Here is a 139,170-nt window from a genome sequence, read left to right as displayed (position 1 = left end):
GGGGAGAGAGAGAGCAGGGTGCTCCTTGGGGGGGGGAGAAAAGGGGAGTGCTCCCTGGGGTGTGGGGGGGAGAAGAATGGACGTTATGGGGGACAACCAGGGGCGGCTCCAGGCACCAGCGCAGCAAGCGCCTGCCTGGGGTGCTGTCGCCGGTCGCCCTGAGGGCGGCAGTCAGGCTGCCTTCGGCAGCATGCCTGCGGGAGGTCCCCCGGTCCCGAGAGGCACCCCTGCTCTTACACACCCCAAATCCTCTGTCCAGCACCTCCCAAATACCATCTCCCAGTACACACACACCCCTCCAGCACCCCAAAATACCCCCTCGAGCTCCCCCCTCCCCCCGCAGCAGTGTCCTCTATTACGGAACTTGAAATACAGGTGGGGTCACCCTAGATACAGTTGAATTTTAAAGGCAGGTGTTTCTGTTCTACCTCATCTAGTGACCGCAATGGGGCCAGGCTCTGGAAGTCTCAATGAGCTACAATCCCAGCTGGGTCCCCAGAGGTAGTTCCAGAAGGGCGGGGTGATTCCCTGCACAGCCTGGGCAGAGGCAGCGGTGCCCTTTTCTCTCCCCTCATTCCGAACGCTTGGCCCGGATCCATGACACAAGGTTGGGTGAGCTGGGTACACGCTGGGAAAAGCCCTGAGTGGGGGGACTCAGGCTGGTGCAGAGAGGGGAGCAGAGCCCAGAGGCCTCCAGCCTGGCTCTCTCTCTCCTTCCCCTCTCCACCTACTACCTTGTGTACCCCGCTGCGGCTGGGCTGAATCTCGCCGCAGGGGGCCCAGCCGAGGGACACCCCGTCTCTCTCTCGCTCTCCCGGGGGTCTCTCTCGGAGTCAGGGTCACCGTCCACTGACGGAAGAGGTGCCTGGCGGTTGCGGGGAGTCTCGCTTGCTCAAGTGGAGATGACTCCATCCAAGGCAGAGTGGCGCCTGCCGACATTCCCCGCTCCGGCGGGGTCTGTCCACCAGCTACCTCGTCCCTGAAGTGCAGGGTCTCGCCTCTGCCCCACACGGAGGGAACCCTCATTGCTCAGTGTATAACAGGGGGGTCGCTTAGCCTCCTGTACAACTGGGTTTCCTTGTGTCCAGCAAGTATAAATGGGAGTGGTTCCCCCCGGGCTTTGTCTGTGGGTCCGGAAGCCCGGGAGGGCGCCACCCCTCACTCCCAGGCTGGGGTGGCCACATGGCCGGAGTGAGACTGCTGTCTAGCCCTGTCCACACGGGGGCAGAGAGGGGGACACGGGGGCACACATCAGAGCTCCTCACCTATGATATAGGAGCACAAGCCCCATGGACTCTCGCCAGGGCCGGCTCCAGGCACCAGCCCACCAAGCTTGTGCCTGGGGCGGCAAAAAAGCCAGAGCCGGCCCTGACTCTCGCCCTCGGTTTTACAATTGTACTTCTTTTTTCTTTCTTTTTGTGTGTGTGTTTTTTCCTTAATAGTTATATTTTTACTTTTTTAATATATTTTACTTGTATTTCCTTTTTTATTTTATTGTTGTTTTTATATATATATTAAGTTTCTTTTAATTTTATTTCCCCTTTTATGGTTTTTATGTATTTTACAATTCTTTTATTTTTCAGTTGTTATTATTTTACTTTTTTTAAGTCTGTTAATATTTTTGTATTTTATTCATTATTACTATTTTAAATTTATTTTGCACTTTTTATAAATGTATTATTTTTTCTATTTTTTATTCTATTTTATGTGAATCGTATACTGTTGTCCAATCTTTTGGGCTTCTATCTTCTCTCACTCCAGTGAGGATCTTCAGCCTCTCACCCCATCATGGTAGTCATGCGCCGCCCCAGCCAAGTCTCTTTGTCCCCTGACTCCAGCCAGACCCTCCACCACCACCACCATTCCAGCCCGTGGTGCTGAAGTGCGCACCCCCTGGCTTGAAGTGGTTTCCAGCCTATGTTTACAGATTGGTTCACTGACTCTCAGCACCCCACTATAAAAATTGTTCCAGCACCTCTGATCCAGCCTGGTCCCTTGTCCCAGGAGTCAGCTGACTGGTGCGGGGGCCAAAGGGCTGAGCTGGGTTTTACAGTTCAGTCAACATAACCTAATAAAGCATGTTTGTAAGCCTCTGTGAAAAAGTGGTAGCCTAAGGGAAGTTAGGCACCAACTTCTTTTAGAGCATAAAGTGCTATAGAAAGTTAACAGTACTCCTATGTTTTACCCCACCCATAAAACGTTGGCTGTTTTATCAAAATGTAAATTAATGTGATCATTTAACATAACTTGCTTAAATCCAAGGAATGAGGTTAGTCCATATAAGGGACAAATTGTCAAGGCCCCAGGGCTCACATAAGTCAGGGATGGGCATTGTTTTAAGAACATGAATAGAATAGAATCTGACTTCTGGTTAGGAAGAAAACAATTCAGTGATAGAGTGGGGATACACAACTGGATACACAACTGCAGTTATTGCTGTAGCTCCATAAGCAGGCTGAACTGACTAATTCCCTGCCCTCCATCTCTTCTCTTCCCCCCCTCTGGTAGATGCATAGGGAATCTCCTAGCATGGGCCACCTAATTCGTCTCTCCTTTCCTGGACTAATCCATGACCTCAAAGGAATAATTGTGATCTTATTACCTCTTACTAGCCACCAAGAAGGCACACTGGATGCACAAGCCTAAGCACAAATATTCCCTTTGAGTAAAGCAAGTGGGTTTAAATATCTTTTAAAAAACAGCTCTGACAAATGCTGCATTTAATAAATCCCTTTGCAGCTCAATTCCATCAGCCAGGGAAAAGTGGTTTTACTGAACAGCCATTATGGATAAAAGCAAGGGGAACAAAGGAAATGGCACTGCAGAATTGTGAAGGAGTGGGGAAGCATGACAGATATAAGTGGGAAACAGGGCCGGCTCCAGGCACCAGCTAAAGAGGCAGGTTCTTGAGGCTGCCAATACCAAAGGGCGGCACTCCAGCCGCTATCGGGGCGGCACGTCTGGGTCTGCAGCGCAGTAATTCGGTGGCGGGTCCCTCAGTCCCTCTCGGAGCGAAGGACCTGCCACCCAATTGCCACCGAAGAGTGGAATGGCGCAATCGTTTGGGGCGGCTTTTTTTTTTTTTTTTTGCCGCTTGGGGCGGCAGAAGACCTGGAGCCGGCCCTGGGGACAACAAAGGATACTGGTGCCAGAGCTGCCGAGCCTGCCTCACCTCACGCCAGGGGAAAGAGTTGCACTCACAGGTGAGTTCCTTCCCCCACCCCTCCCCTTCCCTTCCCAGAGACCCCAGCAGCCAATCCCCTCCCTCAGACTGTGCTGCATTCGGCTCTCTCTAGGACCCAGCAGCCCTGCTGTTAAATGCTCCACTGCTTCCCGTCTGTCCGGCTCCGGGCAGAGCGGTGCCCCCAGGTAGCGTGGTGCTCTAGGCGGTTGCCTGTTCTGCCTATGGCTAAGGACGGCCCTGCTCACAGCCCCTGTCACTGCCCCAGAAGGAAGAGGCAATGGATATTAAACTGATCCTACACTGGGATCTAAGCCAAAGAAATGAGAAAAAGCTTGAGGCCCATCAAGATTAGAGATGGAAAAGATTCATCTGTTCACCTGCCTCAGGCCAGGGCAGGAGTCTGCCCTGTGGTGCATCTTCGAGCATCGGTTAAGTCTCAGCTGATGAGTTTCCTCTGCCTCCCTTGGGAGATGACTGTTCGAAAGCTTCATACAGCTCACGGGCATGACATTTTTGCTGATCTTCAGCCTAAATTCTCGCCTTCCTCCTTCCCTCCTAGTGCGTGTGTACCCTCCGATCATAGCTTGTAAATACTAACCACTAGCCTCGGCTTCCCATCTGAAAAGTAGAGTAGGAATGACGCTTACCTACCCAGTGGGGTTAGTGGGGGCGTTAATTAGCTGCTGCTCATTAAGCGTGTTGAAGTGGAAGCACTGCATGAGTGGTAGGTAGTATTTGAACCAGGTGACACTCATTTATATATTCTACGCAGCACAGGTAACGATGTCTGCAGTTAATGTGGGCGGCTATTTCCCATTATAAGATCCCATTTTCAGGTGCCAAACATAAATCATTTGGGCTGAAATCTCCTATGCTGGGTGTTTGCCTCTGGCTGAATTTTTCTGGAAAGTTTCAGCTCAAACAGTTCAGCCATTTCTGACAATGAAATTCAGGAACAATAAATTGTTTTTGGCTATGTTAAAAAAATTATCAGTTTTGTTGAGAAGCTCTAGCGCCCCCATGCTTTGGGGCAGGACCCTGACATTTGTAAGAGGGTTGCCATGATAAATTTCTTGTGAAAACGTGCTCAAATCTGGACAAGTCCTAAACCTCTGAATAATCTCAGTTTGCACATGCTCAGTAGAGCCGTGTTAGAGTGGGGCAGCCAAAGTCTCTGACGGTTCCATCCGCACTGGGCATGCTCCACCCCCGAGCTCCCACTGGGACCAGCTGTGAATGGGCTGGAGGAGGAGGGACAAGGGGGATCATGTGGAGGAGAGATCACAGAGCGACTGAGCATGCTCCAGCCCAGAGATGCAAGGGCTGAGCTGGGCTTTCTCTGCAATTGGTGCTCGGGGCCTGGGCACTGGAGCTGAGACCGGGAGGCTGTTCTGTGCCCTCCATGCCCCTACCCCTGCTGCCCCCAGGCAGCATGGCAGGGAAGGAGGAATCTGCCAGACTCTAATGCAGAGGGGTGGGGAAGAGCCGTGAGGCAGGAGCTCAAGGAACAGCTGCCTGGGGCAAGAGGGGGCTAGGAGCAGGAGGCAGAGAGGGGGAGGGGGAGGTGTGGGAGATGCTCAGGAATGGAGGAGGATAGGAAGGGGGGCAGGGTGGGTGGATCATGAGCAGGTACTGGGGACAGAGCCAAGAGCAGAGGGCAGGAGGATAGGAGTGTGTGTCTATGTGGGGGAGACAGGGCAGAAGTCGAGAGGTAAGAGTGGGGCCAAGGGGTACAGCAGTGGGCGGAGGACAAGGAGGGATCATGTGGCGACAGGAGGTGTTGAGTGCTGGCCCCAGGTAGTCAGGCCTGGTGGTTGGAGCAGAGGTCGGCGCTGGACATAGGGTCAGGACTGGGCCCAGGGCAGAGCGGGAACCAGGGTCCAGGGGCAGGCCGGGGTCAGAACCGAGAGCAGAGCCCGTAGACAAGCCAGAGTCTGGATGCAGGCTGAAGGTCGAAGCTGCATACTCAGAGTCTGGGGGTCGGAGGCTGGGCACGGACAAGGCTGGAGCAGAGACAGGAACTGGATTGAGGGCAGGCTGGCAGCCTAGGGAACCTGGAACCACGAGGCAGCAGGAGGCTCCTGGCCGGGTCGGCCTGTTGCACAAACTGATCTGCAGCTCAGGTGGGGTGTGGAAATACCTGAGCCTGGCAGTCATCAGAACTGTCTGCCCAGAGACATGCTGCAGCCCCGTGACGGCTGAGTGAGTGAGCGGCTCTGTCAGAGGCTGAGTCATGGCTCAGGCTACGATTATGTCACGGAGATCATGGAAGTCATGGACTCCCCACAGCTGCCCAGTCGCGGGTGGCAGCTGGGGGCTGCCCCGGGTGTCAAAGGGACCTGCCATGACGAAAACTTAGCCTTAGTCATGACACCTATTGAAGTGCTGGGGATGGGCGGGCATAAGTCTGCTCACATCTAAAGCCTCTGCCCCCAGCTTAAGGGTGGAGCTATCAGACCCAGGCATCAAAAAATTGGGGGGTGGGAGGAGCAAATGAGAAACAGGGATGGGAATGAGAGTCACAGTATAAAATCAGGGAGCCAGAGGTGGACACGGAGCAGAGAACCCCGGACAGCACCCACTGCTCCTCGAAGGCGTCCAGGGAGCCGGTGGAATTCCGCCTGGAGACGTGACCTGAGAAGGGATCGGAAATAGGCCCCACAATTGCAGAGCCCTCCCTCCCCACCATCCCGCTTCCTCCTCCTGGTATGGTGGGTACCAGGGCCAGGAGGAAGATGACGAGGGGTTTCTCGTGACTTCGTGGGGCCACGGAGGGGTGTGCACAGATCAGGAGTGCAGGGAGAAGTGCAGCCAGAGCCGGAGGAGAAGGTTCCGGAGGAGCCGGAAAAGGGGCTGCAGCCTGGCACACTTGAGATAGGCATGCGCCACGGTCTCCTCTTGCTGCAGAAGGGGCAAGTGTCGGGGGAGGGGCTGAACCATGCCAGGTACACGCCCGTGCTCACAGCTCCGTGATGGCACCGTCCAGAGTGAGTCATGGCAGTTGAGTGAGCAGCCTGGTTTGTCTGCAGGTTTGCCTAACAGGAGGGACCACGAGGGATGGCACGGCGACACGGGAGAAGGCAGGACCATGAGAGACCGTGCGGTGGTGGAGGAAGAACTGATGGGACCACGAGGGACAGCATGGCGACACGGGAGAAGGCAGGACCGTGAGGGACCGTGCGGTGGTGGAGGAGGAGGGGAGTTCCCAAGATTGCCGGGAGGAGGTGAAGGTGGTCACAAGGGACCAGGCGGGGGTGGGGTGATGAGGACGAAGAGTCGTGGCGGAAAGGGACGAGTAGCGAGGGAGGGCCCACGAGGTCAAAGTGAGACGAGGCTGTGCAGGCGAGACAAGCCGCTGAGGGGGCCTCCCAAGAGATGTGGGAAGCTTCAATCCCTTCTACCTCATACGCGCAGACCCCTCGGGCCCGATGGGCTGGGCAGGATGGGATCGGGGGGTTAATTATTTCCCCTCCCGTGTCCCGATATTTTCTTCATCTCATCTGGTCACCCTAGGGGGGAAGCTCTCTTTTATGGACACCCAGCAGCTATAAAATCCCTCTTAGTAGCTGTTCTCTACTTGCTCTACCTGTAAAGGGTTAAAAGTCTCAGGTAAAAGGAAGGGAGTGGGCACCTGGCCAAAAGAGCCAATGAGAAGGCTAGAACTTTTTAAAATTGAAAAAACACTCCCCTTTTGTCTGTCTGTTGATGTTCTCCTGGGGAGATGCAGACAGGGCAGAGCTATGCTTTAAGAAGTTTGGGCCAGGTATGAAAAAGTCATCAGTATCATACCTAGAAACTACTCGTTTAAACCCCCAGCTATGTAAGTAGACCAGGAATGTCTAGGAAGACGTTATTAGGTTTGTCCCTTTTATTTCTTTATGGCTTGTGGATGCCTCTGTGCTAACCCCAGGTGCTTTTGTTTTGCTTGTAACCTTTCAGCTGGACCTCAAGAAAGTTATTCTTGGTGCTTAATCCTTGTAGTTGCTCTTTTAAAATCTAGCAGTAGCCAGAGTTCCCAGATGTATTTTCTTTCTTTTTGCTTTAATAAAATTTACCTTTTTAAAAAATAGAATTGGATTTTTGTGTCCTAAGAGGTTTGTGCACATGTTGTTTAATTAGTTGGTGGCAACAACTGATTTCCTTTGTTTTTCTTTCTCAGCTCTTCCCCGGGGGGGGGGGGGGGGGCGGGGTGTGTGTGAAAGGGCTTGAGGGTACCCCACAGGAAGGAATTCCCAAGTGCACCTTCCTGGGTTCTCAAAGGGGTTCTGGACTTGGGTGGTGGCAGCATCTACCCATCCAAGGTCAGAGAGAAGCTGTAACCTTGGGAGTTTAATACAAGCCTGGAGTGGCCAGTATTAATTTTTAGAATCCTCACGGGCCCCCACCTTCTGCACTCGAAGTGCCAGAGTGGGGAATCAGCCCTGACATGGTGGCAGAGATGGGATCATTTTGAACCAGCGGCACAGACCTCAGGATTTTAAACGGACACATTTTTCCTTTTGGCAGCCTGCAAAGCCAGGGAGTTTTTTCTTCTTCTTTCCTTTGCTGGCTGAGGGGGAACAGGCATGCAAAGGGTTCAGCTGCAAAGCCAGGGAGTCCAACAAGCAGTTTATTATTTTTTTTTCTAGCTTCGTGGCAACGAAATAGCTGGGCTAGAGTAGGGCACCCTGTGCACGAGGTTGCGGTCGGGCAACGAAACCCTAGAGCAACCAGTCTTCCCAAAGCGGCACGCCACGGAGAAGACAGACCCAGATCACGCCCAGACATCCAGCTCCATGACAGAAATGCAGGGAGGGGATCGGGGACCGGATATTGCCCCGCAGGGAAGGGTCAGCCCTCCCCAAGCCGAGATCCAGGTGCCAGGATGGAGGGATGCCCTTAACCCAGGCCGAGTTCTAACTGCGGAAGATAGGAATTTCTTCCTACAGATGAAGCACTTGGAGGCGGAAGCGGAGGAGAAGCGCTTGGAGGGGGAGGAGAGGAGAGAGGCGAAGCGCTTGGAAGCAGATATGGAGGTGAAGCGCTTAGAGTTGGAAAGGGCTAAGCTGGTATTATTCTCCACCAAAAATGTTATGCTTATAAGAAGCACACAGGATCTCTTTCAGGGGAAAAGGCAATACGCCGCATTTATTGAAGATACAACAATTAGCATCTACATTCAATTACACCACACACACACATACACTGTCCTGCCAGCCGATGTTATAGTTACCAGGCCAGAGTCCGGATCAATCTAGTGGCCAGCTCGGTTGATCACAGTGTCACGGAGTGTGGGGGAGAGACAAGGCCCTGCACCCCCGGCTTCCTGCGATTCACCAGGACTCTTTGCCAGCCAGTAAAGCAGAAGGTTTATTTAGACGACAGGAACACAGTCCAAGACAGGTCTGGCAGGTACAGACAACAGGACCCCCTCAGTCAGGTCCATCTTGGGGGGTGGGGCAGGGAGGCCAGAGCCCCATTGGGAGGCCAGAGCCCCATCTGGGCTCCCCTCCATTTCCCCAGCCAGCTCCAAACTGAAACTCCCTCCAGCTTAGGGTTACCATACGTCCGGATTTTCCCGGACATGTCCGGCTTTTGGGGGCTCAAATCCCCGTCCGGGGGGAAATCCCCAAAAGCCGGGCATGTCCGGGAAAATTGGGAGGGAGGGAGGGCTCGGTGGTGCTCGGCCGGGGCCTCTTTGGCTGGGGTCGGGGTCGGGGCCGGTGCGGGGCCGGGGGCATGGTGCCGGGCCGGGAGCCGGGCCGGGCGCGCGGTGCCGGGCCGGGGTCCAGGACCCGGCGCGCGGTGCCGGGCCGGGGTCCAGGGGCGCAGTGCCGGGCCGGGAGTCGGGGGCGCGGTGCCGGGCCGGGGTCCGGGCCGGGAGCCGGGGGGCCGGGCCCGCGGGGCTGGGAGCCGGTCCGGGAGCCGGGGTCGCGGGGCCGGGCCCGTGGGGCCGGGGAGCCAGGCCCGCGGGGCTGGGAGCCGGGGGGCCGGGCCGGGAGCTGGTCCGGGGTTGCGGGGCCGGGGGGCCGGGCCCGCGGGGCCGGGAGCCGGTCCGGGGTCGCGGGCCGGGAGCCGGTCCGGGGTTGCGGGGCCGGGGGGCCGGGCCCGCGGTTGCGGGGCCGGGAGCCGGTCCGGGGTCGCGGGGCCGGGGTCGCTGGGCCGGGAGCCGGGGTTGCCGGGCCGGGCCGGGGTCGCGGGGCCGGGAGCCGGGGGGTGCGCCGGGCCGCCGGGGGGTGCGCCGGGTCGGGCCGGGAACTGGCAGTGCTGGGCGGGCCGGGGGTGCTGGGCTGGGGCTGGCACCCCAGGGCCCGAGCCGACCCAGGCTGGAGCCGCCTGGGGCCCAGCCTGGGCCGCGCCTCCTCCCCCTACACTCCCCCTTACCTGCTTCAGGCTTCCCGCGAATCAAATATTCGCGGGAAGCAGGGGAGGGGGCGGAGACTTTGGGGAGGGGGCAGAGTTGGGGCGGGGGGCGTGGGCGGGGCCCCGTGGAGTGTCCTCCATTTGGAGGAACAAAATATGGTAACCCTACTCCAGCTGTCTCATTCAGCCTCCCCCCTGCTCCTCCCCCAGCCTTTGTCCAGTTTCCCAGGCAGAGGTGTCACCTGGCCTCCAATCCCCTCCTGGGTTCTCACGTTACATGCTCAGGTATCGTCCCTCAAGGAGAGTCTCCCATCCCCCATGCAGACAGTCCCAGCAAAACTCCCCTGCAACCTTCCCCGGCCAACACTCCCCACTCAGTATTCAAAGACCACATTAAGAACAGTCCCACTTCGTCACACACGGGTAGGGAGGAGCTGGGTTCCGTCGGTCACCACTCGATGCGCCAGGGAAGTCTTGGCAGGACGAACCCAAAGTTTCATGGCAAGGCGCCATGTTTATACAGTGATTTTCCTTCATTGGGACCAATGAATTTTGCACCGTTATGCTGTAATCAATTGTTTGACAATGACAAGTGCTTGTTTTTTTAAATTGTCCTCATTCTTTATCACAGCTATTTTATCCCCATTGATTGGTGCCTGTTTTATTTTTATTTGCCCTCCTTTGACATTTCAATAGAGTTGTGTTGCAGCCTCCTGGCACCCTTGCGTCTGTTTCTGGTTCCTCCCTTGTACGTCTGGCTCAGCGATGGCCTTCACACTTATCTCTTTACACACACATTCCTCATTCGCACACAAAACAGAATTAATGTGCACAGAACATTTTGAACAGGAACATCACGTTGCAATGCAAAAGAAACCAATCCTGGCATTTTTTTACTTATTTTAAAATGCTGCTAAACCGACAACAAAATAGTGACCTTAAAACGTCTGTTACTGCCTTGAAATCAGCCCAGACACAGATTCCAGATGCATCTGTAAGGGGACTGTTGCCCCCTTACTAACACTCAGTGGGGGTGTTTTGGTTGGCTAGCTCCCAGCACTAAAAGGGGAAGGGTCGATGGCAAATCAGGAGCCTGAGACTGACTGTCCCCAGGAACAATGGGGAGAGGCCAATGCTCCAGATCAGCCTGATTGACAGGGCGGGCAGGCTAATCAGAGAGTCAGGAGGCCGGGGGGGTCCCGTCCTCCGTGTGAACTGGAATGGCCTGAGTCAGACAGAGTGGGGCCGAGCTAAGGAGAGAGCAGGGGCCCGAGCCGAGCTGCTGGGAGCAGAGCTGCAGCCCCAAAGCCAGAGCACAGCCCAGAGAGAGCAGAGCTGTAGCAACCAGAGCCAGAGGGGCCAGACAAGCAGCCAGGAAGCAGGTCAGAGCTGGGAGCAGAGTCACAGAAGCAGCCTGCAGAGCAGAGCTGTCCTGGGGGCAGAGCTGCAGCAACCAGAGCCAGAGGGGCCAGAGAAGCAGCCCAGGGAGCTGAAGGCAGAGGAGCAGCAGCAGCCGTGCTGAGGCAGAGTGGAGCTGGAGCCGGGGCTGGAGCAGTCCGGAGCTGGGGCTGGGGCAGTCCGGAGCCGTGTGCAATCCGAGTGTGGTGAGCAGCTGGGGAGAGTGAGGGGGACCCTGGGCAGTGGGCCCAGCACAGGGAGACCCCTCAGCCAAGAGGCCTTGCAGGCCAAACTTGCAGGGGGATCATAACCCCGACCGGGCGGGGGCGACGCTGGGAAGAAGGGTCCTGCCACCTAGAGCCTGAGAGCGTGTGGCCACCACCAGAGCAAGTGTCCAACCCACAGTGTCCCTGCAGCACAGACAGGGCCTGAGAAGCAGGCCTGGGACCTACAAGGAACAGACTGAACTGCCCTGACGTTCCAGAGACACTGTTTGTACTGTTCCCTGCCACAGAGCGGGGTGATGTGTTTTCCTTTAACCTTTCCCATTTTTTTCCTTATTCTTTTTTAAAATTAATTGTTAATTAAACAACTTGTATTTGCTTTAAATTGTATGGAATAATCAGTGGGTCAGGGAGGTGCCCAGTGCAGAGAGAGTACCCCGGAGTGGGGACACCCTAGCCCCTGTCCTGGGTGACCACAGCAGGGTTGGGGGTCGAGCCCCCCAGGAATCCTGGGCCCAGCCTTGTTGGGGTTACGAGGACTCAGCCAGACAGGAGAGTGGAAGGGGAGCCCTCAAGGGCAGGGAGGCCTCTGGGTAAAGGAAGTGGGAGCGGGGACTCAGATCCTTTCGCTAGTCCACTTCACCGGGGTAGTGCAGAAGCCAGGAAAGTTCCCCACAATAGCGGGACCATTCCCCCGCTTACACATCTTTAATAAATGGCCCGTTAGGCCCGTTCCTTCCTGCTATTCAAAAATGGTGGCTGGCAGCATATGATCAAATTATACATCAATACATTTAACACCTGCTACATTATTATCTCATTATTTTTTATTTTAAATCATACAAAATACAAACATCAAATCCTACTACTACACTGAGTCAGCCAGGTAGCCCTAACAGTCCTCCTTCAGGTACCGCTCCCCATTCCAAGAAATTCCCCACATACAAGGTAGGCGATGATACAGAAGCCTTCTTAGAAAATTTTGAAAGATCCTGCCTTGGATACAACCTCCCTCCAGGCCAATATATGGTGGAGCTGAGGCCACAACTCAGTGGACCCTTAGCAGAGGTGGCAGCTGAAATGCCTAAAGAACACATGAACAAGTACGAACTTTTTAAACAAAAGACCAGAATTAAGATGGGACTAACACCTGAGCATGCCCATCGACAGTTCAGCGTCCTAAGGTGGAAGCCAGATGTGGCATTTTCCCGACACGCCTATCACATTGTAAAAAATTGGGATGCCTGGATATAAGGAGCAAATGTTAAGTCCCTGGAAGATCTGTCTCTCCTAATGCAAATGGAGCAGTTCTTAGAGGGTGTTCCTGAAGAAATAGAAAGGTACATCCTAGATGGGAAGCCCAGAACTGTAATCGGAGCCAAATGGATGGAAGTGGCAGAGAAGAAGAAAGCTAGTAGCAGTTGGTACGGATACTAGAAGGGGCAACCCGAGACGACACCGCACCATTGGGGTCAGCCCAAGGCCACACCTTACAAGGAGGGGCCTTCCACACAGCCAGGGAGACCCCAGATGCCGTCTCGTCCCACCAGCCTACTCTCCAACCACCCACCTACCTTGCCCCAGCCCACAGTCAGCTGGGCGATGCTTTAAATGTAATGAGCTGGGGCATGTGAAGACCAACTGCCCCAAGAGCACCAGCCGACTGCAACTCATCACCCCAGGGTCCCACCGAGAGCCTTCAGGCCCAGATGCCTCGCAAATACCCCCAGAGGGAAAGGAAACTGTGAGTGTGGGCGGGAGGAAGATTACAGCGTGGAGAGACACTGGAGCACAGGTGTCACCTATCCACCAGTCCCTGGTGGACCCAAATTCATCAACCCAGAGGCCCATGTGACAGTGCAACCCTTCAAGGCCAACTCTTTTAACTTGTCTACGGCCAAGTTGCCTGTCCAGTACAAGGACTGGTCAGGATTATGGACTTTTGCAGTCTGACGATTATCCCATTCCCATGCTGCTGGGAGAAGACTTAGCCAACCACGCGAGGCTAACGAAAAGGGTGGGGATGGTCTCCCGCAGCCAGGCTAAACAGGCCTCCACACATAACCCCATTCCTGAGCCTCTTACAAGGACCCACTCTGTGTCCCCTGATACCACAGGCCCGGGGACCCAGCCAGAGGTGGTGGAACCAGACCCCAGACCAGAGTCTTTGGCAGCGGTTGTAGATCCAGTTCCTGGGACCCAGCCAGAACCAGCCCAAGGATCGGAACCGGCGGAGCAGTCAGCACCAGAGCCCGTGCTTGCAACCGCACCAGAGTCAGGGGAGCCAGAACCAAAGGGCGCCACAGAGCCTGCACCTGCAGCGGCAGCTAAACCGGCGCAAGAAGCAAAACCGGAGCCTGAAATACAACCTAGTGCACCAGTGGAAAGCGGTTCACAGTCGACAGAGACAACCACATCACCTGCATCGCTTCCAGTGGGACCAAGCCCAAGTCCACAATGCAGCGAGGAGCTGATGTCTCCAGCATCAAGGGAGCAGTTCCAGGCAGAGCAGGAAGCAGATGAAAGCCTCCAGGGAGCTTGGACGGTGGCACGGAGTGACCCACTGCCTCTCAGCTCTTCCGATAGGTCCAGGGTTGTTGTAGAAGGAGGACTGTTATACAAAGTAACCCTTTCTGGTGGGCACAAGGAGGACTGGCATCCTCAGAGACAGTTGGTAGTTCCAACTAAGTATAGGGAAACGCTCTTGAGCTTAGCCCACGATCACCCTAGTGGCCATGCTGGGGTAAATAAGACCAAAGACCGTTTGGGAAAGTCATTCCACTGGGAGGGAATGGGCAAGGACATTTCTACCTGTGTCCGGTCTTGTGAGGTGTGCCAGAGGGTGGGAAAACCCCAAGACCAGATCAAGTCCCCTCTCCAGCCACTCCCTATAATTGAGGTTCCATTTAATAGAATCATAGAATCATAGAATATCAGGGTTGGAAAGTGTGACGAAGTGGGGGGTTTTCTTGTTTTCTGTGGAGTTTCAACGGTTTGCATGTGTAGGGGGTGGGACTCAGTTTCCCTGGGTGTTACTGGTTTAACAAGGTGAGGGGAGAGGGAGTGTGTTTTGCAGAGGACTGGAGAGAGGACGTGGGGACCCAGCAGATGGCCGGGAGGATGGATACCCCAGCGGCCGGTGACCTGGCGACCTGGTGACCCAGAGGCCCAGCTGAGGAGACGCAGCCGGTTCTGGCCAGTGGGCGGACAATGGGCTGCAGAGTGAGGACCCAGTGACCTAACCAGCCGGTTCCAGCCAGAGGACAGAAGAGGGGAGAGGAGGCCCCGGTTTACAACCCTGTTTACCTGGAGAGAAGACAATGGACAGAGGCGGGGCCTGGGGCCGGTGATCTCAGATGCCCAGCTGCGAGCAGATGGGGCTCTGGGCTGGAGAGGGGGAGCAGGCAGAGCCCACCTGGATGCAGGGAGACTGGGATGTGCTGTGTTGAGGGAGGCCAGGCCTGAGGGTCAGAGAGATTCCTGTGCTGTGTTCAACTCTCAATAAACCCTCCTGTTTCATACTGGCTGAGAGTCACTCCAGTCTAGAGAACAGGGTTGCATCAACCCCTTCGGGGGTGGAGGCCCCGGGGGTCCAGAGCGAGTGGACTCCCTGAGGGGGCCCACGGCAGGGACAGACGTGCTAAGGCTCAGAGAGGTGCGGATCCAGGAGGTGGAGGAGCCTGACCCCGAGAGAGAGTGGACCCCCGAGAAGGGCTGTCTCACTAAAAGGGGCACACCCCACGGACCGCATGGGGCCAAGAGTGGGCACAATCTGTGAGTCCGTGACAGAAGGGACCTCAGGAGGTCATCTAGTCCAACCCCCTGCTCAAAGCAGGATCAATCTCCAACTAAATCATCCCAGCCTGGTCTTTGTAAGGCCTGACCGTAAAAACCTCTAAGGAAGGAGATTCCACCACCTCCCTAGGTAACCCATTCCAGTGCTTCACCACCCTCCTAGTGAAAAAGTTTTTCCTAATATCCAACCTAAACCTCCCCCACTGCAACTTGAGACCATTACTCCTTGTTCTGTCATCTGGTACACTGAGAACAGTCTAGATCCATCCTCTTTGGAACCCCCTTTCAGGTAGTTGAAAGCAGCTATCAAATCCTCCCTCATTCTTCTCTTCTGCAGACTAAACAATCCCAGTTCCCTCAGCCTCTCCTCATAAGTCATGTGCTCCAGCCCCCTAATCATTTTTGTTGCCCTCCGCTGGACTCTTTCCAATTTTTCCACATCCTTTTTTTAGTGTGGGGCCCAAAACTGGACACAGTACTCCAGATGAGACCTCACCAATGCCGAATAGAGGGGAATGATCACGTCCCTCGATCTGCTGGCAATGCCCCTACTTATACAGCCCAAAATGCCGTTAGTCTTCTTGGCAACAAGGGCACACTGTTGACTCATATCCAGCTTCTCGTCCACTGTAGCCCCTAGGTCCTTTTCTGCAGAACTGCTTCCTAGCCATTCGGTCCCTAGTCTGTAGCAGTGAATGGGATTCTTCCACCCTAAGTGCAGGACTCTGCACTTGTGCTTGTTGAACCTCATCAGATTTCTTTTGGCCCAATCCTCTAATTTGTCTAGGTCCCTCTGTATCCTGTCCCTACCCTCCAGCGTATCTACCACTCCTCCCAGTTTAGTGTCATCTGCAAACTTGCTGAGAGTGCAGTCCACACCATCCTCCAGATCATTAATGAAGATATAGAACAAAACCGGCCCCAGGACTGACCCTTGGGGCACTCTGCTTGATTCCGGCTGCCAACTAGACATGGAGCAGTTGATCACTACCCGTTGAGCCCGACGATCTAGCCAGCTTTCTATCCACCTTATAGTCCATTCATCCAGCCCATACTTCTTTAACTTGCTGGCAAGAATACTGTGGGAGACCGTAACAAAAGCTTTGCTAAAGTCAAGGAATAACACATCCACTGCTTTCCCCTCATCCACAAACCCAGTTATCTCCTCATAGAAGGCAATTAGATTAGTCAGGCACGACTTCCCCTTGGTGAATCCATGCTGACTGTTCCTGATCACTTTCCTCTCCTTGAAGTGCTTCAGAATTGATTCCTTGAGGACCTGCTTCATGATTTTTCCAGGGACTGAGGTGAGGCTGACTGGCCTGTAGTTCCCCGACCCTCCTTCTTCCCTTTTTTAAAGATGGGCACTACATTAGCCTTTTTCCAGGCATCCGGGACTTCCCCAGATTGCCAGGAGTTTTCAAAGATAATGGCCAATGGCTCTGTAATCTCATCCGCCAACTCCTTTAGCATCCTCGGATGCAGCGCATCGGCCCCATGGACTTGTGCACGTCCAGTTTTTCTAAATAGTCCCGAACCACTTCTTTCTCCACAGAGGGCTGGTCACCTTCTCCCCATACTATGCTGCCCAGTGCAGCAGTCTGGGAGCTGACCTTGTTTGTGAAGACAGAGGCAAAAAAAGCATTGAGTACATTAGCTTTTTCCACATCCTCTGTCACTAGGTTGCCTCCCTCATTCAGTAAGGGGCCCACACTTTCCTTGACTTTCTTCTTGTTGCTAACATACCTGAAGAAACCCTTCTTGTTACTCTTAACATCTCTTGCTAGCTGCAACTCCAAGTGTGATTTGGCCTTCCTGATTTCACTCCTGCATGCCTGAGCAATATTTTTATACTCCTCCCTGGTCATTTGGTCAATCTTTCACTTCTTGTAAGCGTCTTCAGCGAGTAGCTGTGGATATTCCGGGTCCTTTCCCTAAGAAGACACCCAGAGGAAAGCTGTATATACTGACTTTCATGGATTTTGCTACCCAATGGCCGGAAGCAGTAGCTCTAAGCAACACCAGGGCTAAAAGCATGTGCCAGGCATTGGCAGACATTTTTGCCAGGGTAGATTGGCCCTCTGACATCCTTATGGATTCGGGAACTAACTTCCTGGCAGGGACCATGAAACGTCTTTGGGAAGCTCCTGGGATGAACCACTTGGTTGCCGCCCCTTACCATCATCAAACGAATGGCCTAGTGGAGACGTTCAGTGGAACTTTGGGGGCCATGATACATAAATTCATGAATAAGCACGCCAATGATCGGGACCTAGTGTTGCAGCAGTTGCTCTTTGCCTACAGGGCTGTACCACATCCCAGTTTGGGGTTTTCACCCTTTGAACTCGTTTATGGCCACGAAGTTAAGGGGTCATTACAGTTGGTGAAGCAGCAATGGGCGGGGGTTACATCTTCTCCAGGAACTAACATTTTGAACTTTGTAACCAACCTGAAAACACCCTCAAAGACTCTCCAGCCCTTGCTCGAGAAAACCTACAGGATGCTCAACGAGAGCAACAAGGCCTGGTATGATAAACATGCCAGAAAGCGCTCCTTCGGAGTAGGTGACCAAGTCATGGTCCTGAAAGCGCTCCAAGCCAATAAGATGGAAGCACCATTTATGGTCGGAGAGCACCTGGGAGCTGTCAATTACCTCATAGCATTCCCAGACCCTACCCTAAAACCTAAAGTATACCATGTTAATTCTCTAAAGCCCTTTTATTTCCGAGAAATCAAGGTTCTCCAGTTTACAGCCCAGGAGAGAGATGATGCTGAGTGACCTAAAGGAGTCTACTATGAAGGGAAAAGCAACGGTGGCACAGAAGAGGTGAGCCTTGGGTGTAAGCAGTGACAGCAAATCCAGGAGCTGTGCACCAGCTTCACGCCAATGTTTTCAGCCACCCCAGGATGGACAGAACGGGCGCACCGCTCCATTGACGCAGGTGATGCTCACCCAATTAGAGCCCAACCCTACCGGATGGCTTCTCAAGCCAAAACTGCGATAGAAAGGGAGATCAAGGACATATTACAGATGGGTGTAATCCGCCCCTCTGAGAGTGCCTGGGCATCTCCAGTGGTTCTGGTTCCCAAACAGATGGGGAAATCTGCTTTTGCATGGACTACCATAAGCTAAATGCTGTAACTCGCCCAGAGAACTATCCAATGCCACGCACAAATAAGCGATTGGAGAAACTGGGAAATGCCCAATTAATCTCCACCTAAATTTAACTAAGGGGTACTGGCAAGTGCCGCTAGATGACCCAGCCAAGGAAAGGTCAGCCTTCATCACCCATGTAGGGCTGTGTAAATGTAATGTGCTCCCTTTCAGACTGCGAAATGCACACGCCACTTTCCAGAGACTGGTGGATAACTTTCTGGCTGGATTTGGGGAATTTCCAGTCGCCTACCTTGATGATGTGGCCATATTCTCAGATTCATGGGCAGAACACCTGGAACACCGCCAAGCTGTCTTCCAGTGCATAAGGGAGGCAGGATTAACCATAAGGCCAAAAAGTGTCAATTAGGCCTCAACAGGTAACGTACCTTGGACACCAGGTGGGTCAAGGAACTATCAACCCCCTACAGGCTAAAGTAAATGCTATTCAAAATTGGCCTTTCCCTAAGTCAAAGAAACAGGTCCAATCCTTCTTGGGCTTGGCTGGCTATTACAGATGATTTGTACCACACTACAGCCAAATTGCCACCCCACTGACTGACCTAACCTGGAAAAAACAGCCAAATGCAGTTCAATGGACCAAGAAGTATCAAAAAGCCTTTAACCAGCTTAAGGTGGCCCTTACCTCTGACCCTGTACTAATAGCGCTGGACTTCGACCAACCTTTTGTCGTGACCACAGATGCGGCTGAGGGTGGTGTAGGAGCAGTTTTAATGCAGGAAGGACCAGATCAACAATTCCATCCTGTCGTGTTCCTCAGCAAAAAACTTTCTGAGAGGGAAAGCCACTGGTCAGTCTCAGAAAAAGAATATTACGCCATTGTGTATGCTCTGGAGAAGCTACGCCCATACATTTGGGGATGGCGTTTCTACCTGCAGACTGACCATGCTGCATGGAAGTGGCTTCACATGGTCAAAGAGACTAACAAAAACCTTATTTGGTGGAGTTTAACTCTTCAAGACTTTGATTTTAAAATACAACACATTTCAGGAGCCTCTAACAAAGTGGCTGATGCACTCTCCCGGGAAGGTTTCCCAGAATCAGCCAGGTAAAAATGTCCCTGTGTTCTAAGTCATTGTAGTCCTTAACATGTGGAAAATACTGTTTAGTTCTTCATGTAATTAGTAGTAAAATTAGAGGTGTATGTATCTTATTAACTCTGTTTCCCTAAACCTCTAGGAAGAAATCCCAGCCACTGTGGACCCGACCTGAACCAGGCTGGCCAACACTGTCTGTGATTTGGGGAGGGGGGTGAGATATAAGGGGGGGAGCTCCCTTTTATGGACACCCAGCCAGCCAGCAGCTATAAAATCCCTCTCAGTAGCTGTTCTCTAATTGCTCTACCTGTAAAGGGTTAAAAAGTCTCACTGCTATGCACAGGTAAAAGGAAGGGAGTGGGCACCTGGCCAAAAGAGCCAATGGGAAGGCTCGAACTTTTTAAAATGGAAAAAACACTCCCATTTTGTCTGTCTGTTGATGTTCTCCCGGGGAAACGCAGACAGGCAGAGCTATGCTTTAAGAAGCTTGGGCCAGGTATGAAAAAATCATCAGTATCATACCTAGAAACTACTCATCTAAAACCCCAGCTATGTAAGTAGATCAGGAAATGTCTAGGAAGACGTGATTAGGTTTGTCCCTTTTATTTCTTTATGGCTTGTGGACTCCTCTGTGCTAACCCCAGCTGCTTTTGTTTTGCTTGTAACCTTTAAGCTGGACCTCAAGAAGGCTATTCTTAGTGCTTAATCCTTGTAGTTGCTCTTTTAAAATCTAGCAGTAGCCAGAGTTCCCAGATGTATTTTCTTTCTTTTTTTTATTAATAAAATTTACCTTTTTTAAGAACAGAATTGGATTTTTGTGTCCTAAGAGGTTTGTGCGCATGTTGTTTAATTAGCTGGTGGCAACAGCTGATTTCCTTTGTTTTTCTTTCTCAGCTCTTCCCGGGTGGGGGGGGGGGAGGGCTTGATGGTACCCCACAGGAAGGAATTCCCAAGTGCACCTTCCTGGGCTCTCAAAGGGGTTCTGCACTTGGGTGGTGGCAGCATCTACCCATCCAAGGTCAGAGAGAAGCTGTAACCTTGGGAGTTTAATACCAGCCTGGAATGGCCAGTATTAATTTTTAGAATCCTTGTCGGCCCCCACCTTCTGCACTCAAAGTGCCAGAGTGGGGAATCAGCCCTGACAGGCCCTCGCCTGTTCTTTGTGCTGTTCCCTCGATGGCGACTGTGCCCAGTGTTCCCATTTTTCCCACCCGCGTGCGGAATGAATTTTGTTATGTGACACATCACCTCCATAATGGTGCACATAACACAATTCATGTGGTGGGCATGGGGCCGAGGGCTTCGGTGTGTGGGAGGGGGCTCAGGGCTGGGGCAGAAGGTTGGGGTGCAGGGGCTGAGGGCTCCGGCTGGGGGTGCAGGCTCTGGGGTGGGACCAGGGATGAGGGTCTTGGGGTGCAGGCTGCCCCGGGATTACAGTTGGGAGAGAGAACTCCCCCCACCTCTCTCTCCTCGCACAAGCACTTGGGCTGGGGGGGAGAGGCACCTCTTCCCGGCGCGGCAGCTCTGGGGCTGGGGCCATGGGATAGGTGCCTCTCCTTCAGCTGCGGCAGGTCTGGGGCTGGATTAGGGCCGAGGGAGTGGCACCCCTCCCCTGGCTGCAGCAAGTCCGGGGCTGAGTTGGGGCCAGGGTAGGGGCGCCCCTCTCCCGGCCGTGGCAGGTCCCTGCTGGGCAGGTTCCCTGAGCACCTGCACAGCACTTAATAGGCTGCTGTGAAGCCGCATGGCTGCGCAGCTTACAGGGAACTTAGGCTGTGACACGATGCCCCATATTCTCCATAGAAATATTGTTATAATATGATTATGTCATAGTAATATCATTGTAATGTATTTTATGCAAGATAGGTCATGTGAGGTATCATTGGAAAGGTTATGATTTGCTGGATATGATTATCCTATGTGTATGTATGTATCATTTTTGTATCTAAAGTTAGGAATATTAACTATACGTCTATACTACCTGGGGAACACCCACCAGACAGAATGCAATCAGTCTGGCTGGCTAGCTGGGAACAAGTCAATGGACCATTAGGGAGAACAGTAGGAGCATAAAGCCAGACTCAGGCTGAACAACTGCTGGAAGTGCAGCTCTGAGAAAAGCTGAGGAGTTTTGAGTTGAGTGCTGACTGCAAAGGGCTGGGAGGAAAGAAACTGCCTCCTGCTGTGTTCAGGGAAACAAGGCTCTGGGCATGATCTTTGTAAATAAACAGGATTGCACCAAAGGAACACCTGACTCCCGTATCAATTTCCTCTTCCAGCCAAAACTACGTAGAAGGCCCTGAACTTTGGTTACCCACTTGACTCAAAAGGGGAACAATATATATACAGAGAAAGCATGTTTAGTACCCTGGAAAGCAATATATGGCTTGTAATGATAAAGAAAAAAATAGTACCGAGTGAATCTTTAAATAGAATGACATGTAACTCTTATGCCAAATATTTTTGCACTTAATAGTTGTTTCTCCAGCAAGCCTTGTCAGCTTTATTAATGAATTGATATTGTGCAGCCCTTGGAAATGTGAACTGCTATAAAGTGCCAAGGGCTGCGATCTGCAGAGTTAAACCAAGCACTTGGTTGACAAAGGTAAAAGCCTTCCAGCAACTAGTAATGGATTTAAATATCATTGTGGTCAAACTAGAGCTGTCACAACCCCCTGAGCCTGGATCTAGTTCTGGGCAGCCTCAATATTTAGGAATATTCTGAGCCAAATTTTGTGAAGGCTCATGATGAGTTATTCAGATCTAGCTTAGGTTTGCATATAGTGTTTATCACAGTAAGAGCTAAGCACAGAATTTAACCTGACTGGAGGTTTTAAAAATCCAGGAGTTGGTTTCCATCGCTTCTTTCAGCTGCGACTGTATCCATTTATCCTTGGAAAGGCTTTGTGGATGTCAGAACATACACATCCCGACTTGTAAAGCATCCTAGAGGATTTCAGCAGAGCATCTCTCATCCAGGCAAGATCAAAGAATCCAGGCTCAGTTCAAAGGAGGGGATACAACCAAATTTTATAGTCTAATATGTCAATTTCAACAGCCAGGATGGGGGGGCAGGAAAGGGGGCCTGAGGGAGCCTGGAGGTGGGCATAAGTCATCCAGGGATCTCAATGCCAATGGGTAGAGGGCTCAGGGAGTGCATGGGGTTCTACAGGGGTCCATGGGTCAGACATATGCATAACAGATCACTAAAGGATGGCATGTGAGATCTCTACTGAGATCCAGTAGCCCACCCATCATAATCATTGTGAAATGTATGTACGGCTGCTATATAAGAAGTTATGTATCTATTAGAGCTGTCAAGCGATTAAAAAAAATAATCACGATTAATCACACTGTTAAACAATAATAGAATACAATTTATTTAAATATTTTGTATGTTTTCTACATTTTCAATTACAACACAGAATACAAAGTGTACAGTGCTCACTTTATATTTATTTTTTATTACAAGTATTTGCACTGTAAAAAAACAAAAGAAATAGTATATTTCAATTCACCTCATACAAGTACTGTAGTGCAATCTCTTTATCATGAAAGTTGAACTTACAAATGTAGAATTACATTAAAAAAAATGCATTCAAAAACAAAACAATGTAAAATTTTAGAGCCTATAAGTCCACTCAGTCCTACTTCCTGTTCAGCCAATCACTCAGAGAAACAAGTTTGTTTACATATGCAGGAGATAAGGCTGCTCACTTCTTGTTTACAACGTCACCTGAAAGTGAGAACGGGCATTTGCATGGCACTGTTGTAGCCAGCTTCGCAAGATATTTACATGCCATATGCACTAAAGATTCATATGTCCCTTCATGCTTCAACCACCATTCCAGGGGACATGCGTCCATGCTAATGACAGATTCTGCTCGATAATAATCCAAAGCAATGCGGACTGAAGCATGTTCATTTTCATTAACTGAGTCAGATGCCACCTGCAGAAGGTTGATTTTCTTTTTTGGTGGTTCGGGTTCTGTAGTTTCTGCATTGGAGTGTTGCTCTTTTAAGACTTCTGAAAGCATGCTCCACACCTCGTCCCTCTCAGATTTTGGAAGACACTTCAGATTCTTAAACCTTGGGTCGAGTGCTGTAGCTATCATTAGAAATCTCACGTTGGTACCTTCTTTATGTTTTGTCAGATCTGCAGTGCAAGTGTTCTTAGAATGAACAACATGTGCTGGGTCATCATCTGAGACTGCTATGACATGAAATATATGGCAGAATGTGAGTAAAACAGAGCTGGGGACATACAATTCTCCCCCAAGGAGTTCAGTCACAAATTTAATTAACACATTTTTTTCTAAAGAGCGTCATCAGCATGGAAGCATGTCCTGTGGAATGGTGGCCGAAGCATGAAGGGGCATACGAATGTTTATCATATCTGGCATGTAAATACCTTGCAACACCAGCTACAAAAGTGCCATGCAAATGCCAGTTCCCACTTTCAGGTGACATTGTAAATAAGAAGCGGGCGGCATTATCTCCCGTAAATGTAAACAAACTTGTTTGTCTGAGTGATTGGCTGAACAAGAAGTAGGACTGAGTGGACTTGTAGGCTCTGACGTTTTACATTGTTTTGTTTTTGAGTGCAGTTATGTAACAAAAAAAATTGCACATTTGTAAATTGCACTTTCATGACAAAGAGATTGCACTACAGTACTTAGGGTGAATTGAAAAATACTATTTCTTTTGTTTATCATTTTTACAGTGCAAATATTTGTAATAAAAAATAATATACACTTTGATTTCAATTACAACACAGAATACAATATATATGAAAATGTAGAAAAACATCCAAAATATTTAATAAATTTCAATTGGTATTCTATTGTTTAACAGTGCGATTAAAACAACAATTAATCGTGATTAATTTTTTTGAATTGATCGCGTAAGTTAACTGTGATTAATCGACAGCCCTAGTATCTATGTTGAAAATTAAGGCAGATCCCCAGAAGGTGATGTGTCTCAGACATGTTCCTTTCAGGCAGGACGTAACAGATGCGCACCTCCCAGTCTGCTCATGTGCGTATAGTCTGTTGTACACCTCACAGTGTAGGTCTAGGCAGAAGAAAAGATTCTGAAATCTACAAGAGAGGAACGTCACAGGAGAAACCAAACAGCAGGGGTATCCTCTTTATGACTAAAGACACAGGATTGTTCAGGTATATCTGGAGGCTCCTCAATCTAGGAAGCGAATCAACAGGTGTTTGTGTTATGAAAGGAGGGTCACAGCCAGCCTGGCTGGAAAATGCTGGTGCGCAATATTCCACAGGCTATGAAAGTATCTTGTTAAGGAGGTCAACACTCTAGGATGCTTGTTAGCATTTTGGTTTATATGTAACCATTTGTTTCCAATATTTCAACTTGCTACTGCCTGAGTCATGGGCTGTTCAAACTTAGGCCTGCTTTCACTATAAACCAGGCATTGGCAACCTTTGGCACGCAGCCCATCAGGGTAAGCCCCTGGCAGGCCGGGCCAGTTTGTTTAACTGCCACGTCCACAGGTTCGGCCGATCGCAGCTCCCACTGGCCCTGGTTCGCCGCTCCAGGCCAACGGGGGCTGCAGGAAGGGCGGCCAGCACATCCCTCGGCCCGCACCGCTTCCTGCAGCCCCCATTGTCCTGGAGCGGCGATTGGCCGAACCTGTGGACACGGCAGGTAAACAAACTCACCCAGCCCGCCAGAGGCTTTCCCTGATGGGCTGCGTGCCAAAGGTTGCCGATCCCTGCTATAAACAGATCTGAGCGCTGTGTGTTAAGCGGAGCGGTGATCCAAGGCGAAGCTGGTGATCCAAGGCGAAACTGTTTCTTTGGAAGCAGCGACTCTGTGAATACTGCGAGTGTCCAGTGAACCAGGTGCTGGCTGCTCCAGGGAGACGCTTGGAGAGCTCAGGGGGTTGGAACGTGCGTCACTAACTTGGGAAGAGAGAGAGTTGGGGAACTGACCCCCACCAGGCACTGAGGAGGCTTCCTCACACTAAGGGGAGGTGGTAGCAAGGAGCCTCCCAGCCCTAAGTCCTCCTGGGAAGCATCACATCTGGGCTGGGGCATTGTCGTGTTACTAGCATGGCAAGAGACGTTGACCAAGTGAATCTATTTTGTATCTGTGCCTTGAAGATGGTTTTAAAAACAGCCCTGGAGCCAGATCCACTGCGGCCATTGGGTATTGACGTTGTGCTGGTTCCTGGGGAGGCCAGGGAGCCTATGGTGCCCGTTTCCCACCCCGGGGGTTTGCACACCCTGACTTAACTTTTCTGGGGCTCCTTTGACTCTCAGCTAAGGCCCAAAATGGCAGACCGCCATGTGCGATTTGAGGCAGGCTCACAAAATGCTGGAGGCTTGGCCAGAAGCAAGCAAGTTTTGTGTCTCTTCAAGTTTAGGGGATCCTGGCTGTATGCGGGAGGCCTACTGGGGGTTGGGAGCCCTGATGGGGAGGTTGGGGGGGCTGGCTGGGGGTGGCTAGAGAGTCTGTTTGGGGTATGTTGGGTGGTGGTGGTGGGAGTGAAACCCTGGCTGCGGGATGTAGGGAGGGTACAGACCTTGGCTGGTGGCTGTGGGGGGTAGAGACCTTGCCTGTGTGTGTGTGTGGGGGGAGGACTGTGTGTGTGTGTGTGGGGGGGCGTACAGAACTTGCCTGTAGGGGGGGTGGGAGGGCTGGGTGTGTGTGTGGGGGGGTACAGAACTTGCCTGTGGGGGGTGGGTGGGAGGGCTGGGTGTGTGTGTGTGGGAGTACAGAACTTGCCTGTGGGGGGGTGGGAGGGCTGTGTGTGTGGGGGGGGGTACAGAACTTGCCTGTGGAGGAGTGGGAGGGCTGGGTGTGTGGGGGGGTGGGAGGGCTAGGGGATGTAGGTCACAGACTGTCTGGGGTGTGTGGGGGGTCACAGACTCTGGCTAGGGCTTGTGCAGGGGAAGGGGGAGGGGAGTTGATTACATTTGGTAACTGGCCCTTTAAGACCCTCCTTTCGCTGAGGCTCCGGAAACCGATTTCTGATTGGTTGGGGCCCCTCTCGCGCGCAACCGAACTTGACGCAGCCAGAGCGCACTTCCATAGCCCCGCCCTCTGCATTTGACGGAGGCCGCCCTGGCCAATCACCGCCTGCCTTATCTGCATATTGCCTCTAGGGTGCCCAATCCGAGTCCTAGCTGTGTGTTGCTCATTAGCATAACGATGGTGGGCGGGACGGAGGGTGCAAGGAAGGGCGGTTGAGACTGAGAGACGGGGTTGCTGAGCCAGGGAAGTTTGGGGAGGTGCGGGGGGCTGGGGTCCGGGAGGCTGGAGGGGGAGGAGGTGGGGGTGCGAGGGGCTGTGGGATTGGAGGAGGTGGAGGTAGAGGGGCTGGAGTGGGGGGCGGGGGGCTGTGGGATTGGAGGAGGTGGGGGCAGGGGGCTGGAGTGGGAGAGGGAGAGGGCGGGGGAGGAGGTGGGGGGCTGTGCGATTGGAGGAGGTGGGGGGCGAGGGGCTGGAGTGGGAGAGGGCGGGGGAGGAGGTGGGGGAGGTAGAGGGGCTGGAGTGGGGGGCGGGGGGCTGTGGGATTGGAGGAGGTGGGGGCAGGGGGCTGGAGTGGGAGAGGGAGAGGGCGGGGGAGGAGGTGGGGGGCTGTGCGATTGGAGGAGGTGGGGGTGCTGAGGGATTGGAGGGGAACAGGGGCGTGGGGGTCCTGGGTTGGGGGGCTATAAGGGAGCCCCAGGGAAGGAGCTGCTGCAGATGGTGCAGGGAGGGGGGCCAGTGCTGGGCGCGCTCTTCCCCTAGTCTGACCTTGCTAGTCAATAAAGGGCTATAAGAAGGGGGGGGCAGAGCTCCCCATCCCGCCCCTCTCTGCCCGTCTTCCCCAGTTCCCCTTTCCTGGGTGTCTCTGTGACTCTCCTGTTGCAGTGACCGCTTGTGTCCCATGCTCAGTGCAGGGCCTGGGAGCCAGGAGGCCTGGATTCTGTTTCTGCCTTAGCCACTGACTCACTGGGTGACCTTGCACAAGTCATTCCCTGCCTCCGTGCCCCAGTTTCCCCAGGTTGCAGAAGCCCATGAAGCACTCTGAGAGTGCAGATAGTAATTCACATTATAGTGTTAATGCTTTTGAACTTTAGTAGGGTTGTGGATCAGGGCACCTAGAGCTTCATATGAGCATCTTTTATTATATAAATTGAAATAACTCAATTGGGAAATTCCCCAAGCAACATCCACTCTCCTGGCCTGCACAGAAAAGCAGCTGCTAGTCAGACTGTTACGTATGAAGTGCTGTGCCAATGTTGCTTTAAATTATTGTATCTCTTGAATATCTTTTCTTTCCGGTGCAGTGTTAAGGTTGCAATTTAAATTACCTTGTTTTGTTTTGCACATTTATCATTTTGCTTCTAGAGGTGATAAGGGAAGTTATTTGACCAGGGTCACACAATGAGCTAGTATGTGAGCTGTGAATAGAACCCAGGAGTCCTGAGCCATCAGAGCAGGAGACAATACTTCCTCCTGAGTGGGATGTTCCAGGTGGGCACTGGGGCCTTATTTCGGCTGGATTGTAGCTTAGTTGCTGCTGGGTTTGAGGTTTGCTACCTCCAGTTTCCAATAACCTTTCTCCCTGCTGCCCAGTTGCTGAAACGTCCATAATGAAACTTGATTGCACGTTACAGGTGGCCTGGTCTGAGTTGCCTGAGCATTTCCTGGTGCTCTTAGCTGGTGTCTGCAGAAATTGGTCATGTCGCATGGTGCAAAACAGCTGGCCGCTGGGATCTTGTAAGTGTTGCAGGTTCTTTCCCCTTACCAGACAGCAACAGGCCGACTGTTGTTGTGGTCACGGTGATGCTGACAGGCCCCGTAGTGCCTGACAGCAATCAAATCTAGGTAATAGATTCATAGAGCTCAAGCCTGATGGGACCATTAGATCATCAAGTCTGACCTCCTGCACAGCAAGGGCCAGAGACCTTCACCCAGTTACTCCTGGATTGAGCCCAATAGCTTGTTTGGCTAATGCATCTTCCAGAAAGGCAGCCAGCCTTCATCTGAGGACATCAGCAAGTGGAGGCTCCCTTGGTAGTTTGTTCCAATGGTTAATCACCCTCACTGTTAAAATGTTGGGTCTAATTTGAATTTGCCTGGCTTCAGTTTCCAGCCATTGGTTCTTGGTCTGCCCCTCTCTGCCAGATTAAACGGCCCGTTAGTCCCTGGTATTTTCACCCCAGGTATGTGTAGGCTGTTAGCAAGTCAGCTCTTGATCTTGATGAACTAAAGCGATTGAGCTCTTTAAGTCTTCCACTGCAAGGCATTTTTCTAGATCATTTTTGTGGCTCTTTTCTGCACCTTCTCCAATTTCTCAAGAGCCTTTTTAAAATGTGGACCCCAGAACTGGACGCAGAGTTCCAGTGTCGGTCTCACCAGTGCCACATACAGAGGTAAAATCAGCTCCCTGCTCCTGCTCGCTATTCCCTGTTTGTACATCCAAGGAGCGCATCAAAGATCTTGTCTTAGTGTCGTACTGGGAGCTCATGTTGAGTTGCTTCTCCATTATGACCCCTAAACCCTTTTGGAAACACTGCTTTCTTTGTTCCTAGATGAATAACTTTGCATTTGGTTGTATTAAAATGTGTTTTGTTTGACTGGGCCCTGCTTACCAGGTGCTCCAGATCACTCTGTATGACTGCCCTGTCCTCAACGTTAGTTACCACTCTGCCGGTCTCGGTGTCATGCGCAAACTTTATCGGCGCTGGTTTTATATTTCATTCTAGATCATTGATGAACGTGTTGACTAGCATCAAGCCTAGTACCAGTCCCTCTGAAACCCCACTAGAAACAGCCCTATTTGATGGTGATTCCCCATTGGTAACTACCCTTTGAGATCTGTCACTTAGCCAGTTCTTAATCCATTTATTGCTTTAGAGAGTGGAGCCTACTAGTTTCTCAATCAGAATGTCATGCAGTAGTACCTCAGATACCTTACCAAAGTCTGTTACATCTACACTGTTACCTTTATCGGCCAAGCTTGTAATCTCAAAGAATGAAATCAGGCTTGCTGACTGGACCTGTTTTCCATAAACCCATCCTGACTGGCCTTAATTAAGCTCCCATCCACCAAATCTTTATCAATTGAATCATTTGGTATTTTCTGTTATTTTGCACAGGATTGATGTCAGGTTAACAGGCCTGTCGTTATCTGAGTCAGCCCACTTGCACATTTGGAATATTGGTACAAAGTTCGCTCTTTTCCAGTCTTCTGGAACTTCCCTGGTATTCCAAGACATACTAAAAATTAACATCTCCTCCAAGATCTTCTCAGCCAGCTCTTTTAAGATTCTTAGGTGCAAGTTCGCCAGGCCTGCTTATTTAAAAATACTTATCCCTAGCAGATGTTGTTTAACATCCTCCTTAGTTGCTAATGGACTCAAAAGTACTTCGTCATGCTCACATGATACACGATACCGTACTGCCTCTTTCCAAATGCGGAACCTTTTCTGCATCATCATGAACAGTTTTATTTTTTCCATCTAGTAATGCGTCTGTACTTTTGCTAGGATTTCTTATACTTAAAAAAAATTCCTTCTTATTGTCCTTAGCCTTGCCAGCCATGGATTTTCCCCTGATGTCTTTAACTTGCCTTATTAATTTTCTGTACTTCATAACTGCTGAGTTATATCTGCTGCTATTTACTTCCCCGTTTTTGCATTTGTCATGGATTTCTAATTCCTGCCTTCACTCATCCTGATCCTGTAACTGGACTTGTTCGGGTGGAGCACCGCTGGGGTTCCGTGGGGGCATATCTGATTGCAGGAGCTGGGCCCTAGTTTGCTGCTCTGCCTTGGACTGTGGCGTGTGTAAGATGCTCCAGATGAAGGCAAAGCTCTCCTGTATGATGCACCAGCACCAGCCCATTCCTTCTCTCCATACTGTGCCAGGGAGGGTGGAGTGTTGTCTCCAGCCATAGAGTAGTGGATGCGCTGGGTACAAGGACTGATGGATGGCCCTTGGAATTGGTGCCCAGAGGAGTATAACTTTAGATCTGTTCTCAGTCATGTGAGAACCCTTCTCGTTCTGACTCTTCTCTGCAGCTGCTTGACCTGCCAGCAGAGGGCGTGATTTGGGCTGTAACCTGTGTGCAGGAGTGCCCCAAATTACCTTGGGCCATGCTGGTCTTGGTGGGGTTTGTTGCGCCCCTTAGTTATTACAGTGCTAGCTGGTCCCAGTAGGGCTGCTGTGGGGAAGGGCGTGGGAGCTCTGGCATTGGGAGGGCGTCGCCATCAGCTACCTCAATCCCAGCTTCTCCCGGTAGGAGTTGCCCTTGTGAAGGGCTGTGGAGAGTGCTGGCTGCGTGGGAAGCTCAGGGCTCCTGCATTCCCAGCCCCTCCCAGCAGGAGGTGCTGAAGGGCGTAGCAGTGTGCACCAGCAATGCCATCCCAATAGCGTCTCTGCAGTTGCGCTTCAGCCTTTTCCCTCCCCACAGTGTGACACGAGCTCTCTGGTTGCAGACATGCCACCGGCAAAGGCCAGCATGGAAACTTCCTGGTCGCCATCAAGCAGGAGAAGGGGGAAATTCCCCGGACCAGCAGCGAGAAGCCCCATGGCGAGGAGGAGGTGAGCCCCTCTTCTGCTTTCCCGGCCCGCCCTGGGCACAGGATCCCTGTGGCTCGTCCAGGCTCTCCTGCTGGCTCGACGGCAGCCGCGCGGGGCTGGGACAGCTGGGTTTACAGCGCTGCAGGGAGCTGCTTTGCTGGGGTTTTGTGCCATAGAAATGCATTTGCTTACCCTGCAGTAGTCCTAGCGTAGCCGTGCAGTGTGCCAGGCTGCCGCAGATGGTGCAGGGGCTTGTGGCTGCAGCACGGGGCTGGGAAGAGAGGCCAGGAGTCCTGGCCTCGGGAGGGCTAACTGCAGGGGGCTGCATGGCGCTTTGTCCCTCCCTTCCCCCTGCGGACACAGTCACTTAGTGAGCTCCAGTCCAGCGTGCTGATTGGTTTCTTTCCCTCCCCTGCCGCGGGGCGACAGCCAGTGAAGAAGAGGGGCTGGCCCAAAGGGAAGAAGAGGAAGAAGATCCTGCCCAATGGCCCCAAGGCCCCAGTGACCGGCTACGTCCGCTTCCTGAACGAACGCCGCGAGCAGATCCGCATGCAGCATCCCGACCTGCCCTTCCCAGAGATCACCAAGATGCTGGGAGCCGAATGGAGCAAACTGCAGCCCACGGACAAGCAGGTACTGCGGGAGGTGGGGGGCGTCCAGAGGTGACACACTCGCGTTAGCCCAGCCACATCCAGCTAGGACCCGGGTCACAGCCACGCTCCAGACCCACTCAGGCTGTTGGGCTGGCTGAGGATTGCACCTCGAGTAGGATAGGCTGCATCTGGACCGGGGTCTGCGGGACGTACCCTAATTGGCTGCTGTGCTGTGGGTCTGGGGTTCCCTTCCGTAATTGCAGGGCATACAACCTCAGCGAGGCCGGGGTGTCAGCCAGAACGTGTGGCTACCTGATTCAGCTGCCATTGGCATCCAGGGGAGCAGGGCCCTGACTCCTGGAGTCACGCCCTGGAATACTTGCTGGGCCCCTCGCTGGGATCCAGGCTCTGGGGTGGTGTTTAGGGCTGCACCTCGCCCCCCTTCCCTGCTCCGTGGGGCGTGCCCACCTGACCCCGGGTGGTTTCAGCGGTACCTGGACGAGGCGGAGCGTGAGAAGCAGCAGTACATGAAGGAGCTGCGGGAGTACCAGCAGTCGGAGGCCTACAAGATGTGCACAGAGAAGATCCAGGAGAAGAAGATCAAGAAAGGTTGGTGCTGGGGGCGTGTGGGGCTGGGCTTTGGCAGGGCCCCTGAGCACAGCATGGTGCACTCTGCCCTGCCCCCCGCTGACACTGGGGTGGGGAAGGGGCTGGGAGCGTCCCCCTCTGTGGCTGGCAGGGTGGGCCTGGCACAGCAGGATGAGGTGAGTAACCTCTGACCTCTTTGTGCCCCCAGAGGATGCTGGTTCTGTGTCTGTGAACACTCTGCTGAACGGGCACCCGCACAAGGTAAGGCCCCTGGCGGCTCTGTGAGGGTGGGCAGTGCCCAGGAGAGGGGCTGGGTGCCAGGTGCCAGCTGGGGAAGTGAAGCAGAGGAGCACGGAGCCCCTCGTAGAGCATGAGGTGGTAAATCCTGTCGAGCTGCATGGGCCCTGCCAGGGCTGCCACGGGCTGGCGGGTGGCAGTGGAGAAGTGGGGCCTGACTCCGTGCAGGGCTCACTAGGCTGGTGTGAGGTGTGTCCGGCTCGTGCTGTATGGCCCTTCGCTCACTGATGTGTCCTGCCTCTTCCTCCCCCCCTGGTGATGCTGCTTGCTCAGTCCATGCCTGTCCCCCCCGTGCCCAAACACTCACTGACCGTGGCAGGGGCTGCCTGTCTGTCCCCTGACACCTCCCTAATGTCCTTCAGGCCGTTGGCAGACTTGCTGCATGTGACCCCGCCCTAGCAGAGGGGCATGAGGGGGGTTTGGCTGCAGACTGGGATTAGACAGAACTGCTCAGCCGTGGCATGTGGAGCTGAGCCTGTAACAGCCGGGGGCGGAGTTATTGTGCATCCTTTAAAATACCCTTCAGGCTGCCACGGCTGGGGACTATGGCTTGGCCCGGCCTGTTGGGGGGAGCCCGGGACTATTGCTCGGCCCATGCGGGACCCACCAGCTCCCTTGGGCCATGTGTTGGGACTGGCAGGCCCCACTGCCTCCCCCATCCTTGAGCTGAAGCAGAGCAGGGGCTGTGTGTGTGGACCCCAGGGGAGGCAGGAACCCAGCCCAGGCAAAGGGAAGTTCATCCCTCGGGCTAGAGTCGACCTGTCCTGGCCACTGGCCGTTAACCTGCATCTGCTCCCGGCCAGGGCGGGGACTGCGGCGGGGACGGCTTCTCCACGTTTGACGTGCCCATCTTCACCGAGGAGTTCTTGGACCAGAACAAAGGTACCGAGCCTGGAGGGGGAGGGGGGGGGTTAACTTGGTGGGGCAGTGACCGTCCTGCATTGTGTTTGCACAGCGCCGAGCGCAGTGGGGCTCTCTAGAATACTATCAGCGACACACCGCAGGCCAGGGGAGGGGGAGGCTAGAGACCGTGGTGCCCAGTGCTCTCTTCTCCCAGCGGGGGGCGGGCCCAGGATCCCTGGTGTAAATAGACCCCTGGGGCTTGCCGTAGCTGATCCCACCCTGGCCCATGTGGCTGGGCAATGCCTGATCCTTCCCAGCAAGGCACATGCAACCCTTAGTGCCCCAAGGCGAGTTCAGGGTGGGGGAGTCGCAGCCTGTGGTCTTGGCTGGCACCTGCTGATCCTGTCAGCGTCACGGCAGGGTGCCAGGCAGCCCTGGAACAGAGTCGCTGATCCCAGCATCCTGCCCGGAATTGACTTCCACCTCAGTTGGCCCAGCAGGGGCCAGGTGCGGGGGCTGATGGGCCGAGAACACGGGCAGCATCTAGCGCCATGGGGCCCTGATCCTGGCTGGGGCCTCTGGGCTCTGCCGCAACCGAAGTCGCTGATGGTACTGCTGTGTGAGCCCTGCGTTGGCCCCAGGCCTGTGTCAAGCTGGGGGGAGCTGGCCTCTCCCCCAACCTCTGCACTGACCCTCCCTCCTGTCTGCGGTGGGGCAGCGCGGGAGGCCGAGCTGCGGCGCTTGCGGAAGATGAACACGGAGTTTGAGGAGCAGAACGCCATCCTGCAGAAGCACACGGAGAGCATGAGCTGCGCCAAGGAGAAGCTGGAGCAGGAGCTGGCACTGGAGGAGAGGCAGACGCTGGCCTTGCAGCAGCAGCTCCAGTCTGTCCGGCAGGCCCTGACCACCAGCTTCGCTTCTCTCCCCATCCCAGGTGAGCCCAGGAGGCAGAGAGAGGAGGATCATGGGAACACAGTCTACAGAGATCCCCTCCTTGAGCAGACTGCTGGTTGTCGGGTGGGCTGTCACTAGAAGCGGGTGCCCAGGGGGTCTGATACTCTGCACGTGGGGGGTGGCTGGAGATGGGGCCTCAGAAATCTCCCTCCTTTTCTCTCTTATCTCAAAGCACCCTGTGGTGGCACTGAAGAAAGGAGTCTCTTTGGCACTGTGACAGTGTAGCCCCGCCTAGGCTGGAGTGTGGCTGGCTCAGCACGCAGCCAGCAGGTGGGGGCAGAGGGCGGAGAAAGTGTCTTTGGCAGAGCAGACGCGGCCTTGGCGTGGGGGTCTCACTCCAGGGGTGAAGGGCCAGCTGTGGTTGGACCCAGAGGTTGCAGGGGATGAAGGGGTTGGGCCTCAGAGCTGAGCCCTCCGCCCAGCTAGAAACGCCCTGGAAAGGACCACAGACAAGGCATCCTGCCCCCCTCCATGGAGTGCCAGTCCTGACCCCTACAGGGCTGCCCGGGCATCGCTGCAGCTGGCCTCTGGGGGCATTGGGCTCGGGTCCAGCCGGGATCCAGCGCTTTGCTAACCAGGCCCCTGTCCCCAGGCACCGGAGAGACCCCCACGCTGGGTACCCTGGATTTCTACATGGCTAAACTGCACAGCGCCATCGAGAGCAACCCGCTCCAGCACGAGAAGCTGGTCGTGCGCATCAAGGAGATCCTCTCCCGGATAGCCAGGTGAGCGGGGGGGCTCTTCCCTGCCAGGCCTGAGGGCAGGGGGCTGCAGGGTTCGGTGACTGGTGGGGCTGGGACCCGCCTGGCCTGGGCATTGGCCATGGCAGCTGTGGGCTGATCCTGGCAGGTGCTCAGTACCCAGAACTCTGTGGGTGAAGCCAGAATTGGTGCCAGGGAGGGGTGGGGAAGGGGGGGAGAGTCAGATCTCGTCAGGCAAGAGGAGGATGTGGTGGGATTGACCCAGGCTGCCCTGATGCTTGGCTTCTCCCTGGACCATTCCGGGGGCATGAGGGAGGCATGTGGGTCCCCCACAGCGTGTCACACCCCGGTGTGGTGGTGCCGGTTGGGAAACCCCTGGTGCCAGGGGCTGCGGGGGGATCTTTGCTGCATGGCTGTGCTTTGCCTAGGCCCCAAGCCTGTTCTGACAGCCCCTCGCAGCCAACCACCCCTTCCTGGGACGCAGTTAGAACAGCCCAGACGCCCCCAGGGCACCCACAGGCCAGCTCAGGGCTGAGCCGACCTGTGACTGGAAAGGTCCATGTGTGGGCTTGTAACTCCACATTTTGGGGCCCACGTGGCCAGGGGAGGCCCCCATTTTAAATGGCAACTGTGGGGCGGGGGTATGTCCTGGGGTCCCTCCCCGCTCTTCCCCATCTCACTGACGTGGGGCACGGGGAGTGGCATGCTGACCGCTAGAGCTGTCCTGAGCTCCTGCTCGCTGGCAGGGACTGGACCTGCCCCACAGCTGCCCCACAGCTGCCCCACAGCTGCCCCACAGCTGCCCCACAGCTGCCCCACAGCTGCCCGGTGACTCGTGTGAAGTGGGCTGCTGGCTCTGGCTCAGTTTCCTGGGGCAGGTGTCTGCGTTGCAGCATCTGCCCCGGGGTGAACTGTCGCCCGTGTGGGCAGTCTCATGGAGACCGAAATCCCCGTCTCCCTCGGGGGCATCCCCAGGGTGGGCTGGAGGCAGGCTCGTGTGGCAGTGAATTGGGCACTGCCTGTTCTGGGGAGGAACAGCCCCTCCGGCCCCACACCACTGCTCCCCCACCCCCCGAGCTGCTGAATGAGCCGAGAGTGCCTAAGCAAGCCGTGTTTTTCCTTCCTGTTTTTAGTGAACACTTATGAAAGGCCTGGCGTGTCCTGCGGCCCAGCGCTGACAAGGACTGGGACCCTCAGCCACCTCCTCCCACCCGCCCTGACACCTGGAATCCGCTGGAGCCTTGCGGCTCAGCACCTCCGCCTTGCACACATCTTTGCTGGAGAAGGGCTTTGAGCGGGTTGAGTAACTCTTGGTCCTTCCGTGCAGCTGAGAACTGTGGGCCAGGCCCCCGTGAGGCCTTGGGGGGCAGGCCGCCAAGCAGGGACAGCAAGGCAGCTTGCGGGGTCACTTCTCGGCTCCTCCTGCGCCCCCGGCTCGCTGACTGCCAGGGCTGGGGCTCAGGGCCGCGCCCCGGAGGCGTGACTGCATGCGCTGCAGACTCCGCGTGCCCCATTGCGAGCTGGCCCTCGATTCTCCAGCGATGCTGGAAATCCTGGAGCAGCTGCGTTAAATTAAACCACACAGCCTTAAAGCTGATCAGAAGCTGCCCCCGGCCGCTCACTGTGACAGTAAGTCAGGCGTGTCTCGGGCTGGTCCCACCCTCCAGTTGTCAAGGTGACAGAGAAGTCTGTTTTGCCAAGGCAGGGCAGAAGCGCTCGTCGCTGGGAGGGTCCTGGTGTAGACCAGGCACAGCTGTCCTTACCCCTGTGTCATCTAGACCTGCACTGAGCAGAAGAGGACACAGCAATGATAAGGCCACTGTCCTGCCCATGTTAGCGCAACTTCCCCTAGAACTGCATCAGTGTTCAGGCAAAAATAGATGGGTTCCCTCTTCCCCCCCACACACAAAAAATGTCTAGTGTAAACCCAGCCCAAGCTATCAGCAGTGAAATGGATCAGTGTTGGCATTTAAACTACCATCATTAGGTTTCAGGGTTAACCAACTGACGTGAAGGGGGCTGTTCACCCCTCTTGGAGCAATTGTTTCAGGCTGACTGTAGACTCAAGCACTGTGTGGTGGGGAGGGAGCTCTGCTCCCCTATCCCTAAAATAGCATGGCTGAGTATTATGGGGCTGGCCCTTCCTAGCCCTGCTGAGCCCTGCCTGCGGGGGCCTGGGGAAGCCATGTCTGGGGTCAGGCCCGCTCCCTGGTTCTCAGCATGGTGTCCTCTGCCTTGGTAGCTAAGGGGCATGTTTGTAGTGTGGATGGGATCAACTGGGTCAGACCTGTGGCAGGCCCAGCCTGGTCAGTCTGGTTACATTCCTGCTGCCTGGAACAGGTCCCTGCCTGCATTTGGGTCTGTGGCATAGATGGGCCCTTGTCTAATCTTAGGGTCTGTGTTCACTGCTGAGTTAACCCAGGCACTTACCCCGTGGAACCTCAACCCCCTCCTGTCCGCACACAACCCTGTCCCCTGAGTTGGGTGGTGCTCTCAACCCTGGCTAGCTGGCCCGGGTGCCATTTTCACTCGGCTGGGAACCTGCCCACTTTGCAGTGAGGGCGCAGGCTAAATCACTCAGTGCTGATAGTCCTCCAGCGCCTTCCCACAGTTCCCCTGTGTGCCCAGGAGGACAGACAAGTTCTCCCACAATTCACTGGGAAAGACCCCTAGAGCGGCTCGGCTCACTGCAGCACACAGCACCTGGGAAGAGCCCCTGAAGTCCTAGTGCCCCCCAGGCGAGTGCCGTGCTGGTGCAGGTATAGAAACAAGTCAGGCGCTGCTCGCCCTGGCTGGGCCAGCCTGGGTGCAGATCACCTGCGTTCCTCTGCAGTGTAGGCCTATCCCACGACGTCTCCAGGGTTATCGTGTTCAATTCCCTGCCATCCTGTGCTGAGCCCCCAGGGGTCGTGAGGGGCAGAAGCTGCTGAGGGTGGGGAGACAGTACCCATTTAGGTGCCCGGCGCTCAGGGAAGGTGAGGCAGTGTGGTGGAGAGCTGTGCCCTGGCAGGAGGGCGCCATTCTCTGGGCGTGGGCAGGGGTGGGAGCCCCACTCCATCCTGGCCAATCCTGCAGACATCACGCCAGAGATGGCCACTGGGGGCACGTCTACACTGCAGTTCAAACCTGCGGCTGGACCATGCCAGCTGCTTTGGGCTCACAGGGCCTGGGCTACAGGGCTGTGTAATTGTGGTGCAGACGTTCGAGGTGGGAGGGTCCCAGAGTACTGAGCCTGAAAGCCCCTTAGCCCGAGCCCTGCAAGCACAAGTCAGCTGGCCCGGGCCAACCACGGGCTGTTAATTGCAGTGCAGACATGGGCTCACTGCTTAACACTTGCCAATCAGCCATAAAGGCTAGAGACATGGTCTGGCTCCAAACGTCCTCGCAGCCGGGGGCAGGGGGCCTGGCCCGTCTCGCGCAATTCATTTGTTTTTACAAAGAAGTTGAGTGTGACCGAACCTCCGGGTGAGCAGCGACGAGTCGCTCAGTTCCCTCCTGGAGCCTCCTTCTGTTGGTCTGGCCCGTGAGAGATGGCGCTGGAGCGTGACGCTGTGGGCTGAGGGTTTTAGATCCGATCACAGCACCTCTCCAGGCATTTTGGTGGGCAGAGTAGGGACCAAACTGCTGTGCCAAGGGCAGTGCTGGCAACTTGCCTGCAGCTTCTAGCACCAGGCACTGCCAGCACTGGTCACAGAGAGCAGCAGCTTCCTCTGCAAGGAGGGCTAGGTGTCTGTGGGAGGAGTACGGTGCGCGCTGTGCACTGCAGGCACGTGTGGCAGGATCCCTCCTTCCCTGGGGATGTACCATCTGTGTGTGCTCCCACTTGAAAACGCCTGTCTGCCACCATGGCCCCAGCCCCAGCCCTGCTCAGCCAGTAGCACGGTGCTTTTCAGCCTGTGCTCCGTGGACCCCTGCGGAGCCGCCGACTGTCTAAGGGCTGGTCCACACTAACCCCCCCATTCAAACTAAGATACGCAACTTCAGCTACGTGAATAACGTAGCTGAAGTCGAAGTACCTTAGTTCGAACTACAAGGTACTGACCGCGGGTCCACATGCGGCAGGCAGGCTTCCCCGTTGACTCCGTGTACTCCTCTCGCGGAGCAGGAGTACCGACGGCGAGCACTTCCAGGATCGATTTATCGCGTCTAGACAAGACCCGATAAATCGATCCCAGAAGATCAATTGCTTACTGCCGAACCCGGGGTAAGTATAGACGTACCCTAAGGGGTCCACGAAAGGGTGCCGTTACCATAGCCCAGTGCTTTTCAGCCAGGGGCCCTCAGACTGTAAGATTTCCAAAGGAGCCTGCACCTCCATTCGAAATTTTGTAGGGGTCCATAAATGAGAAAAGGTTGCAAACCCCTGGACTAGCAGGTCTGGCTTGGCTGAGAACAGTTGCTCAGTTACAAGGGGCCGTACCCTTGTGGTCAAGGGGCCGGGCCCTGGGAGCTCTGGTTAAACTCCCAGCTCTGCCACAGACCTTGGGCACATCATACCGCTCTCTGCACCTTGCGTTCCTCCAGCAGTGCAGGGGAGAGCGGCTCCCTTTCCTACCTCCCGAGGAGGTGTGAGGCCAGATTCCCCAGTGTCAGCAGGCGGCTATGGGGGCACCTAGCTACCCCCTCCCCTGTGCTGAGCGTGCTCTGGGAGCTGCACCCACTGGGGCCCGCTGAGCAGCATTTTCAGTGCCTCTCATTTTACGTCACCTGAGTAAGGGCAGTGGCTTAAAAGTTCCCCTTGTGCAGGAGCTGCCCTTGTACCTGCAGTGCCCATCCCTGTTCTGCGGAGCTCGGGGATCTCTGTGTCTTAACTCAGTGTCCCCCGGTAAGTGGGGTTTGTCACTGATCTCGATCATGTAATTAGAGAGACTTATTTTCTTACTAGCACTGCGTAACAAAGCGCCATTTCCAATGAGCAGTCGCCTCTCCCTTGGGGCTAATGCTCTGTCTGCTGTGGAGCGACAGCGAGAACTGCTCTGGTTTATGTACGCGTCTCCATGTCGCGGCCGCAGCCTGCGGTGCCTGGGAACGGCCAGGCAGACGTTTCATACAAATAAAAATGGGGGAGAGACCCTGTGTTCCCTGAGTGAAAGTGTTTCAGGGGGAGGGGTGGGATCGTGGGCGAAGTGTGTTAGGTGGGTATAGGGTGACCAGACAGCAAGTGTGAAAATCGGGTCAGCGTGGGGGGTCATAGGAGCCTATATAAGAAAAAGACCCAAAAATGGGGACATCTGGTCACCCTAGGCGGGTGGCTGTAGCAGCACCGCCGTGGTGCCCGCTTTGTCACAGAGTGACACCTGGCTACTGGAACAACTGAAACCCTCGCTGTCTTCGGCAGCCCCTGGCTATCCTCCTTTGGCGCAGTGCGAACCTGGAAGGCGGGGGCCTGCTCTACATTACAGACAGAACAAAGAGCTGCCCTTTTGCTCCGGTCCCACTCCAGCCCCCGTTCCTGAGCTGCTCCTCTGTGGCTGCCATTATCTCTAGCCCCAGAGCCGGGCACCAAGGGTTTCTTTGGAAGGGCTGGTGCATACCCAGAAAGAAGCCAGTTGTTCTTAGCAGTGCTTGCTCTGAGCTAGCTGCCAGTAGCCCTAGCATGTGTCTAGCTTCTGAGGTGAATGACCATGTTTGCGAAGGGCTTTGAAGATGACCATCGCAGAGGCTGGAGGGTTTTGTGGCTAAAGCCCAGGACTGGGAATGGGCAGATCTGGACCCCTCCTTGGCTGTGAGACCTTGGGCAAGACACATGACTTGAGATTAGAGACCTGGCTGCTGGACAAGATCAGGGTGAGGGAAGTGGAGTGTGTGTGAGCAGCATGTGATTCTAGAGCAGAGACAAGTGCCCCTTAGTACATGGATCCATAGAGCTTCCAAGTGTCTCAGAACCAGTAACCAGCGCCCAGTTCTGCCAGCGCTGTTCATGGGAGTTCGCTCCTGCAGTAGCTCCATGCTCCCCGAGTGGATTAGGCCTCGCACTGCCCATTTTGTATGTGGGGAATCTGGAGAACGAGTAAATGACTAAAGCTTCCCTGGCAGGCGGGGACCCCGTCTAAGTGGCTATCCTGGTGATGCAACACAAAAGTCCCCTTGGGACAATGGATGGGTGTCTCCACGATTCCAAATCAATGCCACTCAACTCACATGGCAGAAGAGCCTTTTTATTTTCTCCCCAACTCCCCCTAGGATCTGAAAGTCAAGCTGGGTTCCCCTGCCTCCCTCAGCAGCCCCAGCAATGCTGGTTCTGCTGTAGGACCCCGACTGTCCCTTTTGCTGGTGCACAAGATGGAGCAGTTCCTGCAGGGCTAAGGGCTGGGTGGCGTCAGCCAAGGCAGCAGGTCTGGCATGAAGAGACACAGCGCAGCCGTGTGAAGTATTTACCTTATTAACACACACACACACACACCCCAAACTCAGAGTTCTTGTTTCGATTTCCTTGGTCTGGGTTTTGCAAAGAGCTCAGCTGCTGTTCTCCCAGCCGAGAGGAAACCCCAGCGCTGGACCGGAGACGCTGCCGTCTGATGCAGATAACTTCCACCTTGAGATCAGTGCAGCTTTTCCATGCTTCTGAGGTGAAAAGCCAAACCCGCCGCTCTGCCAAGCACTTCCGGCAAAGTCCCCTTTGGGGCAGGGCACCGCGTGGGCTGAAACCAGCTGGGAGGGGGGTTGTTTACAAAACTCCTCCACAGCCCTCGCTTTCACACACTGCTCCTGCTAACACTGGCCAGGGGTCGGGGACACCCCCCAGGGGCTGGTCCCTGTGAGAGGCGTAGGAGTCTGCTCCTGCCTCCGGCCTGGCCTGGCTGGAGCACCAGGAGTGGAGGCTGCTTCGGGGCCCAGCGCTGCCTGTGCATTTCCTGGCCAGGAACGGGGCTGGCAGTGGGGTTTGAACAGCTGCCCGTCTCCAGGACTCGGGCTGCAGTGCCCCTGGCCAGGGGAAGTATGTAACCCCTGGGAACTTGTTCCCCTTCCCCTCCAGGTGTGTGACTGCTGCTGCCTTGTGCACATACATCCCCAAATTGCTGGTTCAGTCCCTGGCGGTGACCCATCGTCAGTGCTTCAGAAGGTGCTGTTTTTATAGGGTCTCTCTCCTGATGGTAAACACACTCTGGCCAAACAGCCAAATCCCTGTGGCCCCCGTAACCCCTCAGCAAAGCTGCTCTTTCTGGGGGTTTGCTTGCTGACTCTTCCCACCCCCAGGTCCCTGCAGCTTGGAGCCCTGCCTGCATGGAGGGGAGCTCATCTGACACTCCTCGAATTACCTGCGCTCCGGGATCAGATTCGCTGGGCTGAGAGCTGAAGCCATCTATAATTCAGCAGGGGCAGCTACCATTGTGGCCCTGAAAGCAGGGCGCCACGATGCTGCGGAGATCAGGCCGGCGAAGCAGGAAGGCTGGCGAGGAGGAGGAGGAGGAGAAGTCCATGGAGAACGGGGTGTCCCCAGAGCAGGGGGCCACAGACGCCTCGCCTGAAGTGGGGAGAGCTGGGGATGGTGCCCCCGCTGCCTGCTCGCAGCCCTCCCCGCGGGTCCGGCCCAGGCTGATCTTCCACACGCAGCTCGCCCATGGCAGCCCCACGGGCAAGATCGAGGGCTTCACCAACGTGAAGGAGCTGTATGCCAAAATCGCCGAGGTCTTCGACATCTCTCCCACCGAGGTGAGGCAGGAGCAGCGGGGGGGGGGCAGGGGGTAACCTAGCCGAAGAGCCAGGATACCTGAGCCTGACGCACCGGCGCCAGTGCCGAGGCTCCCCGCTGCCCTCGATCTGGGGGGGGGGGGGTCTGCTGTTCGCCTTTGGAGCCCTGCACGTTCCAGCTGCTGGCGCTGGTCACCAGAGGGTTAACGCCAAGCTCTCTGGTTACAGCTGCAGGACGCCATGGAGCGTCTGCCCTGGGTAATCAGCAATGCGCCAGGGTCTGTCTGGTCCCTGCCATTCCTGTGTGGTCATTACCAAGCCTCCTGTGGGCTCTAGTCCCAGCTCCACCGTGACTCTCTCTGTGACCCTGGGCAAGACACGGCTCCCCTCGGTGCCTCAACTTCCCCATCTTTCCCACCTTTCCAAAGAGCTACACCTAGAAGGGGCTGCGTAATCAGTACGGGTGATAAGAACTCTGGATGGTCAGTCCCCTTAGCTAAGGAACAATCAGGACCAGTTGGCCCAGGTTTATCTATGCAGTGGCTGTCTGCCTCCCCTATGGGGCTGGGTGCTCTGAGCTGAATGGCGCTAGGAGAGGCACGTTATTCCACCGATTGGGTGGACCTCTCGCCTTCGCTCCAGCCCAGGCGAGTTGTGACTCTCACTTGTTACCCACTGATGCTGCTCAGACGCTTGCAGGAAATGGGTGTCGCTCTTGTGGGCAGAGCTGGGACTGCCCCTTAGCGCCCTTGTGTTGTTCCTGTTCACGCTTAGTTCACTACTCCTGGACAGGGCCGCAGGAACCCGTGCTGCTGCGGGTGCCCTCTGGGAGCCTGCCCCTGCCCCTCCATCTTGTCGGGGTCAAGCTTGCGATCTCAGCTGTGGCTCTGGCAGCATAGTGTACGGGAGACACCAGGTCCATGTCTCAGAAATTCACCCTAGTTATTCTTTAGTGCATCCTAGAGGCCCCAACCGAACCCAGGCCCTGATTGTGCTGGGCGCTGCACAAACACCGTCAGCCAGGCCCTGTCTCCGAAGAGTGTGAAATCCAAACAAGCGTGACAGGGAAGGATGGTTATCCCCATTTTACAGATGGGGACACTGAGGCACAGAGCAACTAAGAAATTTGCCTGATCTGTCAGAGTCAGGGAATGTACTGAATCCAGTCTGGTTAATTAACCGACAGCCATCCTGCTTCTATCATAACAAAACAACAAAACCCCATCATGTTTGTGGTTTGAAAATGCACCTAGTTTTGCCCACTCTGAGTTGCAGACCCTGGAGTTCCCGTGAAGGCTGCGTGGGGACAGCTCAGTTCTGTGGGTTATTCGTTTAGTTTTGCACGGTGATGATCACCCGAAAGGCGTTTGGCTCAGGGTGCTGCTCAGTAATGATGTGGGCTTGTCGCGTGTGGTCGTGGGCCTCCGTTTTCACAAGCGGCTGCAGTCGGGAACGGGAACGTCTCCCACAAATGCAAGGCTCGCTTCTCCGATTGGCCCATTTCCCTTTTCTCGAGGCAATCGCCTTTCACGTGATCATCAATGCACAAAAATAGATCAAATAAGCCCCAGGACCAGCTTGTCCCCCCGCCCCGCCCCCCCACCCCCGGCAAAAAGCAGAATTCCAAGGTCTGCAACTCAAAATGGGCAAAAAGAGGTAGTTTCCCACACGCGGGTGGGGGCACCATGGTTCTGGGTGCTCTGTGCCCCTCTGGTGTATGCCAGCCGCTGCCCCACTGAGCTGTCGGGCAGAGTGTGTTCCAAGCTCCCCGCCCCGGTGGGCAGAACGGTGAGGGAGCTGCTCTCTGGCAGATCCTTTTCTGCACCCTCAACACCCACAAGGTGGACATGCAGAAGCTGTTGGGGGGCCAGATCGGCCTGGAGGATTTCATCTTCGCACATGTGCGGGGCGAGACCAAGGAGGTGGAGGTGACCAAGACGGAGGATGCACTGGGGCTGACCATCACCGACAACGGGGCGGGCTATGCCTTCATCAAGGTGGGTGAGGGCCATGGGCTGGAGGGGCCGCAGTGGTGGAGGGGAAATCGTGCCAGTGACAGCCAAGAATTATCCATCAGGAGGGGTTTGGGCGTTTTTAATGGAAAATTGGGGTTTTGGTGAAAAGTGGCTGTCGGCTTCTTGTGAGAAACCTCCAGTCTCTGTTTAAAAAACTGCACCCCCGACACCCAAACTGTCTGGAGTTGGGAACCCTGCCATGGTGCCTCCTGGGAGCCGTAGTTTGGATGTTTCATGTTCCCATTCGCCTTACTCCCCAGCTGGACTCTAGCTCCCATGATGCACTGTGACCCTGACACCCATGATGCCTCACAAACTGGGGAGAGCCTGGTGCATCATGGAAGTAGTAGTCCAACCAGGCAAGCCGGTGCCTAGAGGAGGGTGGGAGCAATAATCACTGAACTGCAACTCCCATGAGGCACCAGGTGGCGTTTCTCAATCAAAATATTTCTGTTTTCTATTTGTTGCTGAAAAGTCAAAACGTGGGGGGGGGAGCATGGGGACTTTTCAGGTCAGACAGTCCAGGGCGGGGCCAGGGGGCGCGGAAGGCTGGTTTCCAGGAAATGGCCCATGGGGCGGCTCATGCAGTTCAGCCCTGGGACTGCTGAGTCGGGAGCAGAGAGTTTACAGATATTTATTCTCGTTAAAGTCACCTCCCCACACAATGTAACTGTCCCATTCACTGCACACAGTAGGGAATCTCCCAGCACACAGAGTCAGATGGGGATGAGTGGGGACATGGAAGAAATGGCACCAGAGAGAGCCTCGTTGGAGGAGGCGGCTGAGAGCGCACTGCTGAGAGGCTCTGAGAGCAGGGCTGCTCTAGAGAAGGCAGAGTGGGGGCCTCTGGTCTCCCCCTCTCATGGGGTGAGAGCAGGGGTCGTTCAATGACATGGAAAAGCAGAAAATGTGAAACTGATCCAAGGTGATGCCTGTGGAACTCACTGCCACAAGATACCAGGGAGGCCAAGCACTTGGCAGGACTCAGAAAAGGGTGTGGAGATGGCTACAGAGCAGCGGTTCTCAACCTGCAGCCTCCCTGCTTCAGGGCATGAGCCAGCCTCTAGCTGGGGGGTCAGGAGGGACTTGGCCCCAGGACAGGTTACTGTAGGGGCCGGGCTGCCTGCAGGGATTCTTGCACCTTCCCTGGTGCCGGTGCTGGGAGATTGGGCTGGGGGGGACCAGCAGGGCGATGCCTGAGGAACCAGGGAACCTCAGCTGAAGACAAAAATACCCAGGGAGCTGCTTTCTGTGTGAGAGCCTGGGGGGGGGTCAATCAGAGCCCTGCGGATTGCCCCCCTCCCCACAGAGTCCTGGAGCTGGGGGGAGGGAGGCAAATACCCCTCCTGGGAAAGTAGCCTGAAGCTTTGCTCAGCTGGACACGGCCCTTGCCCCTGCAGAGGAGGAAGGAGAGGGGAGGGGAGTCCCCCCATTGCCCTTCCCAGGGGCTGGGTCTCTCCAGTCCAGCCTAGGCTCACACAGGGGCAGGGCTGGGCCCGGGGCCCCAGATCCCACCCGGCCCCAGGGCACCGGGTGCTGCCCGGACCCAGAGCCGAGCCCATCAGCCACGTTCCCGGCCGGGCAGTGACTTCCCCCGGTGGTTCCAGGCGGCGCTGGAGAAACACCCGCTGCTGCGGTCACCCCCCAGCCCCCGCCCCAGGTCACCCCCTGCCCAGCAGCACCGCCCCTGAGGGCTGGGAGGTGCCTGTGTGGCCCCCCGATGTGTAAGCAGGGCCGCCCGGGGCGGGCAAGTGGGGCAATTTGCTGCGGGCCCCACAGGGGCCCCCACGAGAATATAGTATTCTATAGTATTGCAACTTTTTTTATGGAAGGGGCCCCCAAAATTGCTTTGCCCCAGGCCCCCTGAATCCTCTGGGCAGCCCTGTTTGTAAGGACCGGGAGCAGCTCAGCCCGGCTGTGTCTGTCCCCCCGATCGGCCGCGAACCCTCGCTCCCCCCCCTCCCCCGGCCGTGTCCTCGCACCACTCCCTCCCCCCGCTGACTCCCTGGGCGTGTCCTCGCACCCCCCCCCCCCCCCCCCCGCTGACCGGCATGTCCCGCGCTGCCCCCCCGGACGTGTCCTCGCACACACACACCCCCCGATGACCGGCGTGTCCCGTGCTGCAGAGGATCAAGGACGGGAGCATCATGAACCGCGTCCAGACCGTGCGCGTGGGCGACAGCATCGAGGCCATCAACGACCAGAGCATCGTGGGCTGCCGCCACTACGAAGTTGCCAAGATGCTGCGGGAGCTGCCCAGGGCCCGGCCCTTCACCCTGCGGCTGGTGCAGCCCAAACGGGCCTTTGGTGAGTTACACACACGCGCACAAGCACACACACATGCATGCACACACACAGACACTCTGCGGCCGCAGGGTCAAGTGTTTGCTGCCCCCGGCCTCTGACCCAGCAGATGGGGGTTAAACCGGCTGCCTGAGCATCACAATCGGCTGCAGATTTGCCCTTATCACAGAACCAGTGTTCAGAATAACTGGGAATCACTCATCAGTAGAGACCCCAGGCTGCGGGTCGGGAGTGAGGGGCACCGGCAGAGCTGTGGGGGGAACCCAGGGCTGGGCTGGCAGGGGCTGCGGGTCAGGAGTGAGGGGCACCGGCAGAGCTGTGGGGGGAGCCCAGGGCTGGGCTAGCAGGGGGCTGTGGGTCGGGAGTGAGGGGCACCGGCAGAGCTGTGGGGGGAGCCCAGGGGTGGGCTAGCAGGGGCTGCGGGTCAGGAGTGAGGGGCACCGGCAGAGCTGTGGGGGGAGCCCAGGGCTGGGCTAGCAGGGGGCTGCGGGTCGGGAGTGAGGGGCACCGGCAGAGCTGTGGGGGGAGCCCAGGGCTGGGCTAGCAGGGGGCTGCGGGTCGGGAGTGAGGGGCACCGGCAGAGCTGTGGGGGGAGCCCAGGGCTGGGCTAGCAGGGGCTGCGGGTCAGGAGTGAGGGGCACCGGCAGAGCTGTGGGGGGAGCCCAGGGCTGGGCTAGCAGGGGGCTGCGGGTCGGGAGTGAGGGGCACCGGCAGAGCTGTGGGGGGAGCCCAGGGCTGGGCTAGCAGGGGCTGCGGGTCGGGAGTGAGGGACACCGGCAGAGCTGTGGGGGGAGCCCAGGGCTGGGCTGGCAGGGGCTGCGGGTCGGGAGTGAGGGGCACCGGCAGAGCTGTGGGGGGAGCCCAGGGCTGGGCTGGCAGGGGCTGTGGGTCGGGAGTGAGGGGCACCGGCAGAGCTGTGTGGGGAGCCCAGGGCTGGGCTAGCAGGGGCTGCGGGTCGGGAGTGAGGGGCACCAGCAGAGCTGTGGGGGGAGCCCAGGGCTGGGCTGGCAGGGGCTGCGGGTCGGGAGTGAGGGGCACCGGCAGAGCTGTGTGGGGAGCCCAGGGCTGGGCTGGCAGGGGCTGCGGGTCGGGAGTGAGGGGAATTACTGTGGCAGGCTTTAGGACTGTGGCGGCAGCCTCTCCATTGTCAGATGGGTGCAGGGAGGGGATGTGGTCTGAGGTCACAGCGAGTCTATGGTCCGATCCTGGGTCCCAGCCCAGAGTGTCTGCCCCATGAGTCCATCCTACAGCTGGCCTGGGTTTGTAGGACCAGTGATGCTAGAGGTGGGAAAGCCCTTAGCCCCTGCAGCCCGTCTCCCAACGAATGGTACAGAGAACATTAAACAGGTGCCGCCTGGGCCAGCCAAACCGCTCCTCCGCAGCTCTGCCGGCGCTCCTCAATCCCGACCCTCAGCCCCTCCTGTCCGCTCCAGCCTTGGGTCTCCAACCCAGCTCTAGCAGTGCCTCTCGGCCCTGGCCTGTGTCACCTTCCGCTCCACCCTGGCATTGGGTGTGTTCCCGCGACCCCCGCAGGACCCTCTGTCCCCTCCAGTGAGGAGCTTCCAAAGGGACCCAACCCAGCCCCTTGGGGGCGCCGTAGGGCCCTTGTGACTCCTCAGGCCGGGCCTGGCCTGGCCCAGAGGCTGCTGGATGAGCGAGTCCCTGTCTCTCCTCCGGGGGAGCCTGTCGCCCTGGGTAGCCCCTCCTGCAAGGGGTGCGACCGACCCGATTGCCCCAGAGAGCCACGGCCTGGACCTGCTCGGGCTGTTCCGAGATCTGTGCAATTCCACGTGCCCGTGTGTGTATGCCCACGTGTGCACCGGTGTGTGCACATGCACATGCGTGTGGAGCTGCAATCCCAGCATTGGAAGCCAGGTCGCTGGGCTGGGTCACCAGGAAGCCGTGGCCTAGCCCTGGGGTTCTTCCATTCCCCGCTCCTCCCCACCGGCCTCCACCCGCCCCCTCTCTCCTGCTCCCCTGGGGAACGTCGGGCAGCTCATGTCAGTGTCTCCCACCAGGGGGCGCGGCTGAGCCCGGTGCTGAAGTCTAGCGGGCCCTGTACCCGGCGGTGTGACTTGCTGCCTCCGGGGGCGCTGCTGGGGGCTGAATGACTCCCCCGGGGCTGGGCCCGGCCATTGGCCCCTGGTTTGAGGTAGGGTTGCCAGGCATCCAGGTTTCGACCAGAACGCCCAGTCGAAAAGGGACCCAGGTGGCTCCGGTCAGCACTGCTGACCAGGCCATTAAAAGTCCGGTTGGCACGGGGCTGGCAGGCTGCCTGACTGCCCTGGCTCCACGCAGCTCCCGGAAGTGGCCGGCATGTCCAGCTCCTAGGCGCAGGGGCAGCCACGGGGGCTCTGCGTGCTGCCCCCGCCCTGAGTGCTGGCTCTGCAGCTCCATTGGCCGTAGGCAGAGATCCCTGGCCATCCCTTCACCTAGGAGCCGGACATGCCAGCCACTTCCGGGAGCCGCCCCAGGGAAGTGCTGCCCAGAGCCTGCACCCCAACCCCCTGCCCCAGCCCAGAGCCCCCTCCCACACTCCAAACCCCTCAGCCCCACCCCAGAGCCTGCACCCCCAGCCAGAGCCCTCACCCCCTCCTGCAACCCTGCCCCAGCCCGGTGAAAATGAGCGAGTGAGTGAGGGTGGGGGAGAGTGAGCGATGGAGGGAAGAAGGATGGAGGGAGTGGGGGCGGGGCCTTGGGGCAGGGGCGGGGCCTCAGGGCAGGGGGCAGGCAAAGATGTTTAGTTTTCAGTGATTAGAAAGTGGGCAACCCTAGTTTGAGGTGGGAATTAATTGTGTTAATTGGGGAAGGGAGCTCGGATCCCATTAATTCAGGCCTGGGACCAGCTCGGGGCCTTTCTGCTTCCACCCACTGCGACTGTGCACCTCCTTGGGGCCGGGGGCTGCCTGCACTGGCTGAGCTATCGCTAGAACGAGTTAATGCCGTTCTCAGCCTCGCTGCAGCTTTTAATCCTTCCCACTGCCCTCCAACACCCAACTGCCCCTCCCACATCCCCCATGCCTCCCCACAGCCTGCAGCCCACCACAGCCCACGTCCCCGACACTGATTTACCCCCCACTACTGCCCTCCACACTGCCCCTCATCACCCCCAGGCTGCAGGCATCCAAGGGATACTTGGTCCTCACGCAGCCCTTGACGATGTGCTGCTGTGATCAGCTGCCACGTTCCACCCCAGAGGTGGCTGCATTCCAGTGATGCTAAGAGAAGGGCTCTGTGCTCTCGTTTTGGGGCGATGTTCAATGGAGCTTAGGCTGTTCTCCCTGGGTAGGCCAATTGACAGAGCCCCTTTCTGTGCCCCAGAGTGTGATAGACCCCAGCGGGCCGATCCACCCCCACCCACTGCCAGAGGTCAGTCACTTCCTGGGACTTCTTGTACGGGAGGATGGGGGGTGTTGGGCCGGTGCCCATTGCCCAGGGCTTGCCTGGCCGCCAGGGGGTCTCCCGGGTGGAGCTGGGTCTTTGCTCCCCAGGGCATGGTGCCCTGGCACTAGAGAAAGACACCAGGACCCTGTGCCCACCCTGGTACCCGCTCTGAAAGCCCACTCACCCCCCGTCTGTGTCCCAGATATGATCGGGCAGAGGACCAAGAGCAGCAAGTGTCCGGGCGAGGGCAAGGTGGCCAGTGGCAAGGAGACCCTGAGGCTGCGTGCCCGGGGCACCGCCAGCCTGGAGGAGGTGGTAAGTTGGGGGTGTATCCCCTCCCCATGACTGAATCGGGGGGGGGGGGGAGGCGAAGGGGATGATACGTGTAAGGAGTGAAATCCCCAGGGGCCTGTGGGCGTGAGGGGGGGCTCACACTGCTATTCCCCAGCACAGGCTGCTGCCACTCCCGCCCCCTGGCCCAGCCCCCCAGCTCTGGCTCCCTGTGGGGAGCTCCTGGAATCGCTGTTCACTGGAGCTCTGTCCAAGGACCCAGGCGTCCTAGCGAGAGGAGGCAGCTCCAGGACCTGCAGGGTGAGGGAGCCAGGGACCTGGGCATGGGTGCCAGTGACTACACATTGCATGTGCACACATGACACGGGCTCACACAGGTGGGTGCAATCGGTCCCATGCGCGCACGGTGCTGTACACGCAGTCACCGCCCATGGCCCATGCCAGGGGGGACACAGTCGTGTGCAAATGTGCACGGCCCAGAGATGCCCCTAGTCACGCATGCACCTGGATGTGCGCACACAGTCACGCGTGTGTACTCACTGGCCAGGCAGGGCTGGGTGGCGGGTACCTGCTCCCCACCCCACCCTGGTGCTGCAAAGGGGCCGTTTCCTGTCCGGGTCTCCCGCTATCCGCCTGGGGGGGCGGAGTTCAGGGCCTGACCAGTGCAGCCACTCTCCATGCCAGGGGCCCCGATCCTGGGCAGCATCCTGTCGCCGGGGGTGGGGGAAGTGACCCCGTGGGGGGTCCGAAACTAGCAAGGAGAAAAAAGCTGGTCCGAGTTGGGCCAGGGAACCCCTTGATGCACAGTAGGGTCCATCTGGCCAAGGCCCCTCCCGCCCCAGTGGACTCCCCTCCGCCAGCCCCTGTGCCCGTGGGGGCTGCGCCCCAGTCCACGAAGGCCCCTCCCATGGAGCCCAGGGCTGTCACCGGGCCTGGCCCAGGGCCTCCGATCCAGCTCCCTGCAGCGATTAGGGGCGGAGATGTTTGAGCCAACGGTGACTCTGCTGACCTGGCCCCCGTCCACAGCCCAGCGCCTGGGAGGAGGAGGCTGCCCGGAGGGTGGACGACCTGCTGGAGAGCTACATGGGCATCCGGGACGTGGAGTTGGGTGAGCAGGGCTGGGCCCCGGGGTGGGGGGCGGATTGTGGGGGAGAGCAGGTTCCAGGCCCCAGGGAGGAGGGGAGGGCAGGTCCAGGGTCCTGGGGAGGGCAAGGGCTGGCATGGGGGAGTGTCGGGGCTGGGCCCCGGTGATGGGGGGAAGCCAGGGGCTGGGCCCCGGTGATGGGGGGAAGCCAGGGGCTGGGTCCCGGTGACGGGGGCGGGAGGCCAGGGGCTGAGCTCTGGTCACACGAGGGAGGCCAGGCTGGGCCAGTGCCTCGTTGCCCTTCCCAGCAGGTCCCTTGGCCCCTGGGCCTGTCACGGGGCGTGAGAGTCCGGCCCGTAGCCCTGACCCCCCGGCTGAGCTCTGTCCTCTCTCCATAGCCTCAACCATGGTGGAGGTGGCCCGGGAGTGCCTGAGCCCCGTGGAGTTTGCCAAGAGCCTGGACTCAGTGCTGGGCGAGTTCGCGTTCCCGAGCGAGTTCGTGGCCGAGGTCTGGGCCGCCATCAGTGGAGCCAAGGGGGGCAGGAAATAGGGGGGGCTGAGCACTTGGCCTGTGACGCCTGCCCCCCGGCCATGTGCTCCCTACTGTCCCAGCTATAGCCCCCGTCCTCCTGCTCTGGGGGGGAGCCCTGCGGTGCCCGCACTGGCTGGCTGGGCCCAGCTCCTGCCCCAGAGAGGCCCCACACTGAGCTGGGCACGGGCTGGCGAGGGCTCCTCCAAGGAACCCAGGGGATCTGCCTCAGGCCCCAGTTAGATGGGGTGGTGGGCCCGGGAGGAGGGGAAGGGCAGTCCCTGCAGGCTCAGGGCTAGTCCAGGCCGTGGTGCCCATCCTGGCTATGAGCCCAAGAGCTGGCAGCTCCTCAGGGCCTCAGTGGGTCCCTCTCCTGGAGCCACCGTCCATCGCTGCCTCCCTCTTCCGCCCCCTGCATAGCAGCCAGGTCTGGGGCTGAACCCAGGGGGCAGTTGGGGGAACCCTGTGGAGGGGGGGACAGGCCTGGACTCATGTGGGAACGTGGGGCTGGTGTGACTCTGACCTTTTCCTTGCCCTTTGCGTGATGACTTCCCCCACCCGCAGCCAGTGGGCGAGGGGGGCAGAGGCCTGCTCTGGGGGCTGAGGTGGGCAGGGGCCCGGCTCTGGGGGCCAGGGCCCAGCTCTGGGGACCCTGGGGGCAGGGGCCTGGCTCTGGGGGTGAGGGGGGCAAGGGCCCAGCTCTGGGGGCAAGGGCCCGGCTCTGGGGGCAGCTGGGTCAGTGCAGCAACCTCCCCCATTGGGCTTGTTGGCCGCTGCATGGCCAAGCATCTCTGTGGGGGTCCTTTGCCCACCACCCCTGGACCCATGGCAAGCCCGGGCTGTGCCCCAGACTGGGCCGGGGGGCAGCAGTGGGACCCCCGGCCATTCACAGGGCTGGGTCAGGGAGCCCTCGAAGCACTTTCTGGCTGTCCAGCGCCGAAGGGGCCCAGGGACCTGGCTCAGCGGCTGTTGCCGTCGTCTGAGGCCCTGCGGAGGTGGGGAGTGGCGTGAAGGCAGCAGCCAGCCCCGGCCGGCATGGGGGGCAATCGGGGGGAGAGAGGGGACTCAGCCCCCCCAGCAGATCGTGGTGGCGATGCCGGCTCCGCAGGCCTGATGTGGGGGGTCTCTCTTGTGGAGACCTGCGACTGCGGGGCCAGTCGGGCTCCAGCGCCCACCCCGCCTGGGGGTGCGGGTCAGACCCCACCTCAACTGCTGGCGTGGGCCAGCCCCGTGGAGCCGGCTTGCTGGGCCCAGCCGGGCTCCTCGCCGGGCAGGGACCGTTCTGGGTGGCAGCCTCAAGGGAGGCCATGAGGGCGAAGGGCTGCCCTGGCCGCACGCTGCTCAGGGGAGGCTGAGATGAGAGCGGCAACTGATGGGAGAGAGACGGGCATGGGCTCCTCAGAGCCCGGAGCGGGGAGGAGTCGCCATGTGAGCTCACGTCTCGTGATATGTGACGAGGTCCTCAGAGCCCCAGCTCCTGGAGTCCTGGGATCGTGGGACAATCTGGGCGTTCATTAAAAGCAAACAAAAAAGGTCAGTTTCTGGCTCTTATAGTTGTGGGGGAAACAGTGGGAAACGTGGAAGGTGAACGGCCTAAAGGGCCCCAAATCCAAAGCACAAGCCCCCAAGTTAGTTAAATCCTGTCAGGTGGGGGAAGGGCTGCGGAGTGCCTGGGCTGGGGGGCCAGGAGCTCTCTCCTCCCCCGTGTTAATGCTGACAAGCCAACCTCAACGAGCTTTAAGGGGTGTGAATTAAAGCCCCTTCCCCATGCGGCGTGCCAGGGCTGGGCCTGCCCGGCAGCTCTCCAGTCAGCCACAGAGTCTCCCAGGGCCCGGAGCCCGTGTTAAAAACAAACTCACTCCCAGGTGTTCACCGCGCCCCTTCCCCGGGCAGAGCCAGGCGCCAAGAGCGGAACCAACCAGGCTTTTATTGCTGGAATGAGCATGCGGATTGTGCTGGAGTGCCACGGTCCGGTGTGATCGCCTGCCTCCCAGCCAACCTTCCCCCTTTCTGTGTCCCGAGACAGCCCCCGTCCCCTAGCCAGCCTGTCCCTTTCCTGCCCCCTAACAGCCCCCTGCCCCTGGTCAGTCCCCCTCCCCCAGCCAGCGTGTCCCCTTCCTGCCCCTGGACAGCCCCCATCCCTGTCCTGCCCCCCCAGCCACCCTTCCCCCTTTCTGTGCCCCCCTGTGCCCCGAGACAGCCCCCATCCCCCAGCCAGCCTGTCCCTTTCCTGCCCCCCAGCAGCCCCCTGCCCCTGGTCAGTCCCCCTCCCCCAGCCAGCCTGTCCCCTTCCTGCCCCCAACAGCCCCCTGCCCCTGGACAGACCCCGTCCCTCTCCCCCAGCCAACCTTCCACCTTTCTGTGCCCCCCTGCACCCCGAGACAACCCCTGTCCCCCAGCCAGCCTGTCCCCTTCCTGCCCCCTGGACAGCCCCCATCCCTGTCCTGCCCCTCTAGATAGCCCTGTCTCCTTCCTGCCCACCCCATCCCTCTCCTCAGGCTGCAGGGACAATGACTCCCTTCCAAGCAGCAGCGGGGGCTGTCGTCCGTGGGGCCGAGTCCGACACCCAGCTGAGGCCCAGGCAGGAAATTCCAGCCGTGACCCCCGGCCAGTCTGGCACCAGACGCAGCATCTCAGCAGACACCGGGAGCGAAGCCGGGGTGAGCCTGTGAGCGACGCACCAGAGGGTTCACTTGCAGTCCGGGGCGGGGGGGGGGAACACTGGCGGCGGGTGCAGCTGGGGTGCACGGTGGGAGGGGGTGGCTCCTACTCCAAGGATTGTGGGGTTTTAAATGAGGTTTTTCTGCCCAAGTTGTAAAGCCAAGAGTCAGGGAGGGCTCTCAGCACCCACCCCAGGAGCGCCATGGGCCATGGGTGCTGGCACCATCCAGGATGGGGTGTGGCTTTTGGAGCTGGTGCTGAGAGCCCCATTCTGCCAGCCCACGGCTCAGGCATCCAACCTCATGCTTCCTGGCAGGGGTCAGGCAGGGAACTCAGCCCCACAGCTCCCTGCTGCCAGGCAGGCCAGGCCCAGAGATTGGAGGCAACATCAGTTCAGGTGCCAACCCAGGCCGTCTGTCCCTGGGGCAGGCTGAGTCCAGGCTGGGGCCCGTCTCTCCCTCGTGCCCCCTGACCAGGTGGCCCTGGCAGTGCCCACTCTGGGCCCATTGCTCGCTGCCCGCCCAGATGCCCCCCGCTACTGCAGCACGGACTCCTGGGTGAGCTTGCGGCGCAGCGAGGGGTTGAGCATGGGGTAGAGGGAGACGATGGAGGGCCGTGTCTTGAGGCTGGGGTAGATGCGCTTCAGCACGGCCCTGCGGAAGAGGATGTAGACCCAGGGGTCCAGGATCTGGTTCCAGGTGACCATGCGCAGGTAGATCAGCAGCATCTCCTCGGTCTGCCGCGGGATCTGGCGGGGCAGCAAGTCGGGGGCGGGCTCCTGCAGGACCGTCTGGATGATAAATATCTGGGGGGGAGGGGAGAGGTTACGGGGAGGAACAGGTGCGGGCAGAGGGTCTCAGTGGTCCTGCAACCACGGCTATGTCCTGCCCCATGGCCCATGTCCTGCCACCTGCCTGGGGCCACACAGCGTCTGTCTGTCTGTCCATCCCACCACAGGGGGTCACACAGTGTCTGTCTGTCTGTCCATCCCCCCCATCCGCCTATGGCCCCACAGCGTCTGTCCCTCTGTCCATCCCACCACAGGGGGTCACACAGTGTCCGTCCATCCCTGCCATCCGCCAACGGCTGCGCAGCGTCTGTCCATCTGTCCATCTCACCACAGGGGGTCACGCAGTGTCTGTCTGTCTGTCCATCCCCCCATCCGCCCACGGCCCCACAGCGTCTGTCTGTCTGTCCATCCCCCCTACGGCCGCGCAGCAGCTGTCCATCCCACCACAGGGGGTCACGCAGTGTCTGTCTGTCTGTCCATCCCCACATCCGCCTACGGCCGCGCAGCATCTGTCTGTCTGGCCATCCCCACATCCGCCTACGGCCGCGCAGCATCTGTCTGTCTGGCCATCCCCACATCCGCCTACGGCGGCGCAGCATCTGTCTGGCCATCCCCACATCCGCCTACGGCCCCGCAGCGTCTGTCTGTCTGGCCATCCCTGCATCTGCCCACGGCCCCGCAGCGTCTGTCTGTCTGGCCATCCCCCCCATCCGCCTACGGCGGCGCAGCGTCTGTCTGGCCAAGGACTCCCAAGGGGCGTCTGCTGGGTGCGCCCAGACCCTGGGCTCTCTGGCTCTGGCTCCCAGCCGGGGGTCCCTGCATGGGGTCTCTCTGAGTCCTGGCCTGGCGAAGGGGCCATCTAGAGCCATCCAACCCCTCCATTACCATTCCGTGGGGCTGTGGCTGGGGACGCTGGCGCCCCCTGGGGTTGGATTTATTATTTAGTTCTGTTCCAGTTGTGCACAGAGCCGCCCCCCCCAGGATCGGGTCCTGTCCAGTGCGGTGCTGCTCACCGACACGAGGGCGGCTTTGTGACTAGTGCATGGGGCTGGGCCTCAGGCGCATTGGGACCCTGCTCTTCCAGCCTCCATGGACGAGCCCCTAGCCACCCTGTTCCTCAGTTTCCCCCTCTACATGGGGGAGCCCGGCTGAGGCACATGGGGTGGGGTGTGCCTCGCCAGGCGGGGCAGGAGATGGGGGTAGGCAGGGCACACTGGGTAGGAGGGGCACCTAGCCGGACAGGGCAGGCAGGGCACACCAGGGAACAGGGGGGTAGGATGGGGGTAGGCAGGGCACAGTGGGGGGGGGGTCAGATGGGGGTAGGCAGGGAACACTAGGGGCGGAGATGGAGCAGAGCACAGCAGGCGGGGGGCACCTAGTCGGATGGGGCTGGCAGGGCACAGCCGGAGCGGGAGGGGGGAGATGGGGGTAGGCAGGGCACAGTGCAGGGCAGTAGGTCAGAGCACACCAGGCGGGGGGCACAGCGGCCAAGGAGGCTGGGCAGTTATAAATCAAGCACCAGCTGTGGTGGGTGGGCAGGCACCCAGAGCAGGGGGCTGGTGGAGGGGGTGGGCTACGCTGTGGGGATCTCGAGGCCGGCACGGCTGGGGACTGGGAGGCAAATGGCCCAGTCTGGGGCTGGGGGGGCTATGCAGGGACTAGAAGTGTCAAAGGGGGGGGGTTTCACTGGGGGGGCAGGAGGGGAGTCTAGCGGCTGTGGCTGCAGCGGGGGAGGGGGTGTTGCTGTAACCCAGGCAGGCACAGAGGAGTTGGGGGGGGGAGGATCCTGGAAATGGGGTGAAGGCTGCAGCCTGGCTGTGAAGCGCGGGGGAGGGGAGGTGACCCCCCACATTGTGGGCCGAGGAAGGGGCTGGGAACAGTCTGGGAGGGACCATCAGGTGCTCAGCTTTGTCCATATCAGGTGGGATAGGGCAGGTGGGAGCGGGGGTGCTGGAGCGGGGTGGGGGGGGTCTGTCAGGTCGGGAGGGGGTGGGGCGTGTGCGGGGGGGGTCAGTGAGGTCAGGCTAAGGGAGAGGCTGTTGGGCAGACAGGGAGGGGGCAGCAGGCCGGGGGACAGGGTCAGAGAGGCTGGGGGGGACGGGGGGAGAGAGGACGGGGTCAGAAAGGCCGGGGGGAGGCCGCGGGGGGACAGGACGGGGTGGGCAGTGGGGCAGAGGTTGGTGCGTTCCAGTGAGGAGAGGGGAGCTAAAAGTCCAGGGAGCGGCTGTGAGGATGGGGGGGGGGGGGCAGAGGAGGGAAGCCAGATCCTGATGCTGATTATTGCTTGTCTGTACTGGGGGGACCCAGCTCAGGGCTGATGGGGGCCAAGCCACAGGGAGGCCGGGCGAGTGGGGGGGGAGCCCTGGCAAGAGCAGGCCGGGCTGAGGGGCGCCAGCGGCTGCGGGGAGCACCCAGGGCACTGTGCTGAGCAGAGCTCCAAGGATTCGTCCACACTGCAACCCTCCCCCCACACACACTGCAACCCCCCCACACACTGCAACCCCCCACACACTGCAACCCCCCCACACACACTGCAACCCCCCCACATACACACACTGCAGTCCCCCACACACACTGCAACACCCAACCCCCCCCACTGCAACCCCACCCCCACACACTGCAACCCCCCCCACACACACACTGCAACCCACCCTCACGCATACTGCAGCACACACACACACACACACCTCGCGTGGCACCGAGGCTCAGCACCAGCCGGGCACCTGTCGCGGGGCCGAGCCATTTGGGCTCAGACCGGAGCCTGGCTCTGAAACCCAGGGGTGGGGAGGGGCTCACAACCCAGCTCCAGCCCCAGCGGGAACATCCAGGTGGCTGGTTTTAGCCTGAGTGAGTCAGCCCCACAGGCCCAAGTCGTGTGCCCCAGGCTCTGAGAAGTGTTGCCCCTGGGGTTTTGTTGCCACGTAGACTCAGGACTTGGCTAGCAGGAGCTGCAGGTCGGGATTGAGGGGCTCTGGCAGAGCTGGTGTGTGGGGAGCCCTGGGCTGGGCTAGCAGGGGGCTGTGGGTCAGGATTGAGGGGTACCGGCAGAGCTGGGGGGGGCCAAGGCTGGGCTAACAGAGGGCTGCAGGTCGGGATTGAGGGGCACCGGCAGAGCTGGGGGGGGCCAAGGCTGGGCTAACGGAGGGCTGCAGGTCGGGATTGAGGGGCACCGGCAGAGCTGGGGGGGGGCAAGGCTGGGCTAACGGGGGCTGCAGGTCGGGATTGAGGGGCACCGGCAGAGCTGGGGGGGGGCAAGGCTGGGCTAACGGGGGCTGCAGGTCGGGATTGAGGGGCACCGGCAGAGCTGGGGGAGGGGCAAGGCTGGGCTAACGGGGGCTGCAGGTCGGGATTGAGGGGCACCGGCAGAGCTCGTGGGGGGGCAAGGCTGGGCTAACGGGGGCTGCAGGTCGGGATTGAGGGGCACCGGCAGAGCTGGGGGGGGGCAAGGCTGGGCTAATGGAGGGCTGCAGGTCGGGATTGAGGGGCACCGGCAGAGCTGGGGGGGGCCCAAGGCTGGGCTAACGGGGGCTGCAGGTCGGGATTGAGGGGCACCGGCAGAGCTGGGGGTGGGGCAAGGCTGGGCTAACGGGGGCTGCAGGTCGGGATTGAGGGGCACCGGCAGAGCTGGGGGAGGGGCAAGGCTGGGCTAACGGGGGCTGCAGGTCGGGATTGAGGGGCACCGGCAGAGCTGGTGGGGGGGCAAGGCTGGGCTAACGGGGGCTGCAGGTCGGGATTGACTGGAATGCTAAAATAAGGCCATAAAGGCCCCTGCTGATCCCTTCGCATCCTGGCCCATGGGCAGCGAATGCCAGCTAGAAGCCAGCAGCTGGGGGGCCCAGCGCGGCAGGGGCTGGGGACTCGGACGGCTGGGCAGCGTTCAGCAGGTGAATGCACCCGTGACCCAGTTGCGAAGCCGACACTGGGTGGGGGCCTTACCAGCAGGGGTAACCAGCAGACGGTGGCAATGATCATAATGCCCACCAGCTGCACCATCATCTCCACCTCGCTGTCCCGCCGCCTCTGCACCGACTCGCGGTCGTGGTAGACCCGGCACAGTGTCACCACGCTGACCGTGTTGAAGAGGAAGGAGAGGCCGACGGCCAGGATGCCCAGCAGGGCGAAGATCAGGCAGAAGGTGACGTTCTTGGCGTCATGCAGCAGAGTGATGAAGCACCAGGAGTTGGGGAACTGCAGGGTGTAGTCCCCCAGGCCCAGGATGGGCAGAAGTCCCAGGGAGAAGGAGAAGGCCCAGACCATGCCTACCATAAACCAGGCTCGGCGCTTGGACATGCTGGTGGAGCGGGAGAAGGGGCGGTTGATGCCGAAGAAGCGCTCCCCGGCCATGGTGGCGCCCAGCAGCAGCGGGCACTGGCCGAAGAAGACCATGGAGAGGCCCAGGAAGTTGCAGAGGTAGCAGGCGGGGTCGACCACCATCCAGCTGAACTTGGTGAAGTGGTAGGAGATGATGATGGTCCCGGTCACCAGCAGGCCCAGGAAGTCTGTCACCACCAGGCCGCAGAGGAAGATGAGGAAGGAGGAGCGGGCGCGGCTGTGCATCTTCCGGGAGGAGCTGACCAGCACGCAGAGGGCAAACAGGTTGGAGGCAAGGCCAATGCCGCCGAAGGCGGTGGAGAACCAGCGCGAGACAATCAGCTTCTCGCTGAGGTTGGTGCTGAGGCTGGTGCTGAAGTTGGTGCTGCGGAAGCACGAGCCCAGCTCGCCGGCCAGGCTGCCATTGGCCTCCATCGCTGGCCACTGGCAGGGCGGCTCCCCCAACACACACAACACCTCTGCAGTCCAGCCTCAGGCTTCCCTACAGCTGGGCTCCACGGCGCCGCAGCCTGGTGGGGCCTTCTGCTGGGGGCTGGGCACTGCCCCGCACCAGCGTCACTCCTACCAGCTCACTTGCTCGCCAGAGAAGCAGCAGGAGGTGCCCAGGTTGCTCCGCCAGCCCTTTGGGGAGAAAGGGGACAAGTCAGTGTCACGCCTGGCTCACCCGGCCAGCAGCTCCCAGCACCTCCCCACATGCTCCCGCTGGCCTATGCAGTGACTCCCAGAGCGCCAGCTTGTTCTGTTAGATGCCAAGGGCTGGGGCTCAGTCCCTGGGGCACCATTAGGGCGATACCCCACATCGGGTAGAAGTGTCACGAACCTCCCAGTCAAGCGCCGGCAGCAGGATCTTTGGCACCAAAAGCACACGCCTCTGCCACTCGAGCTCACGGAACAGCTCCTTCGCTGGCAGAAGTAGTAGGCTCTTATTGTCTAGCGGGACCAGCCACTAGCTGGGTCTCCACCTCACTCAGCCAGTGCATTACAGAGCTCCGTGCTAGGGGGCCCCGTGTCAACTCGGAGAGGTTGGGTTTAGGGGCCAGTCAGGACTCCTGGGTTCTCTTCCACACGTTGGCACTCGCTCGCTGTGCAACCTTAGCCGCAGCCCGTCTCTGTGCCCGTTGGTACCCCGATGCCCTGAGGGTGCAGGAGGGGCGAGGCTGTTGCTCTGGGGAAGGTGGGGAGTGGGCTGGGAGCGCAGGGGATGGCTCCTGTTTGGGGTCACTCCAGACAGCCTGCGGATCAGTGCTCTGAGTCGCGCTCGCTGCCGTGGGCAACTGCCAGCAGCCTTGGGCTGGAGCCTAACAGCAGCGACTGCTCGGCGAGTGCCACCTTCTCCAGCTACAAGGAGGCACCATCTTTCCCCACCCCCCAGGAGTCCCCAGCCGGGGGAGCTGGGGAAGAAAGCAAGCCCAGAGGGCTGCCCCACAGAGCAACCCTACAAGTAGATTCTGCAGCAGGGACCCTTGGGCACAGGTGATGCCATCCATCCTGCGGCTTCAACTGGCCACCTGTCCCTGTGCTCACTGGCTGCTGGCGCCGACTCCCTGCCCTGCCTTCCCTCCCTCCCCCCAGCCCCGCCATGGCCCTGATCCCTCCTTTCCTCCCCGTCTAGTGACCCCCACCCCCAAAATCCCGGCACTAGCATGACATTTGCAACCATCGCTCAGCTTCCCTGTCACGCCCCTTGCCCCGCCCCAGGCCGGTCGGGTCTGTTTCAATGCCGGGGCCAGCTCGAGCTAATACTCTGTCCGTGCAGCGCCTGGCACACAGGGGCTCCATCCTCGGCTGGCCGTAGCTGCTCCCGCAATAGCAGCTGCACACAGGGTTCCCTGGTGTGGCCTCGCTCCAGGCACGTGCAGCGGAGATGGTACTGGGCTGCCATTGTAAAGGCCTCTTCGGCTGGTAGTTGGGGGCAAACTCCCTTGAAACTGGTGGGCATAACAGCTGCCTTCGTTCAGGAGAAAGGTAAGAAACAATTACGCTCCTTTATGAAGCATTCAGAGCGACAACCCAAAGCACAGGCACATGGAAGGCTGGAGTAGGAGGCGCACCAGAGGCTTGATAACAAAACACAGGAGTGGGAGACTGATTAAGTTGCCGGCGTGTGTGAGAGAGAAGCAGCAGAAACACACGGAGGAGCAAAAAGGCCCAGGCAAAAAGCCAAGAGGGAGCTTTTGGGCAGAGTGTTGGCTAAGAGGGGCTTGGAACTGTGACCAAAGAAATGGTCGCCCGCTGTTTGATTCCTGCAGTGTGCAGGGAAACCGGGCTTTGTACATCCCCTTGTAAATAAACAGGATTCCGCAAAAGAAGCACCAGCCTTCATCATCAATTTCCCCTCCTAAAGGACCCTGACTGTTGGCTAGCCAGTCGGATCAGAAAGGGATAACAGGCCCTTGGGAGCTACAGCTGGAACGAGCGAGTTCTGAGCATCTGTCCTTTTCAGGAAAAAACATTGCAAAGTGGGACCTGGCTGGCTCGGGGCACTGACTGTAAGTACAGGCATACGGCGGCTTTCCCCTCGAGGTTGCTGGCTCCAATCCTGCACTAATAGGCCGCTTGGGGATGAGTTTGGGGGAGGGTGTCTCAGTCTAGTCCTAGTCCCTTTGTCTCAGCAGCCTGGAGACCATTGGCCCTCTTGGGCAGCCTCCTGGAGAAGGGGATCCAGAGAGGGGCCCTGCGCTGCTGGGGCACCGACCCGGCACCGCGTGCTCATGCCCGGGAAGATGGCGATTCTCCGGGAGACGCCGAGCAGCTGGTTTGCATTAGCAGCCCCACCACACCCCGCACACGCAACACGTTCCACAAAGGAAAGTCATTTGGGCATGTTTACACGATTGCACTAATCCCCATTGGTGCATTGTTTAAAGAAACTTGTTTTCAGCTCATCTGCTGTCAAACAGCCCTAAATAATCCAGGCCGCTCGCCGTGATGGACGCCTGGATTCCGGCCGAGCTCCTGCGCCCGTCCCGGGACCTCACCAGCCGTTTCTTTCCATTTGCCTCCTTAGGAAGTGAGCCCATGTCCCAGAAAGGGGCGACAGGGTGTAGCCAGAAGGGCCAACGCCCGGGCAGCTGCAGGCAGAGGGGTGTGGCTGAGGGTGTCCGGGGTGGGGGGTGTCAGTGTGGGACGTCCAATCCTCCAGGGGGAATCTATCGGGAGAGGGATTTTAGGGTCTGTTAGGAGCAGGTCAGCTCCCCTGCCAGGAACCGGTCGAACGCCATGGCCACACCAAACTGCACCCTGCACGTCGCGCCAGGCCCGAGTTCCCAGAGCGCTGCGACCAAGCCTCGGACGCGTGGGCTTGGGCTGAGCAAGGGCCATGCAGAGCTCAGCCATTGGCACCTGAAGCCTGGCAAAGCTAGGAGCCCGACGGGAGCCGAGATCGGAGCCAGGCTCTATCTTCTACTCAGGATTCGAATACCTGGGGGGTGTCTAGCCCCTAGACACCACGGTGAGGGGCGCCCGCCAGAGCGATTGGGGTGGCGAGTCTCCAGCAGGCTGCAGCCCTTGGCACGGACCCAGGAGCTGGGGGGGGTCTGGCCTGTGGGTAGCAGGTGCAGCAGCGCCCCGCGTAGGGGCCACGGGCCAGAGAAGAGGGGTGTGGCCGCAGCCCCTCCCTGCCCAGCACTGGAGCTGTGGCTGTAGGCAAGAGCTGCCGCCAGGAGACACCTGCAAAGCCGGGCTGAAAACCTGGGCCCGATCCGGAGGGTCCTTGCGCCTCTTTACCCCTCTCCTTACCCAGGCATCGATGACTCCCGGGGAGGTGTGGCTGGATCCTCAGCCAGTGCCCTGGGTTCGAGGAGTCCAGCCGGGGAGGGGGCCACCGTGCTGTCCCCCCAGGCAGCCCCTCAGCCAGCAGGTCCCCCCCCGCATGGGTCCAGTCTAGCCCTTGGGGTTTGGCTCAAGGACATGGCAAGCGTCACACTTGGCCGCCTGCCTGTGTGGGCAGAGACCTTCCGTCTGCAGGGGCTGGACCCCTCCCCCGCGCGCCCGCTAGCTCTAGCGTGGGCTGGGGGCTGGGGCGCGACTGACACAACCCAGGCCCGGGTGCTCGAGAGCAGCAGGGCTCTGGCGTGGGACCCGTCCATGGACCCAGAGCAGTGGTGCCGGGCGCTGCTCGGGCCAAGCCCAGCTCCCTGCGATTGCACTAGGCCAGGCCCAGCAGGGGAGGGGAAGAGAACCCAGGTCCTACCCTGCTCTGGTTCCCAAGCCCCATGGCCTGTGACCCGGCTTCCCGCAGGCTCTTCGCTGGAGGAGGGCAGCTGCTTCACGCCTCTGGTCTGCTGGGCTCAACCGCAATAACCTGGTACCAGCTGGGAGGCTCAGGGAGCCCTGTTGCAGCATCTGGGGTCCGCCACCGACTCTCCTGGCGTGGTCCAGGACCAGCCCCGGCGGGGCTGACCAGTTAACGTGCTGGAGAGCGCTGCCTGCGCTTTCACAAGGCCTTTAAAACTCCTTATGAACATCCATTGGCAAAGTCCTGTGACCTAGGAAGTCACGTATAAGGACTGATGGGGAAACCGAGGCAGAGAGCAGGCTAGTGACTTGCCCAAGACCATGCAGTCATTGGGAGAGCCCGGAGCTCAATCCAAGCTAAAGGGCTGGATAAGAGGATGGAGAGAAACTAACTGGGTAGAAATCTTTGCTGGCTCCCCGAATTTGTCCCCATTTTAAAATCCCATTCAGGAACCTGGGGAAATTAATCCGCATTAGGGTAGGGTTCGAATTTAAACGGCTAGAGCAAATCCAGAATAGCTCCCCATGTGGACACACTCATGCTGCAGACCGAGTGCCTTTTTCTGGTTTAGCTTAACCTGCTTCTGTAATCAGCGTCTCGTTACAGGGAGCGATTCTGCTCAATTTCCCCATGTAGACAAGCCCTAGGCTACATCCTGCAAACCCTCCCTCTTCAATCAGTTTCATTAAGTGGGTTTTTAATCTGCAGCTGTGAGGTTTCAGTTTTGACCCCAGTCTTGTAAATCTGTCCTTGAACAGAGTCAAACTCGGGCGGGCAGTAAGACCCCAGTGTCCCTTTACAGGGCAATCCAGGGCTCATCAGGTCCTGCTGCGCCCAGCAGCCCCCCCTCCATGTCTCTCAAAGCCAATGATCTGATAGTGGCAGGCTGGGTTGGCGCTGGAAGCTGCTTTCCTGGGGAGAGCTCTGTTCTGAAGGCCGCTTGTGACGTTATTGATATAATCTGGGACCATATAGATCATTGTTGCAACCAAGGTCCTGTAGTGGCACGCAAATCTTGTATAAAGGGGGTCAAATGGGGTGTCTAAGACAAGGTTATGGTTTACTGGTTATGATTATGCTGTCTATATGTGTGTATCAATTTTGTAGTTGAAGTTATGAATATTGGCTCTATACTGTCTGTATTTCAAACTTATGCTATGCTGCTGGGTGACATCCCAGACAAACTGGTGTTAGCTCTGCCTAGCCTGCTTGATGGCCCATTAAGGACCATCAGCTATACAATGGACCCATTGAGAGAAGGCAGATATGCCTTGTAACTCAGCAAAGTATGCAGGGACTGGCCCATGTGACTCCAGACTCCATTTTGCTGTAATTTTCCACAGTAAGAACAAAGAGGTGTTCTTACACCTAGAAAAGACTATATAAGGCTGATGCCTCATCTCCATCTTGTCTTCAATCCTGCTTCATACCTCTGGAGGAACTTTGCTACAAGCTGAAGCTTTGAACAAAGGACTGAGGACCCATCCCAGCGGGGGATGTATTCCAGAGACTTGATTTGAACCTGCAGTTTATTCCATCGCTGCTGCAAGCCTGAACCAAGAACTTTGCCATTACTGTATGTAATTGATTCCATTTAACCAATTCTAACTCTCATCTCTATCTTTTTCCTTTTATGAATAAACCTTTAGATTTTAGATTCTAAAGGATTGGCAACAGCGTGATTTGTGGGTAAGATCTGATTTGTATATTGACCTGGGTCTGGGGCTTGGTCCTTTGGGATCAGGAGAACCTTTTTCTTTTACTGGGGTATTGGTTTTCATAACCATTTGTCCCCATAACGAGTGGTACTGGTGGTAATACTGGGAAACTGGAGTGTCTAAGGAGATTGCTTGTGAGACTTGCAGTTAGCCAGTGGGGTGAGACCGAAGTCCTCCTAGTCTGGCTGGTTTGGTTTGCCTTAGAGGTGGAAAAAACCCCAGCCTTGGGCTGTAACTGCCCTATTTGAGCAATTTGTCCTGAGTTGGCCCTCTCAGTTGGGTTCCGCCAGAACCGCATTGTCACACCGCTCTGCCGGATACATGAATCTTTCTGATCATCCTATGCCAATGAGTCTGAGCATCATATTCTGGCTGCCCCAGGCCCGGGCTGTCATTTCATAAACAAAGAGCCAAGAGATGCTTCCCGTCCGAACGATCGTATCATTGCAGACCGAGGAGGGAGGAGAACAGGAAAGTCGCGAGGGGAGAGAGCGCAGTGTGGGCGTCTCCTCTCTGCACCGAGCGAAGGCGCAGTGACAGCCTGGCTTTGCAGAGCCTTTCAAAGGGCCGTGTGCAGAACCCCAGCTGAGCTCCAGTGGTAGCCGACTCCTCCTGCAGGCCCGGGGTCTGCGGTAAATCAGGACTCCCCCTGCCGCACCCAGAGGGGTTACCCTGGGGCTGGAGAGCAGAACGGCGCCTGGGGAGGCCATTGGTTCTGTATCTTTGGAAGCAGCTTCTCCCCAAAGTGCAGGATCCCTGGCCCAGGGACCCGGTTTCTGGGCCATGACGCTGGTTCAGATTTTTCAGATCCTCGGTGGTGTTTAGAGGCCACATTGACCCAGGTTTTCCTACCATCACTGGCTCCCACCCTGCTCGGTGCACACCCCCGACACCGTCTGCACCTGCCGGATTCACTCCGCGCACCCTGGCCATGCAGCCACCTCTGGGCTGGAACAGAGCACGGCCACGCTGCACGGCTGCCTAGTGAAGAAGGAAGGAGGCTGCTGCATCCAAGTGCCCCGCAGGGGGAATTCCATGTGGGCACAAAGCAGCTGATTCCCGCTGGAGACGCAGCGCGACCACCTCTTCCTGACAAGGGTCCTCACACTGCCCCGCTGCCGCATCGCTCACAGCAGAGCCGGAGCTAAAGAGCCGGGGCTGGTTCATTCGAGATGCTGGGCAAAGGGGACAGAAAACGCTACCACCGTGCCAACTGTCCTGCCCGTTTCGAGGGGCCCCCGTGTCAGCCCGGACCCTGAGCTCATCCTGCACTTGGTGACCCTCCGTGGCTCAGCGATTGCAACACAGCAGGCCCCGTGGGGGCGGGAGTGGAGCCGGCTTTTGACCATATTCAGCCGCATCTGCCTTAAATTGAGCAGCATCTGCTTCCATTCATGCCGCCCCCCTTCCCCATCAGGAAGGTAAATAAATCCTGTTGCTGTTGTAATAAATCCTTCCAGGAAAGGCAGGGGCTGAATCCAGCCAGGTGCCGCGTGTGCCCAGGGACGCCGCCCCGCGCCATGCCCCATTGAAGTCAGGGGGAGAAACAGCCCCTCTGGAGCCAGAAGGGAGCAGATTGTGGGCAGGAGGGTGGGCAGCGGCTGAGGGCTGGACAAAATGGATTTTTCAAAAAAATGGGCAAAGTTGTTTGAGGTCAAAACAAAAACAACATTTTTTAACAAAGCAAAACATTTTCAACCCCTTTTGGCTCAAGGGAAACATTTTGTTTACAAGTTGAGCATTTAAAAATGATTCAAGGGAATTTTGAAATGAAAAGTTTTTGAATAAAAAAATCGAAACACTTCCATTTGTTCGAATCGGGGGGGGGGGGGGGGGGGTTTCCAACCTAAACGATTTGGCGGGTTCGACATGAAGCCGTGAAATATTTCAGAGTCACCGAAGCTGCATTTTTCCCCAGAAAAAAAAATGTTGTTCAACAAATTTCGCACAGCTGCAGCTGCAAAGGCAGCCGCAATTTGACCACAACCCCACGTGTCTGCCCCGGGACGATCCTGTGAAATAACAGCCCTGCCCTGGCGTCTCAAAGCCCAACTTCCCGGGCCTAGTTCTGAGCTGCCATACTTGGGCGAAAGGCCGCTGGCAGCCGGCTCAGAAACAGGCTTCGCGTCTCTCGCAGGGCGAACGCCCCTGAGCAGGAGGGGTTTGAAATCCAGGCCTGGAACTTCTACCTGTGCAAAGAGCGGGTGACCTATGACCCCAGCTCCAAATCCCCACCCGGGAATGTCAGGGAAAGGACACAAAGTGGGACTGAGGGGCAGTGGGGTTAATGGTTAGAGCAGAGCGGACCGGGGGTCTGGATGCCTGGGTTCTATTCTCTACTCTGGCATGGATTCATCCTGTTCATTAAGCAAGACTCTTAATTCCCTGTGCCCAGCTCTAAACCGCAGCCGATCAGCACCGGGGATTTCCCTGGGCACGTGGGGGGTCAGAACTGATGAGCGGCATTTGAAAAGTGCTCACAGCTCCTCAGGGCCGGCTCCGGCTTTCTGGCCGCCCCAAGCAAAAAAAAACCCTGCGGCGCGGCCAGAGCCAGAGTGCAGGGCGACTCCCTGCGCTGCAGATGTGCCCCGGCTAGAGGGGAGAGAGAGAGAAGGGGGGTGTCCAGGGCTTCAGCGGGGCGCTCGCCACGCGGCCCCTCCCGCTGTGCCCGTCTGGGTGCTGCCGCTATGCACATCGATACGACGAACAACAGGGGTTTAGAGCGATTTCCAAAGCCAAATCTACCTGGGAGCTAGACCCCAAGGTCAGGCAAGGGGCCTTGATGGAGCAAACGCCAGGCATTGGGCTGGCCCCTCCCTGGGCCCCCACCAGCCCGGCTGGGTCCCACAGGCAGGGACCGGCGCTTTGATTCCAGCAGCCACCTCTGGAGTCTCCCACCCTTCCCTCAGTGTTTGTGCAGCTGAACTTCGGGGCCCACAACCGGGGTCCCCGCGTCTGAGAACGCGCTGCTCAGGGAGCAAAGACCTGCTGTGGCTGCTGGCGAGAGACGGTCGTTAATGCCCCAGCGAGGGATCCCCATTCGCTGAGGAGCCCCCGTCTCCGGGGCTGGTCCAGGCGCTCACAGGATAGAAACCAGGCTCAGGGATCAGGTGCCCGAACGTCTCGTGGCGAGGATGCAGCACCTCATTAGCGCAGCTCCGATTCCCCAGCAGCCCCGTCTGGAATTCGTCAGCCTGGCGCGGCCCCACCACGAACGGCCCAGGGCCCTGGGCTGCCAATCGCTTTGGAGGGAGGTCGATGCTGAAAGTCGTCATCTGGCTCACGGCTGGAGAATGTGAGGAATCCAGGCTGAAGGCTGAGCCCTGGCCCCCTTTTGAGATGACGCCTGCCGGGAGAGGCTGAGTGCAGCAGCTGGGAGCTTCCCCCGGCCCACGCCTTGCCTCCTGCTGTGGGCGGCTGGCACTGCAGGAGCAAGGAGCGCAGCTGCTGACTCACTGGGTGACTTTGGGAAAGTTGTTCCTGGCTCCGTGCCTCAGTTTCCCCATCCCCACAATGGGATCAGGCATCCCCCTGAAAAGTGCTTTGCGATCCTGGGACCAGTGGTGCTTGAGAAGAGCCACTTACAGTGATTATTGCTTATCTAACCTTAGTGAAAGCCAAACCCCGACGGCTCTCCCTTTCGGCTGCCCCTGGGGGCGCCAGGACCCCTGGACAGCTCCCACCTGGGGCCACGCCATAATCCTTGCCCGCCTCCCCTCCCCCAGCGTCCCCAGCTCTCCGGGTGCTGATGACAAGGGGCAAGCGGCTGCCTAAGGAGGCTGCTGTTGTTTAGAGCAGGACGATCTTGCTAATCTCCTCACAGCCTTGATCATAAACCGGGATTAGTTCAAATGCTGCCTCAGGGCTGAAGTATCCCCAGATCCATTAGGCCAGGCACCCACGTGGCCTCTGTGAGCGACCACAGCCTGGCTGGGACCACACGGGCACATGCAGGCAGGTCAAAACATGGCACCCTCCTGTGCTGCATTTCCCATCTTAATCTGCACACCCCAACGTGCCAGCCCGGGCATGGGGCACCGACCCCAGCCAAGCATCCACACCCCAACGTGCCAGCCCGGGCCTGGGGCACCGACCCCAGGCCAGCGTCCACACCCCAACATGCCAGCCTGGACATGGGGCACTAACCCCAGCCCAGCGTCCACTTGCCAACATGCCAGCCTGAGCCCAGGGCACCGACCACAGCCGAGCGTCCACTTGCCGATGTGCCAGCCTGGGCATGGGGCACCGACCCCATCCCAGCGTCCCCAACGTGCCAGCCCGGGCCTGGGGCACCGACCACAGCCCAGCATCCATGTGCCAACGTGCCAGCCTGGGTAGGAGGCACCGACCCCAGCTGAGCGTCCACACCCCAATGTGTCAGCCTGGGCATGAGGCACCAACCCCAGCCAAGTGTCCACAGCCCAACGTGCCAGCCCAGGCATGGGGCACCGACCCCAGCCCAGCGTCCACACCCCAACATGCCAGCCTGGGCATGGGGCACCGACCCCAGCCCAGCGTCCACACCCCAACATGCCAGCCCAGGCATGGGGCACTGACCCCAGCCTAGCGTCCACACCCCAACGTGCCAGCCCAGGCATGGGGCACTGACCCCAGCCCAGCGTCCACACCCCAACGTGCCAGCCCAGGCATGGGGCACCGACCCCAGCCCAGCGTCCACACCCCAACATGCCAGCCCAGGCATGGGGCACTGACCCCAGCCTAGCGTCCACACCCCAACGTGCCAGCCCAGGCATGGGGCACTGACCCCAGCCCAGCGTCCACACCCCAACGTGCCAGCCCAGGCATGGGGCACCGACCCCAGCCCAGCGTCCACACCCCAACATGCCAGCCCAGGCATGGGGCACTGACCCCAGCCCAGCGTCCACACCCCAACATGCCAGCCTGGGCATGGGGCACCGACCCCAGCCTAGCGTCCACACCCCAACATGCCAGCCCAGGCATGGGGCACTGACCCCAGCCTAGCGTCCACACCCCAACGTGCCAGCCCGGGCAAGGGGCACCGACCACAGCCTAGTGTTCACGTGCCAATGTGCCAGCCCAGGGCACGGGGCACCGACCCCAGGACAGCGTCCATGCGCCAACGTTCCAGCCCGGGGCACGGGTGCTCCTCTCCTGATTTTCAGAGGTCATGTATCTAACTCCATGTGTCTGTCTTGATGCTGATGCTCTGTGGTTCATGTCCAGTCCCCTGTAACTGACTAAATCTCCATGACTTTTTGGAATAAGGTCCCAAGCATCACAGGACAGGCAGGGCATGGGCATTTCCTTTCAGCTCGGGGAATCAGCCTGAACGTCCCGCTTCGGCTCAGAGCTGGGAGCCCGCTGGCCGTATTCTCCACGGACGGACAGTCACTGTTCGGTTTCGGCTCACGTTGGTGCCTTTTCGCTGGCTTCCATCCTGCCTTCCAGCTCTGAGCTGACACCAGTTGCTTCATTTTCACTCCAGGTGTCAGTCTGGCATCCGCCCCAGGGGGTTTGCATCGGCATCGCGAGTACAGTCCTAGCTCAGGGCCCACCGCGCAAGGAGCTGTACAAAGACCCCGCGCAAAGGGAGCCCTACCCAGGGAGCTCAGTCTTGGTCTAGGACAAGACACACGAGGGGGTGAAAGAGACGGGGGGGCAGCAGTAGCACTAGCAGGTTTTTGCACCCCAAGCAGTGGGCTGAGGTCCCCACTGGCCCGGCCATCGTCAGAGCCGAGTGTCGCTTTGCGTCTGCTGGGGGAGCCAGTGGGGAAGGGACAATTCTCCGTTCTCTACCTCATGTCTGGCCCCAGGCCCGGCGAGCGGGATGACGGGTGAGTACCCAGGGTCCTGCGTGTACACGCCAAAGTGCTGGAATCCTTGTGGAAAATGGGAGTTCGTCTGCTAGGCGCGGCAGCACTGAGCATGTCGGAGAGTCCCAGACCCCGCCCAGGTGGGTTTCTAGCTCTGCCTTGGAGGCGAAGAGGGGAGAGGAACCCAGAGTGTACCAGACTTTGTGGGATGTTCTGCATTTTGACTGTTGACCAGAGACGGGGACAGCCCCCCGCATGGAGCCTCAGGGAGAGCTGCTGGGTTGGAAGTGCGGAGAACACGGGGTCCCCTCTCCTGAGCACTGCATGTATTTCCTTCACTTCACAGCTCCTGTTTACGAGCACGAGCCCACACATGAGGATCAGCCACCACCCCCCTGTACAAGGACAAGGCGATTGCACAACGTCCCTCCAAGCAGAGCCTTTCAGCCGGAGCATGCCAGAGATAGGTGCTGTGGTCAGGCTCTATCTAATCACCACACCACATGCTGCTCTGAGACCCTGCAGTAGAGCCCAGGATTTCTGAGCTCCAGGATTTTATTGATGTCTAGCAAATAGGCGCTCACCCCACTTGGCAACGCATGTTGTAAGTCACCCCTGAGGGCTGGCCCCCAGCAAGGCTGGCAAATACTCTGTAATTCACGTGGTAACAGTCCAAGCTGGGAAGTTGAAGTTGAAGGTGATGCTGGGGGGTGCGTGTCATGGCTGTGTGTGATAGCCTTTGTTTTTCTAATTTTCTTTAACAAGAAACGGATTGAATTCTCCCAGTGAGAAAACAGCCCTACCCACGGAGTCTCCAGTTCAAAACCTTTATCCTCCGTCAATTGCGGGGAGTCACGCAACAGAACGCGGGGTTCCACGTTTCAGCCGTTTGTCCCCCCGTCTGCGTGCGGCTGCCACCCCCGACAGTGCACGGCGTGGAGGGCCCACTCCTGCTCTGTCATCGGAACTGCAGGCTGAGCGGGCGCGTAGCACATTGTCACACTGAGTCACGTCTATCCCCGTCCAGCATCCTAGCCCGTCGTTCACCTGGCCCCCAGGGCACGAGCTGACTTGCTCCCCGCATACACCTCCAGCCAGCAGCGGCTCCACCTGAAGGATCTGGCTACGAAGTCGGGCCGGGACCGGAGGCTCTTAATTAGCATTTACTCGGGAAAGCTCATTTGGAGAGAATGCCTGGCCCCGATTTTCCCCTGCCCGGCACCTGGCCCCAGGGCAAAGGAAGTGATTTTCTGGTTCACTAGTGCCATGTGCTCTCTGAGCCCTGCGTCTTGTGCAGTCTTTGGGACCAGGCAATGGAGAAGCAGGCCCCAGACGTCTGAACCAGAGACTGGCCCAAGCCACAAATCTCTGAACCAGATTTTGACCATCCCAAAATGCAGCTGCAGAGATCAGAGGGGCTTTGTCTCAGCCCGTTGGGGAGACAGGGGCCAGTGCAGAGCCTGGCAGGGAGTTAGAGAGGAGAAGGACCTCGCGGGTCCTCCAAGCCATCTCCATGGCCGGACTGAACCCGAGAGAACGTCGCGAAATCCAGATCCAGCTGCATTCCGATCCAGGCGATTAGCTCACCACCGGCTGTGCTCCTCACGGCCTCTCGTGTTCCCATCCCACCCTGCTCTCCCCCAGTTCAGTGCAGCTGCAGATCACCACAATCAGCTTCTGCTTTCACACACGCAACTGGTACAATCCACCCAGCCAAGCACAGGCCTGCCTCCAGCCTGGGTCCACGTTCGAGCGGATGCTGACACAGAGCCCAAGATGGCGGGGGCAGGGGGGGTGTAGCTCAGTGCATGCACCCGGGGGATTCTCTGCCAGCCCCTTGCAGCCTTAGGGCCCCTGGAACAGGAGGTGAAGCCCCACCCCGGTCTCTCTCCATTTCTACCCCCAGCCTCCATGCTGGCCCTCCGCACCATCTCAGCACTGCCAGTGCAAGGCCCTGCAGCTCCGTGACACCTGGAAACATCCTCCTCCGGACCAGCAGTTCTGCCCCTCGCATCACTGACTTTGCAACGCTCCCCTGGAAATACGTGGGGCCTGATCCTCCTCTGCCTCACCCCCTGCGACCCACTCACCTTCCATGGAGCTGAAACTCCACCCCACGGCTAGCCCAGCTGAACCCCATCAGCCCTCTCCCCTGCCCTGGAACCGCACTGAGGGGCCCCCGACCCCCTCAACTGCTCCCACTTCTCCAGGAGTTCCCTGATTGCCAGGACCTGTGGCCACACTACATGTGCACTGGGCCAGCAAATCCGAACCGAAACCGGATCCCCTACAAAGAAACGGCAGGAGGAACTATGCTGATTATTTTCTGCTAAGCAATGGAAACAAATTTCAGCCATTGCTCCTTGGGCCTCCGGCTCAGATTAATCCAGCAGAAAATCCTATGGCACGGAGCAGCAGTTCTCAACCGGGGGCCGCAGCCCACTGCGGGTCTGTGAGCTGTTTCAGGGGGTCCACCAAGCAGGGCTGCTCGGAGCCTTGAACCTCAGCACCCCCGCAGGGCTCCCGAACCCCCCTCCAGCCCCATGGGGCAGGCTCCTGGAGTCCCCCCTTCCTCCCCCCCCCCCCGCTGGGCCGTGGCATTTCTATAGCATGTTGGGGGGCCTCTTAAGGAGAAAGGTTGAGAACCCCATCTCTGGCAGACGCATTCCCCCCCAACCGTTCACAAAGGTGCTGCTGAGTCAGACAAACGGCGCAGTGACCCGGCAGGGGCTAACTTAACCCATTGCTGTGGGAGACTCCTAGACCCCAGGGTTTGAGGCAGAACGAAGGGGCCGGTTAAGTTTTTCCTCTCTCATAACATTGTGTTACAGGCTAACCAGGTCATCTGAAGCCCGCGGGATGTTAACCAGGTCATCTGAACCCTGCGGGATGTTAACCAAGTTATCTGAACCCTTAGGGATGTTAACCAGGTCATCTGAACCCCGCGGGATGTTAACCAGGTCATCTGAACTCTGTGGGATGTTAACCAAGTTATCTGAACCCTTAGGGATGTTAACCAGGTCATTTGAACCCCGCGGGATGTTAACCGGGTCATCTGATCCCCGCGGGATGTTAACCGGGTCATCTGAACCCTGCGGGATGTTAACCGGGTTATCTGAACCCCGTGGGATGTTAACCAGGTCATCTGAACCCTGCGGGATGTTAACCGGGTCATCTGAACCCTTAGGGATGTTAACCGGGTTATCTGAACCCCGCGGGATGTTAACCGGGTCATCTGAACCCCGTGGGATGTTAACCAGGTCATCTGAACCCTGCGGGATGTTAACCGGGTCATCTGAACCCTTAGGGATGTTAACCGGGTTATCTGAACCCCGCGGGATGTTAACCGGGTCATCTGAATCCCGCGGGATGTTAAAGGGAAGCTGAAAAGCTGCTCCGTGTATTAGTCTAAGCAGAGCACCGATAATGGGTAAAATACAGGTACTGCAAAACTGGAAACCCAACAATCAAAGAGCGGAGCACGGCCGGCGTGAGCTTGGCCAGCCTGGAAAGAATTGTACAGAGACACTCCAGACAAATTCTCCGAGATGAGGGGTGCTTTCCTGGAAGTATTTGAATGACACCCCCCCACCCCCTCTTCTCTACCTACTAGGGGTTGCCATATTTAAACAGTGAAAAAAGAGGACACTCCTCGGGGGCCCCAGACCCGCCCCAACTCCGCCCCTTCCCCGCCCCCATCCCAACTCCACCCCTTCCCCGGCCCTGCCCCAACTCTGCCCCTTCCCCGCCCCCATTCCAACCCCTTCCCCAAAGTCCCCGCCCCAACTCTGCCCCCTCCCCTGAGCACCCCGCATTCCCCCTCCTCCCTCCCGCCCCCCGGGTTCCGGCTGCTGCTGCGCTGGGGAAATTGCTTCGGCCCCCGCCGCGGTGGAGAGCGGCGGGAGCCGGGAAAGTTGGAGCCCGGGGAGGAGGCGGCTGCGCGCTCAGATGCCGCCACCGCCTCCGTGCCCCGGCAGATCGGGGGAGTTGTTAGTTTTGGCTTTGCTGCAGCCACTCGCACTCGGGGTCCCCTTACCATGCCTCCCTATTTTCCCAGACACGTTCGGCTTTTTGGAAATTCCTCCCGGACGGATGTGTCCGGGAAGATCCGGACATATGGTAACCCTACTACCTACTTCCTTCCTGTCCAGTTCTAGCCCCCTGCTCAGAATTTAGCTTCTCCTCTGTGTCTTATGTGACAGGATCCCTGAGGTTTATTATGGTTTCTCTGCTGTGCTAAGCTCTACGTCTGTTTACAGGTATTAACTGAGAAGTAGCATTATCAGAAGGTTTAACATCAGTATCAAAATTCTTATCTCAAAACTTAGCATTAATACAAAACTTTTTCTCTCAGATGGGTTTACAAGTGTCTTTATGACACCGTGCCCTCTGTTCAGACGGCCTGGTTTGAGGTTGGTTCGTTCATTTCCCGTGGTGTCCTTTGACTCTCTCCCATGTAATCAGTCACTGGCTTTTCTTTCTCTCCAGTGTCCCCTTCTGTGTGAGCTCTTCATTTAATCTAGTTTCTGGGATTTTGGTACTTCAGGGTCCGGCAAGAGAGGGGCCTGGGGGATCCTGCACATTGGCTGGCCCTTTGGGGAGCTGTCTCCAAGCCCAGGACTGTACATAGGCAAAAAATCCAGCTCCCTTTTTGGGGTTACCCTGTGTTCCCCCCTCCCAGCACTGAGTCCTGCCCCCTAGAGCAGGGGTTCTCAAACTGGGGCTCAGGACCCCTCAGGGGGTTGTGAGGTTATTATATGGGGGGGTCACGAGCTGTCAGCCTGCATCCCAAACCCCGCTTTGCCTCCAGCATTTATAATGGCGTTAAATATATTAACAAGTGGTTTTAATGTATAAGGGGGGTCGCACTCAGGAATATAACACAGGCGTCACCAGTACAAAAGTTTGAGACCCGCGGCCCTAGAGGGCTGTGATCTGTGCTCTCTGGGCTCGGTGTGTTTACCCTTTGATCAGAGGCATCTTTTCCCAGCAGCTTTCCCATCACTGCTCCCTGTGTCCCAGCAGCCTGGGGGGAAACGCCCCCCCTCTCTGTCAGTCGGCTCATTTACTTTCTCACAAACCACCACCTGGCCATTTCCTGGTCTCAACGCCTCTGTTATCACAGGCCTTGGAGCTGCATCTTGATTTAAAGAGACAGTTACTTCCCGAAAACTTCTCAGAAATAGCATCCTGCAAAACCGGGGCCTGGATTGGGGTAACCTCTGCCACCCCTTTCTCTGTCCTGGAGCAGTCAGCTGTGTGACGGCTCCCTGCCAGGAGGTCGGTTACACAGTTCCCCCTCAAAACCTGGGTCATGGGCTGAGTGCCTTGGTGCACAGTTGTTGACCCAGCCATTCTGCCCTGGGCATCCTCTCCCAAATGACCACTGAGGAGACATTCCTGTACCCCCACTATTCCTTCCCCCATTTCCTCCTCTGGGCCCCCCTCTAAGACACATCTCTGTGCTCCCTGAGAAGGAGTCCATCCCTTGTTCAGCTGCAGAACTCTGCCAGCTAACACCTGGGACAGTTTCCTTAGTCACTGACAACACCTCTCCTGCCCCTGCGGGAAAGGAGCTAGCCTCAGCCCCTCCCATACTTGGAAGCACCCTGCTTCCCTGGTGTTAGAGTCACAGGAATCCTCACCCACCTCAGTGGTTTCTGAGATTCCATCACCCTTGTCTGGGCTCCCCTCTAGGACACATTTCTCTCTGCTCCCTAGCGCGGGATCTGTCTCTGGTTCGGCTGCAAACTGCTGCAGCTAACAACTGGGTCAGTTCTCCCCCTGGCCGGCATTACACCCTCATCCCTTCCTGACATGGTGTTGCCTCCAGCTGCAGTGCAGGAGCTGGTCTCAACCACCCTCCCACCTGGAAGCCTGTGGCTTCCCCCTGCTGCAGAGGAATCAGGGAGATTCTCTCCCATTCCCTCAGCAGTTCGTGAGACCTTCCCCTTTCCCTCGGGGGTCCCAGCATAGACCTCCCTCCTGCTGCAGGCAAATACTTTAACCTGAGTGACACGGAAAAAATCATTACCAAGGAGCAGGACGACTAGGAGGTGTTCCATCACCCCCACAGTCACAACACTTTCCAACCCTTCCCACCCCACATGGATTTTAGCTATTGGTACGAGGAATCTGCTTTCGCCCACCCCACGATCTCTGCCATTTGGCCAGTAACACACTGGCCTTTGGGACCACGCTGCTTAACCAGAGAGATCTGGGCCCCTGTATCCCTCTGCCCCAAGTATTCCCTGCCATCAGTTTTGACAACCTTAATGTGCTCCACATCTGGTTCTGCAGAGGCTAACCTCACAGAACCAATATGACAGGTTTCGATTGCCTGGGGGGTTTCTGTGTTGAGACCAGCAGAGCTAACATGAGCTATTCTTTGCCTGCTTCCTCCCAGCACAGGGCAGTTATTGCTCAGGTGATCAGTGGAATTACACCGATAGCACCTTTTGGGTTCCTCTGTTTTCACAGGAGATGTGGGATGTGGGTTAGAGGAATGGTTTGGGGAGATGAGTACCCAGCCTCCCAGCCACCCTCCTTCTTGCTAGGAATAAAATGGGATCCTCCTTTCCCACTACCTTTAAACTCCCGTTTTGACGGTTTGCTTTCAATAGATGCCTGGGTCTGTTCAAAGGCAGCAGCTAGAGTCACCATCTCATCCCCAGACGTTACATCTTTGTCCCGTAGACACGGCTTTACAGCGGCCTAGGAAATGCTCTTGAGCCACAAGATCAAACAGTCCCTCAAAGCCTGTAACATCTTTGCCCCTCACCCACTTGCCCATCAAATCTTTCATTTTGTTCCCATATTCCCCATTACTCAGACCAATATCCCTCTTGAGATTCCTAAATGTAACTCTAGAGGTTTCAGGCGTAATCTGAAACCTTTGCAAAACAGTGGTTTTGAATTTACACTAGTCTAAAGCATCCTCAATAGGCATTTCATTGAATACATTTCGAGCTTTACCAGTTCATTTTGCACTCAGGGTAGGGACTTTCTCGGCATCAGGGATTTCATGCACTGCACACGGCCTTTCAACGGTGCTCAGATATTCAGCAACATCGTCTGCCTCATTGTATGCAGACAGAAATGGTCCCAATTGCGGATTTCAGAGTGATGGGAATCGCTGGGCTCTGGTTCTGCTTCTCTAGCAGGTCCAGCTGGTGTTTTAGCTTTCTCTCTCTCTCTCCTCCCACTCTCTTTCTTCCTGTTTCTCCTTTACCATCAGCTCTTTCAGTTCCAATAGTCTCTGGTGCTCGCTTTCTTTTTCTGCAACCTGCAGTCTTAAAAGCTCCAACTTCACAATGACTTCACAGCTTTCACTCATTTGCTTTTCTGTTTCTACTTCCTTCCCCCGATACAATCAAACAGAAAATAACAAACCGGTAGCCTCCTCCTGACCGTCCTTAGCCACCACACTTAAAGCCTCACTTAAAATCTTTACACTAGTGTATGAAGTGCAAATCTTGCTCAGTACAACAAGCTGTGTATTTCCCCCTGCTTGCTGCACCTCTGTAATGGGATCCCCGGGGTGTAGCCTGGGACTGTGGGACCGCTGTGCCCCCTGAACTCTCTCCAGCCTGCGCTGTCTCGCACAATGCCTTGCTAGTGAGCAGCACCAAACCCTCCAGGCGCTGTGATCATTCACCACAACAGCATGTGGAGCCCCACACCCAGCTAGATTGCATGAACGCTCCCAGAGCCACTCATGAATCACACAGAGAAAGGCAACAGAGCCAAATCCCCCCAGCTCCCAGCACGGTACCCCAGGAATATACCGCCTTGCGGTATTTATTAATTGGTTCGCCACTTCATCAATGGAAAGTGGATACTCACCCACCTTTGCAAACCTGAGCAGATTACCAAACACTTCAGGCAAACTCACTGGTAAAGATAAACAGTTAAACAAATGTATTGACGACCAAAGATAGATTTTAAGTTATATTAAGTGATAGCCAAAAAGTCAGAGTTAGTTACCAAAATAAAATAAAATGTTAGCACGCAGTCTAACCTCGCAACCCTGTTAGACTGGGCAACATCTAGATGAAGCCGTTTTTCTCACCCCACTGGATATTGCAGGTCGTAGTACACAGATTTCACCCTTGAAACCTGGGCCAGTCTCCTCTGTTGGAGTCTGAAGTCTTCTCAGTGTCCTTGTTGTGTGCAGCATAGATGGGGGCAGGAGAAAGGCCCAGCATGGGGCCCCGTGTTCTGTTTTATATCCTCAGTCCCATGTCTGGGGGACATTGCTGAGTCCCCAGGCAAGGCTGAGCAATTCGCGTGGTGTGGCTTCATGCAGGTGTCATTGAATTGTAACTCCCTTGCTGGACAATGGCTGGTGATGATTGTTTTGACACCTGCCTGGCATTGGTTACTTCCCTTATTTCCCTATATCTTTAGCTTCTATCTAACCTGATTCCCCAACTTCCTGCATGTTTTAGAGCCAACCATACCACACAATCTTATAACTTCATATGCACCAAAGATGTACAAATTCGACAGAACAATGGGTTTCAGCCGATCAGAACCTCTTCCCTGATACCTCACATGGCCTGCTTTATATGCAATATCAATTATATATAAATGAGGAATGTGGGGGTTACAGGATCCTCCCCCAAGGTTTAGAATGTCACATCTTATTTGAATATTTTTTCTTTACCTGGCTGGATTTTTATAAGCCAAATGTGTGTGTTTGTAAATTGTGTAATACCAATCATTGATTTGTATTTTAACCACTCATATTGTGTATAACTCAATGTTTAAACTATAGCTAAGGTTAGGTAGCACCTGGTTACGGCGTTATGAGCCGCTTCTGTGTATTTTGTTCTGCTTGTTTTTTCTCTCTGACTTTTTTTTAAAAGTAATAAAAAAGTTTATAGGAAAAAAAGTCCAGTGTGCAGGGCAGAGGCGTTAGAACAGTGCTAAGAGGAAACCGTCTCAGGCTGTGAAGTCTGGTGATGCTGTGGCACCATGCAGGGTTTCAGCCACAGAACTTTCAGTTGATGTTGTTTGAAAGATAAGGCTAGGGACACACACGCGTGCGAGCTGCAGCCCACCGCACCCGCTCGCTGTGTACATCCTGGAAACCCCAGCACCACCGCAGCTGGCTGGAGAGTCACACCATTCACAGAGACATGCAATGCACCTGCAGGGCGATGGGCTGACCGTGCTCACTCCTTTTCATCCGTGGGCTTCCCTAGAAGAGGAAGGATGGTCCAAGGATTTGGGAGCTGGTTTGGGAATCAAGAAAGTGGGGTTCAATTCCCAGCTCTGCCACAGACTTCCTATGTGCCCTTGGGCAAGTCACTTAATCTCCCTGTAAAATGGGGCAAATAGCCCTGCCCTGCCTCACAGAGGGGTTGTTAAAGCCTCTGAGGTGCTCAGATACTGTGCTGAGAGGCCAGATGAGTGCCTGAGCGCTCAGTGCCATTAGCCCCATTTTAGAGGTGGGGAAACTGAGGCACAGAGAGGGGCAATGACTTGGCTGTCATCCCACAGCCCATCTGAAGCTGAACTGGAGATGGAACCCGGCTTCTGCGACTTGTTGGCCCGTGTCTGAGTGTTTGGCATGAAGCCCCTCTGTACAGGAGCGTTTGGACACTGACATGGAGAGTGCTACACTAGAGCCACGGGGGATTATTACTGAAGAGGCCCGTGTATGATATGACTGGCTGATACACAAACAAAAAGGGATCAAGAAAGCAGGACAGCCCCCCCCCCCCCCCCCCCACGACCAACCTTCACCAGCAAGGAAATACCTCATGCTGGGACCCCTCTTCACTTCACCCAAACGCCCACCCGCCAATCTACACTGCCAGGGCCGGACCCACATCAGCACGAGGGACCGCCTGCCCCATTCACACAACACACGAGCCTCCCTCGCAACCTAACGCAAACCCTTACTCACAGTCTCGCTCACAGCAGCAAACATTCTGCTGACGCGTGAGCAGGTTACGGGTGCACCGAGGCAGGCAGGAGGATGATCCGGACTCCTGGGTTTCACTCCCGCCTCTACCATGAGCTTGGAGCAATGCATGCCCAGCCCCGTGCCTCAGTTTCCCCAGCTGTGCAGCAGGGATAAGGATACTGCCTTGTAAAATGTGTTGAGCTCCTTGCACGAAAGAGAGCCGGAGAAGGGCAGACGTGCTGCAAACGCCATCCCCTGACAAGTAAGCTGCCCTCTGCCCCCCACCTCCAATCCAGGCCAGCCTGAAGCAATCGCACGTGGCTAGCTGGGCATGGAGCCTTGTTGCCCATTGGGGATGCTGGAATTTGATTACTCCCAGGGATGGCACATGCTGCACATACTGGCCTTATTGGTAAGTTACATGCTGAGATTCCTGCGGCATCTTTAACCCCATCAATATTCATGGCAAAGGAATTCACTAGCCTGGAGCCTCACCAGAATTGTGCTCCACCAAGGGAGACCATTTCCCTGCTAAATCAGAGCGGGGCCAGAACCCAGGGCCCAAACCCCTCCCACCTCTGGGGCCTTGGAGAACTGGATCCAAATGATATTGCTCGAGTCCCTATTTTCTTTGCAGGGCTCGTCCCATCCCGACGCTCTGCAGTGCACCCAGGAGTCCTGTTGGCTCCGGGGCTGAACGCTAGGAATTCACTGTTTTCGTTCCGGATGCCAGGAGCTGCTCCAGCCTGGGAAAACACATGCCACAGAAAGGTCCCATCTTTCTCTGGGAAGTCTGCCTCCCATCCCCCGTCAGACTGTCGGGCTGGGAAGCGAGTTGTCTATGTTTGAAAGTGAATTACATGCAGGGGAAAGATTGACAGCTTGAGAGCATGGGGCAGAACACGCTGCCCCCCACACCCTGCCCCACTGCAGTGCCAGCGTCCCACACCAGCTGCTTCAGAGGAAGATGTAAGAACCCCTAGGAGCAGATGTGGGACAAACTGCAGTGCCTTCCCTCCCCCTGCCCCAACAGGTCTCACCCCGCGCTCTCCTACTGAGAGATCGGCTGAGATCCTGACGTACGACGTTCAATTAATTATGATCACTGTGGATAGTCTTCAGAGCCTTGGAAAGCACAGAGCCATTGAAATGTGGGGCTGGGAGGGACCTCAAGAGGCCACTGAGTCCAGCCCCCTGCGCTGAGCCAGGACCAAGTAACCTGGTCTTAAAAACCTCCAATGACGGGGACCCCACCATCTCCCTGCGGAGCCCGTTCCAGAGCTTCACTACCCTGACAGTTGGGAAGTTTTTCCTGAGATCTAACCTAGAACTCCCTTGCTGCAGACGAAGCCCATTGCTTCTTGTCCTGCCTTAAGGGGACATGGAGAACACTTGATCACCGTCTTCCCTATAACAGCCCTTAGCATGCTTGAAGACAGTTATCGGGTTGTTCCCCCACCACCACCATCGCCCCGGCCCCCAGTCTTTTCTCAAGACTAAACGTGCCCAGCTTTTGAATCTTTCCTCATAGCTCAGGGTTTCTAAACCTTTTCTCATTTGGGTTGCTTTCCTCTGGACTCTCTCCAATTTGTCCTCATCCTTCCTAAAGTGCAGCACCCAGAACTGGACGCAGTTCTCCAGCTGAGGCCTCACCAGTGCCGAGCAGAGCAGGACAATTACCTCCCAGGTCTTACCTATGGCAGGAGCCTGTTGTGCAACTGCCCCCGGTGTTGGCTCATTCAATTTGGGATCCACTCTAAGCCCCAGATCCGTCCAGCCATGCAACCCCCTTGCCAGTCACTGCCCATTCTGTAGTTGTGTGCCTGAGTTGTCCTTGCTAAGGGCACTTTGCACTTGTCGTCATGGAATTTCATTGTGTTGAATTCAGACCAATTATCTCATTTGTCAGGGTCATTTTGAATTCTAATCCTGTCTTCCAAAGTACCTCCCAGCTGGGTGTCATCTGCACGGCACACTCTCCACTCCATTAGCCAAGTCATTAATGAAAATACTGACTTGTCCCAGACTCAGGACTGACTGCTGCAGGACTCCACTATATCTGCCCTCCTAGGCTGATAGATTAGTTATCAATGGTTCACTTTGATTACAGTCTTTCAACCAATTGTGCCCCCACGTTATAGATATTTCTTGTAGCCTGTGTTTCCCTAGATTGCTTATGAGAATATCATGTGGGACTGGGTCAAAAGCCCTATAAAATCCAGACCTAGCACATCTACTGCTTCCCCCCAGCCACTAGGCCAGTGACCCTGTCGAAGAAGGAAACTAGGCTGCTCTGTCATGCTGTCTATTCCTTATAACTCTGTTATCCGCTAGATGATGACAAACTGATGGTTCACTATTTTATCCCAGTATCTTTCCAGACACTGACGTCAGGCGGACTGGTCCATAATTCCCCGGATTCTCTCTGGTCCCCTTTTAAAGGTAAGGATTGTGTTTGCCCTTCTCCAGTCCTCTGGGACCTCATCTATCCTCCAGGTTAATTGCCAACGGTTCTGAGATTGCTTCAGCTAGTTCCTTAAATAAAGTGAGATGAATTTAATCAGACCATGCCGACTTGAATACATTGAATGTATCTAAATATTCTTTAACCTGTCCTCTCCTTTGGCTTGCGTTCCTTCCCCGTGGTTGTTAATATTAATTGTGCTGAGTATCTGGTCACCATTAACCTTTATAGTGATGACTGACGCAAAATAGGCATTAAACACGTCAGCCATCTTGATGTCATCAGTTAATAGATCCCATTCCCCACTAAGGAGAGGACCTGCACTTTCCTTCCTCTTTCTCTTCATTCTCATGTATTTAAATAACCTCTTCTCACTGCCTTTTATCTTCCTTGCTCGGTGCGACTCATTACTTGCCTTCGGGCTTCTCTACACTACAGCTGAATTTCACAGCACAGAGCCTACCAGCCGTGAAATTGACATCCTTGTCTGCTGTTGTCTCTGCTCAGAGCAGCTGCACTGGGACAGCTCTGGGAGCTCCCTGCAACCGGCAGCCATGCTTGGAGTGGGGAGCCAGAGGGAAGCAGGGCTCCTAGCGGTGAGGGGGGAGCCCAGGCAGCAGCCTGCTGGGAGCAGGTAGCCAAGAGCCTGGGTTGGGGGGCAAGCAGGGCTCCCAGAGGACAAAGACATTCTGCTGTTCTCATGCCTTTCTTTCTTTTGAATCATGAAATCTATCCTGTCATGATCACTTTCACCCAATGTCCAATCTCTTTTTGAATCTTGTTAAGTTCTTGGCCGCAACATCTTCTTGTGGCAGTGAGTTCCCCAGTTTAACCACTCACTGAGACAGTATTTCCTTTGATTGGTTTGGAATTTCCCACCTTTTCATTTCATTGAATGCCCCTTTGTTCTTGTGTTATGGGAGGGAAGGAGAACAGAGGCTCCTGAGCGCCCCTGTCTGGAGCAGGCATTATTTACACACTTTTCTCATGTCCCCTCTCATCCGTCTCCAAGGAGAGTTTTTCCAAGCTGCTGCTTATTCTCCTCACCCTTGTCTGAACCCCTCTCGTTCTGCTACACCCCTGTGAGCCGCAGTGACCAGCATTGCACCAGTGCCCAGGCGCGGCCGCACCATTGATTTACATAAAGGCCTTAGAAAATTCTCGGTATTATTCCCTTAGGCAGCCTCACACTCTGCTCGCTCTTTTGACTGCAGCTGCGCATTGAGCAGGAGTCCCCCCTGAGCTGTCCACACTGACTCCCTTTTCTTGAGCTGACACAGTTCATTTGCACCCTGTATGGAGCACGGGTAGGCTATTTTCCCCCTGTAATCTGCATTGCTTTGCATTTGTGACTCTGAATTTCATTTGTAATTAGAATCATAGAATCTCAGGGTTGGAAGGGACCTCAGGAGGTATCTAGTCCCACCCCCTGCTCAAAGCAGGACCAACCCCAACTAAATCATCCCAGCCAGGGCCTTGTCCAGCCTGACCTTAAACACCTCTAAGGAAGGAGATTCCACCACCTCCCTAGGTACTTGTGTGGCCTGTTTCCCTCCTCTCAGAAGTTCCCTCACCGTGTTCTCTGGTCCTGACTCACCTAAATTACTGTTTGTCCTGGGCAGATTCCTCCCCCCCCGCACTGCTCCTCCCCCCTTTCCACATCACTAACAAACATACTGGATACTCCGACCTAGTGCACAACTCCTGTGGGTCCTGCCGTTCCCCTCCGGCCATGATGAAAATTCACCATTGAATCCTAGTCTTTGTTTTCTGACTGAACCAGTTTTTGATCCGTGACAATGTTGCCTCCTGCCGGCTGGTGACTTAGCTTCTTCAGCAGCTAAACAAGCTTTATTTGGAAGTATAAATAAGTTATGGTCAGTTGGTTCTTCTTTACCCACTACTGTACCAACATGGGCAAAGAATTCTACGATATCAGTGAGAGACAATTTTCCTTAGCTGAACCCCTCCTGGTTTGACCGTATCGTGGCCTGATCTCCACAATGTTATGTCATTCTGGTTTTAACTGGCTTTTCAGCTGAGAGGTGAGGCTGACGGGTCTATATGGAGCACCCGAAGCCTTTTCAAAATACAAGTCCAAGATTTGCTCCCTCCAAGTCTCTGGAACAGCAGGTGTTTTGAATAAGTGATTTCCCGGTTTGGTCAGCAGCTCAGCTACCTCGTACCTAGGTTCCTTCAGAACCTCTGGCTGGCCCATCGGGGTCTGGTCCCATATTGCATTTTAAATGATCCGTGTGCTCCAGCAGCTCTCTCGCAGCGGCCAGAGATCAGCCCCGGGCTAGGAATTCCCATGACATCTCGGCAGTGAAGACTGATGCAAGGAAATCATTCGGCTTCTCAGCAACATCCTTATCTCCCTTGATTGCTCCCGTTAACTTCTGGTGATCCAGCAGGCTCACCCGTTCTTTCCCAGCCTTCCTGCTTCTGATAGACTTAAAGACTTGCTTGTGGCTGGCTTTTACACCTTTACCTATTTGCTCTTCAGACTCCATGTTGGCCCCTCTGATTTCCCCCCTATCGTCTGCTGTACTTTGTGCTCCTGATTAGTGGACTCCTGGGGACAGGTTTCCGAATCTGGCAGGATTTCTGTTTGCCTGAAATACGCTCTTGACCCTGCCGTGTAGTTCTGTTGGTTGGCTTCTTGCCTGCCCGGCTTCCTGGTGGTTGGGTGGGACATGTGTCTGCTGAGACTCTACGGAGCATCCAGGCCACCTCTGGGGATGCGACTCCGTTACTTTCAGCTTTGGGCCCTTCGCCCTTTCTCAAGTTCACCGTGTGGCTCGTCCCCACCCCGGGGATGTTGACTAATTATATCGTGGTCTCTGGTCCTGAGTGGTTCAGGTCCTGTCGCTTCTTGAATTAGCTCCTGTCAGTTACCTCGGCGTCACCAAGCAGAGCCACTCCTCTCTCGCTCTGGCACTCGCTGCTCCACGACGGAATCACTGAAAGTGTCAAGATTCGTTTCTCTCGCCCCGTTCCCTGGGGCTGGGTGACCAGTTTGTGGGTGGGTCGCTGAAGTCCCCCATTACTATTGTTTTACCTTGTCCCTAGTTTCCGTTCCTTGATTTGGAGCCTGGTCGTGCGGCCCCACTGATGTAGTGACACATTCCTACAGCTGGGCAGTTGTCTCCTGTGCAGGCCTCTCCACTCAGAATTCCTCTCTTTATGCTTCAGCACTGCGCCCCCACCTCTCTGGCTTCCTCTGGCTTGTAACCAGGTATTACCCTGCCTAGCCCATTGGTCTTCATAGAAATGCCCGTCTGGAAGAGATGGCGAGAGGTCATCTCGTCCATCCCCCGGCGCTGAGGCTTAGAGCATCCCTACAGGAGCTTGTCCAACCTGCCCTTAAAAACCTCGGTCCTGCCTTGGACACCTGGGCAATGCTGAGCTCGCCTGAGCATTCCTGGCTGCAAACTGACTGTGACTTCCTGCCTGGCTTTTTGTCATTCTGCCACATCTCTGCCATGGGCCGAGTCCGCTCCCAGGCATTCCAGGGTTTGCTTTTACATTCCTAGGGTTTAGTTTTGACCAGATGCCAGTTTTTATTTACCCCTTTGGTCTGACACCCTGCTGAGGTGACAGACTTTTGACCTCTGCGTTGGTATCTGTTCCTGCTCTGGTTCAGGTGCACTTTGCACCACACCTTTAACTGGCTGCCCAGACACCCTTCCGACCTGTGAGCTCCTCAGCTCCTGCCTTCCCTTCCACCAGCTCCTGGGTCAAACATTCCTCCCCACTCTGAGGGACGTCATGTGCCAGCAGTCCGGTTCCACTCAGACTCAGGGGGAGCCCATCCCTTCTGCAGACGCTCCCCCTTCCGCGGAATGTTCCCCGATGCCGGATAAATTTAAGCCCCGTTCGTCAGGAGACTGGCTTCCCCAGGGGGAGAATCGGGGAAGTTAGTCCTGGGGTGACCCCGCTCCACAACGCCCTCCTGTGCCAGGGCAATAAGGAGCCCGGAGTCTCTGCTCCCCCAGGCCAGCAGCTCTGACCTCCCGATGCTGCCCCTGGCTCTGAGGTCCCCGAGCTGCTGGCACCAGGTACTTACATAAGCCAGGTGGCCGTGGCTAGTCTGCAGCCGGTCTCCACGCTGCGCAGTTAGACTGGGCTTTAACCCCGCACAGAGCAGGGCTGGGTAGCTTTTGTGGGCTGCTAGTTATTCCGGTTAAAGGGTTTTATTATTTTCCAGATTTCAATCCCTTAGTCGACCCGACTGTTAACGGAGCCGCCCTCCCTGCTGTGCCCGGCCCACACAGTGCAAACGCCCCCGTGCTCGCTCCATGTGGGACCCCCCGTGCTCGCTCCACGTGGGATCCCGCCCCCGTGCTCGCTCAATGTGGGACCCCCCCCGGCTCACTCCATGTGGGACCCCCCCGTGCTCGCTCCATGTGGGATCCCGCCCCCGTGCTCGCTCAATGTGGGACCCCCCCAGCTCACTCCATGTGGGACCCCCCCGTGCTCGCTCCATCTGGGACCCCCTGAGTCGCTCGAGAAGGACCATAGCAGCACTGAACACCGGCCTTCTTCGCTCCGCGCACCCGCTTACATCCTGGACCTGAGCTTGGTCTCCTGAAGCCTGGCGCCGAGGCCCCTACTCTGAAGCCTTGCTCGGAGACCCCGGCGACCCCCGTTCGACAGTCAGAGCGTGGCTGCTTGTTTGACGGTTGTTCTTTAACTGCTCCTGCCTGCCGCAGTTCTGCCCTGGCAGTCCGTGACTGCCCCTAACCCAGCCGTGGGGTCTAGCCCCCAACACAACCCCGCAAAGTGCAAGGCCAAGCAAAGAAAGGACACTTACCGGGAGGTGCAGATCCTACTTCGCCCGGACACCCCCGTGCTCACGGGCTCTGCTGGGACCTCCGGCTGCCTCCGATACAGCCACCAAAGCCAAAGCCTTTAGCGCCTCCCACCTGCTAATTACTGAACCTCAGTGGCTGTTTTCCCAGAGCCTCGGACAAGGCCCAGGATCCTAGAGCCCTTCTAATACGAAACTAAACCAGGGTTACAGTCAGCGTTTTATTGCTGCTTGCAACTGCTCCCGCGGCAATTCCAGGGCAAGGTTCAAAACCAGCCATGGCATTTACCAGAAGGAACTGCCACTCCGTCCAAACTCCTTGTGCGCGCTCTGCCTATTGTCTTCTCACTAGATCTGGGGCCTTGCAGGCCAGGAGACTGGTTTGACAAGCAGGCACTGACTTCCTGGAAGAGCAGTGACTTCAGTCTATGGGACTTAACCCAAACAATATACATGAATTATACATCTGTGTGGGCCTGCCCACACACTCACAGCATACGGGGTTTAGCAGGTTTCGACAGGGCACTATGATTTTCCACTGGTCCCTAAGTTAGTAGCACATGGTCAAGGCCAACGTGGTTTGAAATCTGCATTTTGGAAAGAATCTAAGAGACAGCGAAGCTCAAACAGAAATGGTTGTTTTTTATGGCAATGCTTATTGTTCAACAAACAAACCTTCCCCTGTGGTATTTACAAGCCAAGTAGTACAGCTCGGAGAGCCTAAAAGTGAAACGAACCATACACAAAAGTGAAACTGACAGGTAGTTCACCTGCAAATGCAAAAACAAACAGCTGGGCCAGGGAGAAGGTAACTGACATTTTTAAAATTCTGCCCATTTGAATTGCTAGGTGCTAGTACCCTGGGGGGAGAAATATGTTTGCAGCAGAATTATGGGCTTGATTCCGATCTCCCGCACTCTGGCGTAAGTCAGGAGTCAGAGCTGGGAAATCCGTGTGACTGTAGCTGTGTCTGGGTGCGAGGGAAATCGGGCCCATGCTATTTAAACGGATCGTGTCCTCTTAAGGCTCTGGGTTTTTGTTTGTTTGGTTTTCTCCACCACAAGCTCGCTTCCTGCCCTCATTGCTTCAGAGCTTAAAAAAGAAAAAGAGCAGGACCTGAACTTGGAGTTTGTGTCACTCCGACAGAGAAATTCTGCAGGCCCACGTCCCTCTTTCTGCCAGCCACAGCCCATAAACAAGTCACAGTTTATTGTCATCCCTGATTAGCACCATAGCAGGGGTTTTTCTGGGGGCTCCCCACTGCTCACATTTTCTGGGAAGAGCCTGAGAAAAGAGAGACAGATTGGACATTGCACACTCTTGTCCAAGATCTCCAGTGACTTCAGTCTATGTGACTTAACCCAAATAATATACATGAACTATACATCTGTGTGGGCCTGCCCACACACTCACAGCAGTGAGTGGTCACCCCAAGAATGGGAGCACAGAGACCATGCAATGAGCTGGGGCAGAGATCGGGATGTTTAGTTCAGGTGTTTACAACGCCTTGTCTACACTAGACAGGGTCCGGTGCTAGCCTGGCAAACCCTGCCCGTGGAGAGGGCATCTGTGGCACGGCTTAGACCAGTTCCCAAACAGAACAAGTGATCCCAGCACAAGTCCTTTTTGCTGGTGTAACTGGGTCCACACCAGGGCTTTGCCAGCAGGGCTATGTCGGTCAGAGGTGGGAGGTTTTTTAGCTGGCAAAACGTTTAAGTGTCGACCTGGCCCAGTCTCCCTCTGCCTACCAGGACGTGCCATTCCCAGCGCGGGGAGCCGGACACACGCTAGCTCTGCTCCTGCTAGCAGCTACAGAGAGCAGTGTGGTGACGGCACCGGGGGTTAGACGCCCAGGTACAAACCCGCCTGCCCCCCTCAGTAGCAGCGTAGCCACCAGTGGAGATTCAAATTCCATTGTGCTGGGCACTTGTAACGGGAGTCGGCCACCTCCCATGCACCCCATCATGGCCACGGGTCACGCTACAGGCAGCCAGCCTCAGTTTCCCTTCTTGGACTGTTTAAATAAAACTTCCCTTGATCAAAAATACCCCTCCTTGGGGACTAGGCTTTTAATAGAAAATTAACTGCAAATAAGAGTCACAAATCCCAGCCAAGGCTTCCCTTCCTCCTCCCCAACCTCCCTGCCTACGGCAACCCCTGGTCTGCAGCTTCCCTGCAGGAGCCTTTCCTCACCTGGGGAAGACTCTCTACCAACTTCCTGGGCTTCCACCTGCTGCCCATTTGGGGACTCCCTGATCCAACCCAGGTGTGCCTCTTTAGTGGTCAGGGCTGGCTAGCCCCAGCCCCTCCAGCCACCTGGTACAGCACTGCACGAGCACACAGCCCTGCCCCCAAACTGCTGACACTCTAAACAGCCCGGCCAGGTGCAGACAGGATCCGTAGCCCCATTTCACAGACTGGGAGCTGAGGCCCCAGAGGTGACACTGGGAGGTGGAAAACCTGGGCCTGACGCCGAGGCCCATGGCAGAGAGGGCCTCATGCTTCAGAGCAGCCAGCCCCTGGCTCTGGACCAGACAATGACAAGTGGGTCGCGTAACCCTGCGTGGGGTAGGCCAGCCCTGCCCCCGTGGGAGCCGTCTCACTCCCCTGCTGTCCCTCCGCGTGCCGACAGAGTGTCATTCCCTGCACCCTGCCGGCTGCACCATGGCTGGTTTCCTCACGTGGGCCTGAGTACGGAATGAGAACCAGCTCCCTCCGCCCCAGCAGTCTGGGTTAGGAGGTGGCTGAGCAGGCCCCATGGCCCCTCAGAGTGACCGAGGCTAGACCAGAACCGCTCAGCCCTGCAGTGCCCCGATGGAGCTCCGTGTCCCCCGGGCACTAGCGATTTACATTGGTTAACCCATCGTTGCCTCACCCTGGGCGCAGGCTCCAGACAGCCCGTGCAAAGGGCCTGGAGACACATTGGGAAGGATTGTTATTGTGACTGGTAACACTGCTTTACAGCCAAAATGCTTCTGAAATAAATGTAGTCAAACTTTACTAATTCTGGGTCACTGAGAACGAAAATGATGCTTCAAATTGTTGATTGGCTCTAGTTTTCAAGATATGCTATTGGGTCAGTATATACGACCCTTGACTTGGGAATGGCGGAGGATAAGTGAGTTATAAAGGGAAGGGATCTCAATTTAAACCAGAAATGACTAAAATACATCTTTGACTGGATCTATGAATAAATCTATGACTGGGTTTGGACAGTACTTGCTTTTTAGGCAAAACAATGAATGATGCAATCTGAAGCTGGTATTGCGTCATACATGATATGAATTGCATCATGTTATTCCTAGAAGTCATGGATGATGCAATCATAACGAAGCTTACATCACTCTGCTGAACAAATTGCCCTATATCAGCTCTAGAAATCATACAGTGTCGTGCTCTCTTATTTGTCAGTGTTTGATTTTGCAAAGGGACACATTTCTGTTTAGCCAAAGTGACCAGAGATGCCTCGTACTTGTGTGAACAGTGCGGATAACTTCTGCTATGTTTGTGGGGAAGTGACTTTTGCATCACAAAAGTGCAGTATAACCACTATGGTTAAGAAAGCCTATCACCTTTATTTTGGCTGCAAAATTGGAGATCAGAACAAGAGGTGGGCCCCACACATATGCTGCAACACTTGTGCAACAAATCTTCGCCAGTGGTTGAACAGGAAAAGGAAATCTATGCCTTTTGCAGTGCCAATGATTTGGAGAGAGCCAACAGATCATACCAGCAATTGTTACTTCTGCATGGTGCCTCCAGTTGGGAAAGGTGTGTCAAAGAAGAAAAAGTGGACTGTGCATTATCCAAACATTCCATCAGCTATACACCCAGTACCCCACGGAGAAGGACTGCCGGTTCCTGATGCACCAGAATCATTCTCACTTGAGTCAGACAAGGAAGAGGATGAAACTTCTGGTCCTGAACCATCAATGTCACAGGACCCACATTTTCTCCCATCCTCCTCCTCTGACCACACCTCATAACACAAGGTGAACTGAATGACCTTGTCAGGGATTTGGAACTACCCAAGAGTAAGGCAGAGCTGTTGGGCTCCAGACTACAGCAGTGGAATCTCCTGGCAGGTGATGTTAGGGTTTCCATGTTCCGTGACCGTCAAAAGGATCTTGTCCCATTCTTCTTCATGGAAGGTGAACTTGTAGCCTGCAACAACATCGATGGTGTGATGGCAGCCCTCAACATCGTTCACGATCCAGATGAGTGGAGACTGTTCATTGATTCATCGAAGATGAGTCTTAAAGCTGTTTTACTGCGTAATGGCAATGTTTTGCCATCAATTCCAGTTGGTCATGCAGTCCATATGAAGGAAACCTATGACAACATGAAACAACTTTTGAGGTGCATAAACTATGACCAACATCAGTGGCAGCTTTGTGGTGATTTGAAGGTTGTTGCTCTCTTGCTTGGTCTGCAGACTGGATACACAAAGTAGTGCTGTTTTCTCTGTGAATGGGATAGTCATGAAAGAGATTCCCACTACATCAAGAAAGATTGGCCACTCCGACAGTCATTGGAGCCTGGGAGGAAAAGTGTTCAGCATCCACCACTTGTTGAATCAAGGAAGATTTTGTTACCACCCTTACACATCAAGCTGGGTCTGATGAAGAACTTTGTCAAGGCCATTGACAAAACATAAGCAGCTTTCAAGTACCTCCGTGGAAAATTTCCAAGGTTAAGTGAAGCTAAGATAAAGGAAGGTGTCTTTGTTGGTCCTCAGATTCGTGAACTTCTTCGAGATGATGCATTTGACCATGCACTGCGTGGCAAGGAAAAGACGGCATGGAAAGCCTTCCAGTTAGTGGCAATAAATTTTCTCGGAAACAACAAGGCAGACAACTACAGGTTGTTGGTGGAAAACCTCCTCAAGGCATACAAAAGCCTTGGTTGCAACATGTCACTAAAGATACATTTTTTGCACTCTCATCTAGATTTTTTTCCACCGAACTGCGGAGCAGTGAGCGACGAGCACGGCGAGCGATTTCACCAGGACATTGCAACAATGGAGAAACGCTATCAGGGCAAATGGAGCCCATCAATGCTTGCAGACTATTGCTGGACAGTGACAAGAGATGCTCCATTTAATGAATACAAGAGACAAGCCAAGAAGCGCCGAGTAGACACTGAATAGGACTAAACTATGTACATAATAGTTTTTTGCATTTTGTTTCATAATAAATTTTATTTATATAACCCTTTTGCTGATTTTTAAAGTGTTACATAAACAGGACAGGTGAAATATTATCATGTAAAACAACCATAAACACATGAAAAGACCTAGGTTTACAATTTATGATTAAAACTCTACTATCTACACAATATACAAGACAAAATGTAAAAACTTAAATATCTTAGAAACAGTAGCCAATCAGTTGTTTTAATTGTCATATTTGAATTCAGCACATCAAAATACATAATAAATAGCACATTTTATCTCTGAAGCAGACGACTTCTCAAAAATTGTAGACCAGTGTAATCGAAATCTATCGCAAATGCATGGTTCCGCCTGGTTAGCTGGGGTTACTAGGAACCCCCCCACTCCTGCCTGGAACATAATTAAGCCCGCTCGTTGTAATGCGGTCCATGCAAATTGCCAGCAGCAAAAACAAATTCGTTGCAGCTGGGACCTCACAGGCTGCCCTAAGCTGTGCTTCACTGCGGGCTGGCAGAGACAATACAAACTCTGTCCGGCTCTTGGCGTCAGATCCATGCCACGGACACGAGGCTCCACCTGCGCAGAGCCGGTTGCAGGAACAGGGGCCCCGAGAGCAGAGTGTGACTCTCTGGATCCTGAAGTGCTCGGCAGCCCAGCGCAGAGGTGCGGGCGCTTTGCGGCTGGGGCTCCAGGTTTTTCTAACATCAATAAAACGCAGAGCCAGGGTGAATTTTCACAGCACTGCTGCAGCTGGTGTTAACTCCTTTGGCTTTCACAGACTCAGGTTTGTTTTATCAGCCACCGTCTGTTTTTCTAAATCACTTTTCTTCCAATAAAGGCATCAGTCGGGTGCATTGGACGCCTCGTGCTGCGGTTCTACTGGCTCCACTGGCACTATAACTCAGTGGGGGGGGATAGTTCAGTGGTTTGAGCACTGGCCTGCTAAACCCCAAGTTGTGAGTTCAATCCTTGAGGGGGCCACTTGGGGATCTGGGGCAAAATCAGTACTTGGTCCTGCTAGTGAAGGCAGGGGGCTGGACTCAATGACCTTTCAAGGTTCCTTCCTGTTCTAGGAGATGGGATATCTCCATTTATTATTACTCAGCTGCCATGGGGACGGGCACCGATCAACAGAAAAACCTAGAGCGCTGCCGGGGTCTCTGGACGTTTCTCTGGCTTCTCTTGTGCCTCATTGTCCCTTGCAATGTTGCTGAGCAGCCTGGTGACTTCAGGAGGCTCCACGGGCAGATGACCTCAAGGGACAGCGTATCTTGGGCCGGATTCTGCTCTCGTTTCCACAGGTACAAAGCGGGAGCGGAGCCAGTGCACGTGCTCCAGGCCAACGCCAGGTGACCGACAGGAGAATGTGGCCCCTGGCCCCTGCAAAGGTCCTAGCTAAGGAGCAACAAGCCAAGTGAGGGAGAGGCTGGGCTGGGCTGGCCCCTTCTCCCAGGCCTCTCCCCTGCAGAGTGTTCTCCAGGGCTTGGCCAGCCAGCGCCAAGTATACGCCCACGATGGGGCTTCATAGAGCTCTCTGTCCCCAGCTCTCTGCAGGTGGGCCTGGGGGCATTTTCTCCACAAGCCCTGGGGAAATGTCTCGTGGGCTCCCGCCCTACACGTGTCTTTGGGCCCTGGTGGCTAAGAGGGGAGTGGGACGCGGGCCCTCGCTATGGGGAGGGAAAGCACTGGCAGGGGTCTCACCAGAGGGGCAGGGGACACCTCCCAGAGCAGTCCTGCTCTGACCACTGCCCTACACTGCCAAGCCAAAAATAAAGGCACAAAGGGAGGGCCAACTTGACATCCCCTCCCCTTGCCATGGGCTGGAGTCCTGCTCCCACGAGGAGTCCACACCGGCCGTGACAGCCCAGCGTGGTACAGCCTCAGCAGGATCTGCCTGGCCAGGTCAGGAGATAGAACCAGCCTTTGGGGGCCAGGTGCTGAACAGGGAGGGGCCGAGCCACAGACCCAGGGGGTTCGGCCCCAGGTTCTCCTGCAGCCTGTCTCTGAACTGCCGAGTGCCAAACCTGCCGTACAAGCAGCAGGGGCCTGGCTCGGGGCTCTGATCTGGACTCATCTCCGGGGTCCTTTAGCCCTGGCCATTGCAGAATCTGACACATGCTGGAATCCGGCGTCCCGCCAGCCTGGGCCATCTCTCCCTCCGCAGCCCGTGGCTCCGTCCTTAGAGGCACATCAGAGAGAAGCTACGCACACGAGCGACCACGCTGGGCTACATGGGTGAGCCGGCCCTGTGGGCTCAGAGCAGCACAGCACTCGCTGCCACTTGTAAGCCAGGCAGAGCAGCTGGTGTCCTGCTCACGTGCATTGGTCTGAGCCAAATTCTGCTCATCCCGGGGATACACCCGAGGGCAGCGGCTAGGTCCCACGAGCTTCATGGCCTTCAAGCAGCCGCATCGAAGCACAGCACAGACAGCAGCCACATCGACCTCCCCCGAGCACCCTCTGTGCATCGTCCTCCGTGGGGCATAGCTAAGTGCCTGCCTGCAATGAGCCACCTCGCCCACTTCAAACTTCAAAGCCTGCCCTGGGTCGCCAGCTTCCACTGGTACAAACCAGCCCCTTTCGCTCCGCTCGGCTGGTAGCTGCTGACCTCAGAACCCGAGAGAAAGTCTCAGCCCGCTTAACTGGACGTACTCGGCCAAGGGCATCTTGCCGCCTAGATCCAGGGGCGAGCACAGAGGAGAGCAACAAAACTGCTTATGGGGCTGGAGGGCTGACGGACGATGAGAGATTACAAAAGCGAAATGTTTATGGTTTGGCTAAGAGACGACTCCAAGGGACATGATAACAGCCTGCAAGTATTTGAAGGTTGTAAGCACTGAGGCTAGAGAGGGATCAGCTCACACTCAGGGCTGCAGGCTGAAGTTAAGCAAAGGAAAATTCAGGCTTGATACCAGGATATCTGTCCTGAGGCTGCGATCACTGTGGATTTGGAGTGGCGGGACTTTTATAACAAAGGCTGGCAAAGCTCAAGGGAACGTGTCATGGGGAATAACCGTGAATAGGCCTTTTCCTCTTCAATTGTTTGATTCCGTGGAGAGAGGGGCCAGAACAAAGCACATCGGAACTTGGTGGAAGTCTGGAAGTCTGGAATTGGCTCCAGACCCAAACCACTCACTTGAGTCCATCTCCAGATAGACAGATACAGCTAGCTTGCGTGAGACTAGCTACACACACAGCCCAAACGGGCTGGTCACAAGCCACTTCCCCCAAACCCAGTCAGTTCAGACGATTTCATCCCAGCCTCTGACAGAGTGACCCTGCTGATAGCCAGGCGGGCAGCGATCGAAAGAGGCTGAATTCCTATTTATTTTTTTATCTTTTCCATAAAAGGAAAAAGTGGAAGATCTTTACAGCTGGTGAGGAAGGGATGCCAGGCAGGGGATGCACACACACACACACGGACACTTGGGTTCAGTCTCTGATCTCAAACAGACTTGGTTTCTATCTATATTTCCCCCCCACAAACATCTGTTGTTAACTTCTAAACTGAGTGAAATTAACACGCCATGGCTGTAACTCACAATTAAAGTTTCTTTTTAAACGAAGCCCTTTTTCTTTTGCAAAGCGCTGTGCCAATCAATTATATTTTCCACATACCTTTGGCAGTGCTAGGTCCTAGGGGGATCCCTGGAAAGAAGGGGTGCGGTGGCACAAAGGAGAGGCGCTCCTGCTTGACGGGTGGCTGGCTGAAGAACCTCTTTCCCAGCTGATGGAAGCACAGATGTGTGGGGGGGGAGAGAAATGACTGTGCAGAGGGGAGGAGAGACAGACCAAGAGAGGCTGCAGCTTTTTAACTGCTGTCTTGGCTCCTTTCCCCTGAGCGAGCGAGCGAGAGAGGCAGACGGGGGTCAGGGGTCAGCGATGGAGCTGAGGATGGGAACTGAAGCGGTGGACCAAGCAAAGCAGGGAGGTGCATGGGAAGGCTCAGTCGCACTCTTGGGGCTGTCCCGCAGTGGTGACATGCCACCGCCTACAGGAAAAAGGAACCTGGACCCCTGGGCAGACCCTAGTGGAGGGTCCTGGGGGTCGAGGAGCGAGGAAATGACTCAGAAAGGCACCGTCTAGCAAGCATCACAAGACCATAAATAGTTGCCCATCTGCAGCACAACAGGGGGTGGGATGGAAACAGAGTGCACTACATAGACTGAAAAGCTTCATCCTGCAGAACGGAAGGGAGGCATTCATTTCCCCTCACCGCCCCCCAGCAAAAGCAGCTAGTGAAAGCAATTAAGGAACCAAGGAATCATAGCGAAGTACTGCCTTCCAAAGCCCCAGGGATCTCAAAGCACTTACCAATCACTGAGACAACCCCCCCCTCCCCCCTGGGATGGGGAAGTATCGTTAACACCATTGTGCAGAGGGGAAACTGAGGCACAGAGCAGCTGAGAGCCTGATTCTTCAACTCTTGAGTAAGGCTCATTCAGATGATTAAAGGCTGCCGATTTGGGCCCCGGGTGACTTGTCTGAAGTCACAAAGTGAGTCATTGGCAGAGCTGAGAACAGAAGCCAGGAGTCCTGGTTCCTGTCCCCCACGTCCTGCCCCGTTGAAAACAAATGAGCAAGGGCCTGCTCCTGCTCGCACTGAAGCCAAGGGGAGTTTTGCCAATGACTTCAGCAGGTTAAGGATCATGAATTACGCAGCCACCCTTCTGCACAAGCAATTGGCGCTGTGATTAATTCCCTGGGAGAAGAGAGGTCGCTCTGTATAAGGCGCTGCACAGCCCGGGACGTTCAGTGACATCAGAACGGATTCCACACCGATGGAGAAGAGACAGCTGGCTGGAGGCTCAGCTGAACCTGTTCGGAATGGCCATGTCTGGGGACAGACCTGTCTGGCTTCTGATCCACCTGTGTGTCCACACCCCAAACGCACACTGCACATGTGTGTGTCTGGACAGCCAGACACCCCCACCCAACCACTCACACACACACACCCCATGCCACCCACACACCCTGCACACCCCTACACCCCCCCACACACCCCACACCACCCCCACCCCACACCCCAAACGCACACTGCACACATGTGTATCTGGACAGCCAGACACCCCCACCCAACCACTCACACACATACACCCCATGCCACCCACACCCCCCGCACACCCCTACACCCCCCACACACCCCCCCACACCCCCCCACACCCCACCCCACACACACCCCACACCCCAAAGGCACACTGCACACATGTGTATCTGGACAGCCAGACACCCCCACCCAACCACTCACACACACACACACCCCATGCCACCCACACACCCCGCACACCCCTACACCCCCAGCCCTCCCACACACCCTGCACACACCCATACACCCCCCCCACACACACACCCCACCCCACCCCCCAAATGCACACTGCACACGTGTGTATCTGGACAGCCAGACACCCCCACCCAACCACTCACACACACACACCCCACGCCACCTACACCCCCCTACACCCCACCCACCCCCACCCACACACCCCACGCCACCCAAACCCCACACCCCACACACACACACACCCCATGCCACCCCCACCCCCTCCACACCTACACACACACACACTCCACGCACACCCCACTCACACACACACCATGCCACCTACCCACACCACCACCCCACACCTACACACACACGCACACCACCAGCCCCCCCTAGGGTGACCAGATAGCAAATGTGAAAAATCGGGACAGGTGGTGGGGGGTAATAGGCCTCTATATAAGAAAAAGCCACAAATATCGGGACTGTCCCTATAAAATCAGGACATCTGGTCACCCTAGCCCCCCCACACCTCCTACACACACACACATACCCCACCAGCCCCCCCACACCTCCTACACACACACCCCATACCCCACTCACACACACCCCATGCCACCCCCACACATCGGCTCCCCACACCTATACACACACACCACCACCCCCACACACCCCCACACATCCCATCCCACACACACACACACTAGCTCTGGGTGTGTCTGGTTCAGTTGTTATATAAATACATTGCCTGTTTGTTGCTACCCAAGGATCTCAAAACACTTAACAAACAGGAATTAACTGAGTCTTACAAAAGCTCTGTCAATGAGAGGTGTCGCTCTTCCCGCTTTATAGCTGGTGCTGCTGCTTGTCTGCATGATGGGGCTATGGTGGCATAGCTCCAAGGTATCCCCATGTGTAATGATGGCACGCCCAGGACGACCTGGTCAGATCCCAGGAGATCCCGGTATCCAGCGACAGGCCAGAGGGCAGACCACAGGGCAGGCAGGGGCAGGCAGCAGGAGCACCGCAAGGGAAGCAGCCTTAAGCAGGGGGATCCCAGCTGCGTGGACAATTTCCTGCGCTCGGTTTAAATACATGCGGAGACTCAGTCAGGACTCCGGAGCGCTGGCTGTCCTCTGAGTTGAGCTTCTAGGTCTGGCCCCGTTAGGGGGTGACTGGGTGGCAGGTCGGAGCCCACTAGCACCCGAGTGCCTCACGGAGCAGAGCTGGAGACCCCCGGGCCCTGGCAGAGGGGGCCTTCTGCGGCGGAAGTAACCCCACCTCCCTGAGCAAGGGAAGGACGTGGCCGTCGGCCTGGCCGTGCTGACACTGGGTTAGGTCGGCGATGCTGAGGGGTGCGGGCGTTTCACACCCCGGAGCAACGTCCCGCTAAGTTCTAAGTACTGAGCAGGCCTGAGACACTGATCTGCCCCAGGTCACCCAGCCAGCTGGGGAGAGAGCCCAGCTCTTCAGGGTTGCCCTGCTGGGCGTTAGCCACAATCCCAGACAAACCCAGCCTCAGCTCCCCTGTCTGGAGCCTGGGGGGACAAGGGAATAGGTGCCAGCAGCTCGCTGGGCAGTGTCAGATGGGCAGCTGGCTAGAACAGCCCGGACAGAAAGGCAGGTGACGAGGGTGAAGTAGAGAGAGGCTGGACGATGGCTCAGTAGGCAGGTTAACACTGTATCTAGTCTCACCCTCGTATTTATAATTCACCATCACTTTGATTTACCAGCAAAAGGGCTTCGCTGAAACCTTCCCTCCTCGCCTCCGCCCCCCCTCCCCGCCCCCATTTTTCTTCTTCTGAAATCTCCATTGAGCAGCACTGGGCATCTTAATCTGGGTTAGTCACTTGTTTACGATGTGGTGAATTCCATTGCCACGGGGCGGGGGTGTCCACCCCTAGCACTGGTCAACACCACGGTCCCTGCAGGCTGGTTCCAGGCCGCCCGCGGATGACAGGCGGATGACTCGGCCAGCCAGGTCACTGCAGCTGGGAAGCCCCAAGCCAGGCTGAGCAGGGAACAGACTGAGCATTGGCCAGCACGTCCTGGGGTCAGGGCCAAGCTGCACCGGAGGGCAGCATAATGCCCAGCGGCCAGGACTGCCTGGGACCGGGACTATACGCGAGGCCTGTAGCCTCTCCTAGCCGGGCAGTGACTCCCAGAGGGGACACAGTTATAAACGCTGCTTTCCCAAAGGGAGCGGAGCTGCTCGCTTCTCAGGAGAGAACCACGCTACCCACAGGCCTGGCTCCGCCCAAGGCAGGGCACTCAGATCAAACCAAGCCACCCCGTCTGCTGGCCACGTTCACTGCGCGTTGCACCCGCCGAGGCATGGAGCTTGTGGGATGCACCTGGGGGCTTTCTCATCAGAGTCTCTCTGCTGTCACCGCCCTGGCAGAAAGCCATTGCAGCCAGGGCTTTCCAGGCGTGGGAATTTTACACACACCCTGTGGCTGTTTGCATCTTCCTAGCAGCTCAAACACAGCTCAGATCCTCCTGCTCCAAAAAGCACAGCTCCCAGCTAGCTGGGCTCATGGAGAATCCCCCTTAGCTGTGCAGGGTTTGTGACACACAGCCCAGCAGTTCTGGGCCCATCCATTAGCAAGCGGTGGCGTGCACACACACTGGCCTCCATGATCATACCTTGCATTGCATCACTTTCCCCTGGGTCCTAAAGCCCAGGGACTGAATTCTCCCTCTTAGAGAAAGAGCAAATGACCCGGTGTTTGTCTGCACTGCAAGAAAAGAAACCCCCCCGGCAGCGAGGTTCAGAGCCCGGTCAGCTGCCTCGGGGTTGCATTATGGGGCTAGAACAGCAGGGTAGCCCTGCCTGCTTGGGCTGGAGCTTGGCCTTTGCAATCTGGCGAGAGGGGAGGGGCTCGGCGCCTGGCTCCAGCCCGAGTGGGAACATTCACTGCTATTTCTGGCCCCATTGCGTGAGCTGAGCTGGGCCCTGACACTCACGTTCCCCGCGGGGGGTTTGCAGGATGGCAGTACCCTAAGGTCAGCACGATGAAGATCTGGGTGCTCTGAACTCTAGGGGGCAGGCAGGCAGGGCCGGCTCCAGGCACCAGCTTGTCAAGCAGGTGCTTGGGGTGGCCACTCCGGAGAAGGGCGGCACGTCCAGCTGTTCGGCGGCAATTCGACAGACGGTCCCTCACTCCGGCTCGAAGCGAAGGACCTCCCACCGAATTGCCGCCACAGATCGCGATTGCAATCGCGGCTCTTTTTTTTTTTTTTTTTTGGCTGCCTGGAGCCGGCCGTGCAGGCAGGCATGAGCTGCTGCCACTACCAGGGGCAAGGAAAATAGGTTTGCACCCGTATTTATTTGGCCTCCATTCCTGTGGGTCCTTGGGGCTATAATATGAGCACCCCACAGCCTTTAGCCCCACAGCCCCCTATGAAGCAGGGCAGGGCTATTGTGTAGCTGTGGAAGTGAGAGCAGAAGTGGTTTGGCCAAGGTCACCAGAGAGTCTGCAATGAAACAGAGACGTGAACCCTGGTGTCCCACGTCCCAAGCGAGTGCGCTAAGCCCCGGGGCCAGGCCCACAGGCTCAGCTGGCCAATGCAGCTCGGAGCGGGCCACGCGGTATGGAACGAGTTCTCTCCCGGAGAACACGCTGACTGTCTGGGCTCCCGCGGGGCCTGTGGACTGAGTGTTCCTCACCCCCTTAGGCCGGGGCTATTGTGAGCAGCCTGCAGAACCCAGCACAACTGTTCATGCCGAGGGTGCTGGTAATGCAAATAACACCAATAGCTAGGAGGTTTAGAGCAATAGCATCCAATTTGATAGCAAATGTCACCCTCCCCAGGGGGTTTTATAAACCAGGGGAATCACAGCGCCTACCACTGACATGCAGCTGCCTCTGGGGTGGGCCCTGTCAGCTGTCGAGCAGCAGCATCACAGCTTAAGCCAGGAGCTGAAGAGCAGTGCGTGCTAGTGAAACTGCAGGGGGCTGTGCATAGCAAGGCTGGCGGGAACTTGGCCAGGACCCCAGGCGTAACATCGCTGTTCTTGTGCCCTGGGATCGTTAATGACCAAATCTGGGCAGCACCTCCACAGCGAATGACTCCACAGCGCCCCCTACTGCCACATCCCAGTACTGGCTCAGAAGTTAGGAGGGCGCCTACTGCAGCTCCACCCCCTGCAAGCTCCCACGGCACTCCCCCGACCAGCGTGTGACTCCCAACACAGTCGCAGCGCCTGGGGGTCTGATGCTGGCGGAGACGCAGCCAACCCATCTCCTAGGTCACTCTGCTTTGGATGCCGTGCCTATTTATCTGGCCTAGCCTAGCAACCCGGGTGTTTCCGCTCAGCCCTATCTGTCAGGTCTGACACTCTGCAGCCCCCCGCCAGAAGCCAGCGCTGGGAACAGCCAAGGCATCCGGCGCAGATGGATGGGCCCCTTTGATCTCCGTTGCTTTGAAGGCGCCCAGCCCCTCTGGAAATGTTACTTCTGAGCGGGGGCCGTGTGAACAGTGCAGCCTGCGATGCCGTGGCAGCTGGCAGGACACTAGCAACTCACAGCCCCTGGGTCGGGGCTCGAACCCCTGGCCAGCTCCGCCCCTGGTGTCAGGCCGAGCTCTCTCACTCACCCCTTCTCACGTCGCCTGGGCTTCTCAGTCCTCTTCCCCCAGGCTAGCCCAGTGCTCACAGCTCCCTCACCCCACAGTTTGGTCTCATCCCTGCCTGGTATCTCTGCTCCCATCAAGTCTTGTCTGTCCCAGGTGCCCCCCAGCACTCCCAGCTGCTCTCCCTTGGCTGCTGCAGCCGGGCCCGGAGGAGAAGCAGCTAGCAGGGAGGCGCCCGCAGGGGTGGAATGAAACGGGAAGTGCTCAGGGCCACCTACCCCTCGGGCTCGCTGGAGAATGGCCAAGCAGCCCTGCGGCTGAGATGCAGGAGCAGGGCTGCTAGACGATGCGAGCTCTAGTCCCAGCGCTGTGGCTTCACCTCTCCGTGCCTCCGTTTCCACACCTGCGTGGGGCTGACCCTGCTGTCCTCGGGACAGGCGAGCAGGCCGAGAGGGGGGTGTAGGATCAGGCTCATCAGGAAGAGCCCCTCACACAGGGTAGCCTCCGACGATTCCCCAGTGCTCGTTCACCCCCCCCCCCAAGCCCACGGGTTCGGTTTGCACCAGACAAGGCCCCCGATGGGATCCGAGACAGATCCAGCTGGGCTCTGGGAGCGGCTGGGCTGCTTTGGCTAATGGCCGGGGGATGTGTTTGCATTTCAGCAGGCCCTGGCAGAGCAGAGGACACAGTTGTCCCTGAACCCGCCTCATACAGCAGGAGAGACTTGCTTAGCCACGCAGACCACGTCCAGGCCTGGCTCCAGAACCAGCGTTGTTCCCAGCCCTGCTGGGCCAGCTGACTCAGCCTCTCCAAATGATGAGACTGCGGGGCAGAGGGAGCCGTGCGGAGAGGCAGAGGGGAGGAGCGGACGAGCAGAGCCGGAGGAGGAGAAGAACTGTGGACACACTGGGTGGCTCAGTCACTGGGCAGAGTAGAAGTCAGATGTCTAATTAAAAACCATTGAAATACCGTCCTTCCTGAATGGGGGGAGGAGGATGTGGAAAATCAGGGAGGGTTCAGAAGAGCTACAAGAACAATTTGGGGTCTGGAGAACCTGCCTCGCGGTGGGAGGCTGAAGACGCACATGCTGTTTCCTGCGCTGAGGAGGTTAAGCTCCTACCTGGGGGAAGATCTCTGAGAGCAAAGGACCCTTGACGGAGCAGACAAAGGCCGAGTGAGATCCAGGGGCTGGAAACTGGCGCTAGATCAGTTGAGACTAGAAATCCGAGGCCTGTTTTACATGGGAGGGTGATCAGCCATGGGAACGACTCACCTAGGCAGGTGGGATCCTTACCTGAGGACTGACTGACAAAAATACGCTCCAGCTCAACACGACCCCTGGGCTGGCCAAGGAATGACTGGGCGGCCTGGGGAATCCAGAAGGACAGGCTGGTCCCATCTGGCCTGGGCATCGATGAACTGCGGGAGAGCCCAGCTCCCGGGGGGCAAAGGCACCAATAAGGAGCTGACTGCCACAGTCCCACACTGGGGACCTGGCTTCAGGGTGGGGTGAATGGGAGCGCGATGGGTTTGGAGTCCAGGCAGAGTAGCCCAGGTTCCCAAGGCGACTAGTGGTTTTTGGGGCCCAACTTGCGAGCCCTTAAAGGAGCCTGATTCCCTCTAGGCGGGTGCTCAGGTCCCTTGAGGGCATCTCATGTTGCGTCCCCCGAAATCACTCGTCACTTCGGAATGCATACCGAGGGAGTCCGAACCCTAGCGCCCACCAGGACTTGAGACCCTCGCGAGATGATCCTGGATGCTCAGGGCTGAAATCCTGCCCGGGGGGGGCCCAGGGTCAGTTCCCGCCCATGCAAGGTCTCAGCCCATTCGCTTCCCTTGGCGAACCCAGCAGAGGAGTCTAGCCTGGAATCCTCTCAGATTCACCCCAGAAACTCTAGTGAAGTTGAAGAGGTGTCTCTGCCCCCCATAGGGTCTGTTCATTCATCACCTCAGCCCATCCCTTGCTTCATTCATCACATCTCCCTCCCCTTCGGCCATTCTCGTGTCTGCAGTGACAAGCCATAGGGAGCCCAGAACCAAGACAGAAGAGTGATCCCTGGGTTCATGAAAGACTGAGATGCTGATTCCAACGAGCCTCCCCAGTAGTGGCTTTAACCCAGAGCCAACATAGAATCACGGAATCATAGAATATCAGGGTTGGAAGAGACCTCAGGAGGTATCTAGTCCAACCCCCTGCTCAAAGCAGGACCAATCCCCAACTAAATCATCCCAGCCAGGGCTTTGTCAAGCCGGGCCTTAAAAACCTCTAAGGAAGGAGATTCCACCACCTCCCTAGGTAACCCATTCCAGTGCTTCACAACCTCTTAGTGAAATAGTGTTTCCTAATATCCAACCTAAACCTCCCCCACTGCAACTTGAGACCATTGCTCCTTGTTCTGTCATCTGCCACCACTGAGAACAGCCGAGCTCCATCCTCTTTGGAACCCCCCTTCAGGTAGTTGAAGGCTACTATCAAATCCCCCCTCACTCTTCTCTTCTGCAGACTAAATAACCCCAGTTCCCTCAGCCTCTCCTCATAAGTCATGTGCCCCAACCCCCTGATCATTTTTGTTGCCCTCCGCTGGATTCTCTCCAATTTGTCCACATCCCTTCTGTAGTGGGGGGACCAAAACTGGACACAATACTCCAGGTGAGGCCTCACCAGTGCCAAATAGAGAGGAATAATCACTTCCCTCGATCTGCTGGCAATGCTCCTACTAATGCAGCCCAATATGCCATTGGCCTTCTTGGCAACAAGGGCACACTGCTGACCCATATCCAACTTTTGGCCCAATCCTCAAATTTGTCTAGGTCACTCTGGACCCTATCCCTACCCTCCAGCGTATCTACCTCTCCCCCCAGCTCAGTGTCATCCGCGAACTTGCTGAGGGTGTAATCCATCCCATCATCCAGATCATTAATGAAGATGTTAAACAAAATTGGCCCAAGGACCGACCCCTGGGGCACTCCACTTGATACCAGCTGCCAACTAGACATGGAGCCATTGATCACTACCCGTTGAGCCCGACAATCTAGCCAGCTTTCTATCCACCTTATAGTCCATTCATCCAATCCATACTTTTTTAACTTCCTGGCAAGAATACTGTGGGAGACCATATCAAAAGCTTTGCTAAAGTCAAGGTATATCACGTCCACCGCTTTCCCCATATCCACAGAGCTGCTTATCTCATCATAGAAGGCAATCAGGTTGGTCAGGCATGACTTGCCCTTGGTAATCCATGTTGACTGTTCCTGATCACCTTCCCCTCCCCAAGTACTTCAAAATGGATTCCTTGAGGACCTGCTCCAACATCAGCCAACTCCCTCAGCACCCTCGGATGCATTGCATCCAGCCCCATGGACTTGTGCATGTCCAGCTTTTCTAAATAGTCCTTAACCTGTTCTTTCACCACTGAGGGCTGCTCACCTCCTCCCCGTACTGTGTTGCCCAGTGCAGCAGTCTGGGAGCTGACCTTGTCAGTGAAGACAGAGGCAAAAAAAAGCATTGAGTACTTCAGCTTTTTCCACATCCTCTGTCACTAGGTTGCCTCCCCCATTCAGTAAGGGTCCCACACTTTCCCTGACCTTCTTCTTGTTGCTAACATACCTGTAGAAACCCTTCTTGTTACCCTTCACATTCCTTGCTAGCTGCAACTCCAATTGTGCTTTGGCCTTCCTGATTACACCCCTGCATGCTCGAGCAATATTTTTGTACTCCTCTCTAGTCATCTGTCCAAGTTTCCTCTTCTTGTAAGCTTCCTTTTTGTATTTAAGCTCACTGAAGATTTTTGTTTAGCCAAGCTGGTCGCCTGCCATATTTGCTTTTCTTTCTGCACATCGGGATGGTTTATTCCTGCGCCCTCAATAAGGCTTCTTTAAAATACAGCCAGCTCTCCTGGACTCCTTTCCCCTTCATGTTACTCTCCCAGGGGATCCTGCCCATCAGTTCCCTGAGGGAGTCAAAGTCTGCTTTTCTGAAGTCCAAGGTCCGTATTCTGCTGCTCTCCTTTCTTCCTTGTGTCAGGATCCTGAACTCAACCATCTCATGGTCACTGCTGCCCAGGTTGCCACCCACTTCTACTTCCCCTCCCAATTCTTCCCTGTTTGTGAGCAGCAGGTCAAGAGGAGCACGGCCCCTAGTTGGTTCCTCCAGCACTTTCCCCAGGAAGTTGTCCCCAACAGTCTCCAAAAACTTCCTGGATTGTCTGTGCACTGCTGTATTGCTCTCGCAGCAGATGTCAGGGTGATTGAAGTCCCCCATGAGAACCAGGGCCTGTGATCTAGTAACTTCTGTTAGTTGTCCGAAGAAAGCCTCGTCTACCTCATCCTCCTGGTCTGGTGCTCTATAGCAGACGCCCACCACGACTTAAATACAAGGGGGGACCAATTGTTAAGCATGAGGGGTTCACCCATGCTATGGGAGACCCTTCCAGTGAAGTGGGCAGTGAAGGCAGCAGGGTGTGTCCCCATGGTTGTAACGCGCCGTAGGAACAGGGTCTCTCTTGAGTCCATGGTTTTAGTGCCTAGCAGAGGTAGGAACTGAAGCTCCCAGGCTGACCTTTGAGGGTGTTGGGCAGGTTTCCTTTGAAGCACAGACTGAGAGGGCAGCTAGGCACGATCACTTTGAAAGCGGGTCAGTTTTGTAACCAGGATGATGCGTAACCTAGGGACAAGGCCCAGGCCTAGAAGCCGGACATACTGGGTTCTAGCCCCCGCTCAGGGAGAGGGAGGTGACTAGTGATGAGGACAGGGGACCACTAGCCAGGCTTCCTGCGTTCTGCTGCGGCTTGGGGAGGGGAACATGGTCAAGTGCCCAGAGGAGGCGCTAGAGAGTTGAGTGCCTGTGGTTGGCTGTGTGTGATCATGGGATGTTGCCTGTATGATACTATTTCCCCACCTTGCTAGGGGACTGGGACCCTGCCAGGGCTGGTGTCTGTGAGATCCTCATGCTGCTGGTGGTGTTAGCTCAGGGATTGGCAACCTATGGCACGTGTGCCAAAGGCGGCACGCGAGCTGATTTTCAGGGGCACTCACACTGCCCGGGTCCTGGCCAGCGGTCCGGGGGGCTCTGCATTTTAATTTAATTTTAAATGAAGCTTCTTAAACATTTTAAAAAACTTATTTACTTTACATACAACAATAGTTTCGTTCTATATTCTAGACTTATAGAAAGAGACCTTCTAAAAACGTTCAAATGTATAACTGGCACGCGAAACCTTAAATCAGAGTGAATAAATGAAGACTCGGCCCAGCACTTCTGAAAGGTGGCCGACCCTTTTGTTAGCGTCTGTGGGACACTTCATTCCTATTGTTCCAACCTCGCTGAATGCTCCATGCTGCCCATCTGAGGACAATATGGAAACTGCCCCCCCACCCCCGCACACACCCCCTCGGATCCTCACGGTCACTCTGCAGAAGCTGAAATTGGAAACAGACAAATGGTTTCCAAGCAGGAGCGTTTTCGAGCCAAAGCCTGTGTGTATAATGATTCCCAGCATCGTTCGCTAACGGTGATGGAAGAGATCCTGGCACCAGGCCCCGGAGCCAGCTGCTCCCTGGTGAGCCTCCCATCCGCAGTCAAGTCTAGCGAGATGAAAGGGTTGTTTGGGAAGAGACTGGAAGGGATCCAGCTCTTACTCCAGGGCATGGAGCTGGCCCAGCCGAAGGGTGAGCGGAAGGTCCCCAGGCAGACACACATGGCCCAAAGGAGGCATTAGGGGAGACTGGAGTGGCCCAGAGAAGCCGGTAGGGGAGCGTTGAGAGGCCCGGAGAGGACTGTGGGGAGAGTGAAGAGGGCCAGAGGAGCGAACAGGCAGGGCCCAGGGCGGGCAGCGGAGCTCAGCGGGGATACAAGAGCGATCAGATACACTGCACACTGCTGACAAAGGGATTCGGCCCCATGCTGCTCACCGCCCCCACATCCTACTGGCTCCAGGGCTCCATCCCTGGGCAGGGGAGCGGACTGGCTCTGGGCGTGGCATTGCCTTCACTCAGCTCGGTGGCATGGCAAGGTTCCTCAGTAACATTACGCCCCAGAGCGGCATCTGGCCTAGGTTCCAGAACGGCCCAGGAGGCTGCTCCCCATCCTGCAGGAAAGGCCTGTGGGACTCACGATTCGGGGCCTTTGGAGAGTTTCTGGCTGGACCAGGAGGAAGCCGGTGCCAGTGCAGACAGTGCAGTGGGGATGCTGGCTCCAGCAGTGCCAGCGCGCCCTTGTGCGCAGGGTGAAAGGGGGAGTGAGGCTCTGGAATGGGGTTGTTACCCCATGGCAGAGGAGTTTGCAGCAGCCTTAGGATTCCTGCTGTTCAGAGCGGAATCTCCAGGGGCAGGTGGGAGAGGAGAGAGCATCTGGTTCTGAACAAGGTGCAGCGTGTAGCCAAGATTGCACACGTGTGTGTATTTGTGTGTAGCCCTGGGTGGATACATAGAATCATAGAATCAGTGTTGGAAGAGACCTCAGGAGGTATCTAGTCCAACCCCCTGCTCAAAGCAGGACTAACCCCAACTAAATCATCCCAGCCAGGGCTTTGTCAAGCTGGGCCTTAAAAACCTCTAAGGAAGGAGATTCCACCACCTCCCTAGGTAATGCATTCCAGTGCTTCACCATCCTCCTAGTGAAATAGTGTTTCCTAATATCCAGCCTAGACCTCCCCCACTGCAACTTGAGACCATTGCTCCTTGTTCTGTCATCTGCCACCACTGAGAACAGCCGAGCTCCATCCTCCAGCATAACTACCTCTTCCCCCAGTTTAGTGTCATCCGCGAACTTGCTGAGGGTGCAATCCATCCCATCATCCAGATCATTAATGTTGAACAAAACCGGTTCTAAGACTGACCCCTGGGGCACTCCACTTGATACCGGCTGCCAACCAGACATCGAACCGTTGATCATTACCCCTTGAGCCCAATGATCTAGCCAGGTTTCTGTCCACCTTATAGTCCATTCATCCAATCCCTTTTTAACTTGCTGGCAACAATACTGTGGGAGACCGTATCAAAAGCTTTGCTAAAGTCAAGGAATATCACATCCACTGCTTTCCCCTCATCCACACAGCCAGTTATCTCTTCATAGAAAGTAATCAGGTTGATCAGGCATGACTTGCCCTTGGTGAATTCATGTTGACTGTTTCTGATCACCTTCCTCTCCTCCAAGTGCTTCAAAATGGATTCCTTGAGGACCTGCTCCATGATTTTTCCTGGGACAGAGCTGAGGCTGACTGGCCTGTAGTTCCCCAAATTCTCCTTCTTCCTTTTTTTAAAGATGGGCACTATATTTGCCTTTTTCCAATCGTCCAGGACCTCCCCCAGTTGCCACAAGTTTTCAAAGATAATGGCCAATGGCTCTGCAATCACATCAGCCAACTCCCTCAGCACCCTCGGATGCAGCGCATCCGACCCCATGGACTTGTGCATGTCCAGCTTTTCTAAATAGTCTCGAACCACTTCTTTCTCCACAGAGGGCTGGTCACCTCCTTGCTGACCTTGTCTGTGAAGACCGAAGCAAAAAAAGCATTGAGTAGTTCAGCTTTTTCCACATCATCTGTCACTAGGTTGCCTCCTCCATTCAGTAGGGGTCTCACACTTTCCTTGACCTGTGTGCGTGTAAGTGGGTGCATATGTGGGTGTCTGGGCATTTGCATGTCAGTGAGAATCTGGGGGAGTGTAGAATTGCAAATGGGGGGGAAGGGGATGGCCACATTAACCCTTTCCATTCTGATGCCTTATTGGTTTCCATGTGAGTGAGAAAACAGGGGTGCCAAGAGCCAGGTTCACCCAGCCAGAGAGCAGACAGGCAGCCAGAAGGCCTGGAATTGGCCTGGCACGTCCAGAACTGAATGGGTGTGTAAACCAACCAGAACCAGAGCAAGGGACCAGGCAATGAGGCAAGCAAAGGGCGCTGAGCAGGCGCTGACCCAACATGAGGAGCTGAGTGGTGCATAGACAGGCTCACATGAGAGCACTGTCCTGGGGCCTCACATTTCTCAGAACTTAGGAGACCATCTCTGTGCGTCCAGTCGCTGTAGGGTCGCCACCTATCTAATGGCTGGTAACTGGACCCCCTGCTACGCCTCTTCCCCCAAGGCCCCGCCCCTGCCACATCTTTTCCCCCAAGGCCCTACTTCCATTGATCACAGGGTCTTCACCAACACGACAGAGGCCACCTTGCCCACCACCTGCGGCTGCACAGGGCCAGGTGCCACAGGAACAGCCTGGCCCTGGAGACAGCAGCTGCTATTGCACTACCTCCTTCCTTCCACTTAGGCGTTGCCACCTTTTCCACTGAGCAAATAAAATGGCCATGAGGGCTTGGGCACCCGTCCACACAAGCCGAAACCCGGACTGTCCTGGTGAAAACCAGACGGGGGGCCACCCTATGTCGCTGCCACCCTGACTTCGCTCTAGAGTCTTCCTGCCTTCACAGGCCTGCAAGGGGAAGGGGAAAAATTCTCACCCCAAATCTTGCCTGCCTCATAGGACGACCTGTCCCCGGACAGGAGTGACTCCATTGGCTTCCGGGGGGCTATTCCTGGTTTCCTTTGGGGTGAGCGAGAGGCGATGCAGGCTGTGGGGCCCCAGGACGATGAACAGAGATAGAGCTGAGACCCGAGGGCTGAGTTCATCTCTCGCCTAACTGAGCTGAAGGCAATAGAGCGCCAACAGGGCTAGCTGGACTCGGTGGACATGAGGCTGGGATCTTCCCCCCGCTGTATTTCCATGGTCCCCTCCCAATTCAGAGCTGTGAAAGGCAGACGGGACCATTAACTCAGCCAGTCTGACCTCGTGTATAGCGCAGGCCCTTACACGGCACCCTGTACTGAGCCTAGCTTGTGCCTGGCTACAGCCCCTCTGGAGGGGAAGCCAGGCTGGGCTGGAGACATCAAGCGACGGGGAATCCACCACAGCCCTGGGGAGTTTGATCCCCCTCCCTGTTAAACATTTGTGCCCTAATCCCAGTTGGAATCTATCCGGCGGCAGCTTCTTGTTCTGCCCCTCGGCTAGATGGAAGAGCCCTTCAGTACCTGGGATTTTCTCCCATCGGAACCCCAGAGAACAACCCCCCACCCCCCGCAAGTCACTGATTAGTCATTATTGGTATTGCAGTAGCACTAGGAGCCAATCAGTGACCAGAACCCTGGAGGTGCTGTACAGACACAGTACAGAAAGATGGGCCCCACCCCCCCAAGAGCTCACAGTGCGAGTGACGATTCCCCGCTGACAGCTACTGTCAGAGAGCCGGGGGTCAGCCAGCTCTTGGGCCGTTTAACAGGCACCGTATTGATACGTCTGGTGCTGATGGGTTAATCGGAGCAGAGCTCAGGCAAAGTCTTCACATTACATCTCTGCAGCCACCTTCCCCAGCCCTACCCTCTCCCCCTGCTAGGCTCTCAGGTACCTGGTGCGGAGCAGGGATCAGTAGAGGACACGGACGTTGCAGCCGTGCGGTGCTAGTCAGAACGCTTCTTGGCACGGGCCCTAAGGGAGCTCTTATTGGAGGGATTCGGGAACTGGTCGTAGACACTCTGGAAATGGGAGTGGTGGGGAACTGTACCTTTAAGATGTTCATGTTATGTAACACACTGCACTGGCCATTGGCATGGGGACACTGAATGCAGTCTCTGCCCAGCTCCTTGTCTCTGCGCGGACGTCTACACAGCAGCTGGGAGGCGTAAGTCCCAGCACAGGCAGACGTCCAGATAGCAGTGGGGCAGTGGCCGGGCCTAGCAGCCCAAGTCCGTACCCAGGGGCTCGGCGGGGCTGCCCTGGCTCCATGGAGTTCCCAACGTTGTGGGGCATGCAGCAGCAGGAATGTTAAACAGTTCCCACAAGCACTGTCCCATGCGCGCTGTGTGCCAGCCCCCTGCAATGCATCTGCTGCCCGTGGAGAGCAACGGGGCAGCAGCTGCAGGGAAGGAAGAGTGCGAAGAACTTTGGAGACTCTCTGATTAATTTACCAGCCTTTCAACTCTGTAGACGGGCCTGTAATCAGAGCCCAGGGACAGGAAATTGCCAGACACACTTAGCCCTCATCTGGTTACTCCTGGTCCCAGCAAGCAGCGAGGGAGCGTGGGACAGTTCTGGTGACGGGGTGGGGGCTGAGGGGCTTTTCGAACCGCCAGTGCTGCTTCCCTCCCCTCAGCCTTCCCCACATCACTGCCCCCTTGGGGTCCCCCAACCCATCACTGCCCCCTCCTCTCAGCCCTCCCCCCATCGCTGCCCCCTGGGGGTCCCCCACCCCTATCCCAGCCCCCTCCTCTCAGCCCTCCCCCCATCGCTGCCCCCTGGGGGTCCCCCACCCCTATCCCAGCCCCCTCCTCTCAGCCCTCCCCCCATCGCTGCCCCCTTGGGGTCCCCCAACCCATCACTGCCCCCTCCCCTCAGCCCTCCCCCCATCGCTGCCCCCTGGGGGTCCCCCACCCCTATCCCAGCCCCCTCCTCTCAGCCCTCCCCCCATCGCTGCCCCCTGGGGGTCCCCCACCCCATCACTGCCCCCTCCTCTCAGCCCTCCCCCCATCGCTGCTCCCCTTGGGGCTCCCCCAACTCCCATCGCTGCCCCGTGGTGGTTGGTGCAAAGGGTTCTGGGGCGTAGCTGCCCACCGTTATAACGCAGGCTCCTTTATTGCTTTGCCCTGTGGCCCCTGGTCTCGCCCTCTGGCTGCCCCGGCTCCGTGCTTGGCTGGCGTTTTGGCCCCAGCTTGGGTTAATGAGAAGCAGCCGGCAGTTGGATCCCAGAGGACTCAGCTGCTTCCCGAATGTATCTGGTGCGTGCAGGGGCCCAACCCTCCAGGGGCTTGGCCATGTGGGCAGCCTTGGGGCTGGGGTCTGATGTTCACTACTTGGAGGGGGAGCCGTCCAGCAGGTCCGGGGGGGCCCTGAGCCCCCTTAGCCACACTCCCCACTTGGAGTTGTGAGCCAGGGCCGGCTCTAGCGTTTTTGCCGCCCCAAGCAGGGGAAAAAAAAAAAGCCGCGATGGCAAGCGGCAGCAGCTCTACCACCACTTCATTCTACGGCGGCAATTCGGCGGCAGGTTCTTCACGCCGAGAGGGAGTGACGGCCCTGCCGCCGAACGGCCAGACGTGCCGCCCCCCTCTTCATTGGCCGCCCCGTGCCTCCCCCCTCTTCATTGGCCGCCCTGTCGTGAGCAGCCATCAGGCCACATAACAGCAACCGGGTGTAGAGCCCGGCGGGGCTGCTGGGGGTTAACGGTTAGAGGAGCCACCGGAACTTTCTGGGTAACATAACTAGAGAGGGTCCCTTCTCCCCCTCGCCCGTTCTCTGTCCTACACGCCGCCCCTTCACGCCCCCAGCCCAGCCTCTCTCAGTCCCTCTTTGTCCCCACCCCGCTCCTTGTCTCGGTCCCTTTCCCGTGTCCTTTAATTGCTTCCAGCAGGGGAGGGGCTGAGCTGGGTCTGGCTGGATGAAGGGGGCTGGGGTGGGCTCAGTGGATCAGGCACCTGGCTCCCACCCACCCTGAGCGCAAGGCAGCCTCATCTGCGCCTGCTGGGTAGGGTTACCATATTTCAGCGAGCAAAAAAGAGGACGGGAGGAGCCCCGCCCTAGCCCCGCCCCTGCCCCTCCCACTTCCCGCCCCCCCCTGACCTCCCAACCCTCCCCCCATTCCTTGTCCCCTGACTACCCCCTCCTGGGACCCCTGCCCCTAACTGCCCCCCAGGACTATCTAAGCCTCCCTGCCTCTTGTCCCCTGACTGCCCCAACCTTTATCCACACCCCCACCCCCAGACAGACCCCTGGGACTCCCACGCCCCATCCAACCACTCCCCACCCCCTGACAGCCCCCCCCCAGAACTCCCAACCCATCTAAACCCCTCTGCTCCCTGTCCCCTGACTGCTCCGATCCCTCTCCCCACCCCTGCCCCCTGACAGCTCCCCCCCAGAACTCCCAGCCCCCTACCCCCCCCGCTCCTTGTCCCCTGACTGCCCCCTCCTGGGACCCCTGCTCCTAACTGCCCTCCAGAACCCCACCCCCTACCTAAGACTCCCTGTTCCTTGTCCCCTAACTGCCCCCTCCTAAGACCCCCCCCCAACTGCCCACCAGGACCCTACCCCCTACCTGTACCCTGACTGCCCAAAACTTTCTCCACTCCCCCCCAAAAGCCCCCCCCCGTTTCTTGACTGCCCCTTCCAGAACCTCCCTGCCCCTTCTCCTGCCCCCCCTTACCCTGCTGCTCAGAACAGGGTGTTGGGCTCTGTGCGAGCCGGACACGTGGCTAAGCTCCCCAGCACAACAAAACCCGGTCCCTGGCCCTGCACAACAAAACCCGGTCCCTGGTCCGGACCGGGTTGCAGGGGAGAGCTGCCCTTGTATCAGCACAAAGTGCTCTCGCTCCCGTTTTGCTACGCTGCATGGCAGAAACCGCTCCCAGTTGCAAAAGGGGAGGGCTGCACTTTGTGCTGAGACACTTGCTCAGAATGCAGGGCGGATCCGGCTCCTCTCCAGCTGCTCCGGAGTCCAGCCCGGGACTTTCCTGCAGCCCTCCCAGCCGCTCGCTCTGCTGTGCCGGGGGAGGGGGAAATCCCGGACATTGTGAGTGCTTTACAAATTCCCCCCGGACGCTATTTTTAGTACAAAAAGGAGGACATGTCCGGGTAAATCCGGACGAATGGTAACCCTACTGCTGGGGGTCAGCTCCCCGACTCCGCCGGCCACGGGCAACACGAGCTCTGGGCTCCAGGCCCAAGCGTCCCCTGGAGCACCCGCCCCCCAGGCCTCCAGACACAGGCAGGGCTCCCAGGGCCGCTCCTCCCAAAGGGCCAGGCCCACGCAGGCAGGCTGACGTTCATTTAACACAGAGCATAGATCCGAGAAGAATCAATGGAAACGGGTTACACAGTAAATCAAACCCCCGCAGTTCGAGAGCCCAACTGCAGCTAGTGCGACATTCCCCTGCCTCGGACAGACCGGCTCACCCAGCGGTTCGGTGCCACCGTTAAACAGCCGCATTGCCCGTGGTGAGCCAGGCCAGCTGGCAGCTCGTCCTGTAGTGAACTGGCTGTCCCTCTGCGCCAACAATCACTGTCTTCACGTGTAAATGGGGGAACAGCCTCAGCCCCCGCCCCCGCCGCTGGGTTTGTTGAGAATCGCCCCTGGAGCAACCCCAATCACTTGATCAGCATTTTGCTCAGACAGTAAATAGGCATCTGTCACGGAGTCCCCGGGCCATGCTCTGGAATTGCTCCCCACAAAGCCAGTCAGGACTCTGGGGAGCCTCCTCTCCCATGGAGCAGATTGTCTTCAGGGCAAGAAGCTCACACGGCTTCACCTTCCTGGGTCTGACCTTGGAGCATTTAGCATCCTCTGCCCCACCGTGCACTTCCCACAGCGAGTCCACCCAGGCAGGGTCCTGGGGAAGACACAGGGTCCTGCACCCCCACTTTGCAGTCAGACGTGACTCTTAGCCAGCCAGTAAAACTGAGGTTTATTAGATGACAGGAACACGGTCTAAAACAGAGCTTGTAGGAACAGAGAACAGGACTCCTCAGCCGGGTCCATTTGTGGGGGTAGTGAGCCAGACACCCACATCTGCACTCACTCCTCGTCCCCAGCCAGCTCCAAACTGAAAGTCTCCAGCCCCTCCTCTCTGGCCTTTGTCTCTTTCCCGGGCCAGGAGGTCACCTGATCTCTTTGTTCTCAAACGCCTTTAGCTATCCCTTTGCAGGGGGGAAGGCCCTGGCCATTAGTTGCCAGGAGACAGAGTGCCAGCCATTTATGCACACTGGCCTTTATCCCACCACCTAGAGACTTAAGAAATGCATAGGGGAAACTGAGGCACCCACACAGTATTCAGAGGAAACATTAAGAACAGTCCCACTTCGTCACAGCGTCCAATGTGCAGTCCGATACTCAGCCTGCAAGCAGCCATCCAGGGAGCTGAGCGGCTCCTACCTGCCTGCCCAGGGGCGTGCGCAGGAATAAACATTTGATGGCTTTTGGAGGGGCCCGTTTTGTACCCCTGTTGCAGCCCCTCGGCCAGAGGAGCTCACTCTCCCCGCTGTAGCCCCATGGCCAGAGGAGTTCCATGCCCCTATTGATTATGGGGGGGGGACTGTGCCCCTCCTCCGCCACCTCACCCCACCCCACCCCGTGCACGCTCCTGCCTGCCAGGACCTGTTTATCACCCTCTGGTGACCAGCCCCAGTTCACAGGCCTTAAGAACCCAGTTTTCAGTATGGAACCGGAACACCGCACGTATTTACTGCACAGGCATGTCCCAGTGCTCACGAGGCCCAGTTTGACACAGGCATTCAGCACGACACTCTTTGGTGAACTAAACCCCAGACCCAGGGGACCCCTGTTACCCGGATCACCCACACGCTTTGCCAGTGGGCACCAGCGGTCCCTGGCTCACAGCCCTCGCCCCACCTCCCTTATCTGATAATGAGTTTGGGGCCCTGCAGATTGGATCCAGTCTACGACCAGCTTGGGAGGGGGAATTATGGGAGGCCTGGATCCACCAGAACTTTGGGGTCCCTTCTGCCCCCTGCAAAAAACTCTGGTTCCTTCTGGACTCCTGGAACTTCGGCCTCCCTGTTCCCGCCTGAGCCCCTTGAGTCAGATCAAAGCCTCCTCCGGCGGGAGGTTCTTGCAGCCAAAGGAGTTAGTGCAATCACTGGCATTTCACAGCGGGTAACTTAGTAACTCCTGTGTCGTGGCCCCCTCAGCTCCCTGCATCCTACCGGGGCCAGGAGCCCGAGTCCCTGATTTGGGCAGGCTCAGGTTCCCAGGATTTGGTGCTGAGCCCCTGTCTAGACGGGTCCCTGCACCAGCAGGGCTTTGGGCAGCAGTTTCCCACCCGGGAGAGCTGGGGGAATCTCCTGGCCTGTGCTAGGAGCTCAGACCCACGGAGCGAATGGTCCCGTCTGGCCTCGCGCTCGATGAATCCGGGAGCACTGAGATTTCCAGCAGCCGCCGGCGGAGCCCTGGCACGGGGGGACGAGCTGCTGTCTGCTGCCTGGCTCCCAGCATGTTTACATAGCCTGGGTGACCTCGGACCAGAAACGGGTTTTCATCAGGGTAATTCCCAGGCCCCTACAGAACAGCAGGGCAGTACATACGGCCTGCATCGCCCCGTGTAGGAGTGAACTCCCGGGCACGGGGGAGGCAGCTCCTCTGTCCAATGCAGCACAGGCAGGGGGCTCGCAGCGTTAGGGACTGGAGGAAACTCTCAGCCCTGCTCCTGGGGTAATTAGCCGTGGCCATTTGTTCTCGGTTTTTGCTAAGCCTGGTTCTGTTCTCCCCCTGGTATAACCTCCACCCCACCCCCGACATCAGCGCAGTTAGTGCTCCTGGTTACACTGCACCCTCAGAGCCTCTCTGCGAGAGACTGGCTCCCCTGGGCTGTCACTTCCACCAGGGCAAAGTGCCTGGAAACACTCCCTGTCTGACTGGGGAGGGCTCTACACCCTCCCTTTGCACTGCTGCCAATGACTGCACAGCAGGCCGAGCAACCCAGACACAGGCCATTGGTTCTAGCCCTGCCACTGACACTGACCCGCTGGCTGACCTTGGTCAAGTCAGTGCTCTGCTCCGTGCCTCAGTTTCCCCAGCTGTAACGTGGGACGAGGGCTCTGACCTGGCTCATGGGTCTAGGGGGAGGCTCAAGCCATGGATAATTATAAAACACTTGGAAATCCTCAGCAGGAAAGAGCTTGAGCCGTGCTGCCTATAATGCCGGGCCCCACCTTCTCGCAGCCGCTAGCCAGTCGTGGCCGCCAAGCCTGCGTCTCAGCAGCCCTGGGAGTGTGCTCACCCCCGCCCCAGGTGAATGCTGTGGCTAAAGGAGATCTGCCTCTAGCTCCAGCTACAGTGCTGCATACGTGTTCAGCTGGGCAGCGGCGTCCACTGCCTGGAAACCCTGATTTGGTCCTTTGCCACAGCGCCCACATGAGGGGTACACACACGTGCCGCTACTCCAGCCTCCACAGCTCTCCCTCCCTCCCTCCCTCCCTCTGCCAGCAGCTATCCAGGGGCCAGGAAACAGGACTGGGAGCCAGGTGACCTGGGACCTATTCCACCCCCCTGCCACTGACTTGCTGGGTGGGTCCCTTCCCCCCGCTCTGTCTGTGCCTCTGTTTCCGTCATCCCCAAAATGGGGCCCAGGTTCTTACCCCCTTTGTGAAGCCCTTTAGATCCAGGCCGAAGACGAGATGCTGAAGTGCTGGGCCCGTGAACCTGGACACATCTCCAGCCCCCTGCTTTTGGGATCCCCTGGGAGGGGCACTCGCTTCCCACCTCACAGGCCCGCAGCAGCCTGTCAGGATACAGGCCGGCCTCCGGCCTCTGCACAGCTGCACAGTGTTCTGTACAACAAGTGGGAATTTGGTTTTTGACGTGCAGTTTCATTTTGCTTTTTCGCTCCCTCTGACCTACAAACCACAGGCCCAGCTTACACACACACCCCCCACCCCCTCCAGACGGAAATGCAGGCAATCAGCTGCTCCGCAGGCCAGAAATAAACCGGTTGCCCTGAGCTGTGCGATTTCAATGGCCTCTCGATGGTTTTAACAAACAAGCAGCCAGAGAGGCATTAGGACAGAGCCTTAGGGAGTGCAGCAATTGGCTGGCTGAGCCTTTAGGGATGGGGATAATCATCAGTTGCACTGCCAAAGTGCCTTTATTAGTAGTTATTTATCCTGCAGTGGCACCTCCGAGCCCCGGGCATGGAGCTGGACCCCGTGGTGCCAGGCGCTGTACACACGCAGAACAAGACAGAGGGTAATTAACCATTGGAACAATTTATGGAGGGTCGGGGCAGATTCTCCTTCACTGACCAGTGCTTAAATCAAGACTGGATGACTTTGAAAAGCCCAGCTGTAGGAATGATCAGGGGGCAGGTCTCTGACCTGCGCTAGACAGGTCAGACCAGATGATCTCAATGATTCCTGTGACGTTATATGATTAAAATATGACCCTGTAGAGCATTGTTGCTACCATTGTTATGTAATTGCAACAAATCTCATACATCAGCGGGTCGCAAACTTTAGCAACCCCCATTTTGATTTAAAATTTTTCACAGATCCCCAACTCCCCCTCTCAGCCCCAGACCCCACCCCTACTCCAATCCTTTCCCCAAAGCACCACCCCACCTCTTCCTACCCTGGCTCCAGCCTTGCCCCTCCTCTTCCCTGCCTCTTTCCACCTGTCACATTATTGATTTGAACTGGGACCATATAGAACATGGTTGCAACCAAAGTCCTGTAGTGGCACCAAATCTTGTATAAAGGGGGTCAAATGGGGTGTCTAAGACAAGGTTATGGTTTACTGGTTATGATTATGCTGTCTGTATGTGTGTATCAGTTTTGTAGTTGAAGTTATGAATATTGGCTCTATACTGTCTGTATTTCAAACTTATGCTATGCTGCTGGGTGACATCCCAGACAAGTTGATGTTAGCTCGGCCTAGCCTGCTTGATGGCCCATTAAGGACCATCAGCTATACAACCGACCCATGGAAAGAAGGCAGATATGCCTTATAACTCAGCAAAATATGCAGGAACTTGCCCATGTGACTCCAGACTCCATTTTGCTGTAATTTTCCACAGTAAGACAAAGAGGTGTTCTTACCAGGGCCGGCCCCGGGCACCAGCTTAACAAGCAAGTGCTTGGGGCGGCCAAGGGAGAGGGGCGGCACCTGCTGCAATTCGGGGGTGGCAGGTCCCTCACTCCCTCTAGGAGCGAAGGACCTGCCGCTGAACTGCCACCGCCGAGCGCGGATTTTTTTTTCAATTGCCGCTGCCGATCACGATCGTGGCTTTTTTTTTTTGCTTGGGGCGGCAGAAATGCTGGAGCCAGCCCTGGAAAAGACTATAAAAGGCTGATGCCTCATCTCCATCTGGTCTTCAATCCTGCTTCTTACCTCTGGAGGGACTTTGCTACAAATGGAAACTCTACACAAAGGACTGATGACCATCCCAGCTGGGGATGTACTCCAGAGACTTGATTTTGAACCTACAGTTTATTTCATCACAGCTACAAGCCTGAACCAAGAACTTTGCCATTACTGTATGTAATTGATTCCATTTAACCAGTTCTAGCTCTCATCTATATCTTTTTCCTTTTATGAATAAACCTTTAGATTTTAGATTCTAAAGGATTGGCAACAGCGTGATTTGTGGGTAAGATCTGATTTGTATATTGACCTGGGTCTGGGGCTTGATCCTTTGGGATCAGGAGAACCTTTTTTCTTTTACTGGGGTATTGGTTTTCATAACAATTTGTCCCCATAACGAGTGGCACTGGTGGTGATACTGGGAAACTGGAGTGTCTAAGGGAATTGCTTGTGTGACTTGTGGTTAGCCAGTGGGGTGAGACCAAAGTCCTCTTTGTCTGGCGGGTTTGGTTTGCCTTAGAGGTGGAAAAACCCCAGCCTAGGGCTGTAACTGCTTTGTTTTAAGCGATTTGTCCTGAATTGGCCCTCTCAGTTGGGTCCGCCAGAACCGCATCGTTACACCACCCCTCCCCACTCCTCCCCCTCCTTCCCAGTGTCTCCTGCACACCACTAAACAGATGTTCCCCAGTGTGCAGGAGGCGCTGGGAGGGAAGGGGAGGGGTTGTTCAGTGGGGCTGGCGGCTCCAGACATGATTCTGCCCCCTCCCCCAAGCGCACCCCATCCCAACTCCTCCCCCTTCCTCCCAGCGCCTCCTGCACGCGGGGAACAGGAGGGCGGGGGAGGAGTTGATCAGCGGGGCCCACGGACCCCCTGCAGCACCATCGCGGACTCCCAGGGGTCTGCGGACCCCAGTTTGACAAACACTGTTTTATTTCATGTAAAGTGTCAGTGGAAAGCTATGATTTGCTGAATATGATTATCCTATTTGTATGCATGTATCATTTTTGTATCTGAAGTTATGAATATTGACTATGTACCTGTATTTCGAATGTGTTTGCTCCTGTGGTAACACCCACCAGGCAGTTTATATGGAGTCTAGCCAGCACATTGTGAATGGAGTATTTGAGTGATGGCCCATCAACAAACACAATCAGGGCCGCCCAGAGGATTCAGGGGGCCTGGGGCAAAGCAATTTTGGGGGCCCCTTCCATAAAAAAAAGTTCCAATACTATATTCTCGTGAGGGCCCCTGTGGGGCCTGGGGCAAATTGCCCCACTTGTCCCCCCTCCCCCCGGGCGGCCCTGGGGAAAATAAACATTTAAAAACCTTCCGCATCTCAGCACAAACCCAGTTTTGAGAAAACTTCTTTTCAAGTCACCTCTACAAGGTATCACTGGTTCTCAGCATCAGCTAGTGCTAAAAGGCTCCAAAGCTCATTAAAAGGGTTGGACAAATATTTTCCATCAAAACTTTTTTTGGATCGAAAACTAGGGGTTTTTAAAAAGCCGAAAAAATCACGGACAATGTCTGCTTTCCTTCAAAATTTGTTGTGGTTTTTTTAATTGAAAAGCTGAAATTAATCTGCCAAAACCTGAACATGGTTTGGGGTTTCAGAAGTGTGTGGCCAAATATTTGCTGCTTGCTGTGTTTGATTGTTTAAAGAAACAATAAAAAAATTCTGCTTAAAAAAAATCCAAAACTTTTGAACCACCTCAGCTTGTGACCAAATGCCTGAGCCCATCCAGTCAGAGATTTTTCCAGGTTTTTGATACTCTGCTGGCTTCCTTGACTCATATCTGTCTCCATAACGTCGGGTTCATTTAGATTAGAACATAAGAATGGCCATACTGGGTCAGACCAAAGGTCCATCCAGCCCAGTATCCTGTCTACTGACAGTGGCCAATGCCAGGTGCCCCAGAGGGAGTGGGCCAACAGGCAATGATCAAGTGATCTCTCTCCTGCCATCCATCTCCGTCCTCTGACAAACAGAGGCTAGGGACACCATTCCTTACCCATCCTGGCTAATAGCCATGAATGGACGTAACCTCCATGAATTTATCTGTTTCCTAGAGATTGGCTCCATGGGGTCCCTCACAAACTGGAGATAGTTACTGTGGGTTTGTCTTCAGTATAGACTATGTACATACTCCACGAACTGAGCATTTGAGCTTGTTCCAGAATCTGGGATGAGCCTATATTGTGAAAACTGAAATGCTCAAAATAGCACATGCATGTGAATGGACACAGGGTGCTAAAATTAAATTAACCCAGAGGTTCTCAAACTGGGGGTTGGGACCCCTCAGGGGGTCACGAGGTTATTACTGGGGGTCGCGAGCTGTCAGCCTCCACCTCAAACCCCGCTTTGCCTCCAGCATTTATAATAGTGTTAAATATATTTAAAAAGTGTTTTTAATTTATAAGGGGGGTCACACTCATAGGTTTGCTATGTGAAAGGGGTCACCAGATGCACCCTAAGGAACACACCAGTTGAGAATTTGCAAAGTGGCACCAACTGCCCCTCCCTATCCTCATCATGCCCTGTCCCTGGCCTGACACGCCCCCTATGCTGGGGGTCGTTCACCCCAGCTGAGAGTGTCCTTCGGCCTCATCCTGGTCGCTGGTAGTAGGAGAACAGCTTATGCCCCGAAGCAGCTTTTATATCCCTCCTACGTGTGTTGTCATTGACTACGGTGACTCTGGATGGTCTCGCTGTCCATAGAAATGTCCAGTCCCTTTTGGAATCTTGCTAAGTTCTTGGCCCCAGCGAATTCCTGTGGCAGGGAGTTCCGCAGAGTAATGATGTCATGTGGAAAACCATTTCCTTTGGTCAGTTGTTATCACTCTTCCAGAGCCTGACTGCAGAAGGGCCAGCGTCCAGCAGGTTGCAGGAGCTTGCTCGGCTGCAGAGCTCTCTTTACGCGACCCAGGCAAGATGCTGGAATTGAAGGTTTGGTCCTGACGCACACAGCACGACTGTTCACTTCAGGGCCCACAGGCCCAGGCTTGAGATCGGGGCTAAAACCCATGGGAAGGTGCTGCTGGAGTAACAGCTGGAGCTGGAGGCTCGCTTGGCCTAACCAGAAGGAAAGAAGAGAGTGTTAAGAGCTGAGCATGGAGAGACCAGGTAGCATTGCTGTGTGGTGTTAAAGGGGCTGTGCTCCACCCCAGAACCAGCAGTCTATCAAGCAGTACAATACAGTGGATCTGTGCAGTGCTTTGAGCCCTTTGGAATGACACCCCTTTTTCTAGGCCACTCTGCGCCCTTGATTTATAAGGGGTCCTCACCACCAGCTTGCTCTGAAATAGCCCCTCTGGCAGGGTCTCTGGGGCCCGTCTACACGCCCTGGCCTGTGTGGAAGGAGGGGGAACGTGTGCTGGAGGAGACGAGGGGAGGACGCTGGGTTTATTCCTGCTTGCGCCATTGTCTTTTCACTGGCTGGGAGCCAAGGATGACCCCACGCTGCCTTGGGAGTGGCAAGGGCTGAGTAAGTGCCCCGCCAGCTCGCAGGGCCCTGCATCCTGGAGATTAGCCGCCCCAGCCTCTCTCGGCAGCCAGCAGGAAAGAGCCCAAGATGGGGCCACTCCCCTGCCTGCGGCTGGCCAGAGAGCCAAGTGCAGATCCCAGCTGCTGAGCCGGCCTCCCTGCAGCCTCACCCCACCCCCTGCTGGAGCCTGCCCGGCCCCTCCGGCGGGGTGGGGGGAAGGCGCGAGGGCCCTGGCTCCTGAGGGCATTGTGGCCCAGTACAGTGCAAGGAGGCAGGAGCTCTCTCAGTGCCTAGGGACCCTGGGACTGGGGCTCTCAATGCCGCAGCCCTCAGAGTTCCCTGCACTGGCCGCACCGGACAGCGAGGCCCAGGGGGACGTAGCAAGGCAGGTCTGCTGCGCCAGGGCGGTGGCTACGTGGGGAAGTGCTGGAGGGCAAACTCAGGGGCTAGAGGGAAGGGCCCTGGACCGGGGGGGCTCTGGCTTGATCTACAGGGGAGGGGCTTTCTCTAGCCACAGATGGGGGATTAAGCTGCTCACAGCCCCCCGCCCCCCCGGCAATGTGGCTTTCGGGGTTACGCTCGGCCGCTCTCTCAGCATCACAGGATGGGCTAGTGATTAGCACCGCACAGCTGGCCCCAGAGCTCCTGGGCTACATTCCTGGGTCTCCTCTTGCCTCACTCTGTGACCTTGGCTAATCCATTAGCCGGCTAGTAATAGCCCGGAAGCCTGGGGCAGCCCTTCCAAGGGCACATCCCCCGTGGCTCTGTGTTCCATACTGAAGGCCCTTTGCCCCTCAGCTGGGTGTTAAAGGTCGGGCACTGCTTCTCCTGGGTCTCTGTGAGGACTGAATGGAGGCTGCCTGGCCTTAGGAGCTTGTGATTAAATACAAAGAATTAGGGCTGATTTTTTCCCCAAGGCATTTTGATATTTACAAGCCAGTACAGGTGCAGCCAATTGCCCTGAGGTGGCCCCCAGCACCTCCTCTTGTCACCCCGTTATATGTTGTTTTATGGCACCCGCATTTTCCTTTAAAACATTTTTTATACCCACAAAAGTTTCCAAGGAGCGACAGATCCCAATGCCAGACTAACCAAAGATGTTCTCGGCACAGCTCCACCTCCACGCAAACTGGGATACAGGTGCAAGTTAGATCATCAGTTGCAACAAGGAATCAGTGTCCCACTGGGCGAGAGATTCATTATGTTATTAAAGAAAGTGTTATAATCAGCAGTAAGGGGAAGCGATGGGAGAGGTACATTGAGGCAAAATGTCTCTAAAAATTAGAACTGGCTGAACAATTTTTGATGGAGCAGTTTTTCCATTAGGAAACACCAATTCAATGTGAGAAAGTTTCACAGCAACATATCAATTTGGTCAACATTTTCAAAAGGAAATATTGAAAACAAAGCATTTTGACAAGATCCAAATGTTTCGTTTTTGACTTCTATGTTATATAATATAATTAATTACAATCAATTAACTGTCAAAATGTTTGACCCTTAATATTATGTTATAAAATATAAATAACATAAAAGTCAAAAGAAAATGTTTTGATCTTACTGAAATGAATGTTTCAATCAGGTCATTTCCATGTTTCCAAGACTAAATATTTTGGAATTTTCATTTCATGGTAAATTTCAACTTTTTGTTCTGATTTGGGACAAAGGAAAATTCAGAAATAATGGAATTTCTGTGGAAGGGGAGCTCCGTTTTCCGACCCGCTGTATGAACGAGGCGTATGGATGAGCTCCTGAGGGTACTGGGAGAAGCCCCATTTAAAACCAGACGAGATGCTGGTAACTGCAGTAGGGGACCCTCCTGAGCTGGCGGATGAACTAGATGTGACCTAATGGGCATTTTCCATCTGTACCTTGAAAGATCTTTTATCTATTCCCAGGTGCTTCCAGCGAGGGCAAATCCAGCCCCGTCTAGGTCTCGGCGCTACCACACAACAAACACTATATATGAATAGTTTCCACTACAAACGTATGGGGGTGTAACTATGCTGTGATCTAACCTCCGGTGTAGACAGCGCTATGTTAATGGGAGGGCTTCTCCCGTCGCCATAGCTACCGCCTCTCTTCAGCGTAGGTAGCGTCTTCACTAAGCACTACAGCAACACAATTGCATCAGTGCAGCGCTGCAGGTGTAGACACATCGGGCTAGCCCTTGTGAACACATGGTGAGATAATCAATCCTGGAGCTGCTAGACTGAAATACTATCTGAGCAACCTCCCACCTCCAGGGTGTGACCGCTGAGAGGGCGTTTCAGGGAAAGGCGGGTTAGGATGATCTCCTCTCTGACCTTCAGCACAAGAAGCCCCGTGAAGCAATGTGCCCAGCACCATGGTGAAAAGCTGGTGCCCCAAGGCAATCTTCAGAGCCCCAGTTTTCATCTCTCAGCAGAATCCCCACCCTCCACTCCTGCTCAACAGTCTCTCATGTATCTGCTCCAGGTAGCAGCATGGACGGGTGTGGTCACCGGCTCCTGCCCTGAGTGCATTGGGAGACAAGGGGTAGGGACAGGCTGGTAGCTGGAGGGACAGAGAGAACCCAGGGTCTGCCTCTGCCCAGCAACCTCAATACAGAATCCCCTCTATTCATTACAGCTGAGACCACGAGTGAGAGTGGAGGAGCAGACCTCAAAGCCCATGTCTTCTATAGTCCAGCTGCCTGCCTCTGGCTGCTACAGAGGAAGAGATGAAACCGTGGTGGAATTTGCTGGAGAATTGTACCCCCCCCCACACACACACACACAGCGATCATGGCTGCAAATAAAGCAGGTGAGTTTTCGGATTAAATGTTTTTTCATCAGAAAATGCTGATTTGTCAAAACCAAAACTGTTTGCGGAGGAGGGTTGGTTTGAACGAATTTCCCGACTGAAAATACTTTCGGCAACAAGTTTCAAAATTGTCGCAGTATCCCATGTTGCCGCTTGCAATATGAAAAGTCCCACTCTAGGGTTTTTGGGTCAAAATTTCAGTTTGTTTAAAGAAAATAAAAGTATTTTTTTTAAAAGGCTGAAATCAAAACAAGGTGTTTTGAAATTATTGAAAGAAACATTGCGCTTGTCCCAGTTTGCCTTTATTTGGGGGGGAAGCGGAGGTTGGTTTATGAAAAAAATTGAGATTTTGATTATTTTAGATCACTTTGGGACAGGGACATTTTGTGAAATATAACAATTCTTGCAGGCTGGGAAAACCACCAAACATAACCCTCAAACCGTGAACTAGGTGTAAAGCCATGTGGTGCCAGCTGCCTGAGTTTGCAGCGGGGAGAAGGGTGAATTGCCCCATGAACCCCATGGGGTGCTTATGCCCAAAGTTAAAAGCTAATGTACTCAATGCTTTTTTTGCCTGTCTTCACGAACAAGGTCAGCTCCCAGACCACTGCACTGGGCAGCACAGCATGGGGAGGAGGTGACCAGCCCTCTGTGGAGAAAGAAGTGGTTCTGGACTATTTAGAAAAGCTGGACGAGCACAAGTCCATGGGGCCGGATGCGCTGCATCCGAGGGTGCTAAAGGAGTTGGTGGATGTGATTTCAGAGCCTTTGGCCATTTTCTTTGAAAACTCATGGCGATCGGGGGAGGTCCTGGATGACTGGAAAAAGGCTAATGTAGTGCCCATCTTTAAAAAAGGGAAGGAGGAGGATCCGGGGAACTACAGGCCTCAGTTCCTCACCTCAGTTCCTGAAAAAATCATGGAGCAGGTCCTCAAGGAATCAATTCTGAAGCACTTAGAGGAGAGGAAAGTGATCAGGAACAGTCAGCATGGATTCACCAAGGGCAAGACATGCCTGACTAACCTAATTGCCTTCTATGAGGAAATAACTGGCTCTGTGGATGAGGGGAAAGCGGTGGACGTGTTATTCCTTGACTTTAGCAAAGCTTTTGATACGGTCTCCCACAGTATTCTTGCCAGCAAGTTAAAGAAGTATGGGCTGGATGAATGGACTATAAGGTGGATAGAAAGCTGGTTAGATCGTCGGGCTCAACGGGTAGTGATTAATAACTCGATGTCTAGTTGGCAGCCGGTATCAAGCGGAGTGCCCCAGGGGTCGGTTCTGGGGCCAGTTTTGTTCAATATCTTCATTAATGATCTGGAGGATGGCATGGATTGCACCCTCAGCAAGATTGCAGATGACGCTAAACTGGGAGGAGTGGTAGATACGCTGGAGGGTAGGGATAGGATACAGAGAGACCTAGACAAATTAGAGGATTGGGCCAAAAGAAATCTGATGAGGTTCAACAAGGACAAGTGCAGCGTCCTGCATTTAGGATGGAAGAATCCCATGCACTGCTACAGATTAGGAACCGAGTGGCTAGGCAGCAGTTCTGCAGAAAAGGGCCTAGGAGTTACAGTGGACGAGAAGCTGGATAGGAGTTGACAGTGTGCCCTTGTTGCCAAGAAGGCTAACGGCTTTTGGGCTGTATAAGTAGGAGCATTGCCAGCAGATCGAGGGATGTGATCATTCCCCTCTATTCGGCATTGGTGAGGCCCCCTCTGGAGTATTGTGTCCAGTTTTGGGCCCCACACCACAAGAAGGATGTGGAAAAATTGGAAAGAGTCCAGCGGAGGGCAACAAAAATGATTAGGGGGCTGGAGCACATGACTTATGAGGAGAGGCTGAGGGAACTGGGATTATTTAGTCTGCAGAAGAGAAGAGTGAGGGGGGATTTGATAGCTGCTTTCGACTATCTGAAGGGGGGGTTCCAAAGAGGATGGAGCTCGGCTGTTCTCAGTGGTGGCAGATGACAGAACAAGGAGCAATGGTCTCAAGTTGCAGTGGGGGAGGTCCAGGTTGGATATTAGGAAACACTATTTCACTAGGAGGTTGGTGAAGCACTGGAATGGGTTACCTAGGGAGGTGGTGGAATCTCCTTCCTTAGAGGTTTTTAAGGTCAGGCTTGACAAAGCCCTGGCTGGGATGATTTAGTTGGGGATTGGTCCTGCTTTGAGCAGGGGGTTGGACTAGATGACCTCCTGAGGTTCCTTCCAAACCCTGATATTGTATGAATGTTAAAGATGGCAATTTAAATGACATTCTTCACCATCTCACTTGCCATCTGCAGGATGCAGCATAAAGGCTGAAATGAATGTGGCAGTTCACACCTCTCCGAGTTATTGTTTCAGACCCTCCCCCCCTCCCCCCCCCCCCACACATTCAGGCAGACAGCACGGCCATGGTTTATCTTTAACAAGCATCCAGCTAATGCATTTTTCCCAAGCTGCCTCCCACATCTTCCAGGGAACCAGAAGCCACAAGTGTCTCCTACCTGCCTGCCGGCATCTCCTGCCTCCCCACGCAGACGCCTGGGCTGCAGCTCCAAGCTGTCAGCACAAGCAGCTGCAGCACCCTGACAAATGATACCGTGGGGAAGCACCGAGGAAAGTGATTGTAACATCAAGTCAAGAGCCCTGGGGTGCAGCGCTTTCCTCACTTAATTCACCAAAACACTCCTGCTCTTCACTCAGTTGTGTCTGCTACAGACTTTCCCACCTGCCACAGGAACGTGGGACTGGCCAGACTGGGTCTGGGGCACATCCTGGCTCTGAGTGACCAGCACCAGCTGTTTTCAGAGGAACCCTGCATTGATGGGGTATCCTGCCTCCAGAGGACATTCCTTCCTGACCCTCAAGGCAACCATCAGCTCATGCCCTGAAGCAGGAGGGTTTCTAACCCTCCAGAAGCTCTTGTTTATTTGTTAACATTCACTGCTATAACTCTGGATGGTCGCATTAGCCAGAGACATGTCCAGAGCTTTTCTGAAGCCTGAGCCCTTGGGCTTAGTGATATCCAGTGGCAGTGAGTCCCACAGGCCGGCAGCATGTTGGGTGCCAGTTTGAATTTGCCGCACTGGGGCTGCAGAGTCTGTGGGGTCTGGGCGCAGAATTCAGGCCCCGTTTGCCAGAGCGTGTTGAGCCGCCTCCGGCGCACGTGGAGTTTGCTGGCGAGCGAAGCCGGGAACGGAACTGGGCCTCCAGCAGGGATGGCCCTTGAACAGGAGAATGGCACATAAATCCGCCCGCGCCAAGGGGATCAGCTCTCTGGCGCCATCACCTCTCTCCAGGCAGAGGGGCTGCCCTTGCCTAATAGGGAAGTGAGCTGTCTTGGGCTTGAGTGATGGGACCCGCCGAGCCCTCGTGTCTCCTCCAGCTCCTGGCTCGCAGGTAGAGCACGTCTCTCCATGGCTGGCTAGCAGGGGAGGATGGGAAGCAGGCCTGGCTCTTACCCAGACTGACACCAATGCGGCTGCTGCAGCCAGGGGCTCAGTCCAGGGGCTCCTTCTGCCCTCTGCACCAGGCCCAGCCCCACAGGCCGGCTGCAGCCAAAGCCCCTGAGGAGGGAAGGGCCGCCGGCCGCCCCATGCCCCTTGCCGGGCACAGTGCTCCCGGTCAGTCCTGCCAGGAAAGGCTCTACCCTCACAAGTCAGCCGTCCAGAAGGCGGATCAGATGGCCCACGGGGTCGCCGCAGGGCTCCCAGGGGGGAAGTGACCATTAACCTGGTGCAATAAATCCTGGGCTGCGTGCGTGGCTTTATTGCAGGCTGCACTTGCAGCCATTGCTCACCCCACCCCCGCCAGCCCCCAGGTCCTGCTACGGCCCTTCCCAGCCCAGGTGCCGGGGACTGGCGATGGCCCTGCTCCTGCTGACCTTGGAAGCCAAGCTGCCTCCACTGCTCCAGGCCCCGACCCATCGCCAGCAGTAGGAAGGGCCGGGGTGCTGAGGGACCGGCTCCCACTGATGGGTCGGCCCAGAGGCTGTGTCAGCCGCAGCAGGTGGGAGGTGCTGGGCTGGGGAGGCCATGGGGAGCGGGCCCCATGCCTGCTCCTCTGGTCTCTGCAGCTGCAGACAACGGGCGGCTCGGAAGCACTCAGACTATGGGATGGCTCTGCCTTATTCCAGTCCCTAGCAGACAGGTGCCCATGTCCCAGAGCCCCCTGCACTGGCTGGCACCAGGACCCGGCCAGCTACGTGTGAGTTCCAGCTGCCCAGACAGTGATATAACTCCCCGGTCTCCGTTGAATATGCCCATATAAGTGTAGCCTCGACTCCCTCAACTGCAGAAAAGGACCTGGGGATTACAGTGGACGAGAAGCTGGATAGGAGTCAGCAGTGTGCCCTCGTTGCCAAGAAGGCCAGCGGCATATTGGGCTGCATTAGTAGGAGCATTGCCAGCAGATCAAGGGAAGTGATTATTCCCCTCTATTCGGCACTGGTGAGGCCACACCTGGAGTATTGCGTCCAGTTTTGGTCCCCTCACTACAGAAAGGATGTGGACAAATTGGAGAGTCCAGCGAAGGGCAACGAAAACGATCAGGGGGCTGGAGCACATGACTTACGAGGAGAGGCTGAGGGAACTGGGGTTATTTAGTCTGCAGAAGAGAAGAGTGAGGGGGGATTTGATAGCAGCCTTCAACTACCTCAAGGGGGGTTCCAAAGAGGATGGAGCTCGGCTGTTCTCAGTGGTGGCAGATGACAGAACAAGGAGTAATGGTCTCAAGTTGCAGTGGGGGAGGTCTAGGTTGAATATTAGGAAACTCTATTTCACTAGGAGGGTGGTGAAGCACTGGAATGGGTTACCTAGGGAGGTGGTGGAATCTCCTTCCTTAGAGGTTTTTAAGGCCCGGCTTGACAAAGCCCTGGCTGGGATGATTTATTTGGGGTTGGTCCTGCTTTGAGAGCAGGGGGTTGGACTAGATGACCTCCCGAGGTCCCTTCCAACCCTAATATTCTATGATTCTAAGGTGATCACTTGATCCCTGACAGTGAAACTGATGAGGCCACATGCTTTGAGATCTCCTGAGGAAAGTGCTACAGGAGAGCTAGGGACTAACTGATGAGCTACTGGCAGTACACTTAAATGGCTTCAGCTTAGGTCTGTTTCCAGAGGCAGAGGGGCTGGATGGGCAGGACGGGGGAAGGCAGGAGAAGAGAAGAGTGGACATCAGAGGGAGGGAGAGAGGAGATCCCAGTGGCCGATGGCCCGGGGGGCGGGGTGGGGAAAGCAGGGAGATTGATGTGTGGTCTCCCCTCTCTCTTTCCAGGTGCTACATAACTGACCACAGCCCTCCACCTCCACCGAGCAGGATCTCCCAAAGGCCTTGCCGGCACAGGGAAAACAGCGACTGTAAAAGACCAGGGCAAGGCCCTGGGCATGTATGTGATTATAGTGAACTGCTCCGAAGGCCTGGACTATAAATCCATGGGGAGCATGTACTCGGGCCTGGCTCAGGTAAGGGGTCAGGCCACTGCACTGGCTCCAGAGCACATGGGCGCTTCCCAGGGCTGGGGCCTGCACTAGACCCCACTGCCCTCCCAGAGCTGGGGACAGAACCCAGGAGCCCTGGCTGCTGGCCCCCCATGTTCTAACCACTAGACCTCACTGCCCTCCCAGAACTGGGGACAGAACCCAGGAGCCCTGGCTGCTGGCCCCCCATGTTCTAACCACTAGACCCCACTGCCCCCCCAGAGCTGGGGACAGAACCCAGGAGCCCTGGCTGCTGGCCCCCCATGTTCTAACCACTAGACCCCACTGCCCTCCCAGAGCTGGGGACAGAACCCAGGAGCCCTGGCTGCTGGCCCCCCATGTTCTAACCACTAGACCTCACTGCCCTCCCAGAGCTGGGGACAGAACCCAGGAGCCCTGGCTGCTGGCCCCCCATGTTCTAACCACTAGATCGCACTCCTCTCCCAGAGCTAGGGACAGAACCCAGGAGCCCTGGCTGCTGGCCCCCCATGTTCTAACCACTAGATCCCACTTCTCTCCCAGAGCTGGGGACAGAACCCAGGAGCCCTGGCTGCTGGCCCCCCATGTTCTAATCACTAGATCGCACTCCTCTCCCAGAGCTAGGGACAGAACCCAGGAGCCCTGGCTGCTGGCCCCCCATATTCTAACCACTAGATCCCACTTCTCTCCCAGAGCTGGGGACAGAACCCAGGAGCCCTGGCTGCTGGCCCCCCATGTTCTAACCATTAGATCCCACTCCTCTCCCAGAGCTGGGGACAGAACCCAGGAGTCCTGGCTTTATTCATGGTGCAGGTAATTCGAACTCAACCAAAACAGACACAAAGCACACTTGAGTCAGGTCGGACAATTGCAAAGAACTGGATGGCCATGCAGGGCCGGTGCAAGGAAGTTTCGTGCCCTAGGTGAAACTTCCACCTTGCACACACACACACACACACCCCCCCGCGGCAGCTCCCCCCTTGCCCTGAGGCGCCCCCCCTGCGGCAGCTCCCCCACCCCCCGGCCCGGGGATCCCTGTGGCAGCTCTGACCCAGGGGTACCCCTGGGCTGCCGCCGGCGGCTCAGACTCCCTCTCCCTCCCAGGGCAGCGGCCGCTGTTTAAAAAAAAAATTGGGGGTGCCGCTTTTTGGCACCCCCAAATCTTGGCGCCCTAGGCAACCGCCTAGTTGGCCTAAATGGTAGCACCGGCCCTGTGGCCATGGCTGCATGCCTGCCCATGGTCCATGTAGAGCGTGTGTGAATGGGAGGAACCTGCCTGTTGCAGCTCACACCCACCTTTCTGCTCTTGTCCCGCAGACAGGAGCTTGGGGCTGCTTTGACGAGTTCAGCCACATCAACATTGAGATGCAGTCTGTGGTGGCCCAGCAGATTCTCTCCATTCTCTCTGCCTTGGCCGCCAACATGACCTCCTTCATCTTTGAGGGCCATAAGATCAAGCTGGTGTGGTCCTGTGGTATCTTCATCTCCGTGAACCCAGGTGGGAGACACGGCCGTGCCCATGGAAAGGTCCCTCTCGCTGGCGGAGTCGCTGGCTCGGGCATGGCAGGCCCCTCCCCATTCAGAATTCAGATGGGCACCACATGGCCACTAGGGAAGAACCCAAGACCAGCCCGTCCCTATGCAGGGGCCTCGACTCAGCGTCCGGGGCCTGGGGTTGGGGTAAAGGGAGTGGGGCAGAGATGGCAGGTGGCCAGGGCTAACGTGCTGCTGGGTGCCATGGGGCAGGTTATGCTGGACGGACACAGCTGCCCGACAACCTCAAGTCCATGTTTTCTCCCATCTCCATGGTGGTGCCAAACTCCATGCTCATCACAGAGATCATCCTCTTCAGAGGAGGGTTCAGCAACTGTAAGGTACTCACAGGCCTGGGGCCATGGGGGCTCAGAGAGTCATCCTTGCTGGGAGCACTTGTGACCTGGTCAGTGGGTCCAGTCCCAGCCAGGGCAGGAACTGGCTGGGTCAGAGAATGGGACACGGGGCCTTTCCCATCTGGGTGGCACGGACTCCGATCTGGCCCCAGGGCGAGGACTGGCTGGCTCAGAGAATGAGCCTTTCCTGGCTGGCGTACTGCTCCCAATCTAGTGCACTGCAGCCTGGGATGAGTTGGGGGTTCCCAGGGCTCTTAGCGAGATGCCACCTCCGAAGCCTGGTTCCCTGACCCCCTGAAATGGAGCCAATATGCCCCTGGCTGCCTCGCCCCCCGCTGATGGGCTCTGCTCTTGTCCCAGCTCCTGGTTGAGAAGGTCTACACGCTGTATTCGCTGGCAGTGCAGCAGCTGTCCAAGCAGGACCGCTACGACTTTGGCCAGCGGGCGCTGACGTTGCTGCTCCGCTACGCTGGGAAGAAGCGCAGAGTACACCCCGACATCAGCGGTGAAGAGGTGAGGTGCCCCCGGGATCCTGCACTTAGGGAGGCCGGGGACTGTGCCAGGCGGTGTCGGGATGGCATGGGCAGCGCTGGAGGGGAGTTTTGCCGGCTGTTTGGCAGTGGGGAGCGATGCAGTCAGTGTGCCAGCTGGCGGGGGGGAGGATCCCCAGCACCCCGAGGGTGCCCAGCTCCCCTGGCTCTCCTGGTGGCTTTCAGATCCTCCTGATGGCCATGAAGGACATGAATATCGCCAAGCTCGCCTCAGTCGACGTGCCCCTCTTCAATGGCATCGTCCAGGAGCTCTTCCCGGGCATCAAATCACCTGCCATTGGCTACAGGAAGGTCAGCTAGCCGGCCCCGGCCGCTCAGCTGGGCTCCTTCCCCCAGGGCTGGATCCAAGTGAGAGGGAACCCAGTGCCATTAAGTGCAGGGAGGCTGCACTGCCAAGGCAGTTCCCTTCCAGAGAGCAGGGGACATGGAGCCGGGATTCCTTGGTTTTGTTCCCAGCTCAGGGAGGGGAATGGGGTGTAGTGGTTAGAGCGGGGGGGCTGGAACAAAAGAATCCAGGATTCCTGGATTCTCTCCCGGTTCTAGGAAGGGAGCGGGATCTAGGGGTTAGAGCAGGGTTGTGGTTTTTTTTTTCTCTCTCTCGCTCTCTCACTTGCCCTCTGACCTCTCTGTACCTCAGTTTCTCCCATATGTGGAGAGACTCCCAATAATTGATGAGGAGGTGTCAATCCCAAGAGAGGGAATTGCTTTTGTAGTGAGCCGGCCACTCCCAGTCCCTATTCAAGCCCAAGGGGGAGACGGTTGGGAGATGCCCAGTTGATCTCCAGACCAGATTATAACATTGAGAGGGAGGACAATGAGATAAGAACAGATACAGCCGGGGGGAAGAGATTGGACATAAGGAGGAGGTGGGGGGATGGATACCAGACTAATAGGTCATACTAGCTGTACTGTGTCCATACCAAATGGGATAACGAATGTGAGAGAGGCCAAACGGCATAAATTAAGATGTTTATACACCAATGCGAGAAGCCTAGGTAACAAAATGGAGGAATTGGAGCTCCTGGTCTGAGAAATGAAACCGGATATCGTAGGAATAACTGAAACGTGGTGGAACGGTAGTCATGACTGGAGCACAGGTATGGAAGGGTATGTGCTGTTTAGGAAAGACCAGATCAAAGGTAAAGGTGGGGGGGTAGCATTGTATGTCAATAATGAGGTAAACTGTAAAGAAATAATAAGTGATGGAATGGATAAGACGGAGTCTGTCTGGGCAATACTCACATTGGGTAAAAGAACTACTAGAGCCTCCCCTGGTATAGTGCTTGGGGTGTGCTATAGACCGCCGGGATCTAGCCTGGATATGGACAGAGAACTCTTTAATGTTTTTAGGGAAGTAAATACTAATAGGAAATGTGTAATCATGGGAGACTTTAACTTCCCGGATATAGATTGGGGAACAAATGCTAGTAACAATAATAGGGCTCAGATTTTCCTAGACGTGGTAGCTGATGAATTCCTTCATCAAGTAGTTGCTGAACCGACGAGGGGGGATGCCATTTTAGATTTGGTTTTGGTGAGTAGTGAGGACTTCATTGAGGAAATGGTTATAGGGGACAACCTTGGCTCAAGTGATCATGAGCTAATTCAGTTTAAACTAAATGGAAAGATTAACAGAATTAAATCGGAGACTAAGGTTTACGATTTCAAAAGGGCTAACTTTAATAAATTAAGGGGACTGGTTAGGGAAGTGGATTGGACTAACATATTTAGGGATCTAAAGGCGGAAGGTGCCTGGGATTATTTCAAGTTGAAGTTGCAGGAGCTGTCGGAGGCCTGTATCCCGAGAAAGGGAAAACGGTTCGTAGGCAGGAGATATAGACCGAGCTGGATGAGCAAGCGTCTCAGAGGGGTCATTAAGAAAAAACAGAAAGCGTACAGGGAGTGGAAGATGGGAGGGATCAGCAAAGAAACCTACCTTATTGAGGTCAGAGCATGTAGAGATGGAGTGAGAAAAGCCAAAAGCCGTGTAGAGTTGGACCTTGCAAGGGGACGCATCGGTTGGAAGTAACGGAAGAGGAGGACCTCGGAGTCCTGGTTGATCTCAGGATGACTATGAGTCGGCAATGTGACGTGGCCGTGAAAAAAGCTAATGCGGTCTTGGGATGCATTAGGCGAGGTATTTCTAGTAGGGATAAGGAGGTGCTGGTTCCGTTATACAAGGCACTGGTGAGACCTCATTTGGAGTACTGTGTGCAGTTCTGGTCTCCCATGTTTAAAAAGGATGAAATCAAACTGGAACGGGTACAGAGAAGGGCCACTAGGATGATCCGAGGAATGGAAAATCTGTCGTATGAAAGGCGACTCGAGGAGCTCGGTTTGTTTACCTTAACCAAAAGAAGGCTGAGGGGGGATATGATTGCTCTCTTTAAATATATCAGAGGGATAAATACCAGGGAGGGAGAGGAATTATTTCAGCTCAGTACTAATGTGGACACGAGAACAAATGGATATAAACTGGCCGTCAGGAAGTTTAGGCTTGAAATTAGACGAAGGTTTCTAACCATCAGAGGGGTGAAGTTTTGGAACAGCCTTCCGAGGGAAACAGTGGGGGCGAAAGACCTCTCTGGCTTTAAGATTAAGCTTGATAAGTTTATGGAGGGGATGGTTTGATGGGATAAAGTGATTTTAGTCAATAGGTCAATAACGTGCCATCGCTGGTAATTAGTAACAATGGTCAATGATGGGATATTAAAAGTTACTACAGAGAACTTTTCCAGAAGGTCTGGCTAGAGAATATTGCCCACATGCTCGGGGTTCTACTGATCACCATATTTGGGGTCGGGAAGGAATTTTCCTCCAGGGTAGATTGGCAGAGGCCCTGGAGGTTTTTCGCCTTCCTCCGCAGCATGGGGCAGGGGTCGCTTGCTGCAGGATTCTCAGCGATTTGAAGTCTTTAAATCATGATTTGGGGACTTCAACAGCTGAGTCAAGGGAGAGAATTCTTCCAGGAGTGGGTGGGTCAGCTTTTGTGGCCCGCATCATGCGGGAGGTCAGACTAGATGATCATAATGGTCCCTTCTGACCTTAGAGTCTATGAGTCTATGAGTATATAATGGTGTTAGATTTGCAAATGAATTGTAGCTCTGCAGTTTGTTTTTGAAGTTTTTTTGTTGAAGGATGGCTACTTTTAAATCAGTTATAGAATGTCCAGGGAGATTGAAGTGTTCTCCTACTGGCTTTTGTATGTTACCATTTCTGATGTCTGATTTGTGTCCATTTATTCTTTTGCGGAGGGACTGTCCGGTTTGGCCAATGTACATGGCAGGGGGGCATTGCTGGCACATGATGGCATACATCACATTAGTAGATGTGCAGATGAATGAGCCCCTGATGGTGTGGCTGATGTGGTTGGGTCCTCTGATGGTGTCGCTAGAGTAGCTATGGGGACAGAGTAGGCAATGGGGTTTGTTACAGGGATTCATTTGTGGATTAGTGTTTCTGTGGTGTGGTGTGTACTTGTTGGTGAGTATTTGGTTCAGGTTGGGGGGCTGTCTGTA

At 56.1% G+C, this 139,170-nt stretch overlaps 4 protein-coding genes across 12 annotated transcripts; 3 read left to right on the top strand and 1 right to left on the bottom strand.

The window, feature by feature from the left end:
* Positions 1–24,999: 24,999 nt before the first annotated feature.
* On the top strand, positions 25,000–39,747 carry HMG20B (high mobility group 20B). Of its 4 annotated transcripts, none has more exons than XM_065578451.1 (10): positions 25,000–25,022; positions 27,789–27,891; positions 30,615–30,720; positions 31,129–31,332; positions 31,781–31,901; positions 32,089–32,141; positions 32,981–33,059; positions 33,739–33,954; positions 34,567–34,699; positions 35,809–39,747. In XM_065578451.1, exons 2-10 carry the CDS (start codon positions 27,854–27,856, stop codon positions 35,819–35,821), a joined length of 963 nt encoding a protein of 320 aa, XP_065434523.1. In that variant the 5' UTR covers positions 25,000–25,022; positions 27,789–27,853; the 3' UTR covers positions 35,822–39,747. The 4 variants fall into 4 exon arrangements, with proteins under 4 accessions (XP_065434523.1, XP_065434522.1, XP_023963665.1 ...); XM_065578450.1 differs by lacking the exon at positions 25,000–25,022 and adding an exon at positions 26,310–26,401 and having other exon boundaries at positions 27,790–27,891; XM_024107897.3 differs by lacking the exon at positions 25,000–25,022 and adding an exon at positions 26,392–26,414.
* A 152-nt stretch (positions 39,748–39,899) lies between these two features.
* GIPC3 (GIPC PDZ domain containing family member 3) lies at positions 39,900–53,451 on the top strand. Of its 3 annotated transcripts, none has more exons than XM_065578449.1 (7): positions 39,900–41,244; positions 41,754–42,328; positions 44,119–44,304; positions 46,449–46,629; positions 50,213–50,325; positions 51,328–51,409; positions 51,784–53,451. In XM_065578449.1, exons 2-7 carry the CDS (start codon positions 42,032–42,034, stop codon positions 51,933–51,935), a joined length of 1,011 nt encoding a protein of 336 aa, XP_065434521.1. In that variant the 5' UTR covers positions 39,900–41,244; positions 41,754–42,031; the 3' UTR covers positions 51,936–53,451. The 3 variants fall into 3 exon arrangements, with proteins under 3 accessions (XP_065434521.1, XP_065434520.1, XP_065434519.1); XM_065578448.1 differs by having other exon boundaries at positions 41,652–42,328; XM_065578447.1 differs by having other exon boundaries at positions 39,900–42,328.
* Positions 53,452–55,110: 1,659 nt separating this feature from the next.
* On the bottom strand, positions 55,111–120,040 carry TBXA2R (thromboxane A2 receptor). Of its 4 annotated transcripts, none has more exons than XM_024107894.3 (3): positions 119,774–120,040; positions 59,302–60,318; positions 55,111–55,380 (listed from the first exon to the last, which is right to left on the bottom strand). In XM_024107894.3, the coding sequence occupies exons 2-3, from the start codon at positions 60,109–60,111 to the stop codon at positions 55,111–55,113; spliced, it is 1,080 nt and encodes a 359-aa protein (XP_023963662.1). In that variant the 5' UTR covers positions 60,112–60,318; positions 119,774–120,040. The 4 variants fall into 4 exon arrangements, with proteins under 4 accessions (XP_023963662.1, XP_023963660.1, XP_023963661.1 ...); XM_024107892.3 differs by lacking the exon at positions 119,774–120,040 and adding an exon at positions 97,432–98,257; XM_024107893.3 differs by lacking the exon at positions 119,774–120,040 and adding an exon at positions 88,644–89,947.
* Positions 120,041–127,744: 7,704 nt separating this feature from the next.
* Positions 127,745–135,952, top strand: LOC103306318 (dynein axonemal heavy chain 2-like). Its single transcript, XM_065578094.1, has 6 exons — positions 127,745–127,763; positions 133,052–133,218; positions 134,530–134,710; positions 134,959–135,086; positions 135,462–135,614; positions 135,818–135,952. Exons 1-6 carry the CDS (start codon positions 127,745–127,747, stop codon positions 135,950–135,952), a joined length of 783 nt encoding a protein of 260 aa, XP_065434166.1.
* Positions 135,953–139,170: the final 3,218 nt, after the last annotated feature.

This window comes from Chrysemys picta, chromosome 25 (assembly GCF_011386835.1).
Source record: "Chrysemys picta bellii isolate R12L10 chromosome 25, ASM1138683v2, whole genome shotgun sequence".
Taxonomy (NCBI): domain Eukaryota; kingdom Metazoa; phylum Chordata; order Testudines; family Emydidae; genus Chrysemys; species Chrysemys picta.
Note: the sequence above shows the minus strand (reverse complement) of the source record. Positions and strands in the feature narration are given on the sequence as shown.

What these genes read in the sequence shown, in the direction of transcription:
- HMG20B (XM_065578451.1), top strand. Translation starts at nt 27,854, where the DNA reads ATGTCGCATGGTGCAAAACAGCTGGCCGCTGGGATCTT. An exon ending in TGCAGCCCACGGACAAGCAG is followed by an intron (nt 31,333 to 31,780) that starts GTACTGCGGGAG and finishes GGGTGGTTTCAG; the next exon opens with CGGTACCTGGACGAGGCGGA. An exon ending in GGAGAAGAAGATCAAGAAAG is followed by an intron (nt 31,902 to 32,088) that starts GTTGGTGCTGGG and finishes TTGTGCCCCCAG; the next exon opens with AGGATGCTGGTTCTGTGTCT.
- GIPC3 (XM_065578449.1), top strand. Translation starts at nt 42,032, where the DNA reads ATGCTGCGGAGATCAGGCCGGCGAAGCAGGAAGGCTGGCGAGGAGGAG. An exon ending in CCGCCAGCCTGGAGGAGGTG is followed by an intron (nt 50,326 to 51,327) that starts GTAAGTTGGGGG and finishes CCCCGTCCACAG; the next exon opens with CCCAGCGCCTGGGAGGAGGA. An exon ending in CATCCGGGACGTGGAGTTGG is followed by an intron (nt 51,410 to 51,783) that starts GTGAGCAGGGCT and finishes CTCTCTCCATAG; the next exon opens with CCTCAACCATGGTGGAGGTG.
- TBXA2R (XM_024107894.3), bottom strand. Translation starts at nt 60,111, where the DNA reads ATGGAGGCCAATGGCAGCCTGGCCGGCGAGCTGGGCTCGTGCTTCCGC. An exon ending in TCTGCTGGTTACCCCTGCTG is followed by an intron (nt 55,381 to 59,301) that starts GTAAGGCCCCCA and finishes CCTCCCCCCCAG; the next exon opens with ATATTTATCATCCAGACGGT.
- LOC103306318 (XM_065578094.1), top strand. An exon ending in TGTACTCGGGCCTGGCTCAG is followed by an intron (nt 133,219 to 134,529) that starts GTAAGGGGTCAG and finishes CTTGTCCCGCAG; the next exon opens with ACAGGAGCTTGGGGCTGCTT. An exon ending in CCGACATCAGCGGTGAAGAG is followed by an intron (nt 135,615 to 135,817) that starts GTGAGGTGCCCC and finishes GGTGGCTTTCAG; the next exon opens with ATCCTCCTGATGGCCATGAA.